Source organism: Molossus molossus, unplaced genomic scaffold (assembly GCF_014108415.1).
Source record: "Molossus molossus isolate mMolMol1 unplaced genomic scaffold, mMolMol1.p scaffold_m16_p_20, whole genome shotgun sequence".
In the NCBI taxonomy this organism is placed as follows: domain Eukaryota; kingdom Metazoa; phylum Chordata; class Mammalia; order Chiroptera; family Molossidae; genus Molossus; species Molossus molossus.
Window position 1 is genome coordinate 31493387 of NW_023425356.1, and position 114207 is coordinate 31607593.

At 49.9% G+C, this 114207-nt stretch overlaps 3 protein-coding genes and 1 long non-coding RNA gene across 9 annotated transcripts; 2 read left to right on the forward strand and 2 right to left on the reverse strand.

The window, feature by feature from the left end:
* Positions 1-1029: 1029 nt before the first annotated feature.
* On the forward strand, positions 1030-28193 carry MFSD4A (major facilitator superfamily domain containing 4A). 2 transcript variants are annotated; one of them, XM_036273650.1, is made up of 10 exons: positions 1030-1343; positions 11896-12094; positions 12685-12945; positions 15885-16053; positions 16465-16580; positions 17607-17780; positions 21090-21237; positions 24718-24788; positions 26147-26267; positions 27890-28193. In XM_036273650.1, exons 1-10 carry the CDS (start codon positions 1114-1116, stop codon positions 27949-27951), a joined length of 1551 nt encoding a protein of 516 aa, XP_036129543.1. In that variant the 5' UTR covers positions 1030-1113; the 3' UTR covers positions 27952-28193. The 2 variants fall into 2 exon arrangements, with proteins under 2 accessions (XP_036129543.1, XP_036129544.1); XM_036273651.1 differs by having other exon boundaries at positions 24718-24779.
* Positions 28194-34916: 6723 nt separating this feature from the next.
* ELK4 (ETS transcription factor ELK4) lies at positions 34917-53990 on the reverse strand. 3 transcript variants are annotated; one of them, XM_036272259.1, is made up of 6 exons: positions 53907-53990; positions 47946-48161; positions 45757-45840; positions 44971-45264; positions 43517-43633; positions 34917-42046 (listed from the first exon to the last, which is right to left on the reverse strand). In XM_036272259.1, exons 2-6 carry the CDS (start codon positions 48150-48152, stop codon positions 41948-41950), a joined length of 801 nt encoding a protein of 266 aa, XP_036128152.1. In that variant the 5' UTR covers positions 48153-48161; positions 53907-53990; the 3' UTR covers positions 34917-41947. The 3 variants fall into 3 exon arrangements, with proteins under 3 accessions (XP_036128152.1, XP_036128149.1, XP_036128151.1); XM_036272256.1 differs by having other exon boundaries at positions 44971-45840; XM_036272258.1 differs by lacking the exon at positions 53907-53990 and adding an exon at positions 53289-53549 and having other exon boundaries at positions 44971-45840.
* A 16193-nt stretch (positions 53991-70183) lies between these two features.
* SLC45A3 (solute carrier family 45 member 3) lies at positions 70184-90148 on the reverse strand. 3 transcript variants are annotated; one of them, XM_036272260.1, is made up of 8 exons: positions 90094-90148; positions 84561-84641; positions 81794-81878; positions 81126-81346; positions 76546-76938; positions 74903-75688; positions 73941-74206; positions 70184-71845 (listed from the first exon to the last, which is right to left on the reverse strand). In XM_036272260.1, the coding sequence occupies exons 5-8, from the start codon at positions 76715-76717 to the stop codon at positions 71408-71410; spliced, it is 1662 nt and encodes a 553-aa protein (XP_036128153.1). In that variant the 5' UTR covers positions 76718-76938; positions 81126-81346; positions 81794-81878; positions 84561-84641; positions 90094-90148; the 3' UTR covers positions 70184-71407. The 3 variants fall into 3 exon arrangements, with proteins under 3 accessions (XP_036128153.1, XP_036128155.1, XP_036128154.1); XM_036272262.1 differs by lacking the exons at positions 81126-81346; positions 81794-81878 and having other exon boundaries at positions 84583-84641; XM_036272261.1 differs by lacking the exons at positions 81126-81346; positions 81794-81878.
* A 791-nt stretch (positions 90149-90939) lies between these two features.
* LOC118636910 lies at positions 90940-96794 on the forward strand. The gene is made up of 3 exons (XR_004960848.1): positions 90940-91041; positions 95905-95989; positions 96665-96794. It is a non-coding gene; the product is annotated as an uncharacterized LOC118636910 (long non-coding RNA).
* The last annotated feature ends 17413 nt before the right edge of the window (positions 96795-114207 follow it).

Below are 114207 nucleotides of genomic sequence, written 5' to 3' on the forward strand. Positions count from 1 at the left end.
CTGCCACCACCAGGCAGAGGTGACACTGCTCTGCTCCTGGGAACAATGCAGGACCAGTGTCCTGGCTCAAGAGCAGGCCCACACCAGGACCCACCAGCCCTGTGACCACCTGGGGGAGGGACGGCTGTGTCATCGGCAGGCTTCTCCAAGGACTCCCCACCTGGAGGCCAACATCTTCCCATCCCCCCTCCTCCTGGCTTTTTCCAGCAACATAGGAATCCCCCCCGCCCCCCCCCCCCCGCCCCCAAGTCTTTTCTCTCCCACAGGGTTATTTCCAAAATTCTCCTGGGACTCCTCCAGGTCACCACCCTCCTCTTTCTGTCCCCCTCTACTCCTCTCTGGCCGGAGCACCCACATCTTCCTCCTTCCAAGGCGCTGATGGGGCGCCGATGGGGTGCTGCCGGTGCAAGCGGGCTCCAGGCCCTTCCGCAGAGCTTACGGGTAAAGACGGATAGTTTCTAGGGTTTTCTGTCTAAAGGGCAATGAACCCTTTGAGGTTCTAATGAAAAGCATGAACGCCCTCCCAAGAAAAAATATATGTAGGAGAGTTTGCCTTTTATTTCGGGAGAAGAAGGGAGGTTCCGTCAGACCCTGGAAGTCCGTCTGTGAAGCCTCTAGGTTTAAGAGGGGAGCCCGGGGGCCTCCTCTACGGCCAAAGCCCAGACCAGGCTGGTGTCTGGGGACAGCTCAGGCGAAGCGCCGGAACACCCCGCTCTCCATCCTTTCTGCACACCCAGGACCGCTCAGGCTCTCGGTCTGCCGGCTCTGAAATGGGCACGTAGGCCTCTCTGACCCTAGGGGGCTGCGAAGGAGGCGGCGGGACCGGGAGCCGGGTGGGGCTGGAGAGCGGCTCCTGGTTGGTCTCCGACGCCGGGGGAGGGAGAGCCAGTGTGTGCCGCAGGGAGTGGGAGGCTCGCGCCCTGGCACTCCGGCCGTGGGCCGCAGACCCGCCCCACCACCCCTGGCCCAGGGGCGGGGCCCCTCGCGGGCAGCCCCTCCCGGCCCCTCCCCCCGCGCCGGCCTCCCGGCCCCGCCGGCCCTCCGCGGGCGGGCGGCACTCGGCACCGGCGCGCTCGGGGCCAGCGGCAGCCAGCCCGTCCACGAGCCGGGGCCATGGGCTGCGACGGCCGCTTGTCGGGGCTGCTCCGCCGCAACCTGCAGCCCACGCTCACCTACTGGAGCGTCTTCTTCAGCTTCGGCCTGTGCATCGCCTTCCTGGGGCCCACGCTGCTGGACCTGCGCTGCCAGACGCACAGCTCGCTGGCCCAGATCTCTTGGGTCTTCTTCTCGCAGCAGCTCTGCCTCCTGCTGGGCAGCATCCTCGGGGGCGTCTTTAAGAGGACGTGAGTGCCCGGCCCTCGCCGCGCGGACCCTTCCCTCCTCTGCCCTTCCCTTCCCGCCGCCCTCGTCACTGTCCGCGCGGTGCTGGGGCTGCGACCATCCCTCCCAGCTCTGCCAGCTGTGCCCCCCGGCCGAAAGGCTGCCTCCCTCCCCCACCCCAGCTCTCCCCGGAAAACTCTCCCCCGAGACTGAGAGCGATTCTGGATTGTTTATTGGCCTCACTCACCTCTGTGAGGGGGTAAACCCAGCTCTCATCCCGCTTCCTCCACCCACACCCCACGGGGAGAGGGGTGATGGAGTTTGCAGAGGTGAGGGCCCCCGTCCTGCACCGCGGGTCAGAGGTTTGTCGTTAGTCCCCAGCCGGGGGCGGAATTGGAAGTGAGGTGGAAGGAGAATGGGAGTGTCACCCTAGGGGCCCTGCGAGGTGCCATAGCGCGCTAAGCCTCGACAGAGCGCCCTGGGGCGGGCTCCACTCACACTACCAGTTCCAGATCAGCGGGCACAGGCTGTCCCCTCCCCAGCTGGCCACAGGCTGCTAGGTCCTGTGTGGTCCTGCTCCTGCTCCTGAAGGGCCAGGCTCTTGCACTGGACCGTGGAGGCAGAGCCCTTCCACCTGTGAGACACAGGACCTCCCCACCAGGGCTTGTAGGGAAGTTGCAGGGTGTCTTGCTTATAGCTTGGTCCTCTGTCCCTGTGCCAGGGTCCTTCACTCCCTCAGCCCTTACTCCTCCCTGGCCTCTGCCCAGGGCCCAGCTCTGGTGTGCCTGGCATGGCCCCCAGAGACTCCTTTTTGGATTTCATTGCAGAGCTTCATTCTCCTGCTCAACTTGGACAGGGCTTCCTCCAAAGAGCCTTTGGAAAGATAGCAGGATCACTCCCCTAGTGCAGCTGGGAAAATAGACCCAAAACGGAGGATAGATGACTTGCAAGCCAGAAGCTGCTGGGAGATATTCCTAGTCCCAGCTCTGGGCTGGGTAGTTTCCTGGATCGCATGGGCTGAAGCAGGCCGACAGCCTGGGAACAAAACAACAGTTGGGCTATCCCTGAGAAACCTCTGGGGGACCATTCTGGGCCAAGGGCTACCCTCTTTGGCTCATTCCTAGAGGTATCCATGAGGGTAGGTTTTCCTGTCTATCTTGCTTCCAGAGCCAATGGAAGAGGGGCTCAGGTGTCATATAGATGGGCCCCATTTTAAGCCACCCAAATGACAAAACATTATCAATTAGGAAGTGATTATCTCCACTACCAAATCTTCTTGCAAACCTAAGAATTCTCCTCTTAATAAGTATGTCTCCTGTGTATACTAATGTTTCTGTGGGTTTTGTACAGGATTGGATGTATATGAGATTCAGAAAACCTTAAAAAGCTCAAGATCCATTCTGATTCTGCCTAGAAGTGTTCTGTTTTTTTCAGTTACATTTGATGTACAATATTATATTAGTTTGAGGTGTACAACATAGTGATTAGGCACTTATGTACCTTATCAAGTGATCACCCCAATAAGTCTAGTATCCACTGGGCACCATACAGTTAGTGAATATTCTGGACTGTATTCCCCATGCTGTATTTTACATCCCGTGACTATTTTTATAACTGGGAATTTGTACTTCCTAATCCTTTTACCTTTTTCACCCTGCGTCCCCAGACTGCCTCCTATCTGGCGACCATTAGTTTGTTCTCTGTATCTATGAGTTTATTTCTGTGGGTTTTTTGCTTGTTTTTTGTTTTGTCTTGTTGTTGTTTTTAGATTCCACATATAAGTGAAATCACATGGTATTTGTCTTTCTGTCTAACTTATTTCACTTAGTATCGTACCCTGTAGGTTCGTCCATGTTGTTGCAAATGGCAAGATTTCATCCTTTTTTATGGTCAAGTAATATTCCATTGTGTATATGTACCACTATTTTTTTTATGCACTTGTCTATTGATGGTCACTTAGTTTGCTTCCATATCTTGGCTATTGTAAATACTGCTGCAGTCAACATAGGGGTGCTTATACCTTTTCAAATTAGTGTTTTCAATTTCTTCCAGGAGTGGAATTGCTGGGTCATATGGTAGTTCTATTTTTAATTTTGTGAGGAACCTCCATACTGTTTTTCATAGTGGCTGTACCAACTTGCAGTCCCACCAACAGTGCACGAGGGTTCCCGTTCCTCCACATCCTCGCCAACACTTGTTTGTTGATTTATTGATGACAGCCATTCTGACAGGTTGAGGTGATCTGCCTAGAGGTTTAATTAGAAATCTATCAAGGTGTTTTTCTGGGTTTATTCTTGTTTTTTAAGTAGTTTGATTTACAAAAGCTCCCTTACCTGGAACTTTTTAAGAACATGCGTAGTGCAAAGAACAGGGAAAGGAATGAGGATCATTCTAAATGGCAGGTTGTCGTACCAAGCTTTGTGGAAAGGGCAGCAATACGCATCCAGCTGGGCCATCTCTTCCTTACTTGCTTTGCACCTCCCTTGGGGTTCCTTACTCAACAAGGGGCTCTGAACAGGCAGTAGAAAGGGTCTTGCAGCAGGAAACCTACTCACAGAAAAGAAAAATAATAACTAAATGTATCAAACACTTACCCAAGGCCAGGCACTGTTCTTAGTACCTCACTTGTATCAGCTCTTAATTGTCACAACAACCCTGAAGAGTACTAGTATTATTTCCATTTTTTGCAGAAGGATGCCAAGGCACAGAGAGGTTAAGAGACTTGCCCCACACCTATTAAGAGGCTTAGCCAGGATTTGAACCCAGGCACTTGTCTCTAGAATCAGATACCTTGAAATGCCTCTTGCTCTATGAGTAGGTCAGTTTCAGCTCTGCAGGGTACAAGTTATACCGGTACTCCTGGGCACAGGCCTGCACTGACTCTCCCTGAGCTGACACTCCTGGGAAGGAAACTGTGGGCCTCTGGGACTTCCTGCTGGGATCAGAGGAGTTGGGGTAGGGCAGGGTGAGGGGAGTAGGTCCAGTCAGTGTTTCAGGTTTAAATTCTGAACCTTAGTCCTTTCATCCCAGAGACAAAATGTCACAAAGCACCTGTTCTTTTGGTTAAGGGCAAGGCAGATTTAGTGGAAATGGAGGGATATCACAGGGTGGCCTGTGTGTAAATGGGAGTCACCACCCAGCTGGGGCTGGATAACTCATCATGATTCACCCCCGCCCCCAACAAGCAGAACCTCCACCAGCCCTGAACCCAGCCTCTAGAGCTTGATTCCTAGGGGCCTCCCCACCTCTCCGTTAAAATGCTAATACCCTGCAAGTGCTTTTCAGCTTAAGTGATTACTGGCTTCAGCACCAGGCTAGTGCTTGTCAGTGTGGGATTGGCTGAACATTGGAGAGGGCCAGCTGTTGCGGGGGAGGGGGGTGTGCAGAGACTTGGAGAGAGGAGAGTCCTGGCAGCTCTTCTCTCTCTAGGGTTTCTGCTCAGTTCTGCTTACTGCTTGCCCTAGACCCAGGGCCAGGGCGGAATCGTTTCTGGATGCCTCCACAGGGACATGCATTGGAGGGGCTGGGTGTGGAAAGCCTTGGATGTTAGGATGGGTGCAGGGGAGAGGACAGGAGCCCTGTGCTCGGGGCAGGCTCGCGCTCTCTCTCTCTCTCTCTCTCTCTCTCTCTCTCTCCTTGCATAGAGAAATGTTGAAGGAGACCGCTGCGTGCAGGCCAGGAGGGAGAAGGGAGAAGGGCCAGAAGAACTAAACCTTCTTTAGGACAGCAGGAAATAGTACAAATACAACACAAAGACACCTGGCTGGCAGGGTGTATAGGTGTGTGCTTTGTCAGGCAGGAAAGAGAAGGGAGTGGGTATTTAGACAAAAGTTGAGAGGTTCTTTCCTGGTTTCTTGGAGACCTGTCTGACTACCCTGGGCAGTTTGGGAGACCCTTTATCTCAAAGGCATCAGGGTAGATAAATGGCTTTCGGAGCTTTCCCTGTCTGCTCCCAGACTCACCTTGGCCTCTCCCCTGTGTATACCCTCATCACTGGCGCCTCACTGAGTTCTTCCCCTCTCTGCCCTGGTCACTATCTCCTTCTCTACCTTTCTTTCTTTCTCAAATTCCTGCAAGTCCAGCCCTGCCCAAGACCCAGCTCCAACTCCCTCCTGCCTTTTGCATGACACCCAGTCTTCTGTGCACAGTCCCCCAGGCCCCTCTCAGGCCCGCCTCCCCAAGATACTGGCCCCTGTGAGAACACAGTACAAAAGCCAGTTTCCTCCTCTGACCTGGGTCCGTGGTTGGTCTCCCATCCTGGAAGCCCGTTCCTCTCACCAGCAGCTTGTTCACCTTCCAGCACGCAACAAACCTCGGCCGAAAGTCTGCGGGAGTTTGCCCCCAGGCATGCCTCTTGCTTTAAAAATCCATTCTATTTCATCACACCCTGGCCAGTTAGAGCATTGGCCCTCCCACCAGAGAGTCCCGGGTTCGGTTTCAGCTAAGGGCACGTACCTTGGTTGCATTTTGTCCCCAGCCCTGGTTGGGGTCGTGTGCGTGGCAACCAGTCGATGTGTCTCTCTCACATCAATGTTTCTCTCTCTCTCTCTTCCTCCCTCCCTCCCTCCCTCCTGCTCTATTTGAAGATAAATGCAAAAATGTCCTCGGGTGAGGATTAAAAAAAAAATCCATCCCATTGTGGAATCACCATATGGCCCAGCATCCTAGGTATACTCCATCCCAGGTATATGCCCACACAAATCATATGTCCACACAAAAACTTGTACATGCATGTTCATAGCAGTATTATTCAAAAAGTGGAGACAAGCCACATGTCCATGAACAAAATGTGGTACATCTATACAACAGACTGTTACTCAGCCTCAGACACGCTGACAGCTGCTACAACGTGGAGGGACCTTGAAAACACTCTGCTGAGGGAAAGAAACCAGGCACCAGACACCTATATGGTTTTGTTTACATGAAAGTGCAGAACAGGAAAGTCTGTAGATACAGAAAGTCAACTCGTCATTGCCTAGGGCTGGGGTGGGGTAGGGAGAGGAATGGGGAGTGACTGCAAATAGGTAGTTTTCCTGCTAGGGTGATGGAAATGCTCTCAGTTTAGATTGTCCCAGGGATTTTTCAACTGTGAACATACTAAAAACCATTAAAGTGTACACTTTGAATAGATGAATTTTATGGTATGTACATTATATGTCAGTTTTTTTAATATATTTTAAAAATCTCAAAACTCATCCCACCTCCCTTAATTCACTCATTCAACAAATATCTCTTGAGCCAGACCCTGTTTGGAGGGAACACTAGGTCCCTGCTCTCCTGGAGCTTACGTTCTGGAGGACCACGGGTGACATGAAGGAAATGAAGCAGGGTAAGGATGGAGAGTAGCGGAATTGGTGGAGAGTAACAGAGGTGGTCAGGGAAGGCCTCTCTGAGGAGGTGACATTTGAGCTGACACCTGAATGACAGGAGAGACCATGCAGGCAAAGACCTGGGGAGAGGCATTATAGGCCCACAGAACTACCAGCTCAGCCAATGTGTAAGGGGCACTCCATGTGAGCCTAGCACCCCACTGGACCATGCTGGGCCATGGCACACCATCGGGCACATGGTGCAGCCAGGACCTGAGTCCACAGGCAGTCCGGCCTTAGGGAGGGATCTCCCTCTGGGTACCCCCAGCCATAACGCAGAGCCCTGAACAAGCTGGGGTGTCAGTGTTGAGTGGACCCAACTAGAGAGGGGCCTCTTCCTCGGTCTAAGTCACCCCTTCCCTGTTGCCCTGGCTTGAGCTGCAGTCTCCAGCCTGCCCTAGCTCCCAGGGGGTGCTGTCTCTTGGTTTCTTGCCCAGGCCCCCTTTTCTCCTAGGGGCCGCCTGCCCTTTTAGAGTGGATAGGTGCAGAGTATACCTCTGACTTCCCCCCACCCCCACCCAGGGTAGACAGGGGGATTACCCGAGGCAAAAATGTGAGGAGAATTTTTTTTTTTTTTATCCTCACCCGAGGACATTTTTCCATTTTTTGTACAGATAGAGTGGGAGGGAGAGAGAGGAAGAGATAGAGAGAGAGAAAAACATCGATGTGAAAGGGACACATCGAGTGGCTGCCACCGCACAACCAACCAGGGCCGGGGACAAACTGCAACCGAAGTACGTGCCCTTAGCGGGAACCGAACCCGGGTCTCTCCGGACCGCAGGCCGACGCTCTAACCGCTGAGCCAAACCGGCCAGGGCATGAGGAGAATATTAATGCCCCTCCTGGGTCATGCGGTCTGTGGTGGCACGGGACTGGGCCTCCGCAGCAATTTCCTCTGCCTCTGGGGACTGGAAGGCAGGGCAGCCCTGACACCTTACTGCTTGAGCTGTTCCCGTGTCAACGTCAAGCAGTCGCTCGTCTTGTCTCGTGGGCAGAGCAGTTGCCCACAGCAAAGCCAGGTCAAGGTGATGGATCGCATTGCCCTCTGTGCAAGGCGGAGCACCTGGCTGACAGGGTCAGCGGTGTGCTCAAGGTCACACAGCGAACTGGCAGGGCCGGCACCTCCAGGAGAGCCACCACCAGGCAGGGGGAGGGCCTGGCTCCTTGCCCTCCCTGTTTTCTTTCCATGCGGAGCTGTTAATAAGCAACTGGGACATTTCTCGGGCTTCCTCAGGAAGGACCCCTTGGACTATCTAGGCTGTTTCTGGGAGTGGGGCCCTCCCTGTAATTGGCCTGAATTAACCTCTGAACCCCAGCCAGGGAAGGGCCGATCAATGACACCACTCTGGCCTTCGCCTGGACTGGGAGTCAAGAAACTGGATCCCAGCTCAGCGTTACTCTGCCCTCCTGCCCCGCCTGGGCCCGGTTCCTGATCTGTAATATGAGGGGCAGGACTCTTAGGTCCTTGTTGTCACTCTAGCTGTTCCAGGACCAGCCTCCCAAGTCACCGCAGAGGGCGCTGCCTCAGGAACAGTGGCGGGGCCTGGGGGGAGGATCCCAGGGCTGGTACCAGCCTCTGCGCCCCCCCCTCCCCCCGTAGGGCATGCTGCTCTGGGCCTGGCAGTGCTCTCTGGGGGAGCCAGCAGGGAGGGGTGGGCATGGGCGGGGGGCTGCAGGTGGTCAGGGGAAAATCCGAGTGAGTGAGCCGAGGGGGACTGGCTGGCACATCACAGCGACTCTGCACAGCGGCCTCGTGAGGCAGAGCCTGCTCTCCCATTTTACAGTGAGGAAACTGAGGCTCAGGGCTGTGTGTAAGTGGCCTGCTCCCAGCCACCCGCTGGGAAGTGGCAAAGGTCGGCCAGACCAGTCTTCTAATTACAATCCCACGGCATATGCATGGCCAAAGCTGTTCTGCCATCACTATTTCATCATTTTTAATGATCCATGTTCCTGGAAGGGGCTGTTGACCAAACCATTAAGTGGCCGAGCCAATTAATATATTTCAGTCCGGCTCTAGGATGTATCTGAGACTCCTTTTTTCTTGGCAACAACAGACCATTCTACAGAAATTTGTTCAGGCTGGTTTTTGGAAGGTCCAGGAACAGCCCTGCTGAAGCAGCTGGGGAGGGCGGGCAGCCAGGGATCCAAACACACGGTTTCCTGGGTACAGCTGTCCCCGTGTACTGAGAGCAGGTCTCCATCCCCCTCATGCCCAGGGACCCCAGGCCCAATGTGGCCTCGGCCCTCCCCAGCCCAGCTGGTGGGGGCAAGCTCACACCACTGCCCACGATGGCAGGAGACTCAGGCGGGTCTCTCCCCAGCCTCTGCTTTCTACTGGTTCTCTCTTGATGCCTCCCTCCTACCTGTCACTGGGCCTGGGAACGCCCCCTGTGGGCATCAAGTGACCTTCTCAAGAATGATAAGGTGAGGGTGTAGAGATGGGAAAGAGGAGAGGCCTGGACAGGGGAGCCCATGGCCACCAGCCTTCCTCAACCCCTTTCCCATTTCCTGAGCCTCCTGCTGTTCTACTCAGCACCTTCCTGGTATCTGTGTCTCTGCCTCTGACTCTCTGTCACCTCCGTACAATCACACGTCAGCCTCCTAACGACTCCCGTCTCCTTCTCCAGGCCATTCGTATACAGTGGTAAGACACGTCTTCCTCAGCGCCATCTCATTAGCAACATTCAGCACCTTCTCAGGCCAGGCACAGCGCCAGGCATGGGGTCCCACAATGACAGGCTGCAGCAGAGGCCTCGGGGGGCCTGCGATGAAGCCAGCAGTTACACTGTAGAGCATTTGGTGCTGCCATCACACCAGCAGAGGGACCGCCATGGGCTCGTGTTCTAGCGACCACAGTGGTTTGCCATCGCTTCCCGAGCCCAGGCTCTGCACAATCTGGCCTCATGCTCCCGGCTGGTCGCTCTCCAGCCCGGCTGGGACTGCATGCACCAGCCTTTAAACACACACACACACACACATGCATGCACTAGCCTCATGCTCCCAGCTGGCCACCCTCTAACCCTCTAGCCTGGCTGGGACCGCATCAGCCTTTAAACATGCACACACACACACACACACACACACACTGGCCTCATGCTCCTGGCTGGCCACCCTCTAGCCTGGCTGGGACCGCATCAGCCTTTAAACATGCGCACACACACACATGCACACACACACACACACACACACACACACACTGGCCTCATGCTCCTGGCTGGCCACCCTCTCGCCTGGCTGGGACCACACCAGCCTTTACACGTGCACACACACGCACGCACACACTCACCCCTCCGTAGAAAACCAGCATGGCATAGAAGGCCTGGTTTAAGTCCAGGCTCTGTCAGCTACTTTCTCGGCCTTTCTCAGCCTCAGTTTCCTTGTGGGTCAACAATTGCAAAGTCTACCTCACAGCATTGTCATGTGCACAGAGGTCTTGGACACTCTGAACAAATGTTAGTCATTGTCACGTAAACGTTCTTTTCCCACGCCCCACACAGCTCCTTCCTATCTCAGTGACTGACCCCAGGCCCCGTTCCCTCAGGACTTGGCTACAGGGCTGATCATTAAGCACCTCATGCGGGTTTTCCAGGGCAGTGGCACAGGGTGTCAGTTCTTCACCAGAGCACCTGTGCTTGGGGCGTCTGTGCTTCACCACCGTGGTGAGTGGAGCAGTGGGAGCGTCCCCCTGTGCGCTGGGTCAGTGCAGGGAACACTGAAGGAGGGAGGGGACGCTCCTGGTGTCCCTGAAGCCAGGCCACCCAGGAGGGTGCCTGGTGTGTCTGTGTAGGGAAAGGAAGGAGGAAGAGAGCTAGAAGGAAAGGCCTGCCATGTCTGGTGCCCCGTGGGCACCACCGAGGAAGGTGAGACGTAGCCACCAGGTTGCAGGAAGCAGAAGCTCGGTGAGCAGCCCAGGCTGTCAGTGCTGGGGGCCCACAAAGCAGGGCTGGCTGGGGTGGGGCTGGGCAGGGACAGGCGCACCAGGTCCCCCCACGGCATCACCTCCCTCACAGTGGCCGGGGTGAAGTGAGCCACCCCTCCCTCCCCGCAGCTCGGAGCTGGGAACTGGCAGGGGTCACGATCAGTAACCTCCCTAGCCGATCAGCCTGGAAACCAGAAAAGAGGATGACGGACCCAGGCTGTCAGCAGAGCCTCTGATAAAGGGTTTAATCAAAGACGGGCGAGAGGAGAAGCTGAGGGCCAAGGCGTCGGAGGCGGGAACCTCTCAGGAAAGACAGGATGTGGGGTCTTTGCCGGCATTTCTCTTTCCTCCGACGTGCTGGAAATTCAGTCTTCTTGCCACGTACCCTGCCCGCTTCCAAGTTCAGCAGCCACAGAGGCTAACTGGGGCTCCCCAGCTTTTCATAATTTGAAAACGTTTCTCCGCAACTTCTTCCTTCCAGATCCTTCTTGCTTCCCAGTCTCCCCCCACCCCACCCCCACTCACCCTTTCAGGCTGGTCCCAGAAAATACAAGACTTCCTTCCTTTCTCTGAGAGTGGTTATTGGGCAGAGGGTACCAAAAAGATCTCCCAGAGCCTTGCACACTCCCTTTGTCCGTTCTGTCATCCATTCATTCCCTTGTGGGGGCCAGGCCCCCCGCCTGCCTGTGGGGGCTTCTCTGGGGAACATCGTGCAGTGGGGAGGCCAAGGAGCCTGCCGTCCAGACACTTGCCAGGCACAGAGCCCGATACCTCTGCCTATAGAAGGGGTCCCCAGATTACCCCAATTCCTCCCTGTGGACTTTGGTTCCGGCAGCCCAGGCCTGGTGCCTGGAAGAGGCCTGGCTGTTTTTCATTCCTGGTGGAAAGGGCCCACCGTAGCTCAGCTCAAGTTTTGGGGTTCAGGTTCTACCTCCCATCGCACCTCTACTTTCATGCAGAGGGCACAGTTCCCTTGAAATACTCAAAGCAGATTCGCCTCTAACCGTTTATAGGTAAACAATATAAAATTGCATATAAGTCAAAGAGTAGGAGTTCCACTTGAGTAAGGCCCCCTGAGTCCCTGTCACGTACTCTCTGGGGTCCTCACAACCAGCCCGAGGGGGACTGTTCTCTGAGACTTCGGCTCATTGAACACCTTGCCCACAACCCATAGCCAATAAGTGACAGAGCTTCTCCCTCAGCTTCCTCCCCCCTCCCACCAGAGGGGGAGGGAGCTGTCCCCAAGGTTCCGGGACCCTCCACTGACCTCCCCCTCCGTGACCGCAGCCTGGCCCAGTCGCTGTGGGCGCTCTTCGCCTCCTCTCTGACCATCTCGCTGGTGTTCGCCGTCATCCCCTTCTGCCGGGATGTGAAGGTGCTGGCCTCCGTCATGGCGCTGGCGGGCTTGGCCATGGGCTGCATCGACACGGTGGCCAACCTGCAGCTGGTGAGGGTCTACCAGAAGGACTCGGCCATCTTCCTCCAGGTGAGCCCACGGGGGACATGGAGCTGGGTGGTGGGAGGGAGCTGCCCATCTCTCCATCTCTCCAGCCCCCTCCCCAGGCCCGTGTCTTCTCCCCTCGGCCAGTGGAGATGCAGAAAGAGCACCAGTGTGACCAGTGAGTCCTTCTGGTAGACCCTCAGTTCAGTGCGACCAGCTAGGCCAGACTCCCTGGACTTGGAAATGACCCTGCCTGCAGGGTGGTCACTGGAATCGAAGTGCTAACCAGGAAGTTTTTGTCAACTGGGAAGTGGCGTGACAGGAGGGCTCACTGTTTTCCTCTAGCCTCTTTCCCTCCGTGTTTCTTCGTCCTTCCAACCTCCCAGGACCGCGGACTCTAGTCCAGCCCTTCCCTTTGATGGATGCTCACTGGGGGTTCAGATTTGGGAAAGGAGGGAGAGTGAGGAAGGCGATTGGCCACTGTCATCAGTTATCCCGGACAAGCCGGTGGCCGAGGGGCTCCCGCCTCCCCTCTCCTGCCTCCCACTCCCTTGCTCCCCAGGAGGGACACAGGTGGGGGATGGGGGATGAAGCCGGAGCCATCACCCCCCATCTTACCTCTGCTCCTTCTCCAGGTTCTCCATTTCTTTGTGGGCTTTGGAGCTCTGCTGAGCCCCCTGATCGCCGACCCCTTCCTGTCGGAGGACAACTGCTTGCCTGCCAATGGCACAGCCAACGCCACTTCCAGCGGCCACTTCTTCCATGCCTCCAGGGTCCTGGGCCAGCACCATGCTGAGGCCCGGCCCTGGTCCAACCAGACGCTGCCCGGGCTAGCCCCGCCTGACTGGACAGGAACCCGCGTGTCCTACGCCTTCTGGATCATGGCCCTGATCAATGTGAGTGCCACGGGGCAGGGCTGGGTGGGGGCAGTAGACAGTCACGTGTACCAGTCCGTTCCAGCTTCCAGCGAGTCTTCTGTTCTGAGAAAGGAGCTGGGGCTGAGTGTGCCCGCAAGAAGGCAAGAGGACGGGAGAGCTGACCACCCCCTCCCCAGGATTTATCTGAGCACAAAGGGGGTTGCAAAAGATGACCTCCAAGGTCCTTCCGTGTGACATCCCGTGATTGCAATTCTCAAGGGAGAGAAAGCAGTGAACCGTTTAGCGCAGTGAAATCGGGTCACCGTTCAAGCCGCCCTTTTCCTCCAAGGACATGACGCTGACCCTGGGCCAGAGCGCTGCAGGCCGGGCCAGCTCTTCTCCCGGGGCCTCAATGACTGGTGGGGTGCTCCTGTGCCCTGCTGTGAGGGGACTCCTGTGGATGCGGGAGATAGACAAGATAACCTCCTCAGGACCCAGCCTGCCAAGGTTGCCTTGGTGGGATCACAGCAGAGACTGGGTCAGACACTGAGGTCCCTCTGAACCCCCAGTTCACATCCTCCTGGTCAGCACTGACTCTGGTCTTGGCTGGAAGGCTCCTCTGGTGCCCTGCAGCCAAGACAGGTTCTCCTGTGTTTGCCCAGGCAGGGCAAGAAGGAGAGGTGGGGAGACTCCTCCTACCCCAACCCCTGCCCCCGCTTGGGAAGAACTGTCTGGAACACCAGGAGCAGCCCTAGCCTCCTGACTTGGGCCCAGCATGGGCTGGGAATGGGGGGTGTTTCAGGTGGCCATTGGCCTGCTGGCTGTGGGATGCAGTCACCGTGTGGCGTGTCATTCTGCTGCACCAAGCAGACTTGTCAGCCCTCCAGAGAAGCCGGCTGGGCTCAGGCAAGACCAGCAGACACCCAGCTGCTGCTGGACTCAGAGCGATGCTGTGCATGAGCCCTGAAAGCCTCTTGAGACCCCCCAGGCGGCCCCTCTGAGCAGCAGGGTGTCACCATCCTGGGCTCAAAGCCCTGATAGGGGCCAGCAAGGGGAGGCCAGGCTGGAACCCTGGCTCCCAGCAAAAACCTCCTACCTGTAGTCACCGCTCATTGCCTTTCTGCGCCTTTGTAGCTTTCTGTTCCCATAACAGAATCTAGCCCCTCTCCCTCCACTCCTTCCCTTTTCTGCCCTCCCCACCATTGTTTGGGAACAATGCAGCGTGGGGCCTGTGATCTCCATCGGGAACCTGCAAAGGGAAGGGGCGCTGTGAGCGCAAGGTCAAGGCTGGGACCCTGGGACCAGGAGGCTGGGGGCCCAGCGTAAGCCCAAGGCCTCTTGTCTCTTGCCCCACGAGGTGCAGACTGGAGGCACTTTGCCTGCTGCAGGATTTCCGTACTGTTTCCACTGGTTTGTGTCTGAGGATGAACAGTCCCCCCCAGCAGAGACCGGGCCCTGCAGGCGTGGCGGGGGGTGGGAGAGTGGGGGGGGGGTGAGTGCGCACAGGACCGCCCACGGGCACCGCCCACCTGGCGCTCCGCCGTCCCAGGTGGAGCCTGCCTTCGCTGAATGGGCTTCTTCAGAAGACCCGGTGTGTTCCTGGGGCAGTGCCACCTCCCTGGAAAGCCCCACATGAATGATCTGGCCCCTTTTACAGCTGTTTCCCCTTGGCCTTCACTCAGGCATTCTGCCACCACAGTTCTCTGCGTGTGGGTTTCCTGTTTCCCCGTCAGCCTGGAGGGAGAGCTTCATCTCCCCCTTCAGACCCCGGGCTCCTGAGGGCAGGAACTCCGTCTCCTTCCACTGGGGCCCACTCTGTGGCTGTAACTCTGCCGGGCAGAGTCGGACTTGGACTTATTTTTGAGTGTGGAGGGTGGCTCCCAAGGTGCCCTTAGGGAGGTGCCAGCCCAAGGCTGGTGTTCAGGTGACTTGGAAAATGTTCTGGGGAGCCAGCCTGGCTCCAGGTGAGGGGAGGCTCCCTCAAAGCAATCCCAGGCAGACTCCACCTCTACCCTCTTTGCAGCCCCGAGGAGCCCACGGGCCTCTGGGAAACTTCACGGCTCCCCCAGCTTCCTTTCTAAGCGGGAGGAACCAGGTGGAGGCGCAGCCGCAAGGGCAGAGGCTAGCCTCGATGGGGTCTTCCTGGCAGCCAGGTGCTTGGATACATGCAGGGCCCCCGAGGGAGGTGGCAGAGGCTTCTCCAGGCAACCTCAGTGCAGGAGACACTGTTCACGGCTCTGGGGAGTTCATAAACCTAAGTGCTTGACGTAAATAGCAGTAAACTTCACACTGGGCTCGTGTGTTTGGCTTGTAGCATGCATTCTTTAATCCAAAGGAGTCCACGTCTCTGTTGTCCTCTTTAGACACCAAGCCCATGAGGACAGCCTCTACCCTCCCAGGGTATAACCACCCAGACAACCCCTGAAGTGAGGGTGGCACTGGACAGAGTCAGGATGCCCAAGTGCCAATCCTGCTGTGCCCCAAGTCATCTGTGTGACCAGGACTGATGCTCCCTGGGTCTCTAGCTTACCACTCAGGTCTCTTCCAGTCATAACAGGTTCTAAGTGATAACTGTGAGCCTCATTTGCCCCATCTGGAAAATGGGGATAATAAGTCCTCCCGGCACATTGTATAGAGCCGTGATGAACGAAAGGAAAACTCTGGCCACGGATTTCTCCCTGGCACCTCTCCCGCACCAGCAGAGGCCTGGTGTGAGTCTGGGCTTTGCATGTGACGAGTACCTGTCTTTCAGGGAAACAGATGCGGTTAAGGCTGGGCAGCAACCACACCAAGCCTGCACCAGGTCACAGCTGCATTAGCTGGGGACGCCTCTTAGGTGGGCACCTTGGAAAAGAGCTGTCTTCTCCCAGGACTGCAGAGGTGCCCCCACGGCCGTGTAGACGTGTGCAGTGGGCCAGGCACGGGAAGAGGGGAGCCTGCCGGGAACGGGGCTCTCCTGACCCTCTGCCCACCCCCAGCTCCCGGTGCCCATGGCTGTGCTGTATCTGCTGTCCAAAGAGCGGCTGCTGACCTGCTGCCCTCAGAGGAGGCCACTGCTCCTGTCTGCAGATGAGCTCGCCCTGGAGACACAGCCTCCTGAGAAGGAAGACGCTTCCTCGCTGCCCCCAAAGATTCAGTCGCACCCAGGTGGGGGCTCTAATGAACTTTCATGCTCACAGCCCCACACCGAAGCTTCTCTGGCATCCCCTCCCGCAGAGGGTGACCGCAGGTCACAGGTGATAGTGGTTGGAAGAGAACTTTGGCACCAATGGCCTCGTGAGGCAGGAGATGCAGCACCCTGGTCCAGGGAATGAGGAAGGCAGGCCTCTGGCTCCAGCCTCTATTCTGCCTGACCTCGCTTGTGTGACCTTGGGCAAGTTTCTGACCTCTCTGAGCCTTGCTTCCACCAGGACTGTGAGGTGGACAGGGGCTTTTCTAACAGATGGTTGGTTGATGCTAGAGCAGGTAGGAGGCAGTAAGTGGTCCTCCACTTCCCTTGGGCGCACGGAAGGAGGGAGCAGAAGCTAAGCCTCAGCCTGGCCTTCTTGTCTCATCCAGCGCACGAGGACCTGTTCAGCTGCTGCCAGAGGAAGAACTTCAAAGGAGCCCCTTACTCCTTCTTCGCCATCCACGCCACCGCCGCCCTCGTGCTGTTCATGACCGATGGGATGACGGTGAGCCTGCCCGCAGGGTGCGCCCTCCACCCCGAGACTGGGACTGGGGGGTGGCAGGAGAAAGAGAGAGGCATCAAGGTTTCCTAGAGAACTTGTCTGTAGTTCAGTCGATCCAAAGCTTTCAACTAAAAGTTCTGGGGGTGACTGTTTTCAGAATTGCTCACAGCCCCTTGGTCCTATGGGCTTCTGTCTCAGCCAGTTGTGGGGATGGGGGACCTATCGGTTTTGTCACTAAGTGCAGCCTACTCCAATTGTTTTTAAAGGGCCAGAGCCCTGTTCTGCAAAGTAGAGGTCATGACAAACTCTAGGGCATTCTGTTTCCTGGAGTACGTTCCACACCTGGACTTCTTAAGCCATGTCGTAAAAACAAGCTACAGGCGGGATCTGGGCCCCGCTATCCAGTCCACTAGTGACCTCTGTTACACTGTGTAATGCCTTTTTCTAGAAATCGCTAAGGATTAGATTAGGACAGTTTCAAATGGCTGATTAACTGATTACCCTGTGAGGGACTCGCCGAAGGGAAAGCACTACGAACTTAGATAACCTGGTGGAAAGAACTCGTGACAGTGCTGGTTGACTTCCAACTCTCAGTGTGACCTGGGGCAGTCACTTCTCTCTGCCCTCTCGTCTGTAAAATGAGATGCTTGTGCACACTTTTTTTTTAAAGCTGTGGCAAACTTTCTTCAATGAAAAACTTTCTGTGGAATCCTAATAAATAAGACATGCCCTGGAACCTTACTCTGGTGAGGGGGCACGGTGCTTGCATGCCCCGGCTCCTCGGGCTCCCTGTGGAGAGACACCTCCCTGGAACCCAGAGGCCTCTGAGGTGCAGTCCAGGAGCTGTGGCCCCAGGCTCTGTCCTCAGCTCCGGCCCCTGTGCTGTGTGATCTTGGCTCCAAGCCCACCCTTTGTTGAGCTTCTGGGAGCAGGAGCCGGCCTCCCACACCTGCCCAGCCTGGGCTTCCGTTCCCAGGGTTATGGTCTGGCTGTGGGCAGGTGGGCTCAGCGGGCTGTGTCTCTCCACAGGGGACATATTCCACCTTTGTGTACAGCTATGCCGTGGAGAAGCCGCTGTCTGTGGGACACAAGGTGGCCGGTTACCTCCCCAGCCTCTTCTGGGGCTTCATCACCTTGGGTCAGCTTGTCTCCATTCCCATCTCCTCCAGAATGAAGCCGGCCACCATGGTTTTCATCAATGTGGTAAGTGGCCTTCTTTCGCTTCTTGGAGACGGGAGAACCATTCGCGCCTGGCCCACCACCACCCCAGGAGTTTTGCTCAGGAGTGAACTCTGCCAACAGGGTGGGACTGGTGAAGAAGGGATGGAAATCCAGAAGGTGGAGTCTACCCTTGTCATCTTGGAGAAGCCCCTTCCCCCCTGGGCCCCTGATTCTGTACTCAGGAAAGGAAGGGCTGTAGGAGGTGATTCCTGCCGTGTGGGGGGCCGAGCCCGCTGACGACCTGCTAAGAGGACAAGGGAAGCCGGTTCTGGCCTTGGTCCTGCCGTGTTCACCTTGGTGCCCAGCTGGTCGGGGCCTCGTGGCCGGCGGAGGCCAGCGAACCCCAGGCCTTCAGAATCACCCTCTCTGGGCTGGAGCCTGGGGACCTGCATTTTGAAACTCACGCAGGTGATCCTCAGGTAGCCAGACTAGCATGTGGACGGCCTTCAAGGAACTGGTCTGCCCAGGAGGCAGCAGGTCCTAACGTTCACCCTGACACGCATCTCTGTCACCATCTGTGACGGGCCCAGATTACAGACTCCTGAAGGTCATCTAGGCTAACCTCCTAGAAAGGCTTGAGTCACCTCTGGGGAGAGGTGCACAGTCTATATAAACACCTCCAGGGACCGTAACTCACTGCCTTTCCACGTGGCCCGGTCTGTTGTCAGAACGTCCTTCCTTGGATTGAGTTTCTAGCAGATAGGGGGCTGGGAATTAATGTTGGGGCTACACAGACCAAAGATGATGAGCCCCAAGAAAGGCTTTTAGATTTGGCCTTGTACTGTATATGACTTTCAAGAAAGAAATTTCCGTTCAAGGTAGAGGGGAGGTTGGGTGGGTAGAAGCCAGACTGTGGAGGGTGAAGGGAGGTAGAGGTGGGAGATGGAGGCCTGAGTATTGCAGATGTTTCTGAGCTGAAGGGAGTTTTGTTTGACAGGAGTCGGGGTGTGAGCCTGTTTGTAGGCAGAGCCCATAAGGGGTGGGGGTGGGGGTCTGGAGGTACCGCTGTGAGAGAGGAACTGAGTGAAGAAGGCCCTGGGAGGGAGCCAGTGGAGGAAGAGAAGTGGGGGAGGAAGTGAGAAGTTCAGGGAGGAGGGAGCCCCTGTTCCTTGGAGCAGGGGTTGGGGGTGAGGGTGATGTGATGCTGGGAAGGAGAGAGGTGGAGAAGGGCGAGGGTGCAGGCCCTGCTGGTGGCCAGCCTCTGGAGGGCAGGAGGCCAGCTGCCCAGATGGAGGACAGTGGGCAGGAATCTGGCTTTGAGAGAAGGCAGAAAGTCTGAAGCCTCCTAGGTACTGATGAGAAACACCCACCTGGAGTGAAAGTTTTTAAAAAGGAAAATCAGGTTCTGGGGCCCAAGCAGAACTCTTGAATCGAAGGGGCCAGTCACGCGGGGAGAGTGAGCACAAGAGGGGTGGCTGGACGAGGGGTCAGGATGGATTCGGGGCGATACAGAGGTTCTACACATTTTTTTCAGGTGGAGCTAACAGGACTTGCTGTTGGCCCGAATGTAGGTGAGGAAAGGAGGGATCAAGGGCTGCCTTAGACACAGGTCTGAACCCTGGGAGGGGGGGAATGCTCTGAACCGATATGACGAAGAGTAGGTTTGGGGGAGGAGAGGAAAAGTTCCATTTGGGCCACATTGTTAGTCATCTGGTGACACATCAAAGGGGCAGTTTTATATGCCAGTCTGGCGTTCTGAACACAGGTCATGGCCAGAGGGGTAGGGTTAAGAGTCCAGGCATAGGGATAGTTGGAATTGTGGAGCTGGACTAATGGGAAACGCAGGCCAAGAAGTGCCACAACAGTGTTCAGGGCCACGCCGGCGGTTGAGCTGAGGAGGAAGAAAGCGCAGACGAATCTGTGGGACCATTTTCCGTGCCAAAGAAATACATTCTATTTCTATTTGGAACCACAGATACATCCGTTGCTTTCCTGTTTTTACTGCATGAAAGAAACCGTGCACGTTGTGAAGAGAAGGTGGTGCAGCCCTGTGGGCAGCAAGTGTTTCTCAGCACGGGCTCTGAGCTGCCTTCAGGAGTCTGGCATCTCAAGGGCCTGCAGCAGACCAGGGGCTCTGAAGGAGAGTCAGGGGTGGGAGGCCCACGGGCTGCAGTCACTGGCTTTGTTCTAACAACTGGAGCCAATCCCTCAGGGTCCCTTCACACACTCGTGTGTAAAGCAGCCGGGGCTGGGTTAGCTGTCATTTCTCCCAACCTTCTCGCTCTCTATAACTTTATCTTGTATTTTTCCTGGAAACAAATGTACTCACCCAGGAGATGTTGACCGCAACACTATGGGTTTTGGTAGAAGACCTTATCTCCTGAGACATTAAGAAAAGCTCACACACAAATACTGGGCCTGATACTGATCTGAAGCTTTTACACTGGAAGGACCCCTTTGTCGTATTGTGACCCCAGTGCTCTTCAGTGAAGCTTTCGTAGCCCTTTTGCAGACTGGGAAACTGGGAATCAGAGAGGTTGGCTACTTCCAGCCCCAGAGCTGAGGGGACTTACAGCCAGGTCTTCTGGCTCCCAAGCGGGGCTGCCTGGGTTTCTTCCCAGATGCATTTTGTATAGAAATTAGCCGATATTGACATAGACACATTTAAAAGTAATTTTTAAAGGGTTCGTTTACCAAAAACATTCCCATGTGACAGAACCAGCCCCTGAACTAGAAAGATTTCTGGTTCCTCGGTGCATCACAGGGGCCTCCAACCATGGGTCACAACCTGCCGGTGGGATCTGAGCCAAATTGGGGGGGGGGGATTGGAGCTGGCCTGCCACAGCCACTGACCCTCTCTGGGAGTTTTGTCTGGACTCCTGGATGTTAGGGACCCTGCAGCCACCACCCACCTCTCCTGCCACCCCAGGGCTTCCTCTGCAAACTCACTGCTTTTAAGGAAGGAGAGCAGCTCCTCTTGAGAAGTGGGGGACTCCTCCCTCTCAGCCAGCAGGGCGGGGAGCTAATGACTTGGATGGAGTTCCCCGCGCTATAGATAAGATGTTGGGGCCAGTCCGTATTCCCTCACCAAGCGCTTCTTAAGCGTGTGTGGTAAGCCATTCGTTGGAGATGGCTGGGTGGGCTCACCTCCTCCCTCACAGTCTCAGGGCTTGTTGGGGACGTGACTACGGAAGGTGCAGTCCCCACATATTCCACAGGGTGGCACACTGGTCACAGCGCTGTTCCTAAGATCTAGCTGTCCAAGTGTGGAGACTGACTCCAGGTTTTTCTTCTCTCACTGGATACACGGTTTCTCCCAATTTCTAATCACCTCCATCACTGCGGTGACAGGTCGGCGTGGTGGTGACACACCTGGTGCTGCTCGTGTTCTCCTACAATGTCATCTTCCTGTTCGTGGGGACGGCCAGCCTGGGCCTGTTCCTCAGCAGCACCTTCCCCAGCATGCTGGCCTACACGGAGGACATTCTGCAGTACAAAGGTGAGTGGGGGCTGAGAGCAAGGGCGTTCCATCTGCCTCTGCTGGGTGCCGCCTCCTCCCTCCTCCCTGTCCTTCTGTGACGGTCCAGCTGAAAGATTCCTCCCTCCCCACAGAAATGCTGGTGGGAATAGATTCATAGTGGGGTAGTTCTGGCCCCTGTGGCTTCCGCCCTTCAACATTACACCTGTGAGCTCAGGCCACAGAGAAGCAGGAAGTTCCTCTCTCCCGTCTGCTTTTTCTCCATAGTAATCTCTCTTGACCACACTGGCATTCTGTGCAACATGTGCGGAATTTCCAAGTTGCAAAGTTGCACGGGAGATGTGACAGCTTAGAATAGGGATCTTCTGCCGTCTTAGCACCTGCTGGCTTTGTTGTTCTCCTGGATGTTGTTCCAAACAGAGAGGATTGAGACAAAGACTCCCCCGCCGCCTTGGGGCTGTGACCCCACTTTGATGTCAGAAACCTCTGACTCTCTTAACGACTCTCCTCTTCCTGCAGCCTCCCAAATGCATATCGCAACAATCTTTTGTAAAATGAGTTAACTGAAAATGTTTGTTTTGAACAGTTAGCATTGCCCCTAGACGTAACTAGAGACGCCCTAGAGTGTTGGAAAACCAGCATTAAAGATGAATGATTTTGTCCTGGCCGGTTTGGCTCAGCGGTTAGAGCGTCGGCCTGGGGTCCAGAGGGATCCGGGTTTGGTTCCCGCTAAGGGCTTGTACCTCGGTTGCAGTTTGTCCCCGGCCCTGGTTGGTCATGCGGGTGGCAGCCACTCGATGTGTCCCTTTCACGTTGATGTTTCTCTCTCTCTCTTCCTCTCCCTCCTTCCCACTCTATCTGAACAAAAAATGGAAAAATGTCCTTGGGTGAGGATTTAAAAAAAAAGATGAATGATTTCTTTAGAGGATGAGAGGGGGACATTGGTGTATGGGGGAGGGGAGTGGGCAGAGCAGTTAGAGCTACGCCCACCTCAGTCCATTGAAATGAGAGACAGGAGACTGGGCCCCTTGAAATCTAAGGATAATCCCCAAACCTCAAGCAAGTAAATCAAGTCAAGAAGTAATGGTGATATCATATGTCACACACTGTATCCCACAGACTTTTAAGTGATCAACAAATGTTAGAGTTTAACAGTAATAGTAGTAAGTTATATAGGTTGATTCTGCCTGCAGATAATCACTTAGATCCATCCTTGTTTCATTTCTCCCCATCCCTGCCTTAGTTCAGGCCTTTATTATCACTTACCTGCTTGGAACGGTCAACAATACCCAGCTTTTCCCAATGTCCGATCACCTCCATCGCCGCCCCGGCAGGTCTTGGCTTGTCTCCTTGCCTTCGCATTTACCTCCATTAGAGGTTCTCAGCGCTGGTCTCACATTAGAACCACCCGGAGCACTTGTAACAAAACCCAACCAATGCCTGGGCGTCTTCTCTACAAAGTCTGATGCAATCGGTCCAGAGATGCTGGGCGATTCTGATGTGCAGCCCAGGTGAGGACCACTTACCGAGTCGTCCTCGGAGCTGCTGCCGGGGGCTGCGGAGCTGGTCCTGGCCTTCGGTCTTCCTGGGCCGCTCCTTTCCTTTCTCCTGCCGGCTCCCCCCGTGCCGGCATCCCAGCCGGCCACTGTCCTGGCCTTCCACCCTGTGGCATGAACACAGAGTGCCCTCCACTCCCTCCACTCCATCCCTCCTCCTCTCTCCCTCCGGGAAGCTTCTCTGATCCCCACTGGAAAGGTCCCCCCCCCACTCTGGACCTGCTTCTCATGTTGATCCCCTCAAGGCTTTTGTACCCAGTTATCTGCATCCTCTCCCTGACAACACACGCCTGTGGGCACCAGCAAGTGCCAAGGGTAAGAGCGAGGGCTTGGAGGTCATCAGCCGACCTGAACATCAGTCCTGCCTTTCCCCTCTCTGGCTTTGTGGCCTTGTGATTCCATGTCTTTCCCCTCTCTAAGCCTCAGTTTTCTCATCTGAAAAATGGGAATGCAGATGCCTTTGAAGATTGTTTTCCGCATTCGAGAAAATGTAAAGCTCTTGATGTAGCAGATTAACTGGCTCACAGGTGCTCAATATGTATGTTAACTCTTATTCATCCGCATACCCTCCGTGTTTAGCACAGTACTTGATGCAGAGAAGGTACTTGAAGGTTTTTGAAGGAATGAGTGGAGTAGACACCGGTACCACTGGAATTCAGAGAAGTGACCAGTGTTAAACCTCGAGGTAGCTTCACGGAAGAGATGGGATGTGAGCCGGCCCAGACTTTGGAAAGGCAGAAGGAAAGGAAAGGCATTCTGGGAAGGGGGCGGCCAGGGGCCAGGGTAAGAGCCACGGCCCACAGGTAGAAACATAGCCATAAGTAAGAGGAACTTGAAGCCCAGAGTAGGAAATGATCTGTTTTATTTAAAAAAATATCGTGTCCACCATACGCCGGCCACTGTGCTGATCGTAAGCAGTGACATATGCCACTGAACTGAAACCCAAGGCGCCGCCCTCTCTCAGGGGCTTAGCCGGGGAAGGCTGCCCAGTAAACACACAGTGGGTACCTGAGAGGAGGGGGACGGGCTGAGGGAGCACAGAGGGGCAGCAGCTAGTCCAGGTTGGGGAACTGGGGGAGGAAAGAAGGAACCTAAGCAGGACTGAAGAGCTAAGCATGAGTGTACTGGACACGGAGGAGGAGGGGCGGATGCGACGCGTGTCCGCACCAGGTGGTGACCGGGAGCGGCAGTCAGAGAACTGAAGGTTTCTGCTGGCTGGAGGGTAGCCAGGGAGTGTGAGAGATGAGTCTGTGCTCTCAACCAAAATGATTATGAAGGCACTTGGACTTGATCCCGAAGGCAGCGTGGAAGGGTTGGAGCAGAGAACTGGCCTGGTTTTGAGGGTTTACCGTGTGTCCGGACTTCCATGCATCGCCTCAGGGACACAGCAGCCCTGTGCAAGATGTGTCGTGACCCCCACTTTACAGAAGGAAGCCCAGGTCTAGAAAAGGGAGAGAACTTGTCTAAGGTCACATAGCTAGTAGGTGGCACAGCTGGGTTTGGAGCCCAAGTCTGACTCTGAAGTGTGGGCTCTGAAGGTCTGTGCCCTGTTGCCAGAGTGAGGAGAGGTGTGGCCGGTCAGTGCAAGGCCAGGGCGTGGAGGGCCAGCCTGGGGACATCAGGAAACCTTTCTGGAAAGGTTGGTGGCAGTCAGATGGGGAAGGGGCCTGAAGGCCCAGCTAAGCAAGTGTGGAATGTACTGGGAAGACAATCGTGAAAAATCAAAGATCTCAGAACAAGGAAGGGAAGGACGTAGTGACGGCAGGACCTAAGCATCCCCAAAGCCAAAGTAAGAGCTAATGTCTGCAAAACCTTAGGAATCCCAGAGTCCTCCCAGGCAGCCACGCCACTTTCCAGAGAATTCCCAGAAATAACGTGGGTTTTGCCAGCTGACTTCTGTCTCCTAACTTGTTCTTACTAAGCCAAATCCTTCTCTTTTGGGTAGGCTGTGCGACCACCGTGCTGGTGACAGGGGCAGGAGTCGGCGAGATGTCCCTCCAGATGCTGGTTGGTTGGGTATGTGGAAAACTCTGGCGGGAGGGGAGAGCATTTGGGGAGTGCTCCTTCAAGCGGGTGGGAAGGTACGGCCAGCCACCTTCCGAACCCCTGCAAGCAGGGCCCACTCTGTCTGTTACCTGTTTCTGTTTCTGAGCCGGCTCTGAAGGCTGAGCCTCCGAATGGGGGACCTGGAGCTGGGAAGGGATGCAATAGTCCAAAGCAAACAAGTCATGTCTGGGAGCAGGGCCAGAGGAGCCCCGTGGGAATGTTGTGTAGCTCCCGGGCCTGGGATGGGACTGAGTTCTTTGTCCATCCCGTCTCAACCCGCCACTCCCTCCCCTCCCCTCCCACAGCCCTGGGCCACCCTGCAAAGGCCCACCTTTCCTGCCCAGCTCCTGCCCTGGTCCTGGGCCCACTCTCCCAGTGCTTGTCACACGTGCCCACACTTCATGTGTTCACCAGGGGAAAAACAAGTCTGCTTTTTTCTGAAGACTATAATGTAGATGTTGTCATTCCCCTTTTAGCAAAGGAGGAGACGAGAACTCGGATAAATTAGGCAGCTTACCCTCAGTCACCACGCGTCTAATAACTGGGGGGGTGACATCCAAACCTGGATCCCCAGCCTCCCAATCCCCATCCTCACTGTGCTCTCCTCTGCTTTTGCCCTGCTGGGGGAAGGGCTCCCCCTTCCAGTGCCCCCTGCGTGGCATGAGGTGAGGGCTGGGGGAAGGGCTCCCCCTTCCAGTGCCCCCTGCGTGGCATGAGGTGAGGGCTGGGGGAAGGGCTCCCCCTTCCAGTGCCCCCTGCGTGGCATGAGGTGAGGGCTGGGGGAAGGGCTCCCCCTTCCAGTGCCCCCTGTGTGGCATGAGGTGAGGGCTCGAATGAGCTTCAGTGTGACCTTGCAGAGCGAATGGAAGAAACTGGTGCTAATTGTCAAAGCGGGTGACAGGTCTATGGGACTTACAATATGCTACTTCAGCATATATTTTTAAAGTTTCATAGATAGATAGATAGATAGATAGATAGATATCTCCTCTGCAAAGTTCTGGTCAGGCCTTGTGGGTAGAGAAACACCCAGTATGACTGGAGTTTTAAGGAAATTAGGGGGATTTCTCAGAAGGTTCTAGATATAAGGCTGAAAGGCACTGAGGGGTTACCAGGTCCCACCCCTGCCCTAGAGCAGGATTCCTGTCTCTTCCAGAAACATGACCTTGGAACAAGGCCAACATGTCCCAGCTACCCCTGTTTCTACCTAGTGGTGTGACCGTCCTCCGCTTGACTAGAAAACCTGCCAAGGGCCCGAGAAGGCCGCTTCCTCCCATACAGCTCCGGTGAGGTTTTGATGGCCTGTATCTCTGCGTTTTCCCCTTTGGCAGATATTCCAGGCTCAGGGCAGCTACAGTTTCCTGGTCTGCGGCGTGATCTTTGGTTGCTTGGCTTTTACCTTCTACGTCTTGCTCCTGTTTTTCCACAGGATGCACCCTGGACTCTCATCAGGTAAGGAAAGAATCTGTTTCTACACAAGAGGAGGAAAACAGAGCAGGGGAGGACGTGGGAGATGCTGAGGGCCTTAGCACGCCACCAGTGCTATTCTGTTCCAAGTAAAATGCAAGGAAATGTTTATTTTTCCACCGTTTCCTTTCCCCTCTTCCTGCTTTGCCTGTGATTGTCTGCGCTGTGCTCTTAGGGCAGGCGCGACCGGGACAGGCTGAGCCGCGGTTTCTCTCCTAGGAGAGGGGCACGGATGTGAACTTGGCTTCCTACCTCCCACCGTGCCACAGGACCTTGGGCCAAGACTCTCCAGCCTGGGAAGGGCCCTGAAAGGCTGAGCCTGCCTCTTGGCTGAAACTCAGCCCAGCAGTCCAACTGGCCCTCTCTTTGCAGTTTAGGATTTTGACTCGTGTCCATATCTATTTTACAAAAAGAAGTCCTTCGGGCCACGTGGCAAAGAAAAGCTCCTTCAGGACAGAGACACTACTTAAGAACAGTCTCGCTCCTGGACCCCAGGCACGGGGAGTCCCAAAGCTACTTTCATAACCCGCGCCCTCGCCCGCCTCTCCGCCCGGGCTCCCAGTCTCCACGACGGTGCCCGTAGCCAGTTCTCAAGAGAAAGTGCCAGGCAGAGCCCCTGGCCTCCCATACAACGCAGACAGAAGGGACAGGCCACTCAGCCCTCCCGCGCAGGCGGACACATGCACACGCTGACCAGTCGGGTCAGGAGCCCGGAGGACGATGGAGGCTCCCGGTCTGCTCTGCCAGCAGGAACCAACTGCCTTCCGTCCAGCGCTCCGCACAGAGCCTCCGTTTAGGCCGCACGTTCAAGAAGCATTTGCTGAATGTCAAATGAGTGACACTCCATGGATTCCCTAATCAAGGGAGACAGAAAGAAATACACATCCCCCAAGCCCTAGACACTCATCTCAACAGACTGCCTCCACTCGCAGGTTGCCAGACTAGCAGGTCTAACTTTTTTTTTTTTTTTTAATCCTCATCCGAGGACATTTTTCAATATTTTGTTCAGATAGATTTGGGGGGCGGGGAGAGAGAAACATCGACATGAGCCCTGGCCAGTTTGGCTCAGCAGTTAGAGCGTCAGCCTGCGGTCCGGAGAGACCCGGGTTCGGTTCCCGCTAAGGGCACGTACTTCAGTTGCAGTTTGTCCCCGGCCCTGGTTGGTCGTGCGGGTGGCGGCCACTCGATGTGTCCCTTCACATCGATGTTTCTCACTCTCTCTCCCTTCCTCTCTCTCCCTCCCACTCTATCTGTACAAAAAATGGAAAAAATATCCTCGGGTGAGGATAAAAAAAAGAAACATCGACATGAAAGGGACACATCAAGTGGTTGCCACCCACACAACTCAACCAGGGCCAGGGACAAACCACAACCGAGGCACGTGCCCTTAGCAGGAACCGAACCCGGGTCTCTCCGGACCACAGGCCAATGCTCTAACCACTGAGCCAAACCGGCCAGGGCTAGCAGGTCTAACTTTTCACCTGGCTCTCTAAGAAGCCAGCAGTGCAGAGAAACACAGGCCTGGGAAGGCGCTCAGGGTGAGTGACTACAGCACGTGGGAGCTGCTGGGACATGCTGCCTGATTTGTTTCTTGTTTTCTGTTGTAGTTCCTACCCAGGACGGACCGCTTGGAACGGAGGGTTCAGAGTGCTACCAGAGGTCAAAGTGAGTGACGGAGGCAGGCGAACACGTCCAGCCCGTGGAGCACCAGCAGACACCGAAGTGTGGGAGAAAGCTGGGGTCAGAGGAGGCGATCTCCAGACGCCCTGGTTCCGATCTTCCCCGCTGAATCCTTGCGTAGAAGTGAAATTGAGTTCTGGGACCTGGGTCTTCCCTTGGACAATCATTAGAGTTTTACCTGGCTGTTCAAGTTCCTGTCCTCTTCCCTGGTTTGGACTTTCTGGTAGGAGCTGTCCAGGACACCCAGCTGGGAAGGAAGAAGGCAGTCATCTGCCTCACTCACTGGCCACCTCCTGCACGGACCACGTCCTGGGTGGGAAGATCATTCTTAGTTAAATTTGAAAATATGGGTTGAAATTACAAAGCTCGATGATCGTTGTTATATGTAGATATATTTTAAGTTAATTAGAACAAAGCCCAAGTTATTCTGTGGCATGCTCCCAGGATTGATGTCCTTTTTACTTATTAATAGTCCAAAGCCCCTCAGATTCCTGCTGCTGCTATCAGGAGTTCATCCAGAATGGAAAACAGTACAGGGAAAGGTGAATTGTGCTGTCTTTGGGACACTAATTCAGTGGTGTGCTGGGCTAGCTCCTCCCAGCTTATAAAAGCTGATTGTTAAAATTTTGTTTGGAGAGCTGTTTGTTAAATGCAGCCATTATTAAAACTCAAATTATAGAAACCTATAATTAAGTCACATTAAAAACAAAAGTAATAGCTAGCCAAAACTCATCCCTTCCTAATTTTTCTGTATCTATGCTCTTGAAGTGAGTTACGACTGTTGTATCGTATGGTGGAAACTCTGTAAAAAGGTGCTTCTGTGTATCTCTTTCCAACTCCCGTTTCAGGAATAAGGTGTTGGTGGCTTGAGATCAGCCCCGTGGAGTATTTGTACCACAGAAATGGGCAAAAGCTACAAATCACGGCTTTTCTCCCCCGGAGATTCCGGTGTTCAACATTTGCCAGCACAACACTGTAATAACTAGAAGTTTCCTGGGAGAAAGAGAGATGTTCCACTTTTCTTTACTGACATTGACTAGCTTATAAAAGCTGATGGTTAAAATTTTCAGTACTAAAAAATTTCTCCGAAATCCCTAATTTAAACTTGACATCTTCCATAGAGAAAAGAACTCTCTACAGGCATACCTCAGGGATATTGAGGGTTCCGTTGCAGACCATTGCAGCAAAGCGAGTACTGCAGTAAAGCGAGTTGTAATCTTTTTGCTGTTGGAGGCTTTTGCCTTCAATGTGTGAAAAGAAAAAAAAAAATGCAACATCTGTGAAACGCAATAAAGTGAGTCACAGTGAAACAAGGTATGCCTGTGTGCTATGTCAAGTTCTTTGACAAAAGTGGGACTTCTGAACAACTCAAGCTGTTCAGTATACTACACGGTGCCTGTTTGTCGAGGAGTCACGGCTCTGTCCCGAGCAACTCAGTGACTTGGATAAGAGCCCCAAGACTTGTGTAACAAGTCGTGACACGGCTGTTACAGTGACTGTATTAGTTCACCTGCACTTTCTCTGTGTGTACACAAATGTCCATGTATAAAAAGCAAGAGGATCATGATTCTCAGTAACCTGTCCAAGTAACATGGTTCCCATGCCCGACATTAAAAGGTTGGTCCTGGAACTGGAGGTGTTGTCGTGTAAGCGGCGGCATGGTACGGTGGTCAAGTCTGGCTGCCGAGAGACCTGGCCTCAGCTCTGTTTCTGTGGCCCTGGGCAGACAGATCACGGAGGCTCTGCCAGCATCGCTTTTTCTTTAATCTGTCCGGTGACATTTCTAAAAGAATCTTACCCTACCTCAAAGGAATTCTGAAAGAATTTAGGGAATTTGCATAAAGCAATTATTATATGCCTGACAAAGCAACTGCTTCATACGTGTTAGCAATTTTTATTTTTAAAACCTCCTAATAAGCAGCTTACAAATTGTTTGTGTTTGATACATTTTTATTTAAGTCAAATAGATCCAAATTCTTTTGAAAGCTGGTGGTCTAGTGGTATAGTTTTAACCATGTACTTTGCTGCTAGTCGAACTTACACGTGTAACCTGAGACTGACTTGGGCAAAAAGAAAACAGCTGTATTTTTCTTGTGGTTTTTCAAGAAAACATCCTTTTTATACAGATTGAGAAAGAAGAATCAATGGCTATATCTAAGGTGATTAAGATTAATTTGTGAATATAGAAACAAGATTGAAACAAATTTAAGATTGCCTTTTCTAAAATAAAATATTTAAATTCAATAATTGTGTTATCTATTATCAAGGACAATTGATCTTCTTCTACATAACCCCAGAAAAAAAATTACCAAATATTATCTGAAGACAGGTCTCTATCCTACTATGGGTTCATATGGCTAATATTTTAGAAGAAAAAAACTCTCACAAATGGGACTGAGAACCACTATTCCCTCTTACATATAATCAGAATAAGGAAAGAGATTTTTTAAATGTTTTTATTTATTTTAGAAAGAGAGGAAGGAAGAGAGAGAGAGGAATGGAGGAGAGAGAAACATCGATGAGAGAGAAGCATCGATCAGCTGCCTCCTGCTTCCCCACACCGGGGGTCGAGCTGGTAACCCCGCATATGCCTCAACGGGGAATGGAACCCCGGCAACCTCTTGGTGCATGGGATGACGCTCAACCAACTGAGCCACACCGGCCAGGCGCGGCAGGTAGGTTTTTATCCCACACTGCATACTCAGTTACAGAGGAAGTAGGACCTTTCTTCTGATCCTCTTAAGAGTTTTAACATTTGCCTGGCCAGTGTGGCTCAGTGGTTGAGCATCGACCCATGCACCAGGAGGTCGCCGGTTCAATTCCTGGTCAGGGCACATGCCGGGGTTGTGGGCCAAATCCCCAGTGAGGTGTGCAAGAGGTGGCTAATCGATGTTCTCTCTTATCGATGTTTCTCTCTTTCCCTCTCCCTTTCTGTCTAAAATCAATCAAGAAAAAATTTTAAAAAAAAGAGTTTTAACATTCCCGTCTGCTGGGGAGATGCCGTGTCCAGATTCCCCTCTGCTACTTAGACGTGGGACTCTAACCTAGCATCAGTACACCAGATTCGCTAAGGAAGGCATAGTGACAGGTGTTTGAGAGAACTCATTTATTCATTTACAACAATTTGTTGAGCACCTGCTATGCTCAAGGCACTGGTCTATGTGCAGAGATTGAGCAGAAAACGAGATGGAAGTCCCTGCCTGACAGACTACACTGCAGTGGAAGAGATACAGTGAACAGAGATCACATGCCGTAGGTTGAGGGATAATCGAGTGCCATGAAGAAAAGTGAAGCAGGGAAGATGGGGTAGAAGATGGAATGTCCAGAGATGCTCTGGAAGGCCTTTCTGAGGAGGTACCATTTGTGCAGAAACCTAAATGATATACAGGAGCCATCCAAGTACCCGGGAAAGAGTGTACCAGGCAGGGGACGCAGCAGTGCAAGGGCCTCCGATGGAATACGCTCGTAGTATCGGAGGACTGGCAAGCAGGCCAGTGTGCCAAGTGCGGGAGGGCGTAGCAGGAAAGAGGCTGGGGTGGAAGCTAGGGGCCAGATCATATAAGCCATGTTAGCAATATGGGTTTTGTTTTTTAGCTGTATGAGATTGTTTGGAGAGTTGTGAGCAGGCAAAGGGGAAGAATGAAATTGTGGACACAGGCAAGGTTACCTTAAACTACGTAGGAGATGGTGGCTTGGACTGGGATGGAGTAAAGCTATATATATATATTTATTTTATTTTGAGAGTACATTTATGAAAGCTGGGGACAGTAAAACAAGGGTGGGCTTAGGGTAGAAGAAGCAATAGGAGAGAGCTCAGGAGGGGCTGCTTTGGCTCACTGGAAAGTCAGAGGAAAGAGGGCCTTGGAGACAGGTTCAGGGGGTTCTCCCAGGATGAGCTGCTGCTGCCCATTGCTCCCCTGGTTACAAGTCCTGTGGGGTCCCTTGGCGTTTAGGAGATGCATGCCCAAGAGGGAAGAAAGGCATGGGCATGCTCCCAGGAGGGAGAGCACTAAAGTTATATTTTGAAAGTCAAACTGACAATTTGCTGATGAGCTGGGTGTGAAGGTGAGTGTGAGAGAAAGCTGGGAATCAAGGCTGACCCTAAGGCATCTGACTTGAGTAACTGGGTGTCTGACAAAACCATTTAACACTGGAAGGCAATGGGGGTGCTCACACTCTGTTTCCAAAAGGTGCATTTCATGATGCTGTCTTGGATGTCACAAGCTGGTAGATATAAAAATCTATAGCTTAAAAGAAAAGTCAAGCTGGGAGGTATAAATGTCATGGTCACATACATACAGTGTTTAGGGCCATGGGACTGAATGAGACTCCCTAGGGAGTGAATGCAGGGGGAGCGGAAGATTGAACTCTGGGGCTCTTCAACACCTAGAAGTTTGAACACAGAATAGGATCCAGCAGAGCAAATGAGAGAAGCCAGATAAATACAAGGAAGTTCAGGGGAGAGATGAGGTTTCCTGGAAGGCATGTGAAGAGCATCTAAGGAGCAAGTCGTCAGTGCTGCCACCAGGTCCACTGAGGACTGAACGTCAGCCACTGGTTTTGGCAACGTGGAAGGTGACCTTGACCAAAGAGGAGTTTCTATCAATGATGATGTCTTCAGAACACATGGGAATCATAAAATCAACTCTGATGTTCCAGCAACCTCCTGACACCAATGCCTCCCACCTGTTAGAAATTCTTTTCCTGTTTCCCTTTTCATTATACACTGTCCTCTTATTCTAAGGTTATTCCAAATGAAATCACCTTCATTTAACCTTCAGTTAGAGGGCACATCCCAGTAAGTGCAGTACTTTGTAGCGACAATCAATGTGAAATATTTTAACTGTTAATGATGATCTCCTACCCCACAATGCCAACCCTGGAAAATTACTCAATATTAGGGTATTAAGTTTGTCACTAGATGGATCGATAAAACACAGAAAGTGATTGTAAAACAGATGTTGTGCCTCTCCAAGGAGGATGTGTCAACAGTCAGAAAGGTTAGAAAATGGTACATAAAGTTTCTTTTTTAACTGAGGGAATTCTTAGCGCTTTTAATATTCTAACATGCATTTTGAATCTCCAAGAGGTGACAACCCCATTTCCCAAACTTTTTTGACCTCACACAATTACTGTTGTAGGTAATATATGTTGAGAACAATGATTTAGGAGAATCCAGCAATCCTCATAAGTGGTTATTGCCTAACTGCACTGAATGTTGCCTAGAGACCTACCATCTGAATGGACATTTCACCAGCAGTAGACTGTTGTTCCTCACAGAGCAATTTGTTACTCTATCCTCTTTAACCGAGAGATAGGACACAGACCTCTCTGATGTGATTTTTGCCACCTATTAACCCCACTTTCCCCCCCCGAACCCAGTTCCGAAAAGGCCTAATTTCATTTGCTAAATGAGCTGAAGTCTCCAGTTCTGTGTTTGTTTTTTTTCAACTTTCTTTTTTCTTTATTGATTTGAGAGAGAGAGGAAGAGAGAGCTAGAAACATCAATGAAAGAGAACATCGACTGGCTGCCTCCTGCATGCCCCCCACTGGGAATCTGGCCCACAACCTGGGCGTGTGCCCTGACCAGGAATCGAACTGGCGACCTCAACCACTGAGCCACACTGGCTGGGCAGTCATTTAATTCCCTTTTATATCAATAATCGTTTTCCAGTCTCCCCTTTCTGCCATGGATCCCAATGTTTTCATGATGACCACCATGAAAATGGATCCCGTTCCTTACCCACATTAGCATGGCTGAAAATAATACACAGGGACCACCCAAATAGATGTGAGAGGAGGGAAATGAATGATCGACTCAGAAAGTCATTTTGTTAAAAATATTTATTTAAAAAAATACAATTGTCCATATCTAGTTGCACATATATCTATGAACACATCTCTATAATTGGACTTTAGTAAATTTGCTGCAGTGCTTTCTTAAAAGCCAGCAAGCCATTATACAAAGCAAATTTGTCAGTTCTTCCATAAAATAGTTTTTGAATGTATCATCTTTCTAATAACATGCATATAACCATTACAAAACTTAACACGTTTGCATAAAACTCGAAGCGATAGGAAAAAATGATCACCTGATTAGTTATCCAGAGCAATGTCTGAAGATGCGCTGAGTGTCGACTCCACTTTTTTCCTCTGCAGAGCAGGGTTTACAAAGTCCTGCAAGTGCCCGCACTACAGCCACCCAACGTAAAACAACATCCCTTTGTTTCCCGACAGGTTAGCTAAGTCAGGCTGCTCAGCTAGACGAGATAAGACAGCAGTTTCTCTGTTACATCCAAATTCGTATAATTTTAATAAATGGTATCAGTTACCATTATTTTAATTGCTTTTTTTTCCCAGGTAAAAAAGAAGAAAAAAGTGATTTAATACTTTGAAAGTCTCCCTCACGTAAATTACACTGAAATGAAGAGCGGTCACTAATGACACTTGAACAGATCTTCTCTCCTTTGGGTAGGTATGCACCGCATCTTAGATGTAAGTATTCTATTTATACGAAAGTGGTGGATCCTGGATATTATGAGAGACTGATTTCAGTAAAATAAACAAGGGGGATAGAAAACGAAGTAAATGTCTTCTTGGTTGAGTTGCTCTGGGTTTCAGGAAAGCACCCTGACTAGCTCCTATTACCACATATCAAACACTGACGTAAAAAAAATACATCTCTTCTGTGTTAATGCCATAGCAGACTTTTCTTCTGAACTATAGACTGGGTGGATGAACATTAAAAGTTTATTATTAAGCATAATTTAATTTTCAAGTGATGTCCACACTTGAAGATCCAGTAGGGCTCATTAAAAAATTGTTTGTTCTCACCCAGTCAGTGTGGCCTGGTGCACTGAGCAGTCCCGGTTCGATTCCCGGTCAGGACACATGCCAGGGTTGTGGGCTGGATCCCCAGGGGGCGTGCAGGAGGCAGCCGATCGACGTTTCTCTCTCTCTTCCTTCCTCTCTCTCTAAAAAAAAATCAATAAAAATTTTTAAAGAATTGTTTGTTCTTCAAAATACAAAGTTAAACACTTTTTTATTTTTAGCTAGTTTGATTATTTGGTGACTAAAAGGCCTAATTTAAAAAAATTAATTTTAGTCAAAAATTTTATCTCCTCAAAGCAAAGCTAACCAGTGGCAAAATGACTGGACTGAGTTTTACTCGTCATCTTCCCTACCTACAAAGGGGAATGAAACTGCTGGAAGGCAAAACGAAGAAACAGATATGACTACAATCAGAGAAGACTGAATGGCCAAACTGAATAAACAGGACTCAAGTAATCAAAAAGTAATTATATTGATTTCTATCTTTACATATAGGCATCTTAATTTCACTGATACTGAGCAGGGAAGTTCACCAAATATGCTACTTAACACATAAGCAATGAATGTAATGCACGCACAAAGGCCACTGGTACTGCTGCCCTCAAAAACAAAAAATATGAAATGTCTTAAAAGAAACGGTGTCCCCTACATAACAGACATTGAGCAATAATGGTAAAACAGAAAAGAAACTTAAAATCGGACAGTTTACAAAGTTGAGTATAATCTATCAATTGCAAATCATTAAAAGTCATACATTTCTACAAAGCAGATTAAAAGCTTGTAAATTATTTAAAACATCCTAGCCCCCAAAGCATACCTTACAGAGCCCAGAACAATGCTCATTAGGTAATCCATTTATCCCTCCTCCAAACAGTCTTAAGTTCCAGAAAACATAAATGAGAAATAAAACCTTACTTCCCTGACCCTCAATATCCATAAGTTGAAATTAAACAAAATAATCAGTAAGTGCTTCCAGTTATTAAAAACAAAACAGTGCTAATAATGGTGCCCAAACAGTGCCAAGTGATTTAATACCAATCTATGGCATTCCCATCCCTGAACTCTAGGCATACTGTAGCAGTAATTTCATTGGCTAGAACTAGATCTCTGGCCCAGGCACAGGATACCCACCCCGACCCCGTCCAGAAGACCCCAGGCCTGTCCTAGCATGGCTCATAATCCTTAGAAGGGACCCTTATGAGATGGAAAACAAGGCAAAGTTGAGAACATTCAGCCCAAGATACTCTGAGGTTTCTGCTAACACTTATTATGCACAGTTTAAGAGGATAAATTAGGCTACAATGTCAGAATTCCTCCACTATTTTATCAATCCATGGTCAAATCAGTATTTCAGAAATATGGCATAAACCTCCCCTCGGAGAACCTTAGAACCCAATGTAATAAGGGTTTTACACAAAAGCACAAGTAAACGTGGAAATTTTAAGAAAGGACATACTTATTTGCTCAATAATACATGAAATTAAAAGAACAGTTTAAGGTGACTTTAGCATATGTCACATATAGCGCTGTAGTTCTAAACTTTTGGCAAGCAATTAGTCTTTAAGGCCTATGATTCTATGCATTTTAAAAACTGAAATGTGCAAGGCATTAATTTTTAAAAAGTGGCAATTGCAAAGTGCGCCAATTTCTAAAAAATTTTAGTATAAAATAGTCTAGGAGCCATCCTAGACGATGAATAATACATGTTCCCTCTGAAAAACAGATGTATTTATACACCCACACACAGTCAACACATCAATATACACACACACACACATACTCAGCCAATAAATCACAATACTTGGAAAGAAGTGCTCTAGTCTCCTAATTAAATATTTAAAAATAAAATTTTAAACCTCATAAAATTTCCTGATGTCTATTATACTCAAAAGACTAAAGTTCAAGAGATTTACTACGTTTGACAGTATCCCTCATGAATTTTCGTGTTAAGGGTTTCATTTGAAATGTTAACGACAGTTTGAATTTCCTGGTTTCTGTAGAGAGCTTACAGCCAACACTTCCCCTCTTCCTCAGACCACTCTGGATTCCATCTTCCACAATGGCTAAGTGTGAATGGCAGCACCCAAGAAAATGCTATATTCTGGCAGGCTGTCAATCTACTGCAATTTTTTTTTTCCTCAGAAAAGTAGCTTGAAGGAACTGGCAGCGTCAAATGGAACATTTATACTCCATCAACAACTCACCCTTCAGATCAACTCTGTTTACAGGTCAAAACATGACTTTTATACTAACAGGTTCCACCAAGTATGAGAAATGAAATCAAACCACCTTCTTTTCTTGCTTAACACACTGCCACCCACAGGATTTCCAGATTCTAAGATTAAAACATTGACTTCAGTTAGCAGAATTCTGATGACCTAAGAGGAATAACACCAGCACCGCATTTGGGACTATGCCAGCAGCGTTAAAACCAGTAACAAAACACTCGCTCGCTGACCCAAAGCCAAGAAGGTACTTCACAAAATACTTTCCATAGAACCCATTATCTGGTCATAGAACCTGCTAAAGAAACACAACTATGGTTTACCTCCACTTCACTATTATGGATTAAATAATTAACTTCTTTGTTCCTTTTTAGAAATAATATATTCTGTCACACCCAGATAACAGACTGTATTATGAGTCTTTTTTACTTTCCTGTTGATTTGGTAATCCTTCAGAGCCCCCAGTTTCTGCACAAAGAGACCAGCATTTGTCTCTGCACCTGTTTACACACCTAAAAAGGGAACCTCAGCACAATTCTAGATTTGTGGCATGGATTAATTAAATGTATATGGTAAATGAAGTGATACAGACCCATCAAGAGTATTTCTTCAGATGCTGAAAAGTTACAAAGAAAAAGAGAAAAATAAAACTTACTAATGCAGCAATAAAATGGAGGTTATGTACTTTGACATAAAGCAACTTGAAATAATTCTGAATTTGTTGGTAAAATATAACACTAATAAGGCCAAAGAAGCTTGAAAGCAGACTAGTAAAACAGAAGTGCATTAGACAGTCATACTAACACGAAGATAAAAGAGATAGCAGGCTGTCCAAAATAATATGCAGGAAGCTCTGGAAAACATCTGTAATGGGTTACTTGGCAACTTATGAAAAATAATTAATATGAAATTTCAGAAAGTTGATGACAAGCTCTCCTGAAAAATTCCAAATCTCTACTAGAGAGTTTACATGAAAATCAGCTCAAATATGTAAAGGAGTTCTCCATATATCACAATGAAAGCATCCACTTTTTTTTTTTTTTTTTTCAAATTTGATTGAGAAGCAACATCCTGAGTCAGTGGTCATTGGAGTGCATATTGCTAGGCAATCCATTGGGTGCAGGAAGAAATACTAGAATTTCTACTCAAGATTTACTTTTTTAAAATTTTAGAGAGAGGAAACAGAAACATCAATGTGAGAGAGAAACATCGTTGGTGGCCTCCTGAACTACCCCGACCAGGGCTTGAACTCACAACTTGAGTATGTGTCCTGACCAGGAATCAAACTCACCACCTTTTGGGGTATGAAAAAATCTCCAACCAACTGAACCACACAGGCCAGGGTCTCAAGATTTACTTTTTATGCCATCCTATTTCTATTTTTGTGTATGTCTTATAATGTACATATTACTTTAGTATAGCAGTATATAACATATACATGTATGAATTTGCAATAGGGAATTTGTGTTCAAAGATTTTTACTGATCAAGGTATGTGTTTAAAAAGGCTGGAGACTGCTTTTCTGAAATGCCAATGAGTGTCTCTAATGTGCTTAAATTCACCAGCAACATAAAAAACTGCCTTTTAGAATTTGAGAATCATAACACAAATTCCGACATCAGGATGAAAGGCTGTCATTAGACTGACATCGTACAACGCCAGGTGCGACTGAAACTGAATGCTATCAATAGCCTGCAGTTACAGCCCCAGAATTCCAAGCTTCTGGTTTCTTTTCCTCTCTAAGCCCAAGGGACACATTAATATGGCGAAAACTAGAAATTGTGCCAGGTAGGTAGATTCAATAGTCAGTCCTGCCTTTTTGACCTCTAATATAATATGTAAATCTTTAAGAAATTCTTCCAGTTTAAAAAAAAAAAATCTAGTACCCTTCCAAGAAGCTCATGGGCTTACTGTCCCCATCAAAATTTGAAGAAAAAGAATTATATACTTATTTTTTAACCATAAAAAGTAGAAAAATTAAACCTGTATTTTAACTCTAAGAAACTTAAGGTTGACATTTTGAGAGTTTCTGGATTCTCCATTACGCATAAAATTTTTAAAATCAATGGATGTTTCCACCTTTGTTTGAATACATAAAATAGGCCACGAGGAATCTAACATCACAAAAGCACTGTGACAAACCATGAAAAAAAGATTACTGAAGTCAGAAATGTGGTTTTAAGTTTGCATTTGTAAAAATCAGCACATGAACAAAAATGTTTTATAAGTTATGTGAAAATCCACCACCCCAGAGTGAAATACACAGTGGGATGCTGGCTGGGGGTGCGGCAGTGCAGATCCCTCCTCAATCCCAAGGTGGTAGCTTAAAATCAGCCATATGGGGAGTAATTCTCATCATGGGAGTCAGCAAATGATACAATGTAAGTGCTTTTTTCCCCCCATCAGAGAGCCTAGCAGTGAAAACATTTTCCAGCATACAACTGAGTGGATAGACCAGAGCAGATGGAAAGCTAAGATAATCACAGCAGATGTCTCAAAAACTCATTTAACCTGCTCCCCCCATCTTAACTTAGGCTACTTTTGCCCACCAACATTCATCCTGGGAAAGTGACTCGTGATGGATACCAGCTACAGCTACCAAATATAAGTCTCTCCAGTGAATACTGGTCTTAAGTGGTATGTCACCTTTGGATGCTAAGAACTCTATGGATGTTCAAAAAATATGAAGCTGAGACTTCCAGGAAGGAGGTAGTTTACAAATAGAACGGTCTGTCTCAAACACTTGAGCTAAGGTTGTAAACATTCATTTATAAAAGGGCACACACACACATGCGCGCGTACGTGTACACACACACACACACACACACGCTTCCCAGATTAATTGATCTCAAAGAGAAAGCAGATCATCATCAGCCGCCTAAAGGCCCACACCTCTAGGGGCTTCCAGGATAGGGTTAGAGATGGAGGATTCACTAAAACTGGTTCCTAGGAAGTTGCTTTGACTCAGTTTTAATGGTGTCCTCGCTTCCCAGGCACCCCCGTGCTGAGACAGTTAATTATTAAAGACATCATCTGAGAAAACCAACCAATGGGTTTTCTCCTTTAATTCCAAAAGATAAAATATTTTTTGTGCTTTAAAATGTTTAAATATCTAAAAGTCAATCCACCAATATGTATTATTTCATATGCGAAATGTTAATCAACCTAATAAAACTATTCCAAAGTGCCGCCGAGAGGTTTAATGTCAAACAGGCACACAAACTAAATGATTCAATATGGGGAAAAAGGCCAAGTCTGTTCCGCGTCACTCCTGAACACCACTACCTTTCAACACTACCTTGCAGGTCTCAGGAACAGACCTGTCAGCTGTGAACACAGCGGAAGCAGTAACAGGTCTTCAACGCTGCAAATTCAAAGGCAGCTCCCTATACATCGTGCCCCCCCGCGCCTGCTGAACCAGCACAGCTGTCTTCCACGAGAGCTCCGCCACACTGTGTGTAAACACAGTTCAAGTATTACACATCTGAAAGATGCTGGTTTGTATCAGTGTCACTTAGGGCTCTCAAGTCTTTATTCCCTCATTCCATTCAGTTCATGCAACTGAATTACAGGAACTATTTCTGGGGTTAAAAGACTGGTTTAATGGACAGAGTGGTGGCGAGGGTAGTGGCCCTATACTACCTAATCCTGGACCTTAAAGCCAAGATTTCAAAAGATTCTTCACTGAGATGTTGGTATCAGTTCAGTTTCAGGGGATCAACAAAGCTGTCCGCACCTGACACTGATGACCGTAAATATTTTATAAATTCGGTTAATGTAGAGACAAAGGCCTAAATTTTTCACTACTAATATGTACAATTTAATTCCTATGCCTGAGAATTTCCAAATGAATTCTGCTCCTCCCCAATTTAAAAGAAAAAAATTCAAAGAAATAAGCACATTTGGAGGCTTCATTTCACTTTTCGTCTTCCTAATTACATCTTCAAAACTACCACAACCTCTCACAACCTTGCACTTAAAGGAAGATAAACATACAGTAGAAAATGAGGTAAAATGAACAGAAAAGGGAAAGGGCCCTTCGTGCTGGGTGTCCTCTAACCGGGGAAAGCCTCGGGTGTCGTTTCAAGTCATTCCACTGAATCGTTTACTGAGATGCCTCAAAATCTCAAAACCTGGGCTTCTCCTCCTAAAAGCCACCCTTTACCATGCTGCATTCCACGGGTGTGTAACCACAACACCCAGCGAGCAGCCAACACTTCTGGGCTAGACATGGGCTCCCATATTCGCACTGGCTGTTCAAACACTGCTTTAAACCCCAGGTTTAAAAATCTGCCTGTGTCGAAATAGGCCAGCTCCATGCTCTGTTGACAGGTTCAGACAAGATCACACATATGGCTGAGAGTACACTTATGTTGGAGCACACAGAAAAACAGAATCACTCCAATAGTACTGCTCCAATCTTCCTCTGTGTGAATAGAAACGATTCTTTTTCCTCTACTGCTTAGGCACAGCTCACTTTTCGTTATTCAACAAAGCATACTTAGTCTTAGAGATATGGCCAATTTTACTTAACTAGTATTTCTTTAAGTAATATACTCAAAGCACAATTTTTTTCTGGCCAACGGGTCTCACCCAATAAGGCAGAAGTAATAATTTGGTTCTTAATTGCTCTTGCAAAACAGAGCTAGCTGCTAAACCCCACCAAAACTTTCTTTCAGCACAAAGCTCAAAATACTTTTTAGAAAAAGAGGAAGGTGGAGTCTGGACTCCAATTAAGGCATTTTAAACACAGTCCAACTCGAGTCTTATTGGAAGGGAATCCTAAAAAGGCATTTCAATGGGAATGGCAAAAATCACAACAGTCTATTATCGGCATTGTGGAACTATCCATCGCTCACTCCAAATGTAATCGTGTTGAGTGTCTTTGTTCCTTTATTCCTTGGTTCTCTCTTTCTCCAAGTGCACAGGTTATGTTTTCTGTAGATCTGGAGAAAACGGGCCGGGGGTGGAAGGCCCATCCAGGCCAGACAGAGTGAACGGCCCATGACTGTTCAGGACTGAAGGAAACTGAGAAAGAAAATTAAACATATTATCAACCTTTTACTCAATCCACAATTCACTTCCTGTGCCCTCCATGTTTCCTGAGGCAGAACAGGACAGCCACCAGCAGTGGCTCATAGGACAAAGGCAGTAACTATTGTTCATCAAACAATGTATCATAAAAAAACTTTAAAGACAATAGTATTAAATTTGAATACTCCCCAGTCTACCTTGATGGAATGGAAAGCACAAACCTATACCTTTCCTCACACCCTAAGATGCACGGGATCACATTTAACTTCAAATGAAAGTTCCAGAAAGGTCAGTAAACAACATGCAGTGCAGAGTATATTCAGTTATAAAGCAATGCACAGACTATCAAAAAAGAGGTTCAGAAAGAGATCCCCTATTAACTCTGTTTATAACTGGTTCAAATAGTTATAGGTGTTCACCCAAGAAAAGGGTTCCCATCGTATATTCTGAGACCAATTCTATAGGGAGATTCTAGGCTGAAGCTACCTGAGCACTACGACTCTGCTTAAGGTCTCAGATCACTCTATAACTCAATTATCGATTTGTGAGAGGCAAAGAAAAATGAAAGAAAGAAAATTCTCAACACTTTCTATTCAATAATTTAAAACATTTGTCAGAAAATACAGAAGTAGAGCCCTGACCGGTTTGGCTCAGCGGTTGGAGTGTTGGCCTGCGGACCAGAGAGTCCCGGGTTCGGTTTTTGCTGGGGGCACGTACTACCCCCTCCCCCGGCAAAAATACAGAAGTAGAAAGATTTTTCATTTATATTCTTCTTTTTCTTTAACATTTCATTTCCAAAAGAATAAATAAAAAGTTAAATTACAAAAATATAAGAAAATCCTCCAGGGTGTCACCCCTGAATAGTAAACAACCATAAGAAAGCTACAAGTTACAAAGTCTAGATGTCTTAGGCAAAATAATAGTTAAAACTGTAAAGCTTTTCCTAAGATATTGGTTAAGAGATAATACAATAGTCATTTTAAAATATATGTGTATATATTTAAAATGTTGATAAATATAAATGCTGAGGGGGAAACGGGAGTATTTGATATACTATTTCTCAAGTTTTCTCTATTTTTTTAATGTTCAGTCAAAATGGGAAACCTATGTGCAAAAATCCCCACACACATATGAATATATGTGTTTGTATGAATGTATGTGTGTATAGATATTTTTCCCAATAAAAAAGGATGTCTACAGTTTAAAATGACAAAAAATCGGGCGGGCTCAACTTCTGTTCTAACCCAACTATATGTAATGGTCAATAATGAAAAGGAAACTGCCTGAATATTTATCTGAGCTGTTTGCTGGCTGGGAAATTAACACCCAGAAATTCTAAAACAAACTAAAGAACATTTACTAACTAGAAGTTGTATAATGCCTAAACTGAAGAGTGGGATGCTGTCTTTGCCACGTCCTTCATCTGCCAGACCCCTTACAAGAGAGAGGTTTGACGTCATTTACCTGGAAAAGTGTGTTAGCACCTTGCAGTCTGGCTGGACTGAGGGGCGCAACAGGGCTGAGGGTGCTCCAAAAGTGGATACTGGAGAGCAGGGGGCTGGGAGTCAGCAAGATGGGCGTCTGCAACACACAAAACAAAAACATTCACTAAATGACACAGCAGGGTTATGTTTTATCCTTGTAATAATACAAAAATAGCCCTGAACCCAAATACTGTTCTACCCTCCACTCTACGTTTCTCTAACTCTGAAAGTTTATCTGAGGAAAAACTCAAATTATTTTTACAACTTAAGAAAGACAAAGGTCGCCCGGCTGGTGGGGCTCAGTGGTTGGGCATCGACCATGCACCAAGAGGTCGCCAGTTCGATTTCGGTCAGGGCACATGCCCAGGTTGTGGGCCAAATCACCAGTGAGGGGCATGCAGGAGGCGATCAATCAATGTTCTCTCTCATCAATGTTTCTACCTCTCTCCCTTTCCCTTCCTCTCTCTCTAAAAAAATCAATAAAGAAAAAAAATTTTTTTGTTTTAAAGAAATATCTAAGGTAACTGTAGAAACTTGCTAATCAATATCAACCATTTCTTTTTCTTAAGGTTCTCAGGATCAATTGTTTTCTAACTTGAAATTATCATTGTGTTTTTTTTTGTTTTGTTTTTTTGTTTGTTTTTTGTTTTGTTTTTACCCTCACCTGAGAACATTTTTCCATTTTTTGTTCAGATAGAGCGGGAAGGAGAGAGAGGAAGAGAGAAAAACAGCGACGTGAAAGGGACACATTGAGTGGCTGCCACCCGCACGACCCAACCAGGGCCGGGGACAGACTACAACCGAGGTCCATGCCCTTAGCGGGAACTGAACCCGAGTCTCTCTGGACCGCAGGCCAACGCTCTAACCACTAAGCCAAACCTTCCAGGGTTGTGTGGTTTTTTTTAAAATAAGATTTTTATAAGACAAAAAAAGAGAGAGAGAGTACTTATTTTCTTTAGAAGTGGAAAACCAAAATATTTATTTACTTGTAGAACAATGAATTTTTTAAAAATATTTTTATTGATTTTCGAAAGAGAAAAGATAGAGGCAGAGGGAGAGAGAGAAACATCAATGAGAAAGAACATCGATTGGCCGCCTCCTGCATGCCCCCCACTGGGGATCTGGCCCACAACCTGGGCATGTGCCCTGACCAGGCATTGAACCAGTGACCCCTTGGTGCATGGATCGATGCTCAACCACGGAGCCACAGCAGCCGGGTGGGACGATGAATTTTTTAACACAATGCTTCAGACCTTCTATTCTGGTGAGCCTAACTAAGGTGAGGGATTGGGTTACTTTCATGGGGGTCATATATAAACCCTTCTAAGACAAACCTAAGTAGCAGAATGAAAACTTGAGGTTATAAATCTGGATCTGTTTGGAAAGGTGAGTAAATGCAAACAGCGGTGGCAATCAAAAGGAAGACAAAGCTACCTGTGAAAAGAGCGCTGGCGTAAGGGAAGCTGTAGGCAGAGACGGGCTCAGTATTCCCAGTGGGCTCGGGTCACTGCCTGTGATCACCAGGATGGGTGCCAGTTCTAACCCTTTGGGCTTCTTGGATCTTGATGAATTACTTGTTTTGTCCTTTTCTGGCAAAGCTGAGTCCTGGTCTTTAGGCTCCAGTGACAAGTCCTCTGGCAGTTCCATTGGCTGAGAAGCCACAGAATCGATGTCCGTGTCGATGTCTGGGTTGGAACTCAGTGGGGGTGAAGGTGTTCTTGGAGGCTCCTGAAAGGAAGGGGACACGGACGGAACAGGTGTGGTGGTAAAAGCGGCAGCTGCATTGGAGGCAGAGGTTGGGGCTTCCAAGGCAGGCAGTTTGGGGGAAGCCAAAGTCTCCAACGCTTGGATGGTTTCTTCTGAAGATGGAGAAATACTTGAGCTGGTTGAAATGGTGGCAGCAACAGGTTCAACTGGGGGCTTTTTGGAAGGTGTTGTTACAAATTTAATGACAGATGGTGTTGGCTCCTGAGATTTTTTCTCTGCCAATTTCTCAGCTGGATTCTCAATCCTTATAGATTTGAGAAGCTTCCTCTTGGAGGAGTTCAAAGAGTTGAGAGTAAATGAAGAATACAAGCCGGAGTGTATGTAGTCATTGCGGCTAGAGGTCTTGGCACCAGGCTGAAGTGGTTTCTCTTTCCCTCCATTCTCCACGTCTCTGGAACTGCTGCTGACTTCGCTGATGCTTAAGGCATCACATTCCCCTTCAGTCCTGCCCACCTTCATTGGATCCATGTTCAAAATCTCTGGGTAAGAGACAAACTTGTACACAAACTTCTGACCATTGACCTTTTTTATGATATTCTGCAAATAAATAAAATAAGCATTCTTATACTTTCTTGTAATCTTACCTCACCTAGCTCATGAAAAAGCTGACCTATTGATGTTCTCTATTTTGACAAACAGTTTACTTCAAGCTTCAAAATAATCTAAAATCATCTAAATTATCTAGCCATACTCAACACCGTGCCTACTATTGTGGAACATAAGTTAAGAACATTTAAATGTCTTATTAACAATTGAACATTTAATACGTTACATAAAAGGTGAACTTTTTTAATTGCTTAACACTCTCAACAAAATATCTGTAATATCTGTATTAAGTTAAAAATCGCTGACTTGCAATCTAAAATTACTCAAAAGGCACAAGCCATACGCACGCTGAGTAAGCAAAAAGGAATTTAAAACATTATTTCTACTAAGGTTTCTACTTCTTGCAAAAATTCCAGTTGTTTCTTACCTCATGTCTCCACATAGCAAAGCTGATCAGATCAACCACTTAAAAGTGAAAGAAATTAAGATCTCAGCTTCTCATTCTAGTTCTAGCCATTTATTTTACCTCAGTGCCCAAAGTGTATTCAAAATAATAAGAAATTCTACACCAAGACACATTATAATAAAAATGCAAAAGGTTCAAGACAAAGAGAAAATCTTAAAAGCAGCAAGAGAAAAGCAGTTTGTTACCTACAAGGGAGCTCTCAGCTGATTTCTCAAAAGGAACTTTGCAGGCCAGAAGGGAGTGGCAAGAAATATTCAGAGTGATGCAAAGCAAGAACCTACAACCAAGATTACTCTGTCCTGCAAAGCTGACATTTAGAATCGATGGACAGGTAAAGCGTTTCCCAGACAAGAAAAAGCTAAAGGAGTTCATCACCACCAAACCATTATTAGAAGGGTCTCTTGAAGAAAAAGAAGATTAAAAAATATGAACAAACAAAATGGCAATAAATACATATCCACTGACAATTGAATCTACAAACAAAATGAACAAGCAGAACAGAAATATTCTCATAGATACAGAGAACATTTTGTTGGTTGCCAGATGGGAAGTGGGTTGGGGGAATGGGTGAAAAAGGTGAAGGGATTAAAAAGTACAAATTGGTTATTAGACTGACAAACCTCAAGGGAAGGGAGTTGTGAGGTGATGGAAAGAAATAAACCAAAGAAGTTATATGCATATATGCATAACCAGTGGACACAGACAACAGTGTGGGGAAAGGCGGGAGTGGGGAGGAGGGGGTCAATAGGGGAAAAAGGAACATCTGTAATACATTCAACAATAAAGATAACTTTTTAAAAAAATAAAAAGAAATTTTAAAATTTTAACTAAGAAATCAATTTTATATATAAACAGGTATGTGTTAAGGTATTTGTATTCTCTGGATTAAACTAAAAAGTAAAAATTAATTAAAGCTAAAAAAACAAGTATATATGACAATTTTTAAAGTAAACCACGAGCCCTGGCTGGTTTGGCTCAGCCATTAGAGCGCTGGCCTGTGACCAATGAGTCCCGGGTTCGATTCCAGCCAAGGGCACATGCCTCGGTTGCAGTTCATCACTGGCCCTGGTTGGGGTCAGGCCAGTGGCAATTAATTGATGTGTCTCTCTCACATCGATGTTTCTTTCTCTCTCTCTCTCCCCCCCTACTCTCCCTCCCCCTTCCACTCTGTCTGAAGATAAATGTAAAAATATCCTCGGGTGAGGATTAAAAATAAATAAATAAAGTAAATCATGATATACACAAAAATATTTATCCTCCAGAATCTTACATTTCCTTTCCTTATTCTAACCCTATATTTACCTTTTTCTTTAAAGACAACTGTTTAAAATAAAATGTGTGTAATGGAAGTGGAATCCTGAATAAGAGTTTGCAGAAATACAGCTGGAACATTTCCATTTTCCATCCTAATTCCAAACTGCTATAAAATAAATGGGATTTAAATAAACCAGGACAGTAATCATTTCGCAATGTAAACAAATATCGAATCATTATGTTGTATATCTGAAACCAATACAATATTTCAATTATACCTCAATTTAAAAATTAAATAAGTAAACTAGGATATCAGTAGCTATAACCTCAACAGAAGAGAAGGAACACTTCTTGTTCTGAGGCGGATCTGTATTACCTTCACGTAATAGTATCTGAGGGCTCGGCTGAGTTTGTCGTAATTCATATTAGGCTTGTTCTTTCGAATTCCCCAGAGCCGAGCCACCTCTTCTGCCTGCAAAAGCTTGAACTCCCCATTGTCAGAGGTCCAGCAGATCATGTGCTTGTTCTGAGGCTCCTGTAGGAGCTGAAGGAGGAACTGCCACAGGGTGATAGCACTGTCCATAGTAATGAGCTGAAAGAGGCAGACAGACAAAAGATACAATATTAACAGCTGACACTCCCAGAATACCATATGTCAGGCACTGTTTTAAGTGCTCTAAGTGTGTTACTTCTTTTCGTCCCAACAGATACTATTGCAGCCTCATTTTTTATATGAAAAAAACTGATGTGTAAAAGACTTAAGCAATTTGTCTAAGGTGACACAAGCAAATGGCGGAGCTGAGATTTAAACCCAGGCAACTGAGTCCAGAGTCTAAATGCACAGGCATGCCACACTGCTAAGGAAAGTCTTGCTGGGAGATAAAGCTAGTTCCATAAATTACAGGAGCCATCTGATGATTGCCAATCACTAGAGTATCACTGTTATTAAATTTACCTTACAAACTCATTGTCATAGTCTCTGAGGAGACCACCATTTCTGCATCTATCTTAATCAACCCAGTTGATTTATTTGCCAGGATGTGTGTCTCAGTGTGGCCTGGGGGTATAGGGAGTAATCTACTTTTGCTCCACTGGTATTTCTCCTTCAAATAGTTTCCATTATCATAAATATAATTTGCATATAAATTGGCAGCACTTCCCTGATTTAATTTGCAAGTTCTGTCACCATCTGTCCACAGGGATTCCATTTATATAGATCTACCTTTTATTAATTACTTTTTTAAAAGAATTGTTTGTTGATTTTAAGTTTAGTGAAGGGAGAGGGAGAGAAACATCTATCAGCTGCCTCCTGCACACCCCTACTGAGGATCAAACCCACAACCCAGGCATGTGCCCTGACTAGAAATCAAACAGGGAACTTTTAGGTACATGGGAGGACACCCAGCCAACTGAGCCACACATGGACAGGTGATCCATCTTTTATTTGATTAGCAACCTTTATTTGATTATCAATACATGAACTGAAAAATCATTCCATATCCCACATATTAGGATCTCCCTGGTTAGGCCAGAGTTTCCCAACTATTGATATTTTGGGCCAGATAATTCTTTGTTTCTGGAAGTTGTCTTGTGCATTAACAGCATCCCTGTTCTCCACCCACTAGATGCCTGTAGCACCTCCAGCCCAACTGTGACAGTCAAAGATGCCTGCAGACACTGCCAAATGTTCTCCAGGGGAACAAAATCATCCCTGTTAATAACCATTGGTTTAGGCGATGGAGCAACAAGGAAATACTTGCACAAAGTTATTTTTCTCATAAAACTTCAAAACGCCTTAACAGGAACAATTCTTTAGGGCAGAAACTCTGGCCAAAAAAATGTAATAAGCACATCCTAAGAAGTCTGTAACTGAACTATACCCACACAAAAACAAAAACCTTCCCCTTTTTAAATCTAGAAATGAGATCGCAGTAAATCAGGATAGGACTTGAAAACAATTAAATCAATCCTTTAAAATACTACAAAAATAGGTAAATTGGACTACATCAAAATTTAAAACTTCTGAGCTACAAACTATACCATTAAGTGAAAAGACAATCTGTAGAATGGGAGAAAATATTTTCAAATAATAGGCACTTGTATTAAAAACATTATAGAGAATTTTCAACATTAAAGAAAAAAAAGAAACAGAAAATAGGCAAAGGATTTGAAAAGACATTTCTCCAAAAATACAGTAATGGCCAATAAACACATGAAAAGATGAGCAACATCATTAGTCATTAAGGAAATGAAAATGAAAACCATCTCAGATACCACTTCACACCTACAAGGATGGCTATAATTAAAAAGACAGATAATAACAAGTGTTAGCAAGAATGTGGGGAAAGTGAAACCTTCAAACATCGAAGGTGGGAATGTAATGGAAGACAGTTTCTCAAAATGCTAAATACAGAGTTACCATAGGACCCAGCAATTCCACTCCTAGCTCCATACCCAAGAAAAATAAAAATATATGCCTACACAGACACTTGTGCAGGAATGTTCACAGCAGCATTACTCATAATAGGCAAAAAGCAGAAACAATCCAAATGCCCATCAACTGATAACTGGATGTAGTACAATCATACAGTAGAATATTATCCAGCCAGAAAACACAATGAAGTATTAATACATGCTACAACGTGGATGAACCTTGAAAACAGAAAGAAGCCATACACAAAAGGACAAATATTGTATGATTCCACATATATAAAATGTCCAGAATAGGTAAATCTATTAAACATAGAAAGTAGATCAGTTGCTGAGGGATAGAGGATGGGTGGGAAGAACACTGGGAAGTGACTACTAATGGGGTGATTTAAATATTCTAAACTTAAGATCGTGGTTGTGGTTACACACTCTGTGATTACACTAAAACCATTTAATTTTACATTTTAAGTAGGACAATTTTATGGTATGTAAATTATATCTCAATAAGGACGTTAAAAACAAACTAACACTACAAACATTGCAAAAGTGAGGCCTGAGAAGCTCCATTCCAACAAGGTAAACCTCACTGAGGAAGGGATCCTTAGGAGTCACCTATGTATGCTTCCAAAAGAGGCAGAGATGAGGAAATGAAGTGGAAAATATCTGGGTTTCTATAACTTTTCTGAGACACTCAAAAATGTCCTCCAACTATCCTCAGAGTTAATCACTTTGAAGCTGGTTATACAGAGGTACTGTTGTCCAAAAATAGAGATGGAGAAATAATAAAGAAAGGAGAAGATGCCTCCCACAGTTACAGACTTCACAGGAAGAAGCTGAAGCCATGAATCGAACTCTCTTTCATCACAGACACATGCTGTTCATTGGGGAAACCACTTCCTTTGATGAACAGAAGCACTCACACCTGGACAGCCAGGTGTAAAGAAGTATTACATATTAGATACTAACTAACCTACACCTATGAAGTGCTACTTTAATGCTAAATAACCAAGCCCACTAGAAATCATACTTTCCTAAAGCCTCACTTAAACTGGGTTAAACTAGTGGTTACACTATATCCATCAAGCACTGTGGGACAGGGGGCTCCCTGTCATTTCTGAGTTTACCAGAGAGGCCTTTCTTCTGATGCCTGTTCATGGCAAGTTACTTTTTAACTACAATGTGTTTCCCATTTAAGCAATTACTTGTTAGTCTAAACCTGTTAAAACTACTCCCTAGTAAACGTTAGCTTAACCAAAGAACTCAGTGTCCACAATTCCAGATACAATCTTCATATCAAGAATGTTTACAGGAGTAGGGGTGTGAACGTGTGACTTTGATTATCATGATGATGGAAGGAGGGGGAGGGAAAAGAAGGGTAGGCAAAGGAGGAAAGAAGAAACTAAAGACTACTACAAATTTGGTGCCTATAATTCCATTTATTTTTGGAAAAATTCCCAAAACCAAATCCTAGAATCTGGATACCTATCATGTAGATAATACTTGAGCCCCAGAGGTTTATAAAGCTAAGCAATACCTACAAAAAGACAATAACATCAACAGCTCCTCAGAGAGCACACAAGGGCCACCAGGAGCAAAGGGGAGTTTTCCAAAAGTATGGGTATTTCCACCGTGCTGCAGGTTTTTTATATAACTGTGGTGCCCCTTGGCTATTAGGGGAGTGAGAAAATACTGAGCTGTTTATTTTAAGGCAGAACCTAACTAAGGCTGTGGAAAACGCCGATGCTTCCTTAGTACTTTACAGTGCTTCTGGGATAGAGGGCTGTTGAGTTTTCAAAAAGGCATTGTGGTTTGGACTGAAGCACTGGAAGAGAATTTTCTTTTGCAGAAAACAGAGACATAAAATGGGTATCTTCAGAGGGTACTTTAAAGAGACATTTTACTCATTCAATTTTGATATCAGGTTATTCTTTGATTGGAAAGTTGGGGGACCTCTGGGTATAAGGTTAAGTTGAACCTCTTCATTTTAGTTCCTAAGTATGTTACTAATATGAAATTCAATTATTTCCTCAGTCATTAAAGAGAACTAAAAGAAAAATATTCCAGAAGACAGTTATTAAATTACAAATGTGAAATGAAGAGTCAAAAAATATAATTACTTTTATTCTTGCCACCTTTCAGTTAAAAACAAAACAAAACAAACAACACCTTTATTTTCCTCCTGGTGAAAATTTCAAGTTTCCTACAATTACAGTTTTAAAAGAGTTTTTGTTTGTTTGGTTTTTGTTTTGTTTTAGTATAAGTATGAGGGAGGGAAATACCTGATCCAAATGAAGAAATCTGATTTTTGAGGGGTTAAATGGTGAAAACTTAATTGATTCTACCTTAATGCTTCAAAGATAGACTAATCCCTGTGCTAAATTGAAAGGGGAGCCTGTTGAAATAACTTATTAGGGGAAGGAGGTCTCTATTAAATGAAAACTTTTCCACCCTAAATATGTTTATAGTACACATGGTCTAGTTGCTGTGGTGACCCACAGCCCAAATGTTTTTCAGAAACAGTAGCTAAGACCCAAAAAAATAAATGTCTCCAAATTCAGCATGCTGCTTAAATGAAACACCAAATTATAAAATGTTATCAAGCCTAGTCTTGAATTAAAAGTAACTGGTCAAAAAGTAACCAGGGGTCAGCCCTGGTTAGAGCCTCGGCCTGCACACCGAATGGTTTTGGGTTCAACTTCGAGTCAAGGGCACTTACCTGGGTTGCAAATTCCACCCCTCCCCTCTTTGGGGCGCCTGTAGCAACCAATAGATTTCTCTCTCTCACATCCATGTTTACCTCCCTCCCTCTCTCTTGCTCCCTCCCACTCTCTAAAAGTCAATGGAAAAAATATCCTCAGGTGAGGATTAATAACAACAACAAAGTAACCAGGTGTCTAGCTGTACAATAGCCTCTACTAAGAGAATATTAAAAGTATACTGCTACATTACAATATAACTGGAAGACAATATTTTCCTCAGAATGTAATGAATTCCACTTTATGCAATTTTAATGTTTAAAGAAAATCAAAGGTGGGGAGGAGGAGTCACACTACATTTTAACAAAAACACCACTGCCAGTCCTACATACTGAACCACCAAGTTTTGCGCACAGAGGGGTGGTGCGTGAAGACCACATAGGGGGTGGAAAGATCTGACCCACCCATCTAAGAGATGGGCTGAACCGCTCTGATGAATAAAACTCCGTCATAAATACCCCAAACTTCAAATAGCAATAGGCAGTGCGCCTCTCTTCCGACTGCTTCCCTCAGCAACACCCCTTCTTTCCTACCAAGGCCAGTTAATAGTCCGCCCCCAAAAGATGATGCCAATTGATCTTCCTAGGAATGAAGCAGCTACGGATCCAGCTACACGTGAAGCGGAAAGTCAAGGGGGAGGAGATTTGCTGGCGAAAAGGAGAAAAAGAAAAGAAACTTGACACCGGATGAGCAGTGAGCGTGGGGAGAGTTCTGAAGAAACGCGGGTGACCGTGCGCCGCGGAGATCAAAGTTCGGAGGAAGCGCCGCAGCCGCACGGGCCTCGGTGAGCACTGAATTACTGTACTTTCATTTTCCAACTTCCTGTCACTAGAGTCAAAATTGCTCCACTCTTCACCCCCGCCCCCCGCCGGCAAAACAAACAAAAATACCGCCGCCTTCGCCCGAGGGACCTGCTGGACCAAATAAGGGGCGAAAGGAGCGGGGCGGCGCTCCGGGTCCACCTGCGCGCCGGCGGCGCCGCGGGACCGGGTGGGACCCGCCGGGAGAGCCCGAAGCGGGTCCCAGGGGAGCGCGCCCGCAGCCCCCCGCCAGCCCTCGCGCGCGCCCGCTTCCCGTGGGACCGCGAGCCCGAGCCGCTCTCCGCTTCGCAGGGCGGCGGCTGCGAGACCCCGACGGGGCGCGCCGCTCACCGAGGCCGCGTGCGGGGCTCCCTGTGGGTCTCCGCCTCGAACACGATGCTGCTCTCCGCGCGCCGCCTCCTCCTCACGCCGGGACCTCGGGGACCGCGCGGCAGCCACGGCGACCACCGCGGCGGAGCCGGAGAAGGCGGCGGCGGCCGAGCCCAGCCCGCTGGGTGCCCGCAGCCGCCCGCATCTCCCGCCACCCCCGCCCCGCCGCGGCTCCTCGCGCCCCGCCCTGCCGCCCCCGCACGCGGTAGTCTGGCCGCTACCCGCGGGCGCGCGCTCGGGCGTTTCTGGCCGCGGCGGGTCTGCCAATCGCCCCGCGGCCGCCGCCCCTCTCGAACCCCCCTGCTGCCTTGGGGCCCCTCCCGGACGCCGTAGCCGTCGCGTCACTTCTGGGGGCGGGAAAGGAGGGGCCGCTGCGGGTGGAGACCCGGGCGCCGCGGCTGCTCTGCGCGCCGGGGTCGCCACTCTCCGCCCGGCTGTCAACCGGTTACTGGGGTGAGGCGCGCGACCCGAGCCCTCCGCACCATCGCGGCCCGAGGCCCGGACCTCGGGCGGCCTTCCCGCGTTACCCCGCGTCCCGGGGAGAGGGGGCGCGCCCAGGGGCCCCGAGGACCGCGGCCCTCGCCTCCCGCTGCAGCCCGCGCAGCCTTCTCCCTGCAGCGGGGACCCAGACGGCGCCACAGCAGCTTTCTCGTCGAAGTGCCCGATCCCAGGACCTGACAACCCCTTGATAAATATTAAATCAGCACGAGGTTCTCTAGCCTGGGGACTGACAAATGGAAACATTGGTGTCGCGGGGGAAGCTCGTTCTGGCGTTGGACTCTGACCTGGCGTCCAGCCGTGGCTCTACCCCTCACTCACCCGGGCATCTTAGCAGCTTTTTTAGCCTCCCAACACAGTTCATCATCTCTAAAATAAAGAGAACTCAGCCTCTTAGACGTGTAATGATGAAAACGACCTGTCACCTAGCAGAGTTTCTAACCCGTAGGATCTCATTAAATATAATTCTTAAGGAACCAGGTCACACTTGGTACAAGAGGCTACTTGAATAATTTAGCAGCAGAAGGGATGCACAGTCACTAATTAGCTGAACTGCTGAACAAAACCTCCAAGAAGTAGATTGTGTGTGCTATTTAACAGGAAACCAAAGACAGGCCAGTGTCTGAGTTACTTCTTGTGCCTATCTTTTACTAGCTGTGTGACCTGCAGTGAGTTGCTTAACTTCTCTGAACCTGTCCCTCAGGCAGATAATCTGGAGTGTTGCTGAGACCCTTCAAAGAGATAAAGGCTATAACGTGTGTAGTGTATTACCTGGCACATTGTAGACACCCCATAAATGGTGATGTCTTTTATTCCTCCCCTTGCCCCAGTTGGATTCAGGGTAAAATTAATTGAATTCACTGAGTGAAACGTGATCCTGTAGTTACTTTACAGACTTTTGGAAGAGAATCATCATGTCCTTTGATTTCCAGCCTTCTCCATAACACAGAGTAATTGTAGTACACAGAGGTATTCCTGTAAAAGCAACGCTACCAAAAGATGTTAGCTTCTCTATAATAATATTACCAAAGGATGTAAGAAATCGGTGTTTTTTAAAGGAATATGAAATATATGAAAGGGCCTAGCACTCTTGGCACCTACTATAAAAATTTCCTTGTACCTAGCCGGTATGGCTCAGTGGATTGTGTGTTGTCCCATGGACTGAGAGGTCCTGGTTCGATTCCTGGTCAGGGCACATGCCTGGATTGTGGGCTCGATCCCCAGTAGGGGGTGTGCAGGAGGTAGCCAATCCATGTTTCTCTCTCACATTAATGTTTCTAGTTCTTTCTCTTCCTCTCTCTAAAAAAAAAAAAAAAAAAAAATCAATAAAAAACATATTAAAAAAAACAACAAAGTTTCCTTGCAACAGCTTCCATTTTAGAAACCAAGAGGAAAAATAAGAATTTCTCAGGTAGGCTAATTAAGGCACACCCATTGGAAACGTGTGTTTATAGAAAGGTTTCATTTTAAAGCCCCATACTAAGAACAGTTAATGGTGTGGAGGTCTTTGACCCTGCTCTGCCCTAATGAACAATAAACACCCATAGTTGTATCATAGCCCCTTAGACTGAGCTGACAGTATTGTCAATTGCAATGTATTTTTGGAAAAGATCCTATTTTGGGGGTTCTTAAATTAGTCATAGCAAGTCTGTCTGCTTTTAAATTGACTTTAAAAAAAGAACAGTTTGTGTTGACAGAAACTAGAAGAAAAGTAGATTTCAGATTAGTGAACTCAGGGGAAAAGAGTTTATTCATGTGCCTGGTTTTCCCACTCAAGATTCTATAAATACAGAATTTCTCCCCACGGTTCCCCACACAACAGATGGTTCTGTTTTTGCAAACTCCATAGTGGTTATATTGGTCAACCAAAACGATTGTGCTTTTTTGTTATTGTGTTTGGTCATTTTCCCTCCAGATACATGGATTCCTAATCTTAGCCTTAAATACTGAGGACTATCAAATCAAATTTGCTCTGAGCTCTTGTTAAATGACCCTATAATTATTGTATATGTGGGATTGGATCTTACATACAGGAAAAGCTACCTTTAAAAATAAAATGCAAGCTCGCTGTGTGTTGAATTTGGCAGCATTTGCTAACCTCACTACCTGTTGAGGCCCCAAAATTCACCAAAGACGACCAACAAAGTAATGCCTAGAAATATCTTCACCAAGGCTGCTATTATTCTGGGCAAAGAAGTTTCATGCCCACTAATAAGATGTATAATCAGAAGGTATTCAAGGTCCAGAGAAAAACCCAAGAGAAGGTCCTGGAACAAGGTACTTATGGCCTCTAGATTATGAGGAGAGCTCATAGCAACATCTTTCAGCCCCAGCTGTAATTTTCACACAACACATTGTTTTCCCAGAGAGGACATGACAAGACATGAGTTACTGCAGTCAGGTGCCTGGGGGATAGCAACTATCTAAAACATTTAATGACCTGTCACAAACACGCCTCAGGAATAACTTCATCTAATTTCCATCTTTGGAATCTGTACCCAGTCTCCTCCTTTCCTCCATTAATATTTTTAACATAAAATAATTTCGTTGATCTTTCATGAATGTACTTTTTCTGGGCTTATGAAATTGCTATGAAGTATGTATGAGGGAACGAAGGGAATTGATCATTTTATTCCCCTCTGCCCTTTGGAGAAAATGTAACTGACAAAAGTTCATGCGCCTCACCTTGTGTGTGACTCAGACTGGGTAACCTGACCAGGTCCTTGTAGCATACGTATTGCTCTGAATTTTAAGCCGGAAGTTGTGTTCTCTCTCATGTAGTTTGGTGAAATTTTTTCTTTTTCAACTACAATTAATTCAGGAACCACTCATGTATAATACTATTCTGTTTACTATATACTATGCTGTAGATACTGTGTAGTTTACTACAGAATAAACCCCAAAAGGTTTTGTTCTTTTTTCTAGGAATTTCCCATCTTGGACCAGCAAACCTCAGAGACCATCCTTACTATCCACGACTTCCATTCGTTTTAGAGTTCTCTCACATTCTCTTTTTTGATCCTGCTGACATAGAGAATTCAGCTAAGGATCCAGAGGTGATAGGGAGGGCAAAGTCAGGCTGACACGTGGAGGAGGGAGAAGGCAGCTCTAAACAGGGTTTCGTGGGACGAGGAGGGATCGGAGAGGGAGAGAAATTACCACCTCCCACTGTGTCAGGAACATTTCCTGAAAGAGGTGGAGTTTCAGAGACTTGGTGCTAATTCAAAAATGTGTAATGCCAGCTCTTTTCTTCCTCTATTTATCCAGCTGCAAAACAAAATTAGTTTTGCTCTGCTCGAGAACTTGTGAGTTGGGTAGACAATTCCGAAGGGTGACACGGCCACCAGCGTCCCTCCCTCAGACTGTCGGGAAAGGAAATCTGAATCCTGTCTGGGCTCACCCTGTAAAGGGGGAAAATGGTTAGGTCTGAGGGGCTTTTCCTCCCTCCTTTCAGCTTCTCCCTGCTTCTCAGAGAACAGTCAAAGGCAGATCCCAGGGAGATCCTGAAAGTCGAGGTGGGGTCGGGGTTCCCCCATGATGGAAAGGACACCAAAGCCAAGGCTCCATGGAGCACAGAGAGTTCTGGTGAGGTTGTTTGGACTGTACCCCTCCCCACTGTGTGTACCTCTTACCTTCGTTGGCTTCCTCCTCGCCCCTCATCCCAGCCCTCTCTCAGGCTTATTTTTCTTCCTGTGACCACTTTCCCTTTTCCCCTCTGTGCCTTAACCCTGCCAGTGGCCTCTTGAAAATGTATTAACCGTGAGAGTCGTCCTTGGGCCCAAGGGGATTTCTTATCACAAAGTATTTTTATATATAACCGTGTGCTGCACAAGATACTTTAGGAGACACAAAGATGATAGACCAGCCTCTTCTCGTTAGAAGTTACTAGATGAGGCGGTAAAAATCACTGTGGTACAGGAAGGGCTGTTAGTTAAATACGGTAAAATCTAGGTCCTGGGAGCAGGTCAGGAGGGACATCACATCTCACCGGAGCACATTACCCGCAGTCCAGGGTAGCTAGGGTTTAGAGAGAGTTGTGGGGAGGGGGGTTTGGGGATGCATTTTGCTTGACTACCTTCTCCCCTGCTCTGCCCCACCTGGTATCTCCAACTTTAGGTCTCAGCTCCGATGTCACTTGCTCTAGGGAGTACCCCGACCCCTACACTGGGAGGGTGACCTCCAGTGTCTTCCATTGTATACAGTACTGACCCTGTTTGTGGCACCCACCACGCTGACCTGAAGTTTATTTGTCTCCCCAGCCCTTTGCACTGGGTCCTCTAGAGGTCTTGTTGACTTTCGCAGCCCAGCACCCAGCACCCAGCGCAGTCCATGCCCCAGGAGCGGCTCAGTGAATGCTTGTGGCACGACTGGATCACCCAGCTGAAGGGCACGGCTTGGCACGGCAGAGCTCGGAGGCACAGACCTGTCTGCCGTCGAGAAGCATGGTGTTTGGCCAAGTCTCAGCCACCCTTGGAAACTTTCCTCTTCAACTAGGAGCCCCTCTTTTCCTTTCTCTCCTTCCTCTCAGAATCAAACCTCAGAAAATAATGGCTGATACTCGCCACATATACTTTCTCCCCTTCCACTCACTCTTCAACGTACTGACTGTGTCTCCTGTCCCCGCCATTTCCTCTCCTCTGGTGACGGCCGCGGCCGTCCTAACTCCAGGTCTGAGCTTCCCTCCTCAGGTATTGTCCATCTGCCGCTCAGCTGCAGGACCAGTTTAGACATCACCTCCTTCAGCAAACATCTCTGACCTGCAGAGCAGGCCTAGGTGTCCCTTCCTGGCACCTTCCCTGAAACACAACCCTCTCTCAGCTCCCATGATTCTCCTTGTCGCTCTCTGGCCAGTTTTCATCTTGTTGGAGGCTTCTGTTCCGCCAGCTCTGAGGGATGGGCTCTATCTTCGGACTCCTGTCCTTCGACACGCCGTGAGGGACCTCATTCTCTCCAAGGCTCCCTTCAACCCCAAGTGCCAGTGACCCCTAACCTTTATCTCTGACCCTCACTTCTCCCCTGAGCTCCGGATCCATGTTTTCAGTTTCCTACAGGATTTTTAAGAATATGTTTTTCCTGATTTAAAGAAAGAAGAAGGGAGGAAGAGAGAAACCACGATGTAAAAGAGAAATATCAATGGGTTGCTTCCCGCACAAACCCCGACCAGGACTGAACCTGCAACCTGGGTATGTACCCTGACTGGGAATCGAACCACAGACCCTTTCGGTGCATAGGATGATGCTCCAGCCAACTAAGTCACACAGGCCAGGGCTCTACAGGATTTTTCCACCTGAATGTCCTCATGACTCCTCCATCTCAGAATATACCACTTGACTCGTTACTTAGGCCTGCCATACCTAACCAAATCCTCCTTCCAAATTTCAGTTGAATATATTACCCAGACATCTCAGTCATCCCTAGCAATTCCTTCTCCTCACCCTCCACAGACAATTGGTCACCACAGTCTGTTGCATCTAATCTCTGAAATATCTTACATCTGTCCCCTCCTTATACCTGTCCCTAAGGCTCTCACCATCTCTTGCTAGGACTGTTGCAGTAGCTTCTAACTTCTGTCCCAGTATCCAGTCCCTTCTCCCCATTACCACAAGGAAACTTTCTGAAACACACATGTGATTATGTCACTCATCTGTTTCAGAGTGTCCAAAGTTTGATTTCTCTGCAGCTTCCCTGGGTAAAGTCCAAACTCCAGCCTGTCAGGCCTGGGAGGGGCGAGGGTCAAAGGCCATCTCCCCCTCCAGCGTCCCTGTCTCCACCTCACGCACTGCGGGCCCTCGAAGGCATCAGGCACGTCCAGAACCCCAGCCTTTTGCTTAGGCAGCTCCCTCAGCGTGGACTGTCTCCTCCATCCCTTGGCCTTTCTCGAAAGCACCAGGCACTGCGCTGAGAGAGGGCTACAAGCAACGTTAGGGCAACAGACTGACAAGTCAGCAGTTACAACATTGAGCTAAGTGCTGTGGAGTGGTCTTTCCGTCATACACCTTCCTGTAGAGAAACGAATGTGAGAAGTCATGCCCGTCGTAGTCATCGGTGAGCACGGTGTCTGGGCAGAGGGGTGTGTGGGATAAGTCGAATGTCCCTTTTTTTTTTTTTTTATCCTCACCCGAGGACATTTTTCCATTTTTTGTACAGATAGAGTGGGAGGAAGAGAGAGAGAGAAACATCGACGTGAAAGGGACACATCGAGTGGCTGCCACCCGCACGACCAACCAGGGCCGGGGACAAACTGCAACCGAGGTACATGCCCTTAGCGGGAACCGAACCCGGGTCTCTCTGGACCGCAGGCCAACGCTCCAACCGCTGAGCCAAACCGGCCAGGGCTCGAATGTCCCTTAATGTCTTAGTCCGTTTGGGCTGCTACAATAAAATACCACAGACGTAGCTTAGAAACAACAGCCATTTCCCTCTCACAGTTCTGAAGGCTGGGAAGCCCAAGATCAGGGAACTGGCGCGGCCGCGTGGGGAAAGCCTGCTCCTGTTCACAGCCGAACCTTTCTCCGGGTCCTCATGAGCTAGCAGGGCCTAGGGAGCTTGCGGGGTCTCCTGTAAGAGCACTGATGTCATTCAGGCAGGCTTCACCCTCATGACCTCGGCACCTCCCGCCTCTCAATACCAGCATCTTGGAGCATTAGGATTTCAACATAGCGAATTTGGGGGGACACCAACCTTCAGTCCATAGCATGTGGTAATTAGATGTGGCAGCTACACTGCAGGACTACAGGCAAGAGAGCTCCCCCCTCAGCAGAGCAGCGTGGGGCCAGGCACTCCCCACACCTTCCGCACCGTCCCCTCTCCTACTGACGCGAGCATCTCCCTCTGCTCACACGGTCTCCTTAGCCATCTTAAAACAGGCTCCGAGGCCCTCGCCAAACTCAGCCACGTTGTCCTAACAAAATAGGGTGTTTCTAACAGAAGAAGAAAGACATTACACCTCTTTATAGCCTGTATAACATTCTCTCTTGTGTGCTAGCCATTTGTGACCTTGGGATGGGGACCTTAGTTTCTCTTGCCAGTTAAAGTGCTTGTACACACTTCTTTGCTTATGGCCACTGACCGTTGTCCACAGCCTTATATCAGAGAATCTCAGCGTTAGAAGTTGCTTAAAAATAATGTAGACCAACCATCTCTCTCTCTCTCTCTCTTTTTTTTTTTATGCTCACCCAAGGATATTTTTCTATTTATCTTCAGATAGAGTGTGAGGGAGAAAGAGGAAGAGAGAGAGAAACATCGACATGAGGTGCCCTTGGCTGGAATCGAACCCGCAACTCATTGGTCTGCAGGCCGACACTCTAACGCTGAGCCAAACCGGCCAGAGCCACACCAACCATCTCTTAAGGCTGGAGTCTCCTCCATGACCCTGCACCAAGCACTTGTCCAGCCCATGCTCCAAGACAACGCCCTACCTCCATTTACCCTTTGACTGTCGATATCTATATTCCCCGATACCTGCCTTTCTCCAGCCCCCTGCTCTCTGGAGAACACAGAACAACGCGTTCCTTCCTCCACAGGACAGCCCTTTAAATAGCTGGAGACTGTCCTCCTGTCTCCTGAGGATGCCAAGCTAAACATATCTCCATCTCCTTCCCCGCTTCCTCATGTGATGGCATTTCAGTGTCTTCCCCCTGCTCCCGTTGCCCTCGCTCTAAATAGGGTGGACAGTCATGATGCTGACCAGACTAGGCAGAACATGGCTTTGTCTTTCAAGCTATGGACCCAAAGAGAAAACTCGGTCATAAGCTTCATACAAGCAGAAAGCAGGAAAGTCGCACATAAGGTTTGAAAACAGGTTACTGGCTGCCGTGCTGCTCCGAGCACCTCCCCATGCCCTCGACCCGCAGCACGTCCCAGTGTAAGCAGGGAGGCAGGCGGCACGCACCCAAGAGGCCATGTCCAAAAACATGCGAGCAGCAGCTAAAAGTCTGCGTTTTCAGCAATTTTCTGGGAGCTCACTGAAATTAAGGATTGGGCCAGCTCCAGCTACTCACACCCCCCCCGCCCCCATGATGTGTAATCTCAGCTTCCCAGCATAACATAGGAGAGAGTGCTGAGGTCTGTGGGCCTGCCCTGCCCCTCCTGTACCATCTCCCATTGTTCTGAATACCTCCTTTCAGTTCCAAGAACCAAGCATGGCCCGGCCAGCCGGCTGGCGGGGATGCAAGGTGGCTCCGTTGCTTGGGTGAATCCCATATACCAGGAGTTCACAAGTTCAATTCCTGGTCAGGGCACATGCTGGGTTGTGGGCTTGATTCCAGTAGGGGGTGTGCAGGAGGCAGTCAATGGATGTTCTCTCTCTCCATCTCCCTTCCTCTTTCTGAAATCAATATAAATGTTTTTTGGTTTTTTTTTAAAGAAGAAGAATCAAACTATGCCAACTATGTGAGGTTTGCTTCTGCATATTTCTGAAATTCTCACTGAGCAAGGACCTCCAAAAGGGTACAAATTATGTCTATCTTTTCACCCTGTACTCCTGCCTTCCCCCATGAAAAACTGCTCTTAAAAAAAAAAGAAAAAATTTATCCAGCCATTCATATGCTCTTATCAATTCATGTCAGTGCCTTATTTTCCCAGGGATATTTGCATTTTGAATCCTATTTCTGATTATAATCTTCAGCTAAGTGAATCTGGTTGGTAGAATGTACTGTGGAAAGAACCTTCCTTCTTGGGCTTCAGTTTCATCATCTGTAAACTGAGGAAGGTGTTTGAGCTCCCGCTCTGGCATGTGTGAGTCGATTTATCTGGGTTAACAAACTTCATTGGCCTGGCCGGTGTAGCTCAGCATTGACCCAGGCACCAAGAGGTCGCTGGTTCGGTTCCCCATCAGGGCACATGCCCAGGTAGTGGGCCCAATCCCCAGTGGGAAGCATGCAGGAGGTGGCCAATCGATGTTCTCTCTCATCGATGTTTCTCTCTCCCTCTCCCTTCCTCTCTCTCTAAAAGTCAATAAAGAAAAAAAATTTTTTAAATAAAATAAGACCTTATTGTATCATTCATGACTAATTAGTCATTAGTCAACAGATGGTTTCCTATTGGTTTCCCCAGATAGAATGATTTACTATAGTGAATTGGCTCGCACAATTATGGAGACAAGTCCCAAGATCTGCAAGGTGAGTCGTCAAGCTGGAGACTCAGGAGAGCCAGTGGGTCATTCCAGCCCAGGTCCGAAGGCCTGGGGACCAGGTCCAGCTCCTGGCTGACGGCCAGCAGGCTCAAGGCGCAGGGAGAGCTGATGTTTCCGTTTGAGTCTGAAAGCAGAAAGAAGTTGAGGTCCCAATGCCAGGGCAGTCAGGAGGGGGGAGTTCTGTCCTCCTCGGAGGCAGGTCAGCTTCAGCTGACTGAACAAGGCCCACCTACCTTGGCTTTACTCAGTCTACTCATTTAAATGCTAATCTCATCCAAAAATGCCCTCACAGACACACCCAGAATAATGATTGACCACATATCTGTACACCTGTGGCCCAGTCAAGTTGACACGTGAAATTAGCCGTCACACTGTGAGAAGTCGATGGTGGTCACTCAGAAGGCCTGGCCCTGGTTGTGAATAAGAGATGTCAGATGGGAAAGTTCCTTGAACACCTGGACATAAGAGCAGGAACATCTGACTCTACTTCTCCCTGTCTCCTGCCCAGCACCCCAATTTCTTTCCACTCCCACCTCACATCTTTATTATTTTCTTTTACATTGAGAAAAATTTTAACATATTCTAAGGGAAATATTATCCACAAAATTCATAGACATTAATCAAGTGAATACTTTCTGTAGCATACTGAAATGAAAACCACAGACTCGTTCAAAAAATGTGAAACCACTCATCCCTCACACACTATTACTAAAATGAATGTGAAGGTGCAAAACAAGTCCTACGATAAACCACGTGACCTGCAAAGGCACCACCCGGCTGCACCCCAGCACGGCTACCCAATGTTAGAAGCAGGAGCGATAAGCGGAGGTTGACCATTTATTCAAAAGTAAGGTGGTTTTCATTTGCCCGTTTATTTTGTTTGCTCGATAATTCATTTAACCAAGCAAGCAAATTTATTGAGCACCTACTATGGGAAGCCACAGATCAAGATTTGGAGCAACACGCAGTAAGATGTAGTGTTCACTCTTGAAGAACTTGGCAGGGGAACCGACTGTGAATTCCTGTTGGGGCTGCAGATCTCATTTTGCTTCACTTTTCCTACGAAGCCCTTGCAGGTTCCCCACTCAGACTTCTCTGTGCACGTCCCCAGCCCCGTGGCCCTCACCAAAGTAGTCACACGTTCTGCAATTGCTTCTCTGTATCTTTGCACCCCTCGGTGGTGAGGGACTTTAAAGAGGGTAGAGAGTACTCCTGTCTTTCACCCTGTCACAGCCTTGGCATGGGTGCTTAATAAAAGACTGCGGAAAGTTGAATAAGTCAAATGAATTTTTGCCCAACGTAGACGAGTACATAGTCACAGTATGTTACAGGAAGGCTGAAGAGGACGTGATTCACAGTGGGAAGCCAGAGAAGGAGATATTTAAGCTGCAAGGTGAAGAATAAATACAATATCAATAGACAGAAGAGGCAGAGGGCTCTCCATGAAGAGGACGCAGCAAGTGCAAAGGCACTGAGGCTCCACAGAGGCAAGTTAACAGTGGGAAGAAGCTCATTGTGACTAAAGCAGGGTTTGTGGGACCGAGGGAGCAGGAGAGTGGCCAGCTGAGAGGATGAAGAGCTGGACAGAGCGTGGTTGCCAGGGGCAGGTGAGTCTCCCAAGGCTCCTGGGCTGCCCAGGCATGAGACAGCTAGCTCAGCGCCTTGGTCAGACAACGCCGGCTGCAGTGTAGGCAGTGGGGTGAGCTGAGATTAAGGAAAGGGAGATCAATCAGGTTAATAATGTATTAGTCCAGGAGAGAGATGGCATGGCAGGGGCGGTGAGGGTTAGCAATGAGGCGATCAATGTGGGGGATATTTAGGATGTAGAATCAATACGTCTTGGTGGTTTTCCTTATGACTAATGCATGAAGACTGAGAAAATGTATGTCCGATCAATGGGAGTGCTCATGATTCCGAAAGTGTTCATCAAGTCAAAAACACTGCAAACTAGTTTGGTAGAAGGGAACAGTCTGTCTTGATTTTAAAAGCATGCTCCTCGCCATGGTTTCTCCCGCCACTCCTCTGACCTTTCACGCACTGTTGGCACTCGTCACACTGCTGCGTATGTTCAGAATGACTCTGCACTTGAACACGTCTCCTTCCCCTGCGGGGAGATCTGGGCGCTCAGAGCAAGGGCCGCCCCCGCACCCACAGCCCTGGTGCCCTCTCCTCTCGGGGAGCCAGTCCACAGGAATGGTTGACGATGGATTGGTTGGTGCTTAGAAGGGGATGACCCAGATCAAAAGGCCTCCCCATTCAAAGAAAAGTAACCCTTTAATTTGGGAATAATATTAGATCTACAGAAAAGCTCTAAAGATCATGCAGAGGCTCAGCCCCGCCTTTTAAAATCGGTGACAGTAGAACAGAGAGCCCCACATCGGTGCCGCCCTTGGACAAGTCGCACCATCTTAGCAGGCCTCAGTTTTGTCTTGATGAAAAGAAGGGGCAGTGCCTCCCTGCCTACGTGCTATCCCCACGTCACTGTAATAAAGTCACTGAGAAACGGCAGCCTGGGGTGCGGTGTCAGGGCGGCTGCCCCCCAGCCTGCTGCTCACTGGCCAGCCCACACCTTGCTCTCCCTGAGCCTGCTTCCCCTGCAGGCCCTGGGTCCCTAAGCGGGCAGGGGGCTGCCTTTCGCCACAGCCCCAGGGCTGACAGCGTCCAGCATATGGGAAGGTAGACAAATATCTGATGAAAAGGAAGGGAGAAGAGAGTATTAATGGGGACTGTAAATTGCTAGTTTATTGGGTCGTGGGATTCTAGAGTTGTGTCTGTGCCGATAGTCTCCCCCTCCCTGTACACACACTAGAATGACTTGTGGAAGGTCAAATGCCGGTAAGACGCAGACTGGGGTCAAGTGACACACTGCCTCCTGATGGGTGTGGAGATCTAGTGACAGTGTTGGATGACAGCAAGCCCCAGCTCTGAACAGCCCTCCGGCCAACAGCGACAGAAGCACCAGGCTGCTGTAATCAAACCTGACCCTAGAAATAAAGGGCTTTCCCCCAACAGCACAAGAAGTAACCTGAGATCCAAGCTGCCCAGGAGAGAGTCCCCACCCCTGCGCTCTCTGCTCCCCCGTCCCACCCCCACGTCCTACCCCACGGTAATGGGCTCTGCAGGGAGGGGCACGCCAGGCCAGAAAGGAAGATCCATGCATGTACAAGGATGGGGCACTGCCCACCTGACCCCGGCCCAGCCCCCCTTTCTCCAGCTCCTGGGCTCAAACCAGTCGATCCCCAGCCCCGGTCAGGGTCGTGCAGGAGGCAACCCATCAATGTGTCTCTCACATCGATGTTTCTCTCTCTCCACACTCCTCCACTCTATCTAAAAATCAATGGAAAAATATCCTCGGGTGAGGATTAACAAAAGATAAAGACAACCAGCCAATATATGTTCCCTTTTATAGAAATACACAAATCTATTAAGTATTGCAAAAAACAAACAAAAATCCCAAATCTAATCTAACTTTACCAATGTAACAGAAAATACAGGGGCAATAAAAACATGAGAAGCATAATCATGATCTACGGGACAAACAAATCCAGCTTTTTAAACAAATAAATTGCAAGAAAAAACTTTAAATGGAGAAGATGCCTATGGATTGTAAGAATTTAAAAGACATATCAATTGAAACATATGGAACTTATTTAGATTCTAATTTGAACAAAAACTTTACAAAATAATTTATGAGACAGAAAAATGTGAACACTGACTGAATATTTGATTACGCTAAGGAATTATTTTTTTTATCTGATAATAGTAGTGTGGCTATGTGCTTTTTAAAATAAGTTCTTATCTTTTAAAAATAGATTCTGGCCCTGGCCAGTGTAGCTCAGTTGGTTGGGCATTGTCCTGTTTCCCAAAAGGTTGCTGGTTCGATTCCCAGTCTGGACACATGCCTGGGTTGCAGGCTGGATCCCTGGTAGGGGGCGTGCAGGAGTCAGTCAATTGATGTTTCGGTCTCACAACGATGTTTCTCTCTCTCTCTCTCTCAAAACATCAATAAAAATATATTAAAAAATAAAAATAGATTATGAAATACTTAGGAATTAAATGTCTGAAATTTGCTTCAAAATTATATAGGAGTATATAAATATATTGCTAAATAAGTTATATATTTAAAGGCCTGTGTCCCACCCTGGCCGGTTGGGCTCAGTGGTTAGAGCATCAGCCTGTGGACCAGAGAGTTCCGGGTTCGGTTCCCACTAAGGGCATGTGCCTCGGTTGCAGTTTGTCCCTGGCCCCAGTTGGGGTCGTGTGGGTGGCAACCACTCGATGTCTCTCTCTCACATGGATGCTTCTCTCTCACTCTTTCTCCCTCACACTCTATCTGAAGATAAATGCAAAAGTGTCCTCAGGTGAGGATAAAAAAAAAGTAAAGGCCTGTGTTCCTATGATGATACAATCAAACGTGAACCTAATGCAGCCTCTAGATCTTATTATCACCTTGGGGGGGGGGAGGGAGAGGAGAATGTCTTAACATTTAGAATACAGTCAACCAAATACAGAAAGTGGGCAACTCTGTAGAAAAAAATGAGTTTTTTTTCCCACAAATAAATGGCATTAAAAAAGAGAGAGGGAAGGCCCTGGCCAGGTAGCTCAGTTGGTGAGAGCATCAGCCCAATACACCAAGGTTGCAGGTTCAGTCCCCAGTCAGGGCACATACAAGAATCAACCAATGCCCTGGCCGGTTTGGCTCAGCGTTTGGAGCGTCGGCCTGCAGACCAAATAGTCCTGGGTCCGGTTCACGCTGAGGGCATGTACCTCAGTTGCAGTTTGTCCCCAGCCCCGGCTGAGGTCGTGTGGGTGGCAGCCACTCGATGTGTCTCTCTCACATCAATGTTTCTCTCTCTCTCTCTCTTCCTCCTTTTCTCCCTCCCACTCTATCTGAAGATAAATGCGAAAAATGTCCTCAGGTGAGGATAAAAAAAAAAAAGAATCAACCAATGAATGCTTAAATAAATGGAACAACAAATCAATGTCTCTTTCTCTCTCCTTCCCTCCCACACTCTCTAAAAATCAATAAATAAAAATGTAAAAGAGAGAGAGAGGGGGTAACTGTCAAAAGCATACCACAAAATGCAACTTATCTTCATTGTTCATTTTACCTTAAACAAGCCAACTGTGGAAGGCATTTTCGAGGCAATTGGGGAAAGTTGTACATGGACTGGTTAACAATAATAAGGAATTACTACTGTTGGCTAGATATATTCATAGTATTGTGACTGAGTTATTAGAAAGCCCTATTTTTAAAAGATATGCACTGAAGTATTTACAAATTAAATGAATTATATCTGCCATGAACTTTAAAAAATATCCCAGCCCTGGCCAATGTGGTTCAGCTGATTGGAGTGTCGTCCAGTTCACAGAAGGTGGTGGGTTCGATTTCCGGTCAGGGCACATACCTAAGTTGGGGTGTGTGAGGGAGGCAACTGATCAGTATTTCTCCTTCACATGGATGTGTCTCTCTCCCCCTTCCTCTGTCTCTCCAATAAAAAAATAAACTAAAATAAAGTTCTTTGTTTAAAAAAAAAAAAAAAATATATATATATATATATATCACACACACACACACACACACACACACACACAAAGGCAGGAGGGGTGTGTGTAGGACATGAAACAAAAATGGCATAACATTAATAATTGTTGAAGTTGGGTTCATTATATCAGGTTCATGTATGTTTGAAAACTTCCATAATAAAAAGTTAAAAAAAATATAGAACATTTAGAAAATAAAGCTAGTTTTTGCTATTAACTACTTGAATTTAAAGAACACGAAGAGCCCTGGCCAGTTTGGCTCAGCGGTTAGAGCGTCGGCCTGCGGTCCGGAGAGACCCGGGTTCGGTTCCCGCTAAGGGCACGTACTTCGGTTGCAGTTTGTCCCCGGCCCTGGTCGGTCGTGCGGGTGGCAGCCACGCGATGTGTCCCTTCACGTCGATGTTTCTCTCTCTCTCTCCTTTCCTCTCTCTCCCTCCCACTCTATCTGTACAAAAAATGGAAAAATATCCTCAGGTGAGGATAAAAAAAAAATAAATAAATAAAGAACACGAAGACCCATCAAGTTTGGAGGTGAGGGAGGTGACAAGGCAGAGAAGCCTCTGAACTTGACCTGAGCCTAGCAGGAAGGGTGACGGAGATAAGAATGGGCAGGAACCAAGGCACACTGGGGTCAAAATCCTCACCTGCACATCAGGGGAGTTCGTGTTACTGTAGTTGACACTGGGTGCTTGCTCCATCTCCTTGGACACACTGAACCCTTTGAGTGCCTCCACTCCCAACTCTTCCACCCCTTTTTTCTCCCCCACATTCCTAAAGGAGCCCCCGAATACAGGGGGTAGCACAGCCCCACCCAATCGCCAAAGGACTACGGAGTATTGGTCTATGGCTCCACCTGCTGGTGATGCTGGGAACTGAAGCTGCCAAAACAAAACAAAACGGCTTGGATAAGAAGGGAATGGAGGATAATTTTTGAGAAATCTGATCCTTCTCCAGCAGAAAAGATAAATACAGGCCAGTTAAACATATAAGAAGCCTTTAATTTCATCACCATAAACATTATATTCTGATTGCTCACATACAGTATAAAATATTTACTCCACTACATAAATAAGACATGACGTTATTGCAAACGGCACTTAAAACCCCCCAGAGATATGCCCTCCTTAGCCTAGGCAGGAGGTGCTCCTGAGATTCTGTGCCAGAGTCCCCAAGCACAGATATGCCCTGGGGGCTGAGAGGGATAAAGGTTCAAGGAACCACGTTGGGTGCTTCTGGTCCAGAAACAGCCCCAAAGAGAGGCTGTGAAGCCAATAGAGAAAGGTGGGGGCGGGCAGCTCCTTCATCAGCCCAGTCCCAGAGGAAGCAGAGGGGAGCGGGGTGGGGCAGGCTGGGCCAAGAGAGGAGGGGAGGCAAGGGAGGCTGCTGAGACCTGAACCCCACCCTCGGCCTTTACCCAGCCCTGGGGCAGAGGAGTTGGGATCTCAGTTGGGGTTAGCAGAGTTTCAAAGCTCGAGGCAGTTTTAGGGCCAGGCCAATCACTCCAAGAAATGAAGATTCTGGCATTCTGGCAACGCTTAGCCCAACAGCCAGTCATCTCAAAGACCCAGTCGTCAGGATGTCACTTCCTAGACACCGACATGGCAGAGCTGGGAATCGATTCCCCTCTATTTAGTTAAATAAATAAGTTAAATATTTAAAGGCCTGTGTCCCTATGATGGAGACACAGGGACCAACAAGCCATGTCCTGATAAGACACAGGGCTGGGGGAACCAGTGGAAAGGCAGTGCTGTGGGCCAGGCCGTGTCCCCTCTCCCCTCAGAAATCTGCCCCCCAAGTAACTTTTATACTTTCAAACCCTGTGGGGGAGAGTTTCACACTAGAGCAACACTGGGAGAACCTACAGGATATGGGGGCTTGGAGATGGGAGACCTGGTGGCTGAGTTCACATAGCTCCCAAATACCTTCTCTTGGTATATCTTGATCAGGACACTAGCTATTAACCCTGAGCCTGGGTAATCCTGCTAGAGTCCTGCATTCCAGTGCACGGTGCTAATCAAATACCCTGACCTTCTTCTCTCCCTCTGTAAGTCCTGCCTTAGGCCCATCTGCAGTCAGCCACAGCCCTGAAGATGGGAGCGGTGGGAGGGAAGCCCCAGCGCCCTGTCTGTGCAGCTATGCACCTTACCGCCGTGGGGTGGCAGCAGAGAGCCACCCCATTTTGGCAGCAATAGAAACTGGGAGGCCAGCCCCACAGCCCTATAGCGCCTGGAAGAAGGGGAGCTGGGACCCAGTGAGGCAAGCCCTCCTTCAGTGGGTAGTAAGTACTCTACACTGAGTATTTGGCCAAGTCATTCTTGTCAAATACTACCCGTGTAGCAAAGTAAATGGCAACCAGACCCAGGCCTGCGGCTGATACCATGTAGGCAGTGACAGACTGGCTGAGCTGGACAATAGAGCCCATAAACAGGGACGGGGCCACCTGGGACAGCAGGAAGGCACTGTCCAGGATGGCAAGGTCCAGGCAGATGCCCCTGCCTGAAACGACCCGGGCCTCGGGCGGCTCGCCCACCACCACGCGCATGGAGACGTCACAGGCAGAGGCCCCGCAGAGCGCAGGCGCGGATGGGAGCAGGCCGCTGCCTCCAGCACCCACGTGTCCATTGGGAAAGGGGGACCCGGCCTTCGGGCCCAGTGGGAAGCTGGTCATCAGGCTGTCCTCACTGGCACCCCCTCCAGCATCTCCTCGGTACTTGGGCAGGAACACCTAGGGGAAGGAAAGGGGGACAAGGACAGGTGTGTACCCAGGCATGGGAGTCCCCCGGCTACGAGGACAAAACAGACCACAGGCATTAATAAAAATCAGGCAGCAGGTCAGAAAACTAGGCAGACCCTGCTTGGTCTAGGACTAGTCAGAACCCTCCTGAGGACTGGGAGAAGGGGAGGGGGCAGGGATAGGACGAATCTGAAACTAGAAATCTAGGTCTCTGGGCTCTCCTGGAACTGGTGGATGGCAGACACATGCAGTACTGCAGGTTGGGAAATGAACAGAACCCCAAGGGAAAGGGAACGACAGGCAGAATGAAGACAGGGGAGTAGAGACGTGTAACAACAGAGGAGTAAAATCCGAGGCTGGGTCCCCTGATGGCCCAAACCCCACACGGGCTCTCCTAACCCTCTTCCTTCCTTCCCCCACCCCTTGGCCACTGGGAAGTCCTCAGCGCCATCCTCAGAGTGGAGCTCTGCCTCCACTGGCATCCCAGGCCCTGGCTGAGCGGCTGCCCTACCGTGAAGTCTGTGGCCCCAGACTTGAGGCAGGGAGGGCCCAGCAGACGCAGCCTCAAGGAAGAGAGGTACAGGGGGAACCATCCTCCCCGGACTCCACGCCCCGGCTGTGCTAATGATGGAGCTTTCTCCCTACCTGCTCACTGTTGCCTTAGAGCAGATCCACCCGGCCTGCCCTGCCCCCAGCGGCCCAAGCCTCCTATCTCAGGATGAGGCTACGACGTATCAGAGTGTCCCCATGCCCACGAGTGCCTAACATGAAAGAGTTCTGGAGCTGGCTGCATTAGATCTGCGAACCATGACAGAGCTCAAACCTGACCCCCGGGAGCCCATGACTCATCCAAGTGGGCAAAGGCAGGTGCAGGCGACACACACAGCCAGGTGTGCCATCAGCAGCTGCTGGACTGGGGCTCCCTGCCTGTGACCCCAGGAAAGACCAGTGAGGCTGGAGCCTGCAGAGGCCCCTGGAGATAGACATGCTCCTCAGTCCACGGGGAGGACCGGCCCCAGGATGTTCTCTGGCACAAGCGCACGTGCCCAAGCCTGGCCTCTGACATCAGCCCCGAAGCCTGCAGCCCGGGCAGCAGAAGAGTGGAAGCTGATGGGGTGTGCAGACAGGGGTCTCAAGAACCAGGTTCCCCTACCAAAACCCTGTCCCTCCCTCCATGCCTTCCACTCCTGCAGTTACCAACTTGGTTAGTCTTCCAGCTCAGTGCGTCTCTGCTACCCCACTCATGTCTTCCCTAGTCTGGAAGCTCCGAGAACAGACCTGCATCTTTGCCCTGGGGACACCCCAGCTTCTCGCCCTTCTGGGCACGGCTCTGCACCCAGGGCGGTAGCTCAGTGAGGCCAGTGGAGGGGACAGAGTTGACCATACAGCCTGGCCAGAAGGCTGCCCACAAAAGGGGACCCCTCGAGGGGCTGGTTAACATGAGACCCCCTGACTGACAAAGTGCCCAGGCGAGTGTCGTCAGGGCGTCAGGCTGAGATCTGCTGTGGGGGTGGGGGAAGGGAACAAAGGCAAAGGAGTGAGGCAGAGAAAGAAAAGAGAATTAGATAGAAGATAAATCACAGGAGGGGACAGTAAGGAGCCTTCCCCATCTAGGAGACCAAAGCAGGCACAGGTCAGTCACAATGCCTCTCCCAGCCTCGCCCTGAAGACGGAGCAGAGCTGCTAACACCAGGCCATCCCCACTGGCCATCTGCTGCAGCCTGGCCCCAGAGGGCATCTAGTCTAGCCCCCTGCCTCACACAGAACCATCCAGCGCAGTCTGAGGGCTTCTGTCGGCCTGATTCTTCAGGCTTCCCAGAGGAGGATTTTACATTTCCTGCAATCATCCACTCAAGTGTTTTTATAATCCTGACACCAGGAAGTCGTTCCTAGAATTTAATCTAGACCCTCCTTCCGCAGCCCACGTCTCTGGCCCTGGGGCTACATGAGCTTCCTCTCTGATCAAAGATTGCCTGCTCAAACTATTCCTGCAGGACCTGGACCTGGTCCTGGGCTAGTCAGCCCGCTCCACCTCCACAACCCCCGCGTCCTGAGTAGCGAGTAGAGTAGCATCTGGTGTGCGTACCTGCTTCTCCCGGTGGTAGAGGGAGGCAAGGGTGTAGGGCAGAATCTGCAGGGTGGAGAAGGTGAACCCGGTGAGCGCCGCTGAGGCGGTCACAACAGCCACACTGCGGGACAGGCACGTGGCGCCAGCAGCCACAGGGAAAGCCACCACACTGGCCAGATAGACGGCCCGGGTGCCGAATCGCTGCACCAGCCGGTCCATGACCAAAGAGAAGAGCAGGGAGATGGCACACTGCAGGAACAGCCCCAGGCTGCCCATCCGGACTCCTGGACAGGGAGGCAAGACCGAGGAGGTCAGCCGGAGCGGGAGGGGCCCAATGCAATGGGGGGGGGGGGGGCTCAGAATTAGAGGTCACGGACACCTGCTGCCCAAGACCTGCTGTAGATCAGCCCTGCTCCCTAGCACCCTCCCCACCCTGGATCAGCAGGAGTCTAGGTTGTTCCACTGACCTCAGGGGCTGTGGCCAGAGCTGCTGGCTAAGGGCAGAGAAGGATGTTCTGAGGGTTAATGGGAGCCTCACACCTCAGCTAGCAGGAGGGTGAGAGGGACAAAAAAGGTAGTTCTGCCATTGGCTCTAAGAGAGTTCCAGAACACTGGAGTCAGCAAGGGGAGCAGAAAACACACTGAAATTGGGGCCTGGCAGACCTGACACCTCCCCCCCAGCCCTGACTGCACTCCCTTTGGACTTTAAATCAGCTCAGCCTTTTCCTCTGTCAAGTTGGGACAAGGACCCTGATCGAACTCCCAGAGCAGCCTCGGGCTGTTGAGGCTGCAGGCGAAGCTGGTCTGTACCCCTGGGGAGCCACACACATCGATGGGCCGTTTTCCTGACAGAACGTCAGGGTGCAGGGGTGCACAGCTATCAGCCCAGGCACAGATGGCGGGCATCCCCTTACACTTAAGTCCCCCCCACCCCCCACCGAGGGCAGCTCCCACAGCAGCCCCCCGCCACTGAGCCTTACCTTCATCATAGTGTCTCCGGGCCTCGGTGCCTGGCTCGGCCCTGGGCACACCCTGGTACAGCCCCTCACCCACGAAGTCCGTGTAAAACAGCGTGAAGGTCATGAATGCCATCCAGCTGCACAGCTCAGCCACGAAGAGTCGGCGCAGGGTGCGCGGCACGCGGCAGCAGAGCTGGTGCAGCCGGGGAAACAGGGCGCCCAGGTTCCGGACGGCCAGGCGGGCGGGACACGGGCAGCAGTGGGCTGCCCTGGAGAGGACCGACGAGCCTTCCACGGGCTCAGCTGGGCCCAGTGCGGCCTCCTCGGCTACAAGCAGCGTGGCTGCCATGCAAGTGAGGAAGATGAGAGTGAGCAGGCCGAAGAGGCACTCTTCCTGGGTGCCCAGGTAAGGGGCCAGGGCGCTGGCATCCCAGTCAATGGCAGGCAGGAGGTAGCCCAGGCAGCCCCCAAGGCTGATCATGAACGCGTAGACGGAGAAGGCCTGGCGGCAGTGGTCTGGGTCCCGGAAGAGGTCGGAGAGCAGGGCCTCCAGCGGGGTGAAGCACACCTGGCCGCAGAAGTCCAGCAGCCCCACGCCCAGGATCAGCAGTGCCAACTCCAGGGGCCTGGGGTCCGGGCACAGCAGCCCCGCCAGCCAGCTGGCCCTCGGGATGAGAAAGAGGCTCAGCAGCACGCCCAGGGACAGGGCCCAGATGAAGGGCCTCCGGCGGCCATAGCGCCCACGCCAGTGGTCACTGGCTGAGCCTAGGAGTGGGACCGAGACCAGGCCCAGCACTGGACCGATGCCTGCAAGAAGGGCAAGTAGTATGAGCCAGAGGCTGGGGTCCTGAAGGGGCAGGGGGAAGGGGACCAACCTCCTTGAGAAGGGTGGAAATAACCATGATACTATCACAGGGAGGATCGAACCTGTGCTGGGTACTATACTGAGCACTTCAGAGACACTAATTTACTCCTCACAGCTAGCATCACTAACGCCCCATTTTCAGATGGGGAAACTGAGGCATGGAGCAACTGATAAGTGATACCTGTGTCCAGACACAGGGCTAGGGAGGGTGGGAGGCAGGGCTTTAATAGGTGGTCTGACTCGAGAGCCTATAATCCTACGGAGCCCCTTCTTCCTGGGAGTCAGACGATGCTGGCCATTTGCCTTTTGTGGCTTTTGCAAAATTCATCTGCAGTTGAGAGCCCAGCCCCCGACCTACAGGTAAGAAAGAACCCTGGCTGGGAGAACCTGATCCTATACTCAGTAGCTAGCTTACAGCCTGGCTAGTCAGCTAACTTCTTAGAGACCTCCACGATCTTCGCCATGGACTAAGTAACCTCAGAGGCTTGCTGCAAGCATTAAATGACATAGTAGATAGAAACGAGAAAAGGGCTGGCCAAAGGGGAAGGGCCATTTCTAGTGTCTCCTATGAGCCAGTCATTATGCAGGGGCCAAGGGTACAGAGGTGACCAGGGCATGTCCCTGTCCTCTTTTCTTCCTCTTGGGACCTCCTCAGCCCAGCGTCACCCCTGCCCCAGCCACACCAACCTAGCAGACAGCCACCTCTCCCTCCAAGCAGCTCTTTGGGCAAAGGCACTGTTGCCCTATTTCCAGGGGGCATGTATCTGGAACAGGAGGGCAGGAGGAGGTGGTGACTCACCCAGCACCATGGTCATGAACTTCTCTTCTACCCCCACTTCCAAAAGCAGGGGTGGCACGTAGGTGATTCCTGCAGCCAGACACACCTCCAGGCCGAAGGTCAGCAGGTTGACCAGCAGGAGCTGGGCCTTCCGATGCCGCAGCAGGCGGCTCACCCACAGCCTCTGGACCATGGTGGGCCAGGTGGGTAGGGCTCCAGCCCGGTCACTCGCTCCAGAACTGCTTCGTCCCAGCCCCGCTCCAGATGCCCAGGTGTCTCCTCCTCGCTGCCGCAGACTGCCCAGGACTCAGCCGGGAGCCCATTTCTGCCAGCCCTCCGTGCAGGTTCAGCTTCTCAGCCTATGCTAAATGCCTCTTGCTGTGGGCATGTTGGTGGGGACATAGCATTCAGGTCCTAAAGGGCAGGAACAATCAAACACCCTGCGTGTTAAGCCCCGGAAACCAGGTCTCCAGGATCTGCCCTGAATCCTGATCACTCCCAGGCTGATGCATGGCCACCCGGGTGCCACCCCTGCTGCCCAATCGAGAAATGCATGTTAATATTAGCCTAAGGCTGACATAATTAATAAGGTAAATATGACTTTTAAACCTCAGCACACACTGGAGCCAAAAGATGGCGGTTATTCTCTGTCTTGGAATTACCCTTGCAATGGCCCTCGCCTGCTAGTGTGGAAAAAGAAAAAAAAAATTCATACCAACTGAATTCCCAGATCCCCAGGCCCTGTTATCAAGGTGCCCCTGGAGACCCTCCACCAGGCAGGGCTTATTTGCTTCCCTCTCCATCTCCCAAAGCCGGCTGTTCAATTCCCCTTTGTTAAGAGCAGCACTTCCTATTCTGCGGGCCTGGCCCGGAGCCAGGTTGCACCAACTCCCACCCCAAGGACAGGACCAGGGGGAAGGAGGAGAGGCTGTGGTTTGCTGCGTTGGGTTGAACTGTGTCACTGACCCACTGAAAGAGCGATTCTGGGGAAGAACCTGGGCCTGCAAACCTCCCCCTTAGTTTCTTCCTGTGCTCAACATTCATGGAGAAGAAACATTCCCACGCCTGCTGCCCGTCTGTCACGGGACAGTGGGGCCACCGTGGGGCCAGGTCCCAGCCTCACAGGGGCGTGAAACCACACCAACTGTCAGCAACTGCTATGCCCCTGTGACCCCCTGGCTGGCAGGATGCCCCACCACTTCCCCTAGCCACCTTTCTCTGCTCCCCAAACAACTTCGTTCTCAACAGGGAAGTCCCGCAGCCCTTCCTTCCAGGTGAGATCCGCTGGGGAAGCACCCACCCTGTGGTGCCCCCCGCAGCTGGCCTCCAGGTGGTGCTTTATAACAGCACTGACTACAGTCTGCCCTGTTCAGAAGTGACCACAAAAGAGGAAGCCACGAAGAGGAGGTACAGAAGGGGGGCACCCTGGTGTGAACAGGCAGAGTCCCCTAACGTGTCGTGCATTTCAAAGGAGGTGGGTGCAAAAAAAAAAAAAAAAAAAAGAGGTGGGTGCAGAGTGTCAGGCCACTGGTGGCTGGAGTCAGGAGTGCCTTCCCTTGCCTGCCCATTCAATCCTATAAACGCTGATGACAGCACTACTCCCGTGTGAAGTCCCCAGTGGCCGAGGGCCAGGGGCCCGTCCCAGGAGCACCCTCAGCCTTCACTCAGCCCCTCTTGCACTGTCCCCCAGCATCTCGTAATCTGGCGCTTCGACCGCTTTTATCTTTGCAGATGACACTTGGCCCCACAAAGCCTTGCATGTTACCAACCCTGCGGTAGGTGCCCTCTGCGCTGTGCCACAGAGATTGGGCGACTATCGACCCTAAGACATCTCCATCCCCAACTGCCTTCTGGGGTGTTGCAGCTGGTAGATCAGAAAGGAGGGCTTCAGATAAGGCTGAGCAACCTCCTCCCCCAAGTTCCACTCAGACCCAGACCATCAACTTTGGGAAAAGGCACATACTCAGTGCATGGGAGGAGAGTAAAACACTGGCCCCCAAGACCCCCAAAGGGGGTAGGGGTACCATACATCAGTCTCAGCTGGGCAGTTGTGGGTTCAATAAAAGCCAACCCTCTCCCCGGTGGCTGCATCCCCATAGCACCCCCAGAAGGAAAGCAGTAGATGGTACAGAGACCAGGGGTGCTTTCCAGCTTGGAAGGAGGGGTTCTGGGTCAAAAGGCTTCCAGCCCATTCCACTCCCTGTCTTCAGCCTGGGTGGACGTGACACTCACCTGCTCTGGGTTTTTAAGGACCAGGTCCTCCCTGAGCAAACAGAAGCAGTCAGACCCAGCCTCACCCACAACCTGCCCATTTCCAAGCCCTGGTGGCTCTCTGCTTAAAACAATCACAGCTCCCCAGCAACTATTAATCACCCCACCTGCCTCCCTGCTTCCCTTAATCCAGCTCCTTGGCCCACAGGGGAGAAAGATGAAATGGGGTGAAGAGAGGAATTTCCCCTCACCCACCTACAACCTAGACAGCCCATTAGCTGCCTCCCCCTCCTCAGCACCTCTCCCCACCCCCAGAGGCTCTACCTGGTGAGGAATTCATAGAAAGGAGTTGGTTAGGAAGTCGGCTGGCTCCCAGGCCCGCTCAGCATTCTGTTCTTCGGTTGTTGAGCCCGTCCGCCCCCTTTTGATTGCTACTGTGCCCTGGGGTTCCGGGCACCCCCAGCACCCTCAGGCGTTACTCTTTCCTGCCTGGAAATGCTTGAGGAATTCCAAGCCCAAAAGAATGCTCTGCCTCCCAACGCCCCCTTTTCTCCTCCTGACATCTCCCACTGCCCCAGTCTGCCCTCGTCTTCCCCACGCCGGGCCCCTGGGGTGGAGGAAGTGACGGAGGACACCCACAGCAGTGACAGTCCCTCCAGGCCTCCTTCCCTGGAAACACAGCGAGGCCAGGCCCCCGGGCTCCCAAGCCCAGAGAGGTGGGAGGACAAGAAGGGGTTCACTTCGGCTACACTCCCACAAGCAGCCCCCGGGCACACTTAAGGCTAAAACTTGAAAGTGATGACGCACTGCCAAGTCCGATTGGGGGAGCACCCGCCCCCAATCAGAGAAACAGGGAGGGAGACAAGATCCAATTCTCCCCTCCACCCTCCAGTCTCAAAGATGTTTGGGACTCAAGTCTCCTGCCCACTGTTCCTGGAACACCCTCTCCCTGTCTGGCAAACAGAAGATCAACCCGAGGAGCCAAGCTCCTGAACACACCTGGCGGGGAGGGGCAGGAAGGAGAGGGAGGTGGAGGTACTCCAAGGGGGAGTGGGGCCTGACCTCTTGAAAGGAACAGTGGCCTTCTAGGACCAGACCCTCTCAAGTTCCAAATGTCTTCCCTCTTCTCTTGGCCCCTGACGACAGGACAGCCAGAAAGCTGGAGGAAAACCAAGACCCCGAGAACGTTCCTGGAGCCCGCCTCAGCCAGGGAGCCAAGATCTGGGCAAGACTAGTGAACGTGCATGCTAGCTGCCCGGCTCCACACCCCCAGAAACCTCAACACCGCCTGTGCTCCAGCGAGGCACCCCCAGCAGGCCAGCACCCCAGCAGGCGGTGGGCTGGGCCACAACACACTGCAGGGTAGGGCCCAGCAGGGAGTGTGGGTGATGAACCTGGGCCACAGCAACAAGCTGGGTCTGAACTTTCTCTGAAATGTTGATGACAGAGTGGAGGAGGCAGGAGGAAGGCAACCAAGCCCACTCTGGTAGCTCCCTAAGGAAGGGAGGGTCCGAGGGACACATAAAGGGGCCTTTGAGAGATTTCAGAGGGGCTCCTGCCACCCGCACGCACAGCCTAAGTGGAGCTGTGGGGACAGAGTCGCTGGGCTGACACAGAGGCCAGAGGGAGCCCGGCTGGGGCAGCCCCGGCCAGTGTCAGGCGGCAGCTCTATGGCCTCTTTATTTGGGCCAGCGTCCCCACACCCCGCCCAGGCACATCAAAGGGCGGCAGCCCTGTCCTGACCCTGCCTAGCTGGCGACAGGGCCCTCTCCTCCCTCCACACTCACAAAGACAGCGGCCTTTCTCCCAGCTCCTGGGAAGCAGGCTCCACACCCCACCCTCCCGCAGAGGAGGAAACAGGACAGGGCAGGCTGGCCAGAGGGGTAATGACTCGGCAGAGCGAGCGGGGTTACTCCAGGCTAGTCTCCCCGGTACACCACCCCACCCCAGGCTAGCGCACCCCAGGCCAGGACTGAGGGTGGGACACAAACTTCAGGTGGAGGCGGCAGGACTTCAAGGTTAGAAGGGCCCCCATTCCTCCACATAGACCTGGACCCCAGAATCTGATTCCAAGTTGAGCTCTCCCAGGCCCTCTAGGTTGGGGGCAGGGAAGAGGTCCGAGAATTCACCAGGCCAGCTGCCCTGTCGGCCACCCCCTTGCCTCAGTCCCTAGGGACCAATGTCCTCGGCCTTACCTAGTAAAACCCAGCAGGCTGCATTCCCGAAATGAGCCCCACCCTCCCGGCAGCTCCACAGGGAGCCTGGAACGCCCCACAAAGAGGTCCCCATGGCCAGTCAGGAAGCCTGCAAATGCGCGTCCTTGTGTGGCCATGAGCCCGCAACTGTGACAGAAGCCCTGGTCAGGAACGAGGTGCCGTGGGAACTCCTACCTGGGCGCTGGGTGGAAGGGGCACAGGCTAGACTGCGTGGCTTCAGTGCCCTCCAGCCCATATTAGTCTTTGATTCTCTGGGCTCAAATCCTTCCCAAGAAGGGGGGTCTGCTCTTCCTGATCCCGCCCTATAAAAAGGCAGCAACGGGCTCCGACAGCCAGGGCCACGACTTCTCAGGGCTCCCAGACACCTGAACACACCACTCAATGCAACTCTGCACCTGATGGGACCGAGAGAGAATAAGGGCCAGGCAGAAGGAGAAAGACCAGTCCCCTCCCAGACTTGCTCCCGGGCTCCGGGCTCCCGCCGCCCCCGGGGCCCAGAGGCCAGGGATTTAGTTCGCCTGCTGCGCGGCCTTTTCTTCACTGGGACTGGAAGCCTTCTGCTTAGCAGCTTGTCAGAGAGAGTGAGGGGGCTGCAGGCTGGGACACAAAGGGGGATTAGGGAGAAACCTCTAGGCCCGCAGAGTAATCCATCAAACTCTCTCCGGGCTGCCAGCACCAGCCCCTTCCCACTCAATTCCCCTTCCAGCTGCTGTGGGCCCCCACCCCCTCCAGCTCATGAGCCTGTCATGTTAGGCAGCAAAGAGAATCCCAGGCCCTGGGGGGCCAGAAGGGGCACACCACAGACACTGGGAAAAGGGCAACGGTTCCCTCCCCGCACTCACCCCCAATGTGTGAAAACCCAACAGGTGGCAGTGGCTTGGAGGAAAGTTGCTTTTGTTGCCCTGTCTGGGAGCCCCAGCCCAGCTTCTGAAAGGGAACAAATGCGGAGCAGGTTGGGGGAAGGGAGGGGAAGGACAGTCCCTGGAGAGCACTCTGAGCTCCCCTCCCCTCTCCAGCGCCGTGACAGGCCTGACCCTCACCTTGGCTGGTCAGTCACAGCCAGCCTACGCAGAGGTGAAGCACCCCTCCCAAGGGTCACCTGGCAAGCCCATGGTGACAGTCAACACAAACGCACATCGGACTCCAAGCCATGGGTCTCCCAACCAGACTTCCTTTCTGAGAACAGCTGTGACCCGAGGTCACACTGAGTCACCTTGACCAAGTATCCTCCAAGCCAAGACAACCTGTATTGTTCACCCTGGAGCTCTCTCTTCCACTCCAGGGGCCATGACCTCTGAACCTGGCAGATCCTGCAGGGTGACCTAAACTTGGCCATCAGCCTGGCCCGGTTGGCATGCCAACACCACCACTTCCTATGGCTGTGGGACCTTGTTGATGGTCCTCCCTGAGCCTCAGTTTTCTCATCTGCAGTTGGTAATACAGCTGGCATCAAGACAATACATGCCGGGCACTCCTGCAAGCACCGTAATCTTCCAGCTGCCCGATGAGGTGGGTACAACGAAGACCCATTTCATAGGCAAGAAAAATAAGACCAACTTCATAGCTGTGCAGTGTGTTTGACAGAAAGTTTATGGAAATTCCTGGCAGCCTTTCTTCAGTTGTCCGAACTTCCTCAGTGGAGCAACCTGGGAGAAGGCCTTCCCTTTCCCAAACAGGAGCAGCAGAGGTCAGAGGGCGACCAGCTATCCCTTTATTCTCCCTTCCATTCTCCTCTCAGCTTGGAGCCTCCCCCACCCACACCAGCGCCTCTTTCAGCCCCCAGAGGCAAGAGGAATGCCAAGAATGTAAATGCCTCCCCAGGTGCTGGCCCCAACAGGTGAGCAGAGGTCACTGCAGTAGACCTGCCTGCTGTGGAGGCTGTGAAGGCAGGTGGAGGGAAGGATATTATAAGATAGGGTGGTTCCCATCCATGGGGGAAATCATCACCGTGGCTGATACCTACTAACTGTCCAGGAGGTGTCTGGCATGTGCTGGGTAACTGACATACCTTCTCTCTAATTCATACCATTTGTACAATCCTACAGAGTCGGTACTTTTTAATATTTCTATTTCACAAGAATGATAATTGAGAAATCCACTCACATGCTCAAAGTTGCACAGATAAAAAGGGTTGAATAAAAATTTCAAACCGCCTGGCCAGTGTGGCTCAGTGGCTGAGCATCGTCCCATGCACCAAGAGGTCACCAGTTGGATTCCAGGTCAGGGCACATGCCCAGGTTGTGGGCCTGATCCCCAGTGAGGGGCATGTGGGAAGCAGCCAATTGATGTCATCTCTCATCGATGTTTCCATCTCTCTCCCCCTCCCTTCCTCTCTCTCTAAAATCAAGAAAGAAAAAGAAATTAAAACCATTTGAAAATTCTCGAAAATGCTCTGAACTGGGAGCCAGGACAGTGTAGTTCAGTTTCAGCAACTTTTATAGCTATGTAGCCTGGACAAGCCTTTTCACCTCTCTGGGACTCAGTTTCCACACCTGTAAAATGAGAACTAGTCTAGATTCTGTCTCGGGTTCTTTACAACTGTACAGCTATATGATCTCACACTCACCACCACCACCACCACCTTGCCCAGGCAGGGTGCTCACTGTGGACAGGTGCCCACTGAGTGCGCACTGACAAGGCCACATGGCATGGTGGTAGAGGGGTTTCATAGCCCTCCTTCAACGAGCAACAAGGAGAACTGGGTGGAGAAGAGCCCCTCCCCCCCTCACTCCTGCAAAAACCCCTCCTTCACCTGCCTTCACACTGCTCAAGTACAACAGCGTGCCAAGGGTCAGCACTGAAACTGAGCCACGTAACCAAGACACCAGGGAGCAGAACTGCCCTCTTCCCTGCACCCTTCCAGAGCTGGACTCTGTTTCTGCCTGAAATTAGTAACCAAATTCTTCTCTACTTGGGCCACAGTCAGGGTTTCCCTACAATGTGGGGCAGTGGTCCCCAGAAATCCCTAAGTGCAGAGTGGGAAAGAGGACATGAGAGAGCGGGGAGCTGGGCACGTCCTCCGAACCGCTGGGAAGTTCACTGCCCCTGTTCCCTTTTCTTCCTACAGCCCCTGCAAAGTGAAACCCGAACTGGCCTCCCTCCGAGTGAACTTGAACTTTGCCAGGCAGCCAGTCCAGGCAGCTTTCCCTATCTGTGCACAGATGACCCTTGTCCCCTACCTACAGCCTGACCTCCTTAGAGGTGAGGTGTACAGGAAAGAGGCTGGGGTGCAGAATCTGGGCAGACCCACAGGTGAACAGAGCAGAGATGGGAGTCATACACAGGTGCTGGTCCCCGCTCTGCCATGACCCACCTCTAGGATCTCAAATCTGATGGTCTCTAAGGACCTCTCAGCCCTGGTATCCTAGGGCCTGTGACCAGCCCCATTTATCAACAGAGGGCCCTGGGCAAGACTCAGTCTTATGGACATGTGTTCTCAATAATAATCACTCAGTGGTCAGCAAGGTGCAAGCAGGCTCCAAAAGAGACATTATTGTTGTTGTTGTTGTTGTTGTTAAAGAGCCCTAGTTTGCCCACCCTTGGAGGAGATATGCCTCAGTATGTGCAAACTAACCTCTCCCAAAGGAACATCAGAGAATCCAAACTCACCCACTATCCATGCAACACTTACTGAGCCCCGATTATGTGACAGTCCGCTGTGAAGGTGCTGGGGACCACGGACTGCAGCCCCTGTTAATAGAAGAGACATCATGCAGTCAGAGTGCGGTGAGGTGGTCCAGGTACAGAGACACAAGTCCCTCGAGTCCAAGCTCTTCTAGGACTTCCTAGAGGAGGTGGCCACGCTGCTGAGCCTTGAAAGATAAGCAGGTGAGGACTGCACAGAAAAGGGTAGATATCCGGTTGCAGTTTGTCCCCGGCCCTGGTTGGTCGTGCGGGTGGCAGCCACTCGATGTGTCCCTTCACATCGATGTTTCTCTCTCTCTCTCTCTTCCTCTCTCTCCCTCCCGCTCTATCTGAACAAAAAATGGAAAAATGTCCTCGGGTGAGGATAAAAAAAAAAAAAAAAAAAGTACAGAAAAGGGTAGATATCTGCAGAACACAGCCACTGGGGGCTGGGACTCCCACACCCACCCAGCTCTCCGCTGGCCCCTCCCAAGCGAGGTGTGGTAGAAAGGATACCAGACCCAAAATCATGGGACAAGTCTGATCTCAGATCTGGGTGCAGGATGAGGATATTCACCAGCACTGGACCCATTTTGGCCTCCAAAGGAGTCATCGTGCTTCAGTCACCGGCTCTCCACTGCCTCTCACCCGAGCCCTGCCTGCTCATACCCACATCTCCAGGGCTGCCTGGAGCCCAGCCTCGCCTGTGCTCACCCAGCAGCCCTCAGGGCTGGCTACTGATAGCTCACAGTCCTCCTGGTCTGGCTTGCCGTCCTCCCCTGCCCACCACCCCTCTAGCCCCTCGGGAGCACAGGCCCTGCCCAGACCCTGAGAAGAGGGGTACTCAACAGAGGGCCTCACAGGTGAGGCTGGGTCAGGACTCCTGTCTGATGGGATGTAACTGGCGTTCCCAGGATTCATGGCAGGCCCCATGCAAGGTTTTCAGGTGCTCGGCTCTCTCTAATGACTGGAGCCAGGAGTGGGGAGCTATATGGTCACATCCCCAGGAAGGGGTCAGGTGCTGCCAGCACGGACACTATTTGTCAGCTCACAGGACACTTAAGATCAGAGGCAGGGGGCACGGCAGAGAGCACTGGGAAAGGGGGCTGCTGCCTCAGGCTGGCTGCTCCTGAGAGCACCCTATCTGGCTAGGCATTCAGCCTGGACTAACTCTGGTGACTGCAGGACTGTGGGGCTATGGCATCCTTCTTGCGATCGCATCCCAGCTTCCCAGAGACCAGTCTCCAGAATTAACAAGGACAGGAGGGAAATAAACATGTATTGAGCTCCTGGTCTGTGCAGGCACTTTGCCAAATGTACCTATCTCATTTCATCCTCACAGGAACCTTGCAGGTGAGTATTATCATCTCCATTTTACAGACTCTGAAGCCAAGGCCAACAGGTGAGAAAGGCCCATCTCCAACATCAGAAGCAAGAGGCCCCGCAAGTCATTCAGGGTCAGTGACACTTCTGCCCATGGAGGAGGAAACAGACCATGCAGGAGAAAAAAGGATTCAACAGGAAGTTCTGGCTAGCTATCAGGACCATCCCATGATGGCTCTGTTACCAGCCCCTACCCCCAAACAGGGACACTTAATACACTGGACAAAGCTCCACACTCCAGCTCTACTGCTGGGAGTCAAGTGGCATCAGCGTTTGAGACACCGGGCCTGGTACCAACTGGTCCTGCCTCTACCCTCGCTGTTCAGCAAACAGGGCCACTGACTGTTCAAAGAAAAGCTAGGCTGGGTTTTTCTTCCAGGCACCAGAAAGCAGTGCATAGGATCCCACTAGGGAGGGAAGACGGAGCTGAACCCACTTTCAGAGCACCCCCTCCCTACCATACAGTTTCCCCACAAATCACAACAAATAACCTTTCTGCATAAAAGGCTCTTTTCAGAATATGATTCATCTCTATCACCTCATGATTTACTTCCATCACCACGAACTTGAGGAGGTAAGGGGGAAAGGGGTTACTGGACAGTTTTAAAAAATAAGTCACACCCAATACTGACAAGGAGCGACCACGAGTTCAACTGCATCGTGTCGTTCACAGCTTACCTGTAGTTCTATATATTTTTAATTCTTTTATCTTTATTGATTTTAGAGAGAGAGGAAGGGAGAGGGAGAGAGATAGAAATGTTGATGAGAGACAACATCAACTGGCCGCCTCCTGCATGCCCCACACTGGGGATCTGGCCCACAACCTGGGCATGTGCCCTGACCAGGAATCGAACAGGTGACCTCTTGGGGCATGGGTCAACGCTTGACCACTGAGCCACATCGGTGGGGCTCACCTATAGTTATATATGGCGTAATTCCTAGCCAAGAAACTCTGGTCTCTAAGTGTAAACCACAATGACTGCCTCCATTGTCCCAAAACAGCAGCAGCTGACGCTCATCAGGCTCTTCTTACCTACAGCTGCTGCGTTCGGAGCTTTACCTGTATTAGCTCATTTAATCCTCACAACACTGTGGGTGGGTAATGTTATCCTCATTCTAAGAGGAGGAAGTGGAAGCACAGGGAGGCAAAGTGGCTTTCAAATGAGGAAATAGGCCCTGGCCGATTTGGCTCAGCATTTAGAGCATAGGCCCCGGGACCAAAGAGTCTCAGGTTCGACTGTGGTCAAGGGCACGCACCTCGGTTGGGATTCAACCCTAGCCCTGCTCAGATTGTGCAGGATCCACCCAGTCAATGTGTCTCTCTCACGTCGACGTTTCTCTCTCGCTCTCCCCTCTCCCTCTCCCTCTCTCGCCCTCCCTCTCTCTTCCTCCTTCCCACTCTATCTGATGATAAATAGAAAAATATCCTTGGGTGAGGATTAAAAAAATGTTTTTAATTTAAAAAAAAAAAAAGAGGAAATAGGATTCAAACCCAGGCAACTGGGTGCTGGAACTCAGTCTCTTACCTAGTCAAAGTGACTCCCCAGAGTCCAGGAGAACTTGCTCCCAAAGAAACAATCTACAGCAAAACCTAAGAATGGAGTCTCGGGCTGGGTGCTGCTGTCCAGTCGGTCACGAGTGATAGACATACTGGATATGGTTAATAATAGCTAACATTTATTGAGCACTTATTTCCTACCAGGCATACAGTCAGTCAGTCCCGTGCTCTATATGTGTGATTTAATAAAGCTATATTGTTGCCCTGGCCAGTTTGGCTCAGCGATTACAGCATTGGCCTGCAGTCCGGAGCGACCCGGGTTCGGTTCCCGCTAAGGGCACGTACCTCAGTTGCAGTTTGTCCCCGGCCCTGGTTGGGTCGTGTGGGTGGCAAACACTCAATGTGTCCCTTTCACATCGATGTTTCTCTCTCTCTCTCTCCCTCCCTCCCACTCTATCTGAACAAAATGTCCTCGGGTAAGGATAAAAATAAATAAAATAAATAAATAAATAAAGCTATATTGTTCATGTTTTATATTATATAGAACTATTATTTCCAAATACTTATATTTGTTATATTTATTATTGAATAACTAATAAAGCTATACAGTAGGTATTATTATTAGTATTATCATCATTCTCATTTTGCAGCCAGGGACAGTGAAGCTTAGAAGTTAAGTAACTTGTCCAACATTCCATAGCTGGTAGAGCAGCCAAGATATAAACCCTGTCTTTCTGACAGTCTGGGTTTTTATCCATAATGTTGTGCTATTAGACGATAATGGTCCAGATAATAGTGCTTAATTTCACTTTTGGAGTCCTCAGTCATCCCCGCCTTTCTGCTTTTTCTCTCCAGAGGCCTGGACAGGATAAGAAAGGGGAATCCACACCATCCCTCCACCACCCAGCGGCCTAGAAGGACTTCAGTGGGCCACCAAGGACCATTGTCCAGCTCCTCCTCCTCCTCCTTTTCCTTCTCTTTCAAGGTAACTCAGAGGGCCAGGAGAGCAGAGGAGTTCACCACACACTCCATGAGTACATAGGAAAACTCCCTCCCCACCCTCCACTAAATTGGGGCCTGCGTGTCCACAGCTGCACATTCATCCACAGCTGTATTTTTATCTTCAGACTCATCCTGCTGACTCAAGCTCCATTTTTCTGAGCACTTTTAGAACAACAGAGTCCTGGCTCCATGACAGGCCTGGGGGGAGGAGATAAGGGAGGAATGAGGGAATGGGACCCATCCAACTAAAGGGCCTGTGACCTCACAAATGGTCCCGTTCACTCTCTAGGAAAAGCTGTTCTATGGGTTTCCTCAGGCTTCCCATCCAGCCTGCACCTCCTGGCCCCTGCCTTCCCCACCCCCATAAGCAGCCTGTTCCCCAGGTCTGGGGCAGGTGGGTCCACACCAAGGCTGTCTGGTTCTGAAGGGAGGTGTGCTGAGTGCATCAGAAGCAGCAGCCAGACCCCAGGGCATCACCCCCACCCCTGAGCAATGCTTCCAGGAGCCCAGCAAGGATCACTCTGGGCCCTGGTCTACTGGCTATGCCCACCTGTGGACTCCAGGGCAGCAAGACAGCAGCTGGGCTATGCCTTCTCCCTGCTCCCCTGGGACCAGGTCTGTATAGCAGCTGAAGGGCAAGTCCTCACCAGGTACCCACCATGCCAAACCTCTCCCTACCCCCAACTCTGGCCTCTTGAGAAAAGAGGAAGCACGGGAGGGAGTGGCCCTGGGGAGAAGGAAAAGCTGAGTAGGTCAAGAATGTCAGGAAGATGGGAGATGATTCAGAGGTCAAAGGCAAGAGCAACTCACAGGGCTCCAGGAGACTATGGGAAGGTCTGACCCTCATGCTGGAGAATCCCTGCCGGTCCCTGAGGACTTCTCCAGCAGGTGAGCCCCTGCCTAAGCCCTGCAGAGCTGTAGCAGGGACCCAGGGACCACCTCATCACACCTGTTTGCAGATCTCAGCTCCTCACCAACTCTACCTGAGCCCTGGCAGGCAGGAGAAGAGAGCACTCAGCTCCTCTCTCCCCTCCTTCCCGGAGGGGTAACCGAGGCTGAGAAGGAGCAGAGGAACCCACGCGCGCGCGCGCCCTCCCGCTGCAACTCCCTGCGCAGAGCGTGGCCCCAAGATTAATGTCCCAAAGAGCTCAGTCACCTTTCCCGCGGCGTCCCGGCCGCCAGCCCCTTTCCCGGCTCCCAAGTCCGGGACTGGGCGCCGCGGTGACTCATCCTGCCCCTTTCCGGTGAAGCCGAGACAAGGGAAGAAAATACATGCAACTTTCCAAAGAAAACTCGGACGCGGGAGGTGCAACAGGAGCGAACGCCCGTCCGCCCGCCCGCCCGCCGCCGCCCGACCGGGGACGGCGGGGCCCGGCGCCTCCAGCCCAGCCCGCCTTCCACCCAGAAAGAACAGCCCTGCGGGGACCCGAGCAGGCGCCCCGCACTCCGCAGCCCGGCCGCCCGGCCACCTCCTCTGGGACTCGAGGGGACGCGGCGCCCAGACGGCCACCGCGCGGTCCCAGCCCGCGGGGCGCGAAGCACGCGACATCGCGGGGCCGGGCCGGGGCGCGCAGCGCCCTTCCCCTTCCCGCGCCGGCCTCCGGTCCCCTGGGAGAAGAGGGGGCGCGCCCCTACCTGGCTGTCACCACGGCCCGCGCGCTCGAGCTCGGCCTCCTCCTGCCCCCACGCGCGCCAGCCGGCGGCTTTTAAATCTCCAGGTTACTCCGCGGGGGGAGAGAGCATGCGCGCTGGGGCTGCCAGGAGGGGGCGGGGCGAGGCGGCCGGAGGGGGGCCGGAGGGGGTCCGGAGGGGTGGGGTGGTCCCCAAGCGAAGAAAGCGCGAGGTCTCCAAGCTGTCTTTGTAGCCGCGACCGCGACGGGCAGCCCCCGCGTGGCTCCCAGACTGCCCTGTCATTACCTAGGGCAGTGCACCGCCCCCTCGCCGCTCACCACCCAAACATTTAGGTAAAAGCGACCGGCACCGCGGGGCACCTCCCCTCTCGGGAGCCAGTCTGTGACCATGACCTGCACGTGCTCTCCTGGCCATGCCCCTGTCCCCGGGCAGAGCAGCACCCCACCCATCCAGAACCAGCTCTTGGAAGGAGGTGTCACCTTCTCCCCGAGTTACTCTTTGTACTGTTTGCTACTCTCTGAGGCAGAAAGAGCTTCCTTATACCTAACTCAATACCCCTTTCTGAAGCTAAAAGCCACATTCCTTTTTTTTTTCCCCCTCCTTAGGGTGTGTATGAGGATGAGAGGTTGATACTTGCCAGTAAAATGTTCCCTTTGTCAGCTGCTGAACAAGGTCCCAACAGATACCTGTTTCCAGAATGCCTTGGACAAGGGTGGAACAATGCTGGTGGGAGGCAAAGAACTGGAGGCCCAGGCTGGCCTTGTGTCCTTTTCCTCCATGGAGTTTTATCAGGATGGATAAATCCAGCCGCTGTGGATTGTTGACTTGTGTACTACAAAACCACGGGAAGATGTCTCTGAAGGAACAACCGAGTTGGCTATAGGACTGAACTGAGCACTGGGGGCACTGGGTCCCAAAGCTGGCCCTGCCACCAACCAGGTGTGATGTGAAGTAAGTCCCCTCCTTATTTGGAGACTCTGTAAAAAGAAGAATTGGTGAGGTACTCTCTAAGGACACCTCCATCTGAGAGGCCAAGAAGAGTGGGAAATAGAGTAGAGACAGGGAACAGTGGAGCCCTGGCGGCCTGGGGAGCACAGAGCGGTGCAGGAGAGAGCAGAGAAGAGTCAAGAATCTGTTTTTGAGCCCTGGCCAGTGTGGCTTGGTTGGTTAGGCCTTGTCCAGTGTCTGAAAGGTTGCCTGTTCAATTCTGGTTGGGGGGTTTCAGCTCCATCCCCAGTAGGGTGTGTGCATGTTTCTCTCTTTCTCTCCCGTCCTCTCTCTCTAAAAATCAACTTAAAAAAAAAAAAAAAATCAAGCTTTTGAGTCACTAAACAAGTTTAACTTGAAAACTGGGAAGCACTTACTCCTCCAGCAGGTGACCCTCCAGGTTCCCAGTGGCTTTCCAAAGCCTTTGGCATACCCGTTTGTGGCCAACAGAGAGACGAGGAATCCTGGGTTGCTGAGCTGTGTCCCCACTGGCCCAGGAAGGAGGGCAGGAGTCAGGGGGAATTCCAGGTCAGTTGGAAAATTACAGAGCCCAGAGACTACACGTGGTATTTTCCAGGCTTGAGGAAAGAGCACTAGGAGCAGGAGGGAGTTGTTCCCCCTCAGAGCAGTAGGAGTCCCCCTCTCCCCTCCCTCATTTTTTGCCAGAGGCCTACATGGCTTTATGCCTTGTGAGCAAACAGCACGGTGTGAGATCTTGGACCCCACCCATCAGCCTGTTCACCTGGATGAGTGCCAGGGCACACCTCCCAAGTGCAGGTGACCCTTCTGTAACAAGGCAGGTGGATGCGCTCTCCAGGCCCTGCCCTGCACAGGGTGCTGTGAAAATGCTTTCTCCCCCTTTTTCTGCTGGCTAAGCCTCCTCGAGTAATAATAATAATAGTTAACTATTACTGATTGTGCCAGGCACTGTTCGAAATGCTTTTCATGTATTTACTCATTTAATCCTTATGACATGCAAGACATGGGGACTCTTTTCAGATAGATGGAGGCAATTCCTCAGGCCAAGCCCTACTCCCCGCCCCCTCACACACACACAGACACACAGTCTCTGGGCTCCAGGAACAAGGCAGGGGCTGCAATCCCTCATTTAGCCGGGCCAGTGACTCCAGAGCCCTGGAGAAAGTCCCAATAACCATAGTACTCCTCACAAGGCTGGGTCATTCTGGGCATGTAAATGCTTCTTTGGGCTTCAGTTCCCTACCATGTCAGTGGTAGGAAAACCATTATGTCCCTTTCCCTTTCTCCCTTCTCCCTCCCTCACCACACACACACACACACACACACACACACACACCCTACTCCCTAGCCACTTCCCATTTATAGGAAATGGGGGATGATGTGAGGAGCAAGGCCATCCTTGGGGAACTGCTAATAGTCTGAATGAATATTGGAGAAACCAAAGATGCTGGCAAAAATGCATTAGCAGCTTCTACTCCCCCCTCCCCCCACGGCCCCTTCCCATTATCCTTGGGCTCAGAGCAAGCATTGTTCTCTTTCTACAGAATAAGATACTTAGCTAGGCTGGTTACCCTGGAAGAAGGCTGAGAAACCATGAGGCACCTGGAGTTCTCTTGATGTTCTCATCTCTTCTTGCCATCTCCACCATCCAAAGGCTGTGGTCCCCTTTGAGGTCTCTTTGCTTCTTCCCCTGCCTGCCTTAGGGTCAGGGGTAAGCAGTCTTTTAAGTATAAAGGCCATTAGCAACCCTGGCCAGTTTGGCTCAGCAGTTGAGCATCGGCGTGTGGACCAGAGAGTCCCGGGTTTGGTTCCCGCTAGGGGCATGTACCACAAAATAAATAAATAAATAAATAAATAATAAATAAATAAATAAATAAAGGCCATCAGCAGGGCCAAATCCTGGCTATAGACTTGGAAGGGGGAGGGATGGCTCCCCTGGACACAATTCCATTGCTGGGATTTCCCTTGTGGAAAAATAATCAGATATGTATATCAAAAGTATGTGCATGATATTCATCCCATCATTCTTCATAATAGTGAAAAATGAGAAACAGTTTAAATATAGAATAATAAACTATTGGCTAAGCAAACTATAGCAAAGCCATATAATGGAACATTATGCTGCCATTAAAAGTGGTGATGTGCCCTGGCCGGTTTGGCTCAGCGGTTAGAGCCTCGGCCCGTGGTCCAGAGAGACCCGGGTTTGGTTATAGTTTGTCCCCAGCCCCGGTTGGGGTTGTGTGGGTGGCAACCAGTCGATGTGTCTCTCTCACATTGATGTTTCTCTCTCTTTCTCTTCCTCTCTATCTGAAGAGGGGGAAAAAAAAGTGGTGATGACACAAGAATTTTAATTGGCTGGGGAACTATTTATGATATATCACCAATGAAAACAACCATCTACAAAATAGTAATCACAGTGGGATATACACTCTTTTATAAAAGTAGTATTATTATAGTCCTGGCTGGTGTGGCTTAGTTGGTTGAAGCATTGTCCTGTGCATCAGAAGGTCAGGGGTTCGATTCCTGGTCAGGGCATGTACGGGAGGCAACCAATCAATGTATCTCTGTCACATTGATGTTTCTCTCTCTCTTCCTCCCTCTCTCTGGAAAAAAAAAAATCAATTAAAAGTAGATACATACTGCCTGGCCAGTAGATGCTCGGTAAATTGAGTGTCATCCCATGGACTGAGAGGTCCCGATTCGATCCCAGTCAGGGCACATGCCCTGGTTGCGGGCTAGATCCCCAGCGGGGGGGTGGGGGGGTGCAGGAGGCAGCCGATTGATGTGTCTCTCTCACATCGATGTTTGTCTCTCTATAAAAAGTCAATACAAAAACAATTAAAAACAAAAAAGTAGTTTTATACTAATATAACGTGATCTCTTGGACTGGATCTTGGAACAGAAAAGGGACATTAGTGGAAAACTGGTGGAAACGGAATAAGAACTGCAGTTTAGTAAAAAGTACTTCACCAGTATTAATTTATCAGTTTTGGTCATTGTACTATGGTTATGTTACAGGTGAAACTAGTTGAAGGGTACATGGGAACTCTTTAAACTTTTCTGTAAATCTAACATCATTATAAAAGTTAAAAAATTTTAATTATATACGTATATACAAAACATATAGTTTATAAAAGGCCACCAGCAGCGCCAAAGAGAGAGAAGAAATTATTTTTAAAAAGGCAGCCCTGGCCAGTGTGGCTCAGTTGCTTGGGCGTCATCCCATGCAACAAAAGGTTTTGGGTTCGACTCCTGGTCAGGGCACATGCCTATGTTTCGGGCTCAATCTCTGCTAGGGGGCTTGCAGGAGGAAGCCAATCAATGTGTTACTCTCATGTCAGTGTTTCTCTTTCTCTCCCCCATCCCTTCCTCTCTTTCTAAAAATCAATATTTTAAAAAAGGAAACATAACTGCCCTGGCCAATGTGGCTAAGTTGGTTGAGTGGCATCCCACGGACCAGGAAGTCATTGGTTCGATCCCTGGTCTGGGCACATGCCTGGGTTTCAGGCTCCATCCCCAGCAGGGGGCATGCAAGAGGCAGCTGAACAATGTTTCTCCTTTTCTCTTCCTCTCTCTCAAAAACAAAGCAACCCAAAACCTAAGATAATCTGAATAAAACATAAACTTAAAAAACAACAAAAAAAGACCTAACCAAAAAGTGACTACTGATTTTCTTTTCTTTTCTTTTTTTTAATTTTTTCTTTATTGCTTTTAGACAAAGAGGAAGGGAGAGGGAGAGATAGAAACACCGATGAGAGAGAACATTGATTGGCCGCCTCCTGCATGCCCCCACTGGGCCCCAGCTGTGTCAATTTGGCCCACAACCTGGGCATGTGCCCTGACTGGGAATCGAACCGGTGACCTCTTGGTGCATGGGTCAACGCTCAACCACTGAGCCACACGGACTGAGCAAATACTAATTTTTCTATTAATGGAAAGGATGATTTTTATTTGGGTGTGGGGAGAGGGCCAAGGTGGTGTGGGGTTGGGGTTGGGGAGCCCTAGGGAAACTTTTCTATATCTCAAAGTTTTCTATATGGATCATAAATTGCCTTTGTGAATAGAAAGAAAAGAATAAGTATTCTTTTTAAAGGGAAAGAATAAAATAAAACAAAGAAAGAGGAATGAGGATCCACCACTGGGCTGCCCCTAGTATGGACTACAACACCGCATTTCTGTCCAGAGAGCTGGGGTAAAGGAGGTCGGGGAGCTGAACAGGAGAACCCCAGCCCCCTCAGAGCCTCCTTACGCGAGACGTTTCGAATGGTTCCCGCGAAGAAATAAGATGCAGCAGAGTGAGAGAAGGGGAAGAAGGAACTGGAGGGTTATACGCACACACACCTGGCCATATTGCCACCGTCACCCAACACTCCATGGGCACAGAAGAGGAATTGAAACCGCTGAAGGAAGAACTGGCCAGCCGCATCTTCCCTCTCAAACCCCAAGCTTGGGAAGGACCATGGCCTCTAGTTCCCGAGGTTGCCAGGGTTCCCCTGACTGCCATTGCTAGAAGGTGGAACCTTAGAATTGCTGGTGAATGCAGCCCCTCATGACACAGCTGGGGACAGTCCAATCTGCATGGTGCCCCATACAGGGAAGTTTTAAAACAACAACAAACACCCTCTAGGGTACATCCTTCGGGAAACTTCCTCTGACCAGGGAAAACAGAAATCCTTCCACAAAGAGAACATTCCCCTGGCTTGAAACTTCCTTCTGAGCCTTCCCCCTGGCTCCACCCAGGTCCATGGGGAATGGGGGAGAGATCAAAACTGCCCCCAGGAGCAGAGGGATCCGGCTGAGCAGAAAGCTGGGGTCTCTGCTCATGGAAAGATGTTGACTTTTCTACAGGCAACATCCAAGTCAATGGAAACAAGGAATGGCTCCAGAGGGCCAACCTAGACCGAGGAGAGAGTCACGGGGAGCCAGACCATAGGTGAGTTCGCTAAAGGACAGGTCCCAAGCAGCTTTATTTATTTATTTATTTATTTTTAAAAGACATGAAGGAACTTTGTTTTTTATTTATTTATTTTTTTTATCCTCACCCGAGGACATTTTTCCATTTTTTATTCAGATAGAGCGGGAGGGAGAGAGAGGAACAGAGAGAGAGAGAGAAACATCGACGTGAAAGGGACACATCGAGTGGCTGCCACCCGCACAACCGACCAGGGTCGGGGACAAACTTCAACCGAGGTACATGCCCTTAGCGGGAACCGAACCCGGGTCTCTCAGTACCGCAGGCCGACGCAAAGCAGCTTTAAACAGATTCAGTGTGAGGGGCAGGGGGGCTCTGCAGCTCTCTCAGGCACCAGGTAAGGGGTGAGCCTGGATGAGCACAGTAGTCCTTTCCAGCTCTGAGAGTAATGGAACTCACCCCTCTCCTCTCAGAGGCTGAAACTGTGTCTGGTAGTCCCCCATATTTGGGGGGGGCGGGTTATCAGCAGAATGCTCTGAGTCCAGGAAGCCTAGTTCCAAGGCTAGAACTGGAGCTGCTCAGTTTTAGAAATTAAAGTAACTGGACAGATTGGGACTGGGGTTAGATGCTTGATGGGATTTGTGTCTGGGCAGTAAGGCGGAGGCAAAGATGGTAATGTTGTCCCTTACCTTTAAGATTTCAGGAGTGAACCAGATAATCTCCCTCCAAGTCACTAAACGGTAAAGACACCTAGTTAACTGGGCGAGGCTGTGAAATGCCTGGAGCAAGGAGGTGATTACTTCGCTGTGAATACCTGGAATTCTACTCTGGAGCTCAGATGCCTGAGGGGCTAACTCCAGGTGAGTTGAGAATGGGGAGGGACAGCCAAAGGCGACAGAGCTGCAGCTCCACACTTCCAGGGAGATCTTTCACCAGCTGGTCAGTGAGATGCTATGTGCTGTAGTAGAAAAAGGTCTCTGGGGCCAGACAGACCCAGTGCCACTTACTATGCATCCAGTCATTCAGTTCTCACTCGACATTTAGTAAGTAACACTTACGAATCCGGTTTGATGCTAGGATATGGTAACCTTATGCCTGCAAGTAAGTCATTTAACCTCTGAGTCTCCATTTTTATGCAGAGCCCTGGCCAGGTAGCTGGGTTGGTGGAAGCAGTGCCCTGATGCACCCAGGTTGTGGTTCAATCCCTGGTCAGGGCACGTACAACCAGTGTGGCTCAGTGGTTGAGCATTGACCCCTGCACCAAAAGGTTGCCAGTTCAATTCCTGATCAGGGCACATGCCCAGGTTGTGGACCAAATCCCCAGTGGGGGGCATGCAGGAGGCAGCCAATCGATGTTCTCTCTCTCATCAAGGTTTCTATCTCTCTCTCCCTCTCCCTTCCTCTCTCTCTAAAATCAATAAAGAAAAAAAAATTTTTAAGAAAAGTTTTTAAAAATAAATAAAAAGAAGTAACAGTGAATACATAAATAATTGGAACATCAACTCAATGTTTCTCTCTCGCCCCCTTTCTCTCTCTCTAACCAATAAATAAAAATTTTTAAATTTATGCATAAAGCTTATTGGGAATAATGCATGCTATTGTGTAAGTAGTGTACCTAGAGGAGAACTCAGTGCATATTTGTTCATTCTGTCCTGTGTACAAAATCCTAAATGAGATGCAGAAGGACATGCGAGGTACATCCTCTGTCCTCATGGAAGTTACGGTCTTCTCGGAGAAATAGCAAGTGGTGCAAAAATATTATTCAGCAACATGTCAGCAAGTGCAAGTTCTCAAGGCTCTGAACCAACTCCAGAGGTCTCACACGATTGGATTTCAGTGGGATAAACCCCGGGATGCAGGACAAAGCGGGGAAGTTGTGAACTGAGTGTTTGAGGCTGGTGACAGTGAATGATAATTACTTGTTTCTGTGCTGTACTTAACGGCTTACAAAGCACTTTCACAGATATCATCAGGCTTGATTCTCAAAGTCCCTCAAAGGTAGGCAGGTGCCGCCTCCTTGGGCAGATGGGGAAACTGGGGTCGAGTAACTTGCCCGCGATGGCAGAGCTGAAGCAAATGAGAGCCCTGGCATCCTGCGCGGCAGCAGAGGCCAAGGCTCGGCTCTCACTAAGTCGGCGCTGCACCTTGGCGGGGTGTTCCCACAGTTGCAGGCCCAGACAGAGCCCAGATCAGGAGGCAGAGGAGCTGAAAGGGGATTTGGTTGCCGGCTGTGACTGCACAGTCTTCAGAGTGGGAAAAATAGAGGGGTCAAGTGAGGGGCAGGAGTGTGCAAGGGAAGAGGCACAAGGTTTTGTTCCCATTTTTCCTGTGTGGCTGGCTTAGGCTGTGAGGCAGGAATACAAGGAGGATGCGTCTGCTATACCCATCATCAAGGGCTCTCACCCGATTTACTCCACCAGATGCAAGGAGGGCCAAACAAGAAGGAAAACACTAAAATTGCAGCAAGAAGGAATGGGAGTCAGACTAGAGAAGGGACTTCCCTGGGCATCTGAGATAAGATGTAAAATCTCTAACCTCCTTTCCCGAAGTGCTCCCTCCTTCCCAAGCTCTTGGAGTCCAGTGCAATACAGCCCAGGGATAAGGGATGGGTGAGGTGACGTGTGGCAGACCCCGCCCCATCTTGGGGATCCGATGTTGAGGATCCTGCAGGCTGGCTGCTTTTCCCATTCTAGAGGGATGGTCTGAATGTGCCAGGGGTTGTGGGGGATGGGCTGGGGTTGGAGTGACTTTTGGCAGGATTTACTGTACCTGGACCTATGTGTGTGTGTCTGAGGGTGAGGGGAGCTGATACTAATTTAAGTGGCTATAAAGCCATTCTCACGGTCCTGATGCAATGCTCAAGATAATAAGCAAGTGAGTAATTAGTAATTAGATTGTGAACTAACCTCTTGCCTCCGGGTATGGTACCACTTTTTCACAATCCGTCCGCAGGCCTGCGGGAAAGAGAGGACAGGGCTGAGTCCAGGGATCTGGGCAGGACCACCAGCGCCAGACTCTGGAGGAGCAGAAGGATTGGGGGGGGCACACATCCATCTGGGCTCCAAGGCCAGGAATGGGAGGGAGAACAAGCCACAAAATCTATATCCTAGATTTTGTTTGTTTTGTTTTATTCTTTTTTTTTTTTATTATTATTCCTCACCCAAGGATATTTTCCCACCTATTATCAGATAGAGTAGGAGAGGGAGAGGGAGACAGAGACAGAAACATCGATGTGATAGAGCCACATCAACTGTTGCCTCCCGCACGACCTGACCAAGCCCGGACAAACCGCTACCAAGGCACGTGCTCTTGACTGGAATCGAACCCTCGACTCATTGGTCCACGGGCCGATGCTCTACCGCTGAGCCAAACCTGCCAGGGCTATTTTGTTTTATTCTTAATTAATTTCAGAGTCCCTCTCAGGGCTGCCATGTCCAGTTGCACGTTAGTGCCTGAGCACCATCTCGCCATGTGCCCAGAAGATGCCGCCTTCCTTCGGTGAGAACTGAAGAGACAGAACACCAAGACATCCATCCCCCACCTGTCCAGAGCAGGCAACAGCAGCGAGCAAGCCCACCCCAGGTTAGAAGGTGCATGGAGAGGACACACAGAGGCCTGCGGTCTGCTTTTGGAGGGTCAGGCAAAGTTCTCCCTCCTCCTCCCTCCTCTTGTCAGTGACAGCCCCCAACACTCCTCCCGTTTGCATATTTCCCCCTACATTTTTACTTCTTCCCCAACCCCAGTTACTCTGTACTGTTGAACTCCATTGTTTCCTAGACTTTATTTGTATTTTCTTTTCTTAATTAACGTCAGAGTGCCTCCCAGGGCTGCCATGAACAGTGTTATTCACTGCACAAGCACAGCTAGGAACGGCTCGTGGCTGTACCTACCTTTTTCTAATAGCATAAAAGTGCTGGATGGGCCCTGGCCGGTTTGGCTCAGCGGTTAGAGCGCCGGCCCACGGACCAGAGAGTCCCGGTTCGGTTCCCGCTAAGGGCACGTACCTCGGTTGCAGTTTGTCCCCGGCCCCGGTTGGGGTCGTGTGGGTGGCAACCACTCGATGTGTCTCTCTCCCATCGATGTTTCTCTCTCTCTCTCTTCCTCCCGCTCTATCTGAAGATAAATGAAAAAGTGTCCTCAGGTAAGGATAAAAAAAAAAAAAGCTGGATGGACTGGCAGTAGTCCTAGCGCCTTTGGTGGACCAGACACTGTGCCCAGCCCTGAGAAGTGCTTCCTGTCTCTCCCTTCCTCCACTCTGTTCACTCTTCTCCTCCTATCCCCCTTTTCATCCTGTGCCCTCACCCACAATACACTCTCTGGAGACTCGGTCGTGTGCAAAGGTCATGGACTCTGAAGTTACACAGACTTGGGCCACTGACCCACTCTGCCCTCTCCACTGGTAAACGTGGGGAGAAGACGGAACCGTGTTGAGCCTAGATTGCCCTCAGTAAAGTGGGGGTATAGCTGCCATCCCGCAGGGCTGTGTGAGAGTCGGAGCGTCTTAGTCTAGTGCCTGACACAGCGCAGTAACGATGACTGTCCCGGTTCCTTCCCACCCCTGCCTCCCACCGCCTGCTCAGGGTCTGTCCCATCACCCTGCCAGTCTGCGCCTGGGTACCTAGTCCACAAACACAGGAGCTCCTTGCAGGTAAATAGCATCACTTGCAAAGCAGTTGCACAGCCAACTCGCATCTGCCTCTGCCGCTGTGAGAGGCGGGCAGGAAAGGTACCAGACTTACCAAGGGCCGTGCGGCTACCGAGTGGCAGAGCCGGATTAGAACTCAAGCCCATTACCTATGTGCTGAGCTCCCCAGGTGTCATGGGGGGGGGGCGGTTCTAGAACTTCACTGACACCTTCCAGGAATAAAAGAGGGGAGAGGCAGGTGACACCTGAAGTGCGCACATTTAACACCTGCCCAGCCCCCTCCCAGCCCTGAGCAGACGCCAGCAGAGGAGAGACAAGAACCAGGAGGAGCTGTCACACTGGCCTCGGCGGGAAGCAGACCACTATCTTCATCTAACTGCTGGGCTGACACAGGAAGGCTGGACCCTGTCGGAGAGATGCTGAGATCAGACCACAAGCAGGGCATAGTGGGAGCCTGTGATAGCATATCCAAGGCCTTCCTCTCCTCAGTCACATCTAGATTGTCTGTAACGTCTCAGCGATAGAGGCCTCCAGCCCCTCTCTGCGTGGGCCACGCAGGGCTGTTTATCTCAGACTCACTCAGTCACTTTGGGTCTGTCTCACTGTTAGTATAATGGGTAGGCTCACTGTCCACTGGGTCAGCGTGGGCACAAAGATCATAGCTCATTCCTCCGAACATCCCTTCCTGGGCTCTATGGTTTCAAAGTGGTTTCCTGTACATCATGTCATTTGGTCCTCCCGATGACATTGGGAGACAGGTGTTATTAAAGGAGGGAAATGTAAACTCAGAAAAGTAGGAAGTGACTAGCTTGGGCCACATGGCCACTCAGTGTTGGAGCCTAGCCTTGACCTCTAGGCCTCTGGCCATGTCTGATTCTAAGTGAGGTGACCCAAGGGGACAGAGGCTGCTGGGTGCTAAGACCTGAGCACACAGAAGACAGGACCGTGTCTGCTCTCTGAGAAGTCTTTGGTAAAAAGGGCCTTTTCTTCCTTAGAGGGAGTGGGACAGTGGTGGGCCCTTGGCCCCACTCCCCAGACTTCCCAGAGGTTGTGGAGGAAGGACCTGGAGAAGGAAGCAGGCGTTGGTTGCAATGGCACGCCCCCAGCTTGGGACAGCAGCCCGTGGCCCCTCCTGCTCCCAGCTTCCTGTTCATCCCCAGCACCCTGGCTTTGTATTCCTTCTCTCTGCACCCCAGAGACTGTTGTACACACATCCCCACCCCCGAGTCCACACAGCTGCCTCGGGGGATCTCCTGGGCTCCACTGGCCAGCACAAGGTGATTATAAGCTCCCCAGAGAGACAGGTCTGTCATTAGGATCAGCCAGCAGCCAGCTCTCCTGTTCTTTTCTGACAACTTTCTGCCGGGGCTCTTGCAGGCTTCCCCTGCAGGGCCTGCAGTGTGGACACGGAGCAGCCTCTGGGAGCAGGGAGGGCGCCTCGGGCTCCTCCACTGGGTGGGTTGGCTTTGTCTTTGAGAGCTGATGTCCCAGGGAGGTTAAGCTTTTAACTACTCCACCTCCCACCTTCCAGAAGAAACTAAGGGAAAGGGAAGTAAGGTGAGCCACAACAGGGCATGGGGCTCCTGTGGTACAGCACTTTGGGGGCCCCTTTCCCCAAAGGGCTTGGCGGGTGCAGCTCCTCTCAGTCTCTCTCTGGACTCCGGGAGGCTAGCACTGCACCTATGGCCGGGTGAGCCGGCCTCCCAGGGCATGCAGCTTAAGCCTCAGGGACCAGTCCTGGAGGCCCCGCTTCCTCCTTGCCACCAAACAGCCTCCTGGACAAGCCCTTCCGCTTGTTAGAATCAGCCAGGAATCTGCACACTTCTTCTGTAAAGCGCCAAATAGTAAACATTTTAGGGGCACGCAGTCTCTGTCCCAGCTACTGAACTCGGCCCTTGTAACACAGAGGCAGCGCGTTCCCAAGGACGAGTGGGCGTGGCTGTGCTCCAATACAACTTTATGGATGGACCCTGAAATTTGAATTTCATACAACTTCACATAGCATGAAATAGGCTTCTTTTGATTTTTTTTTCCCCAACCCCTTAAACATGTGAAAACCCGTCCCACTCAATGGGCCACGTGAAAACCCCGGTGGCCTGGATTTGGCCTGCGGGTGGCAGTTTTCTGTGTACCTCTGCATCTCAGTAGCCTTGTGTGTTGGCCTCCTTAAATAAGAAGGCCGATGACGTGGATTAGAGGGGCGGAGATGAGACTGGCGTGTAACAGCGGCCAGGCTCTATTTTACTCTCTTTGGCTAACCCTGGGGATTCACTGTTTAAACCAGAGCTTCTTCCATATCTATGTGGTGCTTCCGCATAATTCCCTCATTCTCCCCACAGTCTTGTGAAGCCCACGGCAGCACTGCTGTTTGACATCTGCGGGAAATAAGTGCAGAGAGGTAGAACCACTCCTCTGTGCTACACAGTTAACATCTGGCGAAGCTAAAGTCCAAACCTAGCCTCAGTCCTCTGGGCTCTGTGGCCAGAATTCTGCTCCGTGCAACCCGAGGGGGAGCATTAGCATCCACACAGTTCTGGGCCAGCCCCTCCCAGATGCTGTGGATACACCGGTAAATGGAACAGACAAGGTCCTTACGTCTTTTGCTGTTCTTGTTGATAATCCTCACTCCAGGTTATTTTTCCATTGATTTTTAGATAGAATGGAAGGGAGAGAGGGAGGGAAGGAGAAAGAAAGGTCGATGTGAGAGAGACACACTGATTGGTTGCCTCCTGCACAACCCCGACCAGGACCTGGGATTGAACCTGAGACGCAGGTACATGCCCTTGACTGGAATCAAACCTGAGACCTGATGCTCTAATTGCTGAGCCAAACCGGCCAGGGCTGGGGCCTACATGTTGAAGTATACATTTTAGAAGGGGAACCACACTCATAACTAAATCACTTCCCATGGCTATGAAGGAAGAAAACAAGATGATGACTTGGAGGGCCTGTGGGAGGGACTGTGGGAAGTCCAGAAAGAAAGGACCCTCTGAGGAGCTGACATTTGAGCTGGATCATGAAAAGTAAGTGACATGATCTAATTTATGTTTTTAAAGATTACTGTAGGCTCTGGCTGGGTAGCTCAGTTGGTTGGAGCGCCATCCCAGTATGCCAAGGTTGTGTGCTCCGCGTATGGGGCACGTACATGAATCAACCAAGGAATGCATGAATAGGTGGAACTACAAACTGATGTTTCTCTCTCTCTCTAAACCAATGAAAACATTTTAATAAAATAAAATAAAGATCACTTTTGGAGGTATAAATCTGGCAGAGAGGAGGATCAATAGACCCAGTGAAAAAAGTGATGTTGGGCAGAAAGAAGTTTGGAACGGAATAGGACATTTTCTGTGACCACTAGTGGGGCACAGAGGGCCCTGAATGCGTTGGGGAGGACCCCTTCTGATTGGTCACATGCAAGGGGAATTCTGTCTCCATCTTCCTTCCCTTATCTGCCTACAGCCACCCCCTCCCTGGGGGGAGCAAGCCCTCTGAGACCCAAAGGGCCATGGGAGAGAGAACTGGCAGAGTGAGAAGCCCAAGGCATTTGGGTGGGAGTGGCCTGCTGCTCCCTGTCCTCCCTTCAAAGCCCAGGGGCTCTTCCCAGCCACATCTCCAGCCCCAGCCTGGACCTGGGAGGTGTCAGAGGCAGGATGAATAGATGAGAACAGGAAACGGGGTGTCAAGAGCTGCGATCTCCCTCTCTTCCAGAGGAGAGACCCAAAAGGGAGGCAGTCCTTGTTCAAAAGAAACAAGAGTGGGAATAAGGAAAGGAGGGTTCTATTTCTCTTTTTCTAGTGGCCTACAGCTGGAGAAAGTTCCATGATAAGATCAGAAGGTTAAATATCTTTGTTGGATCCAAGGTGAGGCTGGGAGGAGGGCAGTTGCTGGGCCAGGCCATTTCTGGAAGGCACTGGAGGTACCAAGGACTTTGACTGCTTGGGGTTTAGAACTTGAAGGGAGGGTTGGGTTTATGGACAGTTTGCATGTGTTGGAGGGGAAGGCATCCTACCCAGCACACCACAGTAACCATGCTCAAAAGGGATGCCCACTGTTCATCTCAGGCCTTTCATAAAGCCAGGAGAAGCTCATTCTGAATGTAGAAAAGCCAAGTGGTAGTGGACCTGGTGGTAGTGGACTCCTAGGGGCTGACCCGGGGTTGCCTTGTCCTGGGTGCTTCGAGGCGAACACCTGTGCTGCAGAGAGGACGCCTGCATCTCATCCAGCCACAGCTGAGCCCAACCTCCCCACCTTTGCTCAAATCCTCCCCATTACTCTCAGGCCAGTTAAGCGCTACCTTTAAACCAGCCTCCCGAGGTCTCTCCTGATTAGCCCATTCTAACAGAGAGGGAAGGGAGGAAGGAAACAGGCATTTATTCAGGGGCTACTGCGAGTGAAGAGCTTTCTATATTCTGTTTTATGTATTCCTTATGAATTTCATGAGAAAGATATTTATCTTCATTTTATAGATCAGGAAGAGGTGGAGTCTCAGAGAGATTTAAGTGCCTTGCCCAGAACACACAGCTAACAAGTAGTGGAGGCAGGATTTGAATCAGGTCTGCTTCCAAAGCCCCCGCGTTCCTGTGACCCCCTTGTGTGTCACATCACGTTGCCATATGCTACTTGTCGATTGCTGTCATTCCCTTTCACCTGTTCATTGAACCTACCTGTTGCGTCTACATACAATCTTGCTGTCCTGTCGTCCCGGCTGCTTAATGCTAATGATGACCATGTGTCTGTTGATCATCCTTTCTTCCGATGGCACCTTGATTTTTGCTTGCTGGTTGAAGGTAACCATTGTCATCCACTGTCACTCTCTCCTCTTCCCTCACCCCCACCTGGACAGAAGTACCATAGCAGACTGTCCTCAGTGACTGTCAAGGAACACAGACTGAGGGTCCACTGTGTGCCCATATGTTAGCGACTATGTTGTCGCCAGATAAAGAGACCACTTGACGTTCACATAAAACCTGGACACGATTGTCTATAGCAGCCTTAGGTGTAATCGCCCCAAAGTGAAAACAACCTACATGTCCTTCGACAGGTGAACAGTTCAATAAACTCTGGTCCTAACATACTGCGAGTGACTACCCACCAACAAAAAGGCAAGAACTACTGCTACACAGAACAACTTGGAATTATGCTGAGAGAATACCCAAACCCAAAGAATCGTGTGCTATCTGATTCCCTGTATGAAACATTCTTGAAAGAAAACTTCAGAAAAGGAGCACAGAATAGCGCTTGCCAAGGAATAGCGATGTTGTAACTCTTCCCTGCAGTGTTGTAACTGTTCAGAGTTGGGGTTGTGACAGCTCAGACATGAACAGGTGATACCATCATACAGCCCTAGATACACGTGAGCATGCAGGCAAATAGAAAGGAATCAGAAACCGCAATCAGATTGGGGGGCTGTATCTTGAGTCAACATTCTGGCTGTTGTGACATCGTAGTGTAGTTTTGCAAAATGTTGCTACAGAGGAAAACTGGGCAAAGTGCACAAGGGATCTCTCTGTATTATTATTATTATTATTATTATTATTTTAACTACATGTGAATTTACAATGATCTCAATCAAAAATTCAATTAAGAAAAAAAAAGACTTAAGAGATCTCCTGTCTTCAGGGGCTTATAGTCTCTACTGTGTTCCTGTTTCTTTTCTCTGCTTTTTTTTCTATCCTCACCTGAGGACATTTTGGCATTCATCTTCAGACAGAGTGGGAGGGAGAGAGGGAGGAAGAGAGAGAGAGAGAGAGACATTGATGTGAGAGAGACACATCGACTGGCTGCCACCCACAGGACCCCAACTGGGGCCGGGGACAAACCGCAACGGGGGTACGTGCCCTTAGTGGGAACCGAACCCGGGACTCTCTGGTCCACAGGCCGACGCTCTAACCATTGAGAAAACTGGCCAGAGCTTCTCTGCTTCTTGATCTAACTCCAGGCTGAATGTAGTTGAGGCAGAGAAAATGACTGTCCTCAGGGAAGAAATTGCTGAATGGACACCGAAGGACCATACATTCGAATGAACCTCCATTCCTCTTCCTGATCTCCCAATCCCAATCTCCTCAACTGTGGCACTTTTTACAGGAGAATCGGGAGGTGGGGGGAGGCGCTTAGAACCTTGGAGTAGCCCTGAGCTCAGGGGTCAGAGAAGCACCAGAGAAAAGACCCCTCCCTCCAGCTGACCGGCGCTGGGTCCCTGTGGGTACTGCGGAGCCTGCTGAGCCATGGGGGCGAGTTCTCTCTCCTCTCTGTCTCTCTGTCTCTCCCCCTCCAACAGTGGAAAGAGGAAAGGTGCCGGTAACCCTCACATCATCCTGGAATCTGCTTCACCAGTAACTTTTCTAGGGAAGCAGCCCAGCTGTTTCCTGCCCCCATAAACGCTCCCTCTGGCCCCCCTCACATGTAGTCCCTCTTGAAACTATTTTCTAAAGCCACCTCCCAGGGACTGTGTTCGCTGAGGGAGGCCCTGGGGGAGAGGGAGGTTTTGCAGCCCTGTCCCAGGACCTCAGCCAATGTCCCCCGCCTCCCCACTGTGTCTCAGCCCCCCTCCAGCCAAACTTGAGGCAGCCGGCTCTGTCCCCAGCAGCTGTACACAGCAGGGGTGGGACAGCCACACTCCCCCTCACTCCCAGGCAGCAGCTGAGGGGCTGTGAATAAACAACCCGCCTTCCCCAGGGGCCTTTGTGACACACAGCCTGTACCACCCAACCTCATCCTGTCCTTGGGTTTTCTCAGCATCCATGTCACAGCAGTGCCCAGGGGCAGGTTGGCAGGCTCCTGCTAGAGGGACAGAACCCGGCTCTCTGCGGAGCGGCTGGGCACTCCCGGGAAAGGAGAGGAGCAGGAGCAGCTGCTGTCTTTCTTGCCCTTCCCATGACACCCACGACCAGGGGGCACCAGGCGCATGGGCTTCCCAGCTCAGCGGAGAAACTATTTCCTTTCATAAAGAGGCATGTAATTAGCGGGGGAAATGGGAGACCCAGCGAGTGAACACGGTCTTTGGCAACGTTGACGAAAGGGGTTCCAGAGACAGGAGAAGCTCCCCCGCCCAGCCTCCCCCTCTCCAAAGCACACAAACACTTGGTAACCTGCCTGTTTCTCTCATTCGTATACACAAACAGGCCACACTCAGAAAAGCCACACTAGCCCTGCCAGGTGGCTCAGTTGGTTGGCGCATCGTCCGGTACACCAAAGGGTTGCAGGTTCAATCCCCAATCGGCACATACCTAGGTTGGGGATTTGGTCTCTCAGTAGGGGTGCATGTGGGAGGCAACCAATTGATGCTTCTCTCTCACATCTATGTTTCTCTCTCTAAAAGTCAGTTAAAAAACAAACAAACATATCCTCAGATGAGGCTTTAAAAAAATCCTGCTATAAAAAAAGAAAGAAAGAAACACCAGGTAACTTAGCATAGATGGAACAGCTTGGAAATCTTGTTGAATGAGGAGCAGGACCCCCCTAGCCATGAGCCACTTCCTAGAGGAACTAGCTTGGCATCCTTCTTTCCCAACTTCAAGTTTCAAGTTCACTTCCCATTCACCACCAGCCATCTCCCCTCCTCCAAGACTGAGTGCTCACAGGTCTGTCCTAGGCTGGCAATGGGGCTCTGTCCACCTGGGTGTGGGTGTAAATTCCAGGCCTTCCCTGACCACGCCTCCCTCCTTCACAGGACTCCACTGCAGCCTAAAGGGGGGCTCCATGGGAGTTCACACCACTCTCCACCCCTCCCCCTCCCCCTCCACATGATCATAGTTCTATTTTCTAGGCAAAGCTCTCTATTCAATGTTTCATGAGAGAGTCCTGGCCCGTTTGGTTCAACCGTTAGAGTGTTGGCCTGTGGACCAAAGAGTCTCGGGTTTGATTCCGGTCAGGGGCATGTGCCTCAGTTGCGGTTCAGTCCCGGCCCTGGTCGAGGTCGTGCGGGAGGCAACCAGTAGATGTGTCCCTCTCACATCAATGTTTCTCTCTCTCTCTCTCTCTCTCTCTCCCTCCTTCCCACTCTATCTGAAAATAAATAGAAAAATATCCTCGGGAAAGGATTAAAAAAATAAAATAAAATAAATAAATAAATAAATAAATAAATAAATAAATAAATGAATAAATACATGACTAAATGTATGTTTCATGAGGGATGCTAGTTATCTATAGTTTCCACCAGGCACTACCCCCCACCACCTACCCAGGGAGATCTGACCAGCCAAGAGAATGCTGTTCTGAGGCAGGCCTGGTCTGTGCCCTTCCCCACGCCTGGCTCTGTCCACAAATACCAAAATGTGCATAAGAAGCCTGTTGCTTGCCAGCTGTTTCACAGGACAAGTGTAAATAAACAGAGCCTGAGGCAAGGCACTTGGAGAGGCACAGAGGAGAGAGCAGCCAGAAGCACTAACGCGTTGGCTGGGTGGTTCCCAACCCTTCTTCCCATCCCCTTATTTACCTAGATTGCACCATCATCCCATCCTCAAGACAAAACAGCCAGAGAAATGTAATTTTCCCCGGCAACAAGAATGAAAGGCTCTGTGGTTCAGCAGCAAGGCTACTCCTTGCTGATGCTATGGAGGCCTTGTTAACTTCTCATCCCCGGGGGCAATGACTACTGGGAGGCCTCTTGCTAGGCAGTTTCACTTTTGATCCTCACAGCTCTGAGCAGCGCATGTTACTGACTTAGTGACAGTCGGGGAGGGAGCCTCTAGCCAAGGGGCCTGGCTGGTTAGTGGAGCACCAGAGCTCAAAGCCAGGTCCGTGACCTTCTGAGAAGAGTTTATTGGTGGTTGGTTTTTTTCATCATATCTCTCTTTCCATCTAATTTTGGTCAATTCACTGCTCCCCCTGCCCCCCCCCCCCCCCCCATGCTTCTGCTAGAGGCTGGACGTTCTGGGAAGCCAGTGAAAGGAGCCAAGATGCAATTGATCAGTGTCAATAGAAAGGTTACAGCATGTTGTGGTTATCGGGCTGTGGGATCTGGGGCTCATGGTTTAACTGTCTCTAGACCTCAATTTTTTTTTCTGTGACTGGGTATCATGATATTCCCTGTGTCTCATGGAACTGTTGTGAGGATTCAGTGGTAGAAGGCATGGTAAATGTTCAAGATGACTCCTCAAACTCAAGCACTCAAAAACGGAAGCTACCGTTACTATGAAGACCATGTTGGAAGTACAAGTTCGCCAAAATGAGTTATCCGGGGTGACACGTAGATCATTAAAGGAGGCTATGTTCCCTTTGCTCCAGTCTTAACGTGAACATCTGGGGCTTGTCAGGCATGTTCAGGGTCCAGTTGTTTTTCCTTAAAGAGAATGACAAGAAAAACAAAACCAAACCCCGAATCAAGGCCTGAATCTGTGATAAGTTCCATAGCAGGCAGGATTCTTATCTTAAGCCACAGGATAACAAGCAGAAGCACTGGATGAGGTGTGCGACCGTGAGAAACGGGGCAGTGGTACCTCTGGTGACTCCTGCACAGGGATGAAGCATCCGAGAGTGAAGAGAATTACTTCCAGAAAAGGCAAAGAAGGAGCCTACCATAGCAGTCAAGTGGTGCCGCTGCGCCCAACGGACAGGCGCAATGCCAGGTCTGTCTCAATAACATCACCTGGGCCAAGTCACCTTTTCCAATGTGAAGAAAGGGTGAGGATTTGGTCCAGCTGATCCTTTGGCATGAGATAAACCAGCAGTGATGCTCCAGCCTTAGTGTGCGTGGAACCAGCTGGAAAACTTGTTAAACCCAAACTGTTGGGCCCCACCCTCAGGGTCTCGGATCCACTAGGTCTGGGATGGGGCCGAAGAGAATGCATTTTGAACAAAATGTATCCAACGCAAACCTTAATACCTTGCTTTCTAATACACAGAACAGTTGCATTTAATGATTAGCTTTGTATCACGTTGATGAGAAAATGACGTGCATTCTCAGTTAAGAATTTTATATTGAAAACAGAAAGCAAACAACACACCACAAATCAATCTCTTTGGAAAGGCTGATGGACATACACCAGAACTGACGTGGCCTGTCAGGGGAGCAGAGAACGGGGCCTGGAGAAGCAGGACCCCTTACGCCACAGGCTGGTCCCTCGCCATTGAATGCTTTGGTGCGGAGAACCCGCCTGTGTGCAAACCAGCCAGCATTCCGACTCTCCGAAAATGTGTGAAAGCCAAGCCCCTGGAAAGAAGGCTATCCTAGTTTTTAGCTAAGTTTTCTTTAAATATCACACTGTTAAGAGGGAACAAGCAGTTCTCACGACCTTAAATGCTGACACTTATCTAATGAAGGGGAAGCATGTGCTACGCCCATTAATACAACTCACTGATGGTAATTGGGTTGAGAAAAGTGAAAACTTGATTATAGCCAAGTGACCAGCTTTATCTCCTTAAGCAAGATTACATGACAAGAGGGACTTTGGCTTCTGGGAGTTATCTTATCTGTATAAGAAGCACACAGGATGCTCTTAAAAAATCAGATGGAAGAGAGGATTTCAAGATAACAGGCTCCTGACCAGAATTTCAGTATTTCTCTAGTCTGGCCGTTACTCAACTTACATAAATCAAACTTTTTTTTTTTTTTTTTTTTTTTTAAAAAAGGCCTCCTCACTATCTGCTGAAATTGGCTCTTTCTTCCCCAAAGACTGAAGAGAATTTGCGGGGGAGGAGGAGGCATCGTCTGTCCTGGGGCTCCTCCCTGGGGGACAGTGGCCAAGATGCTGTTTGTCTGGAACAGTCCTGATCAGTGTCCTGCAAAGAGTTCGAGGGAGGCTCCAGCATGAAGGGACACTTGCATCGGTCAAACAGCTCGGCCGAGCCCCTGGGTTCCGTCCCTGATAATGGCTCCGACGGATAATCTTGTGGCTTCCTTTCTGGTATTCAATGTGAAAGACCAAAGACACAAAACAGAGCGATTTCATATAGAAAAAGTATGCCACTGCTAAGTATTTCTAATCAGTTTTCTAGGCCAAAGGAGTGCTCCCTCACTTGAAATAGATGTCTCATCACTAGGAATCCAGTTGGTCACCACTGGATGAAAATACTCTTCCAATGAGAAGCTGAAGAAATGTTCAAACTCCAATCAGTCCTGCGTACTTACACTTAAAAAAAAACAAAAAAAACAAAACACCTTTTATGAGCTCAGGTGAGTTACTGTTATTCTCCCCTCCTCTCTGAAACCACCCTCAATTATGGTCTGGTTAAACTTTACCCTTTTGCAGGAGTGTTCTTACTAATAAATAACTCATTTGTACTCCGGAGACAAAGCTAGGAGGGTTTCAGTTCTGCAGGAATGACTTTTCGCAGGCATGGACGCTGCCTGAAGGAACGTTGCGGCTTTTGTTTGAGGCCAGTCGGTCTGCAATGCCAACAGCAACTTGGGGGCACAGGGAGCTTCCTGCCTAGGCGTCAGGTGCACTCCGCCTCTCTCAGGTGTCCCTCTGAAGCAGAGGATAATCGGTTGCTTATTATTTCCATTAATATAAAAAGAAGAATCGATCAAGGGCTGGGCGGAGATGGGGAGGGGGGTTGCGTAGGTGACTTGTCCAAGATCACCGTTAACGGATCTGCTTCGGCAAGCGCAGATCTTCTCTGAAGCAGGTCACAAGTGAGGAAAGGAGAGTGGGAGTGGCCATAAAGCTAACGGAAAGGAGAGTGGGCGTGGCCATAAAACTAGCGGGGGCTTCTGCTGCTGGGAGCGTTGCGTGCTGTGCTGGTCTCAACTCCGCGGCCTAACACCTGCTGTACTTTTAATACTTGTCACATAAATTCCCTGGAATGATCCAGTTTTAAACATTTCATGCTTTAGTTCCTTAAACCATAAACATGTCCCAGAAATGGCACTCTTTTGAGATCTAAACTCTGTTTAGGCTGTTTTTCCTTTTGGGGAGTAGATCAAACTCTTCGTGATACGCAGGCCCCGACTTTGGTTTGGAACAGAGTCGCCATCGTTTTCATTGTCAATAAATACTGCGGGCTGACTCAGAGATGAACTCGGGAAGCAACACATGTTCTAGGAATTCCCATTCCCACTGTCTGGCTTTAGTGTGTCCCCACTTAGACTTAAATCTCCCAGAGCCGGGCACCTGGTTCTCAGTGACTGCTCAGTGGTGCTGACTTCTAAAGAACAGCTAATGACCCATGAGACAAATATTAGGTCTTATTGCTTCACTTGAGGGTGTGGGAAGAGAATGAGAGGGAAGAATGCCTGATAGCCCAAGACTGGCCCATTGTGCAAGGTCTAGGACAACAACCACTCTCTTTAACTCGTTGCTGTGTATATCCTGTATACCTGAAGTCACACCAGCAGTTCCCTACAAAGGAGCTTTGGAATCTGAGCTCTGCATTGTTCCAGGTTTACCAAGAAAGGCTATTTATCTTGTACTTGGGCCAACTGTGTGGCTCTCTACGCAACAGCTGGTTCCCCAACCACTTCTAGGGCTACCCGGTTTATGTATAAACAATATATTTGCTTCAGAAACACTAACCCCCTGGACACTGTTCATTCACACACACACACACAGAAGTAAATTAGGTCAGACACGGGAGGAAAAGACGAAATAGAGAGCGTGGAGCTTGTAACTGAGATGTGGCATACATTAGATATGAAGTCAGGTTACTGAAGCCCCAGATTATGTTCCAAGATCTAAATTGAATATCAATTGAGTCCACCGTGACTCCAAGACATTTAGAATCTTATACTTTAGAAGTAAAGCCATATTTTAAAAATGCTTAGTATTTTATTCCGCTAGGCTGAATTAGTGAACTACAAGAGAACCAATTTATAGTCACAAAGTGAAGATCCAGTGCATGTCACTGTCTCTGCACACTTTTTAGGTAAAGACTAGTGTTTCACAATCTTTTTTTAAAATATATGTTTTATTGATGTTTTAGAGGGAGAAGAAGGGAGAGAGAGAGAAACATCAATGTCAGAGAGAAACTTCTATCGGCTGCCTCCTGCATGCCCTCTACTGAGGATCGAGCTCACATGCACCCTGGCAGGGAATCGAACTGTGACCTCTCAGTCCATGGGACTATGGCTCAATTTACTGAGCCACACCAGCTGGGCTTACATTCTACTTTTTATTAATTATATCACTATACATTCAGTTTGTTTTTGGTGAGAATCATTCTTATCACATAACTAATCAGCTAGAGTACCAAACTGGTAGTTATCCTTAAATTTAGACCATCATTTTTCTTGTTTCCAATGACTTTCTCCTTCAGAGCCTTACCTAACCCACCCACCCTAATCTCCTGAGGACACACAGACCACATACTCCTGTTCCGATTAGACACATTCCATTCCGTGCTGGCCAAATATGTGGTCTCATACATTCTAATAAAAAGACTGGTCTGTGTGTCCATACACACGCATATATATTCCATATACTATCTAAAACATTACCAATAATAGTTTATGCTGTGTGTGTAATCTTCCTTGATCTACTTATTCCGTACATTTTTAAACAACTCATGTCTGGGTGCCAGCTTAGACCTAACTCAAAGCAAACTATTACTTCCAACATTTTATGTTATCTTATTTTTAAGTAATTATTTGCTTTACTAGGATGGAAACTCCGGCTGCACCCTCTCACTCTCTGACCCCAGAATTAACACAGCATTT

Coding starts and splice junctions, on each gene's coding strand:
- ELK4 (XM_036272256.1), bottom strand. CDS start 48,152: ATGGACAGTGCTATCACCCTGTGGCAGTTCCTCCTTCAGCTCCTACAG. Junction 45,841..47,945: donor TCAGATACTATTACGTGAAG/GTAATACAGATC, acceptor ATTTATTTGCAG/AATATCATAAAAAAGGTCAA. Junction 42,047..43,516: donor GTGCTAACACACTTTTCCAG/GTAAATGACGTC, acceptor TTTCTTTCTCAG/TTTCCTTCAGTCCTGAACAG.
- MFSD4A (XM_036273650.1), top strand. CDS start 1,114: ATGGGCTGCGACGGCCGCTTGTCGGGGCTGCTCCGCCGCAACCTGCAG. Junction 12,946..15,884: donor GGATCATGGCCCTGATCAAT/GTGAGTGCCACG, acceptor GCCCACCCCCAG/CTCCCGGTGCCCATGGCTGT. Junction 16,054..16,464: donor AAAGATTCAGTCGCACCCAG/GTGGGGGCTCTA, acceptor TGTCTCATCCAG/CGCACGAGGACCTGTTCAGC.
- SLC45A3 (XM_036272262.1), bottom strand. CDS start 76,717: ATGGTCCAGAGGCTGTGGGTGAGCCGCCTGCTGCGGCATCGGAAGGCC. Junction 75,689..76,545: donor GTTCATGACCATGGTGCTGG/GTGAGTCACCAC, acceptor CCCTTCTTGCAG/GCATCGGTCCAGTGCTGGGC. Junction 74,207..74,902: donor CCGGAGACACTATGATGAAG/GTAAGGCTCAGT, acceptor CTCCCTGTCCAG/GAGTCCGGATGGGCAGCCTG.